General features: G+C 40.8%; 1 protein-coding gene across 1 annotated transcript; it reads left to right on the top strand.

Moving 5' to 3' along the window:
- The first annotated feature begins 17,702 nt into the window (after positions 1-17,702).
- Positions 17,703-87,736, top strand: EPHX2 (epoxide hydrolase 2). The gene is made up of 19 exons (XM_043987919.1): positions 17,703-18,053; positions 31,657-31,741; positions 31,901-32,060; positions 33,184-33,374; positions 36,293-36,415; positions 43,287-43,361; positions 45,656-45,751; positions 48,910-48,988; positions 50,072-50,106; positions 57,059-57,085; positions 58,879-58,964; positions 68,815-68,926; positions 73,737-73,814; positions 77,286-77,316; positions 79,161-79,260; positions 80,644-80,713; positions 84,119-84,199; positions 86,111-86,169; positions 86,768-87,736. Exons 1-19 carry the CDS (start codon positions 17,953-17,955, stop codon positions 86,841-86,843), a joined length of 1,665 nt encoding a protein of 554 aa, XP_043843854.1. The 5' UTR covers positions 17,703-17,952; the 3' UTR covers positions 86,844-87,736.
- Positions 87,737-106,635: the final 18,899 nt, after the last annotated feature.

The raw sequence follows: 106,635 nt of genomic DNA, 5'->3' as shown, positions 1-106,635 counted from the left end.
GAAATAGGTGGTGGGGATCCCCAACTAGCCCATTGATAGACTGGATGAAATAAGAAAGCAAAAAGGTTATCCCATCCCAGGATCACCTCTTGCCTCTATATTTTCCTTTCTAAACATCCCCAGAAAAGGAAGTTTAGAACCATGATAAATGATCTTATGCCCTGTGACTTTGAGAGTGAGCAGTTTTATCCTTGTTTGTTTGATGTATTATAGACTACCAGTGCTCATCAGTCTTGTCTACATTTTGTATATACATATACGTATATGTATACATGTATATATAATTATTCTATTCATACTCCTATTTATCAATTCTTTCTCTGGATACCGATAGCATCTTTCTTTATAGGTCCTTTATAGTCCATTTGCATATTTAGAAAAGACAAAATAATTTATTTGCTCAAAGTCATTCTTAAAACAATATTTCTGTTACTGTTCACAATGTTCTCTTAGATCATTTATAAGATGAAGTCCTTACAGTCTCATGTTCTTTCTGTCTAAATAGACATTCTCCCTTCCATCAGATGAGGATAGAATATGTCCTCAAAGTGGGGAGAGGGGGAATGTAGAAAGCTCTAATTCTTGAGAAGCAGACCTTACCTTGAGAAAGGCAAAATGATCAGACTATTTCCCATTGAAGTCTAGGCTATAAGTGGTTGGCTTCCTGATATTTTCCAATGGGTAATGAATATACTTTATATAATATATAATATAATTGTCTATATAATATAATGCCAACTTCTAAGGTGGGCAAGCATGGCCATGCCAAGTTTTACCTTATTGGAACTGATATTTTCATGGGCAAAAACAGATGAAGATATTTGCTCTTCTACTCACAAGATGGATGTTTGAAATATCAAGAGAAATGATTATCGACTGATTTGTATTCAGAATGGTTATCTGTCCCTACTGACAGAAACTGGCAAAGTTTGTGAACTAGGCAAGGAACTCAAAGGAAAATAAAATGCAGGTGAAGATGTGCAGGTCTCTGTCAGGTGTGAAATGACAACATGCTGGTGGCATAGGCTGAATCACAGGTCTGCACTGGGGGTCCTACTGTCACCAAAGCTCTGGTCTTCACAAGCCACCTCATTCTTTTTTTCTTTCTTTCTTCCCAGAATGGTACTAGATTCTAGATTCATTTCAAAGACAACTGGCAATTTTTAAAAAATCACTAAGATTTGTAATTCTCTTGTATATTTTGTAGATCTGTTTCCATCAACATTCCTGATAGCTGTTAGTTTATGGGTCCAAGAAACTTAATAAGTTTCTTTTCAGCAGACATAATCTGCTTGAGCAAATAGTTTGATGGAAAATAAACCAAGGTTTTAAGTGAAATAATATAGTATTGAAATACCAGATGTTTGTGAAATTAATGCACTTATTAACTTAAAATAAGAGTCTTCCTGAATAAAGTAATCACAGTTTAGAACCGTGTGTGCCAAGCACAATTCTTAAAACACAAAATATTAGGGGGCAGCTAGGTCGCACAGTGGTTAAAGCACCGGCCCTGGATTCAGGAGGATCTGAGTTCAAATTTGACCTCAGACACTTGACACTTACTAGCTGTGTGACCTTGGGCAAGTCACTTAACCCTAATTGCCCCCCCCCAAAAAAAAGAAAAATAAAAAGAAACAAAAAATTAGAGTGATTCAGAATTGCTGGTTGCCTTTGAGACATTCTGAAGGTCACGTGCAACTAAGTGTATTACCTCTGTTATACTATTCTTTGCCGATTTTTTAACATGCTTTTTAGCATACTCTATTGTATCAGAGCCCTGTTTTTGGTCAAGGAAAGGCATTCAGAATGTTGGGTGAATGTTTTTTTTTGTTTGTTTTTTTGTTTTCTTTTTAGTGAGGCAATTGGGGTTAAGTGACTTGCCCAGGGTCACACAGCTAGTGTTAAGTGTCTGAGGCCAGATTTGAACCCAGGTCCTCCTGACTCCAGGGCCGGTGCTCTATCCACTGCGCCACCTAGCTGCCCCAATGTTGGGTGAATGTTAACAAAGCTGAGTTATAAAATGGGAGGCAGGACAGGGGGAACAATTAAAGCTGGGGGTTTTCATAGAAGGCCTTTGTCTTCAGAGTAAAAAACAGAAAAAAAAACCATCACAGTTGACTTTTCCTTTTAGATCTCTTTTCCTAGAAATATTAAAAGGAACAACCAGCTCCCTGAGATAATATTTGTAAAACTCCTGCAATCAAGTAAATATTTGCCTTCTAAACAAATTCTGTCTACCTTAAAACAGTATTTGACATGAAAACTTTTACCAAACAAGATGCCAGAACTTGTTTTAAATTTAAATATGAAAAAAGGATTGTCTCCTGCTACTGACAATTTATATATTTCTCCAACAAAATTAAATTAATGGATCAAATATAGATTTATGTTTGTTAATTTTTTTAAAGCAAGTATAGCATATTTGTTCTGGCTTGCTATCATCTGTCTTTCATATAGTAACCTTTTTTTGACTGACCATCAGGTGATTTAATTCAGAAGTAACAGGTCAAAAACCTAATCAGGAAAGAGCTGTAGGACTAGCAAAATAGTTTAGCTTAAGGTAAGCTTGACTTCAATATGCCACATTCCCTTAGCGCAGTTTGATTTTCTAGTCTTAGACTTGTTGCCAGAATTTGGGAGCATTTTTTAGATAGAGCTGGGGGAGAGAGGTCAGGGGAATTAAATTCTTCTTCTTCTTCTTCTTCTTCTTCTTCTTCTTCTTCTTCTTCTCTTCTTCTTCTTCTTCTTCCTCCTTCTTCTTCTTCCTCCTCCTCCTCCTCCTCCTCCCAAGTTTTACTGCAATACTGTGAGTGACCACAGGGAGACAAACATGGAGATAGGTGTCTCCTGGGGGAAGTAAATGCTTCAACCAGTTCTAAATTAGAGTTCACCTTAAAGACTTATCCTGTGACATCCCTTCTCTCCTGTTCCCTTGTTCAGTCTTCATCCTTTCCCCTCCTTCCCTTTAGCATCTATATAGGTTCTATTGCTGTTTCATCTGACCTGAGAAACTGTGGAAAATAAGATCAATTAACACTAAGAAATTCTATTTCAGATGCAGTTATTTTCCAAATTGTTTAAGACAAGTAATTTTTATTTATATTTGATTTATTTTGTATACTTAAAAATATTCTTATCATGAATTCTGCCCATCTAGCACAGTGGATAGAGTGCCCAGCCTGGAGTCAGGAAGACTCTTCTTCCTGAGGTCAAATCTGGCCTCAGACACTTACTAGCTGTGACACTGGGCAAGTCACTTAGCCCTGTTTGCCTTGGTGTCCTCATCTCTAAAATGAGTAGGAGAAGGAAATGGCACACACACTCCATTGTCTTTGCTAAGAAAACCCCAAATAGGATCTTGAAGAATCAAATGTAACTGAAACAATTGAACAACAACATTTCAAGACACAGCAAGCAGAAAACAGAAGTGAAGAAATCAAACGTGGACAATCGCCAGGAATGTCGAACCTTGTAGTCAAAACCCAAAGTGAACTTCAGTTTTGTTACCCTAGGCACAGTTAAGTGTTGCTGCTTCATTTGGCCTGGGGTTCTATTTTCAGTACCCACTCCCTGCTTCTGTCTATGACACTATTCATTTTGGGGCTAGTTTGCATGTTTGGTCACCGTAGAGAAAACTGGTAAGTGATCAAATGTGCTTAGTCATTGTTATTGGTAACTCACATGTCAGAGTCCAAGTAGAAAATTAACTTGTTTAGCACAAATTCTAAGGTGGCAGTCCTGTTTTTTTTCTGACTTGTTAAACTTCACATAAGTATATTTCTTTCTTTTTTTCCTTTTCTTTTTCTTTTTTTTTAGTGAGGCAATTGGGGTTAAGTGACTTGCCCAAGGTCACACAGCTAGTAAGTGTTAAGTGTCTGAGGCCAGATTTGAACTCAGGTACTCCTGACTCCAGGGCCAGTGCTCTATCCACTGCCCCACCTAGCTGCCCACATAAGTATATTTCTAATTGCAATGTAAGAGTAAAAAAGTCATACCCCTATATTCCTAATTTAGTAACTTGAATGGCAAAAGCTATATTAAGTATTAATATAATACTTTCTTGAAGTATTCTCTAGAAAGTATAAATTCTTTTTACTGTTTTATATATAATCTATGTAGCTATTTTGAGGATATTAGGATTGCCTATTTCCTTGTATATGGGGCAGCTAGGTGGTGTGGTGGATAGAGAGCCAGGCCTGGAGTAGGGAAGACCTGAGTTCAAATCCAGCCTCAGACACACTCTCTGTCTGAGCCTGAGCAAGTCATTTAACCTGGTTTGTCTCTGTTTCCTCATTTGTTAAATGAGCTGGAGAAGGAAATGGCAAACTACTCTAGTATCTCTTCGAAGAAGACTCCACATGTCTTCATGACTAAAACAACTGAATAAAAATAATGACTGTGTTTAAAGGACTCATAATAGGTACAGTTGATTAGAAGCTTTAGAACTTCTGTTCTTGTGTCAGTGAAAACAATGATAAGAGGCCAAGCAAAAATGATGGCCCTTAATGATATATTTAGAAATTGATCTTAGAGCTTGTAGAGAACAAGACTAGAAAAGGTGGAGCAAGGTATTGAGTCTCCTCCAGAAGGTGAGGGGAAAAATAAATTTACATGATAACTTTATTCTATATTTAAAAGGAATAGCAAGTTGTACATAATAGATTTGCAGTTTCCTGTGCAATCATCTTTTTTATTATACTGTGTTATAGAAATGCTTGTTTTATTCCATAAATTAAAAATAAATGGTTTTTTAATCCTTATAGATGTGTAATTTTCATGAAGTCTTTCTGTATTTTAATAGAAAAATCCAAATAAATGAGTCTATAGAATTAGAAGTTTAAAAGTGAATACTCTAGTGAACTTGGATAAATTATTTAACTTATAAAAAGGACAACAACTGATGAATTTCATACAATTACCTATATATACACAGGCTTTGAGTATGTTTTAGTAACTGTCTATACCTTCTCAAATTGGATTGGGGCTTTCACATATTAAATTGTTCTAGCAGCTCTAAAGAAATTTATAAATCATATCCTGTTTGAAGTCCCTTTCTGATAATATCAAGTATCAGATGGACTCATTTTATAGGTCAGATTATCAAGGAGCCTTTTGAAGATCTTACCCTAACCCCTTAACTTCATTGTTTATATCACATACAGAGCTTGGGCAAGGTAGAAAGAACAATGGCATGTGAAAATTGACTCTCAAAACTTTTAAATGAGTTGTAAGTACTCTGTTCTGATGTTCTTTCTTTAGCCCTTTTTGTTTTGTTTTGTTTTTTTGTGAGGCAACTGGAGTTAAGTGACTTGCCCAGGGTCACACAGCTAGTAAGTGTCAGATTTGAACTCAGGTCCTCCTGAATCCAGGGTTGGTGCTTTATCCACTGCGGCACCTAGCTGCCCCAGCCCTTATGTTTTAAGATTAATACCTAGACATAAGAGGTGATACCATAGGTAAATTAGGAGAGAAAGGAATAGTCTACCTTTCAGATCTCTGGAAAGGAAAACAGTTTATGACCAAATAAGAGATAGAGAATATTATAAAATACAAAATGGATGATTTTGATTACATTAAATTAAAAAATTTTGTATAAACAGAAGCAATGCATCCAAAATTAGAAGGGAGGCAGAAAGCTGGGAAACAATTTTTATGGCCAGTACTTCTGATAAAGGCCTCATTTCTAAAATATATAGGGAACTAAATCAAATTTATAAGAATCCAAGTCATTCCCCAATTGAGAAATGGTCAAAGGATATGAACAGGCAGTTTTCTGATGAAGAAACCAAAGCTATCTATTCCCATATGAAAAAATGCTCTAAATCTCTAATGATTAGAGAGACGCAAATTAAAACAACTCTGAGGTACCACCTGACACCTATCAGATTGGCTAAAATTACAAAAAAGGAAAATAATAAATGTTGGAGAAGCTGTGGAAAATTGGAACACTAATGCATTGTTGGTGGAGCTGTGAATTGATCCAACCATTCTGGAGAGGAATTTGGTTCATTCAGCATCTATACTCCACAGTTGTTAGGGCGATAAAGCTGTGCATACCCTTTGACCCAGCAATACCACTTTTGGGCCTTTTTCCCAAAGAGATCATGGAAAGGGGAAAGGGACCCACATGTACAAAAATATTTATAGCTGCTCTTTATGTGGTGGCAAGGAATTGGAAGTTGAGGGCATGCCCATCAATTGGGGAATGGCTGGACAAGTTGTGGTATATGAATGTAATGGAATACTATTGTGCTGTAAGAAACGATGATCAGGAGGAGTTCAGAGAAACCTGGAGGGTCTTGTGTGGGCTGATGATGAGTGAGATGATCAGAACCAGAAGAACATTGTACACAGTATCATCAACATTGCGTGTTGATCTACTGTGATGGACTGTATTCTTCTCACCAATGCAATGGTACAGAAGAGTTCCAGGGAACTCATGATGGAAGAGGATCTCCAAATCCAGGAAAAAAACCCCAACAACTGTGGAGTATAGATGCTGAATGAACCATACTTTTTCTTTTGTTTTTGGTGCTGTTGTTTTTCTATTTTGAGGTTTTTCATCATTGCTCTGATTTTTCTCTTATAATATGACTAATGCAGAAATATTTTTAATGTTATTATGTGTGTGTGTGTGTGTGTGTGTATATATATATAACCTATATCTCATTGCCTGCTATCTAGGGGAGGGGGGAGGGAGGGGAGGGAGGGAGAAAAATCTGAAATTAGAAAGCTTGTATAAACAAAAGTTGAGAACTATCTTTACATGTAACGGGAAAAAAATAAAATACTTTATTAAAAAAAATTAATACCATAAGACTTTCACCACATGAAATAATTATTGTTAGGCCAATGTGATTAGATGGGATCCAAACTTATTAATTATTCTGTCTTTTCACTATCAGGTTTGAGCATCATTACCTAGGGAATCACTGCAAAGGGGCAATGGATAACTTGGAACTTAGCAAGTGGATCTATTGGGAAGAAACACCTCTACCCAATAAACAAGATGCAAAGATCCATCTCAATGTGCATGGGCCAAGCCAGACAATTTGTGGATCATGGTTTAGGACAGACACCTTTAACTTGGGATTACAAGGAAAAATGTTTCTCAGAAGTCAACAACTTCCCAAAATAGATAGCTAAACTCAAAACAATGGAACAAGATTTTCTTGTTCAGTTGTTTTTCAGTTGTGTCAGAGTCTTTGTGACCCCATTTGTGATTTTCTTGGCAAAAATACTGCAGTGATTTGCCATTTCCTTCTCCAGCTCATTTTATAGATGAGGAAAGTGAGAATAGAGTTAAGTGACTTGCCTAGGATCCTGCAGCTAGTATGTGTCTGAGGCTAAATTTGAACTCAGGAAGTCTTCCTGACTTCAGGCCTGGCACTCTATCACCACCTAGTGGCTTGTGATACTTGCTGCCTAAATGGACATTGGGACAAGTGGCTTGGTTCCTTTTTTGTCTTCCAGATCATATAATGTTGATTCTCTGTTATTACTTATAATGCTCTGACCCTTTCGATCAGGGTCAGATTTAAAACAAAACCAGAAGTTAAAATCCAGCTCCTCTTTGTCTTAGTTCTTTGTCAAATTAGCAGTGATAATGCCTCATGGAAAAAATGCTGACCTTGAAATACACATGCCCATTTCTAAGTGTGGATATTTTGGTCAAACACTATTATTCAAAACAATAGCTCCAGGACTTGTGTGGGTAAAGACTAATTTTTTACTTATTATGGAGCTCCATTTTTGCCAAGAGGTTTGTTTAAGCTTGCTTTTGTAAGGGGGCACAATTCTAGCTAGTCTGTCTAAAATATCTAATGAGTTGTCTCCAATAAATTATAAGCTTTAGCAAGAGTATTATTATTATTAGCAAGAGTATTATTATTATTTAGCAAGAGTATTATTAAAGAGCATTAGGATCAGAGAGAAAGGTAAAAATCTAACTATTTCTAAGAGACTCCATCATCCGACCCACCATGGTGAGGTCAGGAACCAAAAGAGGAAAAACCCCTCCGCCAGCATCTGCTTCCTACTTCATGTTCTCCTCCCAGAAATGGGAGGCTCCTCAAGTTGATTGGCTGGTAGTTTTGATAGACAGTACCCACGAGCAAACGTCACTTCCTGACACCAAGTACCTGACCACATGGCTTGCCTTCAGATGCCTTCTCTTCATGGCAGAGATTTCCTACAGTAAGTCTCCAGTAGGTGGCATCATTCCAATTGTTACAGTCCCCCCATTGTTTCTTCGAGGAACACGTTAGTGTTTCCTTGATGAAACAGTCAAAAATAACAGAATATAATACCATATGCTAACAAACAATATGTTAATAACAATATAGGAAAAGGAGAAAGGGGAGGTGGTCCCTCATGAACCGGCCCTTTGACACTGGCCTACAGAGGGAGGGGCCTCTGCAAAGAATACATGTTACAAATGGTGTATATGATAATAGAAGGGAATAAAAATCAACAAAACAAAACTGTTCATTTAAAGTCTTTGAAAGTCTTTTCTCAGATGATTCTTGGGATGTCCTCTGGGTGTAGTCATGGAATGGAAGTCTTTTCAGGGGTTGATGTGTGGATGCTGGTAATCAGACAGGAAAATTTCCTACAAAATTGAGCTGTACACAACTTTCAAATAGCTTTGTCAATAATCAAATCAAACAATGAGAGTTCTCAAAAACATGTCTAAGGGAATTCAGAATCTTAGTTTTTACACATGAAACATATAATAAAACAAAAATTGAAACATTGTCTAAAACTTAATATTACTACACTTTTTTTATTCCTTCTCTGATTTACTGTAGTATAATTGACTGATATTTACTACTTATTCTGTAAGTGAATGTTTTGGATTTTGTATGATGTGTAATGCATTTTTGGTTTTTTGGTTCATCACTTCCATGAACCTCATTGAAATAATTTTTCTATTTTGATGCCCTCCACATCCAGAAAAAAGAACTGTGGAACCTGAATGCAGATTGAACCATACTGTTTCTACTTTTTGGTAGGTTTTTTTTTTCTTTGTTTGTTTTGAGGCTTTTCCCTTGTGCTTTGATTCTTCTTTCACAACATGACTAATGCAGAAATATGTTTAATGTGATTATACATATATATCCTATATCAGATTGCTTTCTATCTTGGGGAGGGAAGGAGAAAAATTTGGAACTAAAAATCTTATGAAAATAAATTTTGAAAAATATCTTTACATGTAACTGGAAAATAATAAAATATTTTTATGATAAAATTTTTAAAAAATAAATTAGATTGGGGCAGCTAGATGGTGCAGTGGTTAAAGTACTGGTTCTGGATTCAGGAGTACCTGAGTTCAAATCCAGCCTCAGAGACTTGACACTTACTAGCTGTGTGACCCTGGGCAAGTCACTTAACCCCCATTGCCTCACCAAAAAAACAAACAAATAAACAAACAAAAAAATAAATAAATAAATTAGATCTGGGGGCAACTAGGTGGCACAGTGGATAAAGCACTAGCCCTGGATTCAGGAGGACCTGAGTTCAAATGTAACCTCAGACACTTGACACTTACTAGCTGTGTGACCTTGGGCAAGTCACTTAACTCTCATTGTTCCCCCCCACCCCCCAAAAAAGATCTATTTCTGAAAAAAACTTTTAAAAAAAGAAATAAAGTTTCTATTTTGCTGTACAATCAGTTTCCTTACTGTATTATGCAATATGGAGGGTTAAACAAACAAACAAACAAACAAACCTATCACTGCCTCCCAAGTAAACATACTGATTATTAAGGAAATTGCCAGAAGACAAGAGGAAGAAGAGGACCTTAAAAACTTAATGAATATAGCCATAGAATAGTCCAGATTTAATGATACTAATAGGAACCACAATCATTTCATGCTATCTTGATGGACTAACAATGTTGAAATTCCCCAACCACTTGGTGGCCCAATATCAGAAAGTCCCCAATCCTTATGAAAAGTAATGGTAAAAAGAAAGAAAGAAAGAAAGGAAGGAAGGAAGGAAGGAAAGAAGGAAGGAAGGAAGGAAGGAAGGAAGGAAGAAAGAAAGAAAGAAAGAAAGAAAGAAAGAAAGAAAGAAAGAAAGAAAGAAAGAAAGAAAGAAAGAAAGAAAGAAAGAAAGAAAAAGAAAAGAAGGGGGTGGCTAGGTGGCGCATTGGATAAAGCACCAGCCCTGGATTCAGGAGTACCTGAATTCAAATCTGGCCTCAGACACTTGACACTTACTAGCTGTGTGACCCTGGGCAAGTCACTTAACCCCCATTGCCCAGCAAAAAAAAAAAAGTAATGGCAAAGCAGATGGTCTCATCCATTATTGTAACAATTGTTTGCTGTCCTTGGATAAAGGACCTTGTGATTTTATCTACCAGGACTGCTTGCACAATTGCAAAATATTTGGTCTCTTCCTCCTTGTCTCCTGCCCTTGAACAAGGAATGTTTTCTTATTCTGATAATAAATCCTGTCACATGTAATCATTTTCTCCCTTGACTGATGTCCCTTTCTCTACCCCTCCCTCTCCCAGGAAATGTTTTACTTTTCTATCCTAAGTTACTATGGGATGCTACTGATTGTCTGTGTACTCTAATTGGACCTGAAAGGTTATAAAAGCCAAATCTGTACCCCAGAAATCTGAATTTGTTCTTAGCATGCTAATAAATTGCTTTACTTTGTTTGGCCTCCCATGTTTGACTCCACAATAATGCACCCTCTGATGATGGGTATGACTCTCCCCAGAAGTTTGACCTCCTATGCTTGGCCCTCCAATAAGCCAATATCATGATGAGTGTGCCTCTCCAAATAGGTTGAGAGATGCCCTCAATGCTCTACAAAGATCTGGAGGAGAGAGGTAGGACTTCCCAGTTGAGGAATAACCCAGTAGGTCAATTTGGCCGGATTGAAGAGTACATGAATAGAAATGGTGCCAGAGTTTGGAAAGGTAAGATCAAGTCCAGTTTGGGGGCATGTGATGACAAATGGAGTTTGAATTTGATCCTAGAGGCAAAAGGGAGCTGGAACTGTGCTTAGGAATATGGCTTTGGCAGGTGTGTGGAGACTCTGCTGCAGATGGTCTGAGCTCACCCTCTGCAGATTTCACTGGGCTACACTGAGCAGGAATTTCACAAAAGCCAACACATAAAAATAAATGAATGAAGGTGCTTAATCCAGATTCCTCCTTTGTCTTTAACAGATTCTGCCTTGCATTTTATTTGAATATGTACAGTATGTGTTACCTCCAAGTAGTTCATAAGCTCCCCCAGAAAAGGGCCTGCAAACACTTCATCTTTGTAATGCGACCCCTTCTCTCTCCCCCAGCCTATCCACCCACCCAAGAGGTAACAGAAAGACCCCCTGGAAGCCGGAAACACATGGATCTAAGTTCCATCACTTATATAAATGGACTGTGTGATTCTGGGGAAGTGGCTCCAGTTCTAAGGGGTGGGGCAGTTAGGTGGCACAGAGCTAGGCCTGGAATCAGGAAGATACATCTTCCTGAGTTCAAAATCTGGTCCCAGATATTTACTAGCTCTGTGACCATGGGCAAGTCACTTAACCCTGCTTGCCTCAGTTTCCTTGTCTGTAAAGAGCTGGAGAAGGAAATGACAAACTACTCCAGTGTCTTTGCCAAGAAAACCCCAAATAGAGTTGCAAAGAGTCGGATATAAATGAAAAAATGATTGAATAATCCTCTAAATTGTAGAGCAGGAGCCAATCTATATTAGTGGAGGGAGTTTCCTCCCCAAAGGAACTTCCTATTGATATGGGGGGAAAGCACGTGGGTCCTTAGGATTCCTCTGTAAAGAATTACACTCTCATGCAAGTCCTATTTAGGAATAAAAGAACAAGTTTATTGGGGCACAAGAGAAACTGGCCAGGAGGAAAATTTAAAACCCTTTCCTCCCCGACTAGCCTGGGAAGCACCATTTTATTATTTTTTTTTTTTGGTAAGGCAATTGGGGTTAAGTGACTTGACTAGGGTCACACAGCTAGTGCCAAGTGTCTGAGGCTGGATTTAAACTCAGGTCCTCCTGAATCCAGGGCCAGTGCTCTATCCACTGCACCACCTAGCTGCCCCCTAGCACCCTTTTATAGCGTGGGTAAAATGTCCCTTATTGGGTGATGGGTTGGAAGTTGTCTGGCAGTGGGTTGGGGTAGTTTGATGATGGGTCGTGGGCAATCTGGTGATGGGCGGTAACTCTGCCCTGGTGGGTAACAAGCAGTCTGCTGGTGGATGGTTTCTTTGTCTCCTCCTGGTGCAGCTCCGCCTAACAGGATTACCTCATCAAGGGGGTGAGGAGGACTGGAATGCAGGGTGGTGGTCCTGGGGCTAGCTCAGTTTGATCTGGTGCTGCTTATCTCTTTTGAGTGTGTCTGTCCTTTGGTTGAGCTGAAGGAGAAGGTTCCTTGATCTCAAGGGAAAACACCTGGGGTTTCAAGGAAAAAAAGTTCCTTGACCTCCCCAGACAACTTTTGGGGTAACCAGGGCCCATAATTCTCCCATAACATTCCCCACTTCTCTATATCTAAGGAAAAGGGGTGACAGTCATTTTTCTGTAACTGCTTCAGGCTGATCATGGATGTAGAGCCATCCCTGAATCATTGGGGGCATTAGTAGAAGTCTTTATGGGCCTAGTCCAGGGAGTGAAGAGGCATGTAGGCAGGAGTAGTGGCCACCATGAGGTTGAAAGCCTTGAGTCTGCTTGAGACAAATTTTACCAAGAGGTTAAAAAGAAAAGGGCCAGGGGCAGCTAGGTGGCGCAGTGGATAAAGTACTGGCCCTGGATTCAGGAGGACCTGAGTTCAAATCCAGCCTCAGATACTTGACACTTACTAGCTATGTGACCCTGGGCAAGTCACTTAACCCCAGACACTTGACACTTACTAGCTGTGTGACCCTGGGCAAGTCACTTAACCCCCACTGCCTCGCAAAAAAATATTTTTTTTAATTAAAAATAAAAATAACCATTAAAAAAAAAAGGGCCAAAAAAAAAAAAACAAGGACTAATATCGCTATCGGAATAAAGGGGGTTAACCAAGAGAAGAGCCAAGAACCCCAGGAACCTGAGTGAGGAGTGAAAAGCTGTTCACGAGTAACCTTCATCCAATGAGAGAAATCATGGAAATTCTGAACCATACACACCCCACCTTCAGCTGCAAGGAGATAGTCTAAGGCTATTCTGTTGTTGAATACTACATTGGCTAGAGTATCAAGGGATTCTTATAAATCTTCTAGCCCAGCTGCTGTTTCATTAGAGAGCCTCTCAATAGCCAGAGTAAGATTAGTTAGTATAGCATAAAAGGGATAGTGAAAGCTGCTGCCTTCTTAACTCACCAAATAAAATTATCCCAAGAGCCCCATTTAGTTCTTGAGAGATGATTAGCTGGAAGGGTTGAGGAATTGTGGAAAACCTTTACCGGGGGGTCCAAAAATCCCATTGTACATTGCCCATAGTGTTTATAGGGGCTGAGACATTAAGTTGTCATGACTTTCTATTCTTCAGGAGTTAGGCCTGTAACAAAGATAGGCAAATTCTGGTGTCCACAGACAAAGACATACCCCTGAGGGGCACACAGAGATCTCTTGGTGTTGCTGAGCAATGTCTCAATCTCCTTGCCCCATTTTGAGGTTGGATTGCAGGAGGGTATAATGCCAGGCCACGTCTGACTGTTCTTAAGGGTCTTTAATATATCCCAAGAAGCTGGAGGCCAAGAGGATTGCTGAAGGGTGGAATATTCTTTAAAACTGTCACCTGGAGTCAGGACAGTGTAACTGGGTTGTTAGTATGTGCACCTGGATAAGAAAAATGGGCCCTCTGTATTACTGGAAGGGATGGGTGATCCTGTACAATTTATGCACAAGGCATATGTGAGGTTAAATGGAAAGAAGATGTCTTTCCAGTTACCCTCGAAACAGGTAAGCTGGTAGGGTCCATTGATCACTTTCCCTCCCTTAATTAACATTGTCCCTCTGTACTGTTTCCTGGGATAGGCAATATTGATGATGAAAGGTTGCCCAGCAATGAAACATGAAATGCCCTTAAAGGTCTCCCACAGTGGTGTTTGTAAACTATGGGAAGGAATCCATCACTTTCCTGAGGGTGTCTCTTACACACTCAGCAATCTGATGGTCCAGCCCTGGCAACTGCATCACCTAGTTGGACAATTGAATTATCTTGCCAGGTGCCAGGGCTAATGAGTGAGGAAGGGTAGGAGGGCAAAAGAGCAAGGAGCCCAAGTAAGGTGGATAACATAATGGAGGGATAGGGAGGGAGAGGTACACTATTTAGTAAAAGATATCAGACCAGTCATAGACCATCACCAGGATCAGCTCTTTCTCTTAAACAGAAACTTCAGGTCTTCTACTGGCTCACATGAATAATCAGCTATGTCTTCTGTATCAGGTATTATAGCAACAAAAGGTTTGGTCTGGGAGAGATGAGTCCAGGAATGCTGCCCCTCCAGTTTTACTGCTGTAGGGGTAAACAGGATTACCCAATAAGGCCCCTCCCAGAGGTTGGGGGTGTGTGGTGTGTGTTAACTGGTCTGAGGCCCTGCCTGTGTCCCAGACTTTAAGGAAAACTAAGTATCTGGGTTGGGCCAGGTGATGGATGCCCATGTCATCCTGAGTCGAAGGCTTAGGTAGTATTTGGTCTGTGTATTCTTGGATAGCCTGATGCACAGACCCCAGCTGTCTGGAGAAACTGGTGATGGCATGGGTGTCTGGATCAAGGAGGGGATGCATTTTAAGAAATGGTCGACCATACATGAGTTCAAAAGGGCTTAAACCTAGTTTAGCCCTAGGAGCCCTCTGTATTTGAGTCAGAGCAATGGGAAATGCCTGGATCCAGTCTAGTTTTGCTTCTGTACAGATCTTAGTGTCATGGGGTGCAGAACACCCCAGAAGTTTTCTGGGGCACATCAAGGAACCTTCTCCTTGAGAAACTAAACTAGAGGACAGATAACACCTAGAGAGATAAACTGCACCAAATCGACTGAGCTAGTTTGGGATTCCTACCCTTCATTCTGGTCTCCCTTACCCTGGGGAGATAAATTTGGGTGTGGCTGTGGCCTTTGTGTTCTGAAGAGGGATCTGTAGCCACCCCTCACCCAATTCCCCTAGTCACTACCAGTGGGGGATGGTCCTCTCTCACTAAAGGAACTTTTCACGGGCAGATGGTCCACTCCCATCAGTCCTCTATAAAAGTACCTTCCAGTCTCCTGTTTGAGAAGATTTGGTACCTCTGAGCCATGTGCTTTGTGCCTGTCTCCCCCCACCCTTCCCTTTCCTTGCTCCTAAATAAACTACCACCTTATTCTAACTAAGTTTTGTGTGCAAGAGGGTGTAATTCTTTAAAGAGGAATTCCTAAGAACCCCATCCCTTACCCCAACCCCGTACCCCATTTTCCCACCATATCATTAGTAAGAGTTCTTTTTAGGGTCTGGTTCATGCATTCTACTTTTCCCAAGGACTGGGGGTGCCAGGCAACGTGGAAGTGATGAGTAATGCCCAATGCCTTTGTTATGAGTTGGGTAACCGGAGAGGTAAAGGCTGTGCCATTATCACTCTGGAGAGATTTGGGGAGACCAAATCGAGGTATAATTTCGTTTAGGAGGGCTTTGGCGACGGATCTGCTAGGGAAAACCTCCACCTAGCCAGTGAAAGTATCAACAAAAACCAGAAGGACCCTGTACCTCCGGCATGTGGGCAGATGAGTGAAATCAATCTGCCATTCCTCTCCAGGGAGCTCCCCCCTGTGCTGAACTGGTTTCAGAAGAAAGCGAGGTTTTAAGGCTCCACCTGTATTAGTCTGGCCACATAGGGAACAGGGGTGACAAATTTCCCCCACAGTTTTGGTAATGCCCTTTCTGGTGAATAGGGTTTTAATTAGGGCAATTAATGACTCCCTTCCTAAATGGGTGGTCTGATGCAGGCCTGAAGCTAACTTCCAGACCATATTGCCTGGAAGGAGAAGCTGCCCGGTGGGGGACCTATACCAGCCAGTGGTTTCTAGGGGGAAACCTTGGCCTATAGCAGAGCTTATTTCCTCTTGTGTATAAGAGGGGAAAACTCCTGGGGGAATGGAGAGGGATCAAGGCAAGGGCGTGGCACTCTCTGGCTTCAGCTTTTGCAGCAAGGTCTACTCTCCTGTTTCCCTGAGAAATTGAAGAGTCTCCTCTTTGGTGTCACCGACAGTGCATCACAGCCACCTCCCTCACGAGGGAGAGTTACTGCCTCAAGAAGGTGCATGATTTCTGACCCATGTTTGACCCACTGGTGACCAGATCGGACTGAGCTAGCTTCAGGACTACCACCCTTCATTCTAGTCTCCCTCACCCCTGGGGAGATAAGATTAAGTGTGTTTGCTGCCTTAGTGGCCTGAGGAGCAGAGAGATGGCTTGAGGGACACCCCTCACCCAACTCCTCCAGTCACCACCAGTGGGAGATGGTCCTCCCTCACTAAGGGAACTATCTAGTCAGATGGTCACACCCATCAGTCCTCTATAAAAGTACCTGCTGGTCTCCTGCTTGAGGAGATTGGCATCTCAGAGCAACGCTCTGTGCCATGCCTTCTCCCCATGAGAAGAAGTCCAAGAATTTCTCTCTTGGTTTCCCTTCCTCAGCCCCTAAATAAACTATTATCCTATTCTATTGGATTTATGTGCAAGAGGGTGTAATTCTTTAAAGAGGAATTCCTAAGGACCCCAAATCCCTAACCCTATCCCAAACCCCCTCCCCTATTTTTCCCCATGTCACTATCACAATGAAATCATAGATTTATTCGGTGCCCAGTGTACCACAGTACTCTGCACGTATGGGTGGTGGGGTCTATTCTGTGTTTGGATTAGTATGGGGGCATTTTCAGGTAGAAACTTGCTAACAGGGCATCAGCCCTGGATTCAGGAGGACCTGAGTTCAAATGCAACCTCAGACACTTGACACTTACGAGCTGTGTGACCCTAGACAAGTCACTTAACCCTCAATGCTCTGCAAAAAAAGAAAAGAAAGAAAGAAAGAAAGAAAGAAAGAAAGAAAGAAAGAAAGAAAGAAAGAAAGAAAGAAAGAAAGAAAGAAAGAAAGAAAAGAAAAAAAAGAGAAATTCACCACCAGAAATGCAGATGAGCCGGGCTGAGTGCACCAAGTCTTTTTCCATTACAAATCCAGCCCTCTCTAACTAATTTTTTTTGTTGTTGTTGAGGCAATTGGGGTTAAGTGACTTGCCCAGGGTCACACAGCTAGTGTCAAGTGTCTGAGGCTGGATTTGAACTCAGGTCCTCCTGACTCAAAGGCCGTGCTCTATCCACTGCACCACCTAGATGCCCCTCTAACTATTCTTATTAGCTGTTTACTAGCCTTCGAAGTACATAAATGTATATAGATATAGATAGATAGGTAGATGATATAGAGATGCAGAAGTAAAAATAGAGATAGAGATTATAGATATAGATTAAATATAGATATAGATATGTTTTATAGGGGAACGTGCCCTTGGGGACCGAACACTAGGACTGGGAGTCCTTGGTTCCAAGGCTCAGTGCTGGGGTGGGGCAATATTTGGGGCGGAGCATTTTCATCCTCTAAGTCGAGTCCTGACAGGAAACTAAGGCGAAAGTCAAAGAATTTTTTTTTTTTTTTTTGGTAAACCAGCTTGTGCCCGGAAAGAAAAGCCTGCAAGTGCAGTTCATCCCGTCTTTAGGAGTTGCGATTCAGTGGGCAATTACAGCTCGGAAGTTTCAGAGAGGGAGAAAAAACTTTCTCTTCAAATAGGGGAAAGAGCCTGGGCTTGGACTGGCCCAGATGGCTGGGCTCCAGGGGGCGGAACTGGGGCAAAGATCGAAGTAAGAGGGGACAGCACCAGGAAGGGGCTGCGAGCAGAGTAGCAAGCAGGCAAAGAGGCGGAGGAGGAGGCAGGAGCAGTGCCCTACGCTGGGGCCCCGAGCCAGGAGCAGCCGTAGCGATGGGGCTCCGCGCAGCTCTGTTCGACCTCGGGGGAGTGCTGGTGCATCCCTCCGCGAACGACATCTTCACCCAGACCGAGGAAGCCTTGGCTCTGCCCAGGTAGGGAGGGGGCGGCTCGCTCGCTCACTTGCTGGCACTGGGCAGCCGCCTGGCCTATGGAGCACCGCGCCTGCGCTCCCGACCACTCAGTCTGCGCTTCTTGTCCTCCGCCCACCATAAACTTCCTCTTTCCCCTTTGCCCAGATAATCTAGCAAGGGGGTGGCAATCTTTTTTCTACCTTAAAGGCCCCGCCCCCGAAGCACACAATTATACTCAAGTTTTGCTTTTTAAAAAGAGAGATTTTTAGCATACAAACTCCTCTTTGTTTTAAAGACAGGAAACCTAAAACTACTCAATAAATAAAAACAAACGTTTTAGTGTTCTTCACACATTGCAACGGCCATCTCCAAACGTGCCTTTGCCCACGTTGACCATCTGTGTTTAGAATACGTTGGCTCCTCACTTCTCAATATCCCTCCTTTCCTTCCAAGTTCAGCTCAAACTGACCCTACAACTGGAGTTCTTTCCTGCCTCCCCCAGCCTTAGGGCCCCACCCCCATTAAGTTGTATTTTTGTTGCAGGATTTGTATTCCCTGCTAGAATGAACGGTACTTGAGAGCCAGGGACTGTTTAACTTTTTGTTTCTGAATCTCCAGTGCTTAACACAGTGTCTGGCACAGGGTAAGGCCTTAATAAATGTTTGTTGATGGGTTTATATATTATAAAGTAACTAAGTTCAGGCCACCCTGTTTGGTGAAGGGTTGGAATGAATACTTGTAAATTTCTGCTTCCAGAATCACCAGTTAAGAACTAGAAGGGACCTCCGTGTGGTCCATCCAACACAAACAAGAAAAGTGTCACGGGGGAGAGGTGGTGGTCCTTCGGTATTCATCAGTAAAGAAGGACGTCTTTTATTTGGCACTAGAGAAAGTGACCAAGTGAGAAGCCAAAGACTTCACCCCTTGAGGAAGAGGGCTTGGAAACATCCTCCTCTCCAACGGAAGGAATGCACAAGCTTTTATAGAGGACAGATGGGGTGTCCACCTGAAAATGCAAAGTTCCTTCTTGTCATATTCCTGAGATTCCGAGGAATTTTTTTGAAATGATGGTCCAGACCTTTGCGGTTATCTCTGTCTCCTAGCTCAGGTCAGGTGTAGCCACATCTAATTGACTTTCCTGATATAGAACTTTATCCCCCTTTACTTCTTAGGTGTGTCTGTCCTGATATCTAGTTGGCCAAGCTAAACTTTAATAGTCCCTTTATTCCTTGATACGTCTGTCCTGTTACCTGGTCATCTTCCGTTTTGCTTCTGATAGGAGAAACTTCTGATTTATCCTAAGCCCCATGCCAGAAAGTATCCCTATCCAGCCTCAGACACTTGACACTTACTAGCTGTGTGACCCTGGGCAAGTCACTTAACCCTCATTGCCCAGCAAAAAAAAAAAAAGTATCCTTACTATTATAGTATACCATATATACATACATATAACTATAACATATAGTGGGAAACACACCACCTATCTCAGCAGGCCATTCCATTTTTTTATATATCTAATTATTAGGAAGATTGTCCTGACATCAAAGCTGCCTTTGCGTCATTGGAACTTCTACCTATCGATAAATAAATCTAACTCCTTTCACATGACGTTCCTTCAAATCCTTGAAGACTGCTATCATGTTTTCCCCTAAGCCTTCACTTCTCCAGGCTAAAACATCCCTAGTTCCTTCAGCTGATCCTTGGATGACAAGAAATAGCACAGTCATACAGTGGATAGAGCACAGGACCTGAAATCAGAAAGAGCTCAAGTCTGGTCTGTGTGATTCTGGACAAACCCCTTAACCTCTGTCTGCCTCAATTTCTCCACCTGTAAAATGGGAATAATAATAGCACCTACCTCCCAGGGTTGGTATGAGGATAAATGAATATTAGTAAAGTGCTTTACAAGCTTGAAAGTACAATATAAATATTTATATTATCCCTTCTAACAAATAAGATAATATTTGTAAAATACATAGCACAGTGCCTGGCAATAGTGGGTGCTTAAATAAATGTTTGCACCCCTACCACTCCCCCCCCAAAAAAGAACGAAAAAGAAGACCCAGTTCAGCAAAACAAAAGAAGCTTCCAAGAATTATTTACCATCATGTATAGTATTCCACATATAAACTTTCACTTCTGCAAAGAAATCAGGTTGGGGGAGGGGAGGAGTGCCTTCTTATGTCTCTTTCTGGGGACCAAGCTTGGTCATTGGGTAGTATTCGGTTTTGATGTTTATCTTTCCGTTTATATTGTTGTATTCCTGTTGTACATTATTTTTCTGGGTCCACTTGACTTTGTCTGAGTTCATCTAAGTGTCCCCATGCTTTTCCAAATCCTTAACATTCATCATTTCTTACAGTACCATAACATTTTATTACTTTCCTTCTCTGTAATGTGTTTATCCTTCCCCGATATATGCAACTCCTTTGTTTTACAAGTGAGTAAATTGTGGCTAAGAGGGAAGTGAAATGATGTGCACAAAGCTCCACAGTTAGTAAGTGGCATGGCTGAGTCTCCAGCTCTTGATATATTAAGTCAATAAGCCTTTATTAAGTTCCATTATGTGCCAGGCACTATGCTAAGGGCTGGGTATGCAAAGAGGCAAACAATAGTCCCTGACCTAGAGGAGCTTACAATCTAATGGGAGACAATAATATATAAAAGGAAGTTAAAAAGGGTGGGGGGGGGGGAGTAGAGCATACCCAACACTGGAGCTTGATGAAGTCCAGATGAATGGCCTAGGCACTCTCTCCATAAATGAAAGCCCTTGGAGAAGCTCTTTGCCCTCCATCCTCTCCTATCAGAGGGAGGAAGGGGTGTCCAAGGGCAGGGAGTCCAGATGAAATGTGAGTTCCAGGGTTGATGCAATCTTTCAGGAAGATGGAATACCTGAGGGGTATCTAGATTATGGCAGCTGGGTCAGAAAGAGATGGTGGCATGAATGCCATCCTTGAATGGAGTTCTATCATGTGTATTCAGTCATTTTTGAGTCATGTTGACTCTTTGTGACCCCATTTGGGTTGTGTGTTGTTTTTTTGGCAAAGACACTGGAGTGGTTTGCCATTTCTTTCTCCAGCTCATTTTACAAATAAAGAAACTGAGGCAAACAGGGTTAGGTTACTTGTCTAGGGTCACACAGCTAGTAAGTGTTTGAGGCCAGATTTGAACTTAGGAAGATGAGCCTTCTTGACTCCAGGCGCAGTGTTCTATTCACTGTGTCACCTACCTTTGGGATAAAAAAAAAAAGTCTATTCTCTCTTGCATATGATAGTCCTTCAAATATCCAAGGATAGCAATTGTGCACGTTGCCACACTCCCACACCCCCAGTCAACCTTCTGTTCTCCAGGTTATCATCCCTACTTCCTTCAGTCAGTCTCCCCATGGGGACAGTTTGCAGTCCCTTCTCCATCCCAGTCACCCTTCTTTGTATGCACCACAAGACCAGTGATCTTTGCATTATTCTGCATTTCCTTGTAATCACTAATTCATAATCAAGAATTCATCATTAGGTTGCCATGTAATTTATCTTGTGTTTACATCATTGCCCTAATTCATAAATTACACTTATAATCAAGGGCTTTGCTGGCTCAGTTTAAGGTTATAGATGTCTGCCATCACTAGATAGAGCACAGCAAAGTTCAGTAACCCCCAGGGAGAATTGTTCATGACCTTGACCTCATTAGCTTTGTGCTAACCAAGAGTGGAGTTATACATATAGGTGTTCTTGAGGGTATCCCTGGGGTTCTGGCTGCTGAAATGGCAGTTACCATAGTAACAGAAGCTGACAGCATCTGAAGAGAGTAGGAGCCTTGTTAGGGGCTTTGCAGAAGAATCAAATGAACCAGTCGATCCTGCAAGCCATAGGCCCTTTAATTTGGCATGTTTAAGGAAGGGCCTGGAAGAGAAATCAATGGGCTTAATTGGAGACACCCCAAAAAGAGAAGTGAAGATGGCAAGAAGCAGCTCAAAGAGCCCTAACACTTCCAAACTAGGGTAGCCCATTGGTCTCCCTCTCAATAGGATGGAGGCTAGCATCTCCCAAGCAATGGGAAGGACTTTTCCCTTGGCCTTGATTGCTAACAGTTGAGAGATGATTGGTTTTCCTGCACCAGACATCACAGGAAGGTGGCTTCCAGACATCTAGAAAACTGGAAATTTTGAACCTAGAATGTTACAAGTATAAAAGTTTCCAAAGAAGGGGAGGGTCCAGAGAGCAGACAGGTAAGGAAAAAATGGTTAGCAGGCAGGAGAAGGGGGAATGACTGGGGAAAATATGTCATCTGTCCTTTGTTCTCAGAGGACCATAACGTCAGGAGGTAGTGTCATGATTTTCTGTGAATTGGATTTAAGTGAGGGAGGACTGTGCAAAGTCACCAGCCTCAATCTCTCCTCCAGAGCCATCAGAGTCCAGTGGCAAGATATACATCAGGACAAGTGGAAATGGCCCTGGATATTTGAGGCAATCAGGGTTAGGTGACTTGCCCAGGGTCACACAACTAATAAGTGTCGATTGTCTGAGGCTGTATTTGAACACACATCCCCCTGATTCCAGGGCCAGTGCTCTATCTACTGTGCAACCCAGTTGCCCTTGGGGAAAAGAACCTCTTAGAGAAAGAGTAGGCTAGGAAAATGTGAGATTTTTGCCAACCACAGCACACCTTGATCGTTTGGAATGGGCATTAATTAAACACCTACTAGGTGCCAGGAGTTATCCTAAGGCATTATGAATACAAAAATAGGAATGAAATAGTCCCTGCCCTCAAGGAAGGGAGATAGCATGTATATATGTAACTGCTATAGATTCTGTAAGGGGCTAAAATTCTAGCTATGCTATCTAAAATCTAATGAGTGGTCTCCAATAAATTATAAACTTTAGCAAGAATTAGACTTTTAAGCATTTATTATGGAGAATAAAAATTTGGTGAAGAGAAAGAGAAAGGCCTAGATTCATCTATCTGTTAAAGAGAGAGAGAGCATTCCTAGCTCTGCTCTCCACCAGAGTCCACAGGAAAGAGAGCGAACCAGCGCCAGCCTCCCCCTTCTTCCTCCCACAAGCTAACGTCACTTCCTGATGCCCAAGAAAAGCTGCATGGTCCTGCCCTCAGAGGCCCTCTCCTCATGTTGGAGCTTTCCTACAGTAAGTCTCCAGCAGGTGGCATCATTCCCAGGAATCAAACTCAGGCCTGGGTTCCTCTTCTCTGGCTTCTAGGGGATTAAAAGCTTCTAGAGGGGGCAGGTAGGTGGCGCAGTGGATGGAGCACCAGCCCTGGAGTCAGGAGTACCTGAGTTCAAATCCGGCCTCAGACACTTAACACTTACTAGCTGTGTGACCCTGGGCAAGTCACTTAACCCCAAATGCCTCACTAAAAAAAAAAAAAATCATAGGTTTGGATTGATAGTTTGACAGATGGATAGAGACTTACATACACATATGCATACATGTATGTCTGCCTACATGCATAGATACATATATAGATAGATAGATAATGTATTGACTGTACTTTACTCAAAAGGTGGCTCATTGTATTGATCAGGATGGTTGACTATAAAAAGTTCAATTTACTACTTCTTTGAACTCAGGCCAGTTGCTTAACCTCTCTAGTCTTTAGTTCCTCGTTCTATGTGTCTGATTACATGACCTCTAAAATCCCTTCCCACTCTAAAAGTCTATGATTCAATGACATGATATGAGGCCTTTGCTCACAGATCTTTTGCTTACAAAATGTATCAATTTCCTTCAGAATTTGGGAGGAAAAAAGTGCCGTCAATGTCACTTTTAATGCCTAAGTTGATATGTGAAAAATGGAACTGGTAAGGATTAAAGCAAAAACAAAATAGAAAAAATAAAATAGGCAATAACCAGCTTCTAGAGAAGCCTCCAGGCATGCAAAATTAGAGCAACAATTAGTGTTAGAATTTGGAAAAGCTGCAGAAATCAGAGGTTTCTCTGAAAAAGCTCGGCTGGGAGAGGGGGAGCAGCCTTGTGTGAGCACCTTGCTGGCTCTTCCAACAAAAATAAAAATAAAAATAGAAAATCCACAAAAACAAAGCATTAACATGGTCTTATCTCCCATTTGTCTGGTTAAACAGACTAAAATAAAAAATAGGGTAATTAGGGAGTTTAAAAGGTCCATTTGAAAATTTAAAGGTACTTAGCAGTTTAAAGGGACAGGGTGGGGAAATTTCTTACCCAACTGGAAGATCAGAAGACTGAGGTTCAGCTTTCCTCTTCGTGGTCAGCCATCTGTAAGGGGCTAAAATTCTAGCTATGCTATCTAAAATCTAATGAGTGGTCACCAATAAATTATAAGCTTTAGCAAGAGTTAGACTTTTAAGCATTTATTAAGTAGAATAAGAATTTGGTGAAGAGTAAGAGAAAGGCCTAGATTCATCTATCTATTAAAGGGAGAGAGCATTCCTAGCTCTGCTCTCTGCCAGAGTCCACAGGAAAGAGAGTGAGCCAGCATGCTAGCCTCCCCCTTCTTCCTCCCACAAGCCAACGTCACTTCCTGACGCCCAAGAAAAGCTGCATGGTCCTTCCCTCAGAGGCCCTCTCCTCATGTTGGAGCTTTCCTACAGTAAGTCTCCAGAAGGTGGCGTCATTCCAGTCATTCCAATACAAAATATGTATGTATATATAAATACAAGGTACTTTGAGGTGGAAGGCCTCCTATAACAAGCAGCACTTGACCTGAACTTAAAGGAAATGAGATTTTAAGGCATGAAAGTGAGGAGTAAATGTATTCTGGGCATCTGGGAGGACTTGGGCAAGTGGGTGGAGAGAGAAGATAGTCATTGGTGAGCAACAGCAAGAAAGCTAGTTGGCCTGCATCAAGGGGAGTCATGTATAGTGATGGTAGAGAGGTATGTTGGAGCCAAATTATAAAGGCTTTACAGGCCGAACAGAAGAATTTATATTTGAACCTAAAGGTAACAGAGAAGTCCCCTGAGTATATCCAGCTGGGGCAGGGCCCGAAGAAGGGGTGGGGGTTGACATAGTAAAATCTCCACTTTAGGAACATCACTTTGGCAGCTATGTAGAATATGGATTGGGGAGAGGAGACACTTGAGTCAAGGGTATCAATTAGGAAGCTACATTAGGCGGGAGGTGATGAGGACCTGAAATAGGGCTATGTGAGTAGAGAGAAGGGGACAAACGATGTTGTGGAGGTGGACTTGACAAGACTTGGCAACTGATTGAACATGGGTGATGAGGGAGAGTAGAGAGTCTGGAAAGACTCTGGGTGGCTGGAAGGATGGTGGTAACCTTGATAGAAATCAAGGAATTAAGAAGAGAAGTGAGTTTAAAGAAAATGCTAAGGAGTTCATATGCTAAATGATTGGTCCCCTGAGGCACTAATCAAATGTGTCCACAACAAGCTTGTGTACAATGTACACCTTCAAACAGCTCCACACTAGAAGATTAGACTAAAGAATTTTGGACTAGTAAAGCACTGTATTTCTAAATATACATAATTGAGAAATCAACCTATGCAGTCATGCATAATTATATCGTTATATGGACTGTGGTAGAACCTTCTGAGATTGTGTTAGAAACAGGTAAACTGAGGCACAACTCCCAGTCTGGTGCAAAGAAAGAAGGCCATTTTATTGCGATCTTGCCACAGTGAAGTTCCCCTTTTTATTCTAGATCTAATGCAAGGTCCCTCCCCCGTATGGGTTCATATTCTTCACAACACTCCTGTTGTTGTTTTTTGTTTTGTTTTTGTTTTACACTTCTAAACATGTAGACCCCCCCCCCCAGATGTGGTGCCACTGCTGAGATTTTATGATTCTTTGTTATCTAACTTCAGAAAACCTCTGTTGACTCAGCAGGGAAAGGAAGGAAAATTTGGGGGAGTGGGAATAAGCCTTCTAGGGCTTGGATTATGTTCTTATCCGAGAAGAACATTCTCTACTGGTTAACTGTTAACTCAGCAGGAAAAAGGAAGGAATTTTGGAGATGGAGGTGGGGGGGTGGGGGAACTCCCAAGACTTGAATAATGTATCCTGCCTTCTGAGGAGGACACATTATCCCTCTCACTTGTATCGATACAGTCAGCCACAGCTGGACATGTTGTACCGGACCCCAATATAATGATGTCAATTTGGTGCTCTTTGATGACAAAGGACAACTGCATCATTAACATTTAGAAATATTTAACAAAATATCCATGGTAAGATAAATGGTTTCTAATTCTTTTAGATTTGTATTCATGGGTAAAAAATAGCCTTTTTGTTTGTTTGTTCTGAAGGCCATTGACTGTGCTACCATTGTTAGAAAAGTCAGTTTGGATTTGGCAAAGCAGATCAAATAGTTGAAAATAGTCTGTGGCCACCGGGCATATCTTTCCTTTCTTATTTGATTGTGTAATTTTGTGAACAAAAAGGTACTGTTGGCATAGCACCTGGGGCATATTAAATGTTTACTAAATGCTGATTTATTGGCTGACCCTTGTGACCTGAGGTTCTGAAATCCACAAGTGGCTGCCAGACAGGATTTATCTAGATAGTACTGAGCCAATTTTGAGACAGATTTCATGCCCAACAGATTTCCCAAGGAGTAGCTGGGGGGGGGGGGGTCTCCATGTTAGGAAGACACTCCATACTGGCTAAGAAGAAAAGAAAAGAAAAGCCATGCTTCAAAGACCTATTTTACAAGAAGTTCATCAGTTTGCAAGACATTACCATTTTAGTTCTTGAAAGAGTGGATCAGAAGATGATGGAAGAAAGGCAGTGAGCTCCCAAACTCATGACACGATTGCTCCAAAAAACATCCAAATAATTCCATAGGACAAATCTTGGAGCAGCAAAACCCACAGAAGAATGTGCTGAAATCATCTTCCAACCAAGGACAGCGTGGAAGGTTGGAAGGAGGGAGCTGCTGTTCTGAGACAGGAGTGGAGCCCAACTCCACAGTCACCCTGACACAGATCCAGTCCCAGGAATGCCTTGCCAGAGAAAGAGACCCCCTGCGCCTGAGCCTTTGAATCAGCTGCAGCACCAGTGTTGTTTGGAACTAAACTCACAGTCTGGTGAGAGGCCTAAGCTCTTGGCAGGGGGGAGATTACAGGGGTCTATGCTGATACTGAGGTAGAACTTGGGTTTTTCACCCCTGCTGGGAACCAGGAGGTAGGCATGAGTAGCAGTGGCCCAGGTTGGGGAGGGGCACAGGCTCATCGGAACTGACAACCACAACACACAAAGCTGGTTGATTAGCAAGTTGGTCTGGGGTCATCTATGGATCACAGAACAGGCCAGGCAAATGAAGAACCTGCTCCTCCTTAAATCATACCACCTGGGACTTCTGAAGCTTGGCATAGTGCAGCCTGGAAACAGTGTCCCACTTTAAGGAGCTGAAAGTCAAGTAAAAGAAAGGCAAGATGAGCAGACACGAAAAGGTGAGAACCATAGAAAGTTTCTTTAGTGACAAGGATGATTGAGGTGTACCCTCAGAGGAAGATGTCAGCATCAGGGCCCCTATATCTAAAGCTTCCAAGAAAAATATGAATTTGTCTCAGGCCATAGAGGTGCTCAAAAAGGACTTTGAAGATAAATTTAGAGAGGTAGAGGGAAAAAATGGAAAGAGAAATGAGAGTGATGCAGGAAAGACATGAGAAGAAAGTCAAGAGCTTGAAAAGCCAAATTGGGCAAATGGAAAAGAAGGTACAAAAGCTCTCTGACGAAAAGAATTGCCTAAGAATTAGGATTGAACAAATGGAAGCCAGTGACTTTATGAGAAACCAAGACACAATAAAGCAAATCCAAATGAATAAAAAAATAGAGGGACATTTGAAATATCTTCTTGGAAATACTGCTGACCTGGAAAATAGGTCCAGGAGAGATAATTTGAAAATTATTGGTCTACCTGAAATCCATAATCAAGGAAAGAGCTTAGACATCATCTTCCAAGAAATTGTCAGGGAAAATTGCCCTAATATTCTAGAAGGTAAGCAGAAGGTAAAATAGAAATTGAAAGAATCCACCGATCACCTCCAGAAAGAGATCCCAAAAGGAAAACTCCTAGGAATATTATAGCCAAATTCCAGAGCTCTCAGGTCAAGGAGAAAATATCGCAAGCTGACAAAGAGAAAGAATTCAAGTACTGTGGAGTCCCAGTCAGGATAGCACAAGATCTAGCAGCTACTACATTAAAATACTGGAGGGCATGGAATATGATATTCAAGAAGACAAAGGAATTGGGATTACACACAAGAATGATGTATCCAGCAAAACTGATCATAATCTTTCAGAGGAAAAAATGGGACTTCAGTGAAAAAGAAGACTTTCAGTTATTCGTGATGAAAAGACATGAACTGAATGGCAAATTTGACATTCAAATACAAGACCCTAGAGAACTGTAAAAAATTGGAGTTGGGGGACATACCTGGGGTCGTGCAGTGGGTGACTACCTTGTGTCTGAGGCTGGGTTTTGGCTGGGATATCCCTGGGTCCATGGTGGCTGCTTTGTCCACTGTGTCACCTAGCTGTCCCATGATGACATCTTTAGAGTTAAATTGAGGAGTGAGGGGAATGCACAGGGGGAGGAGGAAGGGCAGAGGTAGCATGGGGTGAAATCCCATGTGAAAGAAACAGGAAAGGGTTTATGGAGTGTGGGGGGGGGAAGATGGGGGAGGAGCAGGACAGTAAATGAACTTTACACTTATTAGAATAGGCTCAAAGATCTTAATCTCATCAGACTTGCCTCAAGGAGGGATTAACACACACAATTGGGTGGAGTAATCTATTTAATCTGGGCAGGAAACACTCATCAGAATAGGCTCAAAGACCTCAATCTCATCAGACTTGCCTCAAAGAGGGATTAACACACACAATTGGGTGGAGTAATCTATTTAATCTGGGCAGGAAACACTCATCAGAATTGGCTCAAAGACCTCAATCTCATCAGAATTGGCTCAAGGAGGGAATAATATACACACTTAATTGGGTGGAGTAGGCAACAACCACATTGTTGCCTAGAAGGGTAGCATAGCCCAAGGTGGGAAGGAAGAATCAACTTTTCTCATGGACTTCTGTTCATGTGTAGCAGGTTTAGGAAGATTGTGTAGCTAATTGTCAGCTCCAAGATTCCTGGTCTTTCTCACACATTTCTCCTGGTCATTAGATTAGTTAACATCAACCAAAAAGCTATCAAGGAGAAAAGCTGTGGCTGCCTATGTGAAGAGACTTGCTGGCATCTTGAAGTCAAAGCTAAATTGGAAGAGCGGATTTAGAACAACTGACACCCACACAGTTCTAATCTACATGTTTGGCACAGTAAAATGGCTGATTACTGATTTAGAAGGTATCCAAAGGAAAAACCTATACAATATTAATGAAACACAAGGCCCATTACTCCAAGGAAGCTATGAAAAGGGGATCAAAGGGAAAAGCATTTAGTAAATGCCAGGCACTGTGCTAAATGATGGGGGTGGGGTTGGTGGCAGGGTGGAGGTGGTTCTTAGGTATTCAGTAAAGAATTATACTCTTGAACACATTCCAATCAGAATTAAGTAGTTTTTATTTGGCAGAAGGGAAAGTGACCCAGAAGAAGGTCAGAGACCTAGATAGCCCCTGGGGAGAAAGAAAAGTTCAAAAGCACTTCCTCATGAGACAGAGGGAAGGCAAGGCTTTTTTAGAGGATGGGGGTGGGGAAGGGGGACTTGACTCCAGGTACTAAAACCGTTGGTATTACATTTCCTGAGCTTTGGGGTTGAAGGTTACAGGCTATGGGGTGGGGGTAATCCTGTCCTCTGGGATTATCTGTCTCCTGGCTGTAGCGAGGTTGTAGCATACCTGTTTAACATTTGTCTTCCAGCTATCCTGCTATCTGGCAGATCAATCATTTTTTGCAGGAAGAGCTTCCCAGGCCTTGCTGCATCTTTGATTTTGTTTCTCAGAGAAACAACCCCTTCTGATTTATTTTAGGCCCATGTCACTAAGCACCTTATAAATATTATCTCATTTGATTTTCACAACAATCCTGGAAGGTAGATGCTATTATTATTCCCATTTTATGGTCAAGGAAACTGAGGCACGTAGAAATTAGGTGACTTGCCCAGGATCACTCCCATAAGTAGTGCCTGAGGTTAAATTTAAACTCAAGACCTCCTGACTCTAGACCACCATACTACCTACCTTGTCACAAATGAGGCAGATGCTCTTTTCTTTTCTTTTTTTTTTTAGTGAGGTACTTGGGGTTAAGTGACTTGCCCAGGGTCACACAGCTAGTAAGTATTAAGTGTCTGAGGCCGGACTTGAACTCAGGTACTCTTGACTCCAGGGCCAGTGCTCTATCCACTGCGCCACCTAGCTGCCTCCAGATGCTCTTTTCTAACCTGCTTCCCCTGTTTCTCCACCCTCCAAACCAGACTTCCAGAAGCTATGCCTGAGAAGAGCTAAATCACTCAGCTCTAAACTCCCTGGGATCATATTACTTCCCTCCCCTGCACTAATTTCTACCTTTTGTGCTCAGAATGGTAATCAAATTAATAATAACCAGGAGACCCAGGAGAGAGTGGTGTCTTGAAAACCTAGAGAAGAGAGTATCAAGAAGAAAAGAGTCACCAACAGTGTCAAGGGCTGTAGAAAAGTCAAGAAAGATAAAGATTGAGAAAAAAGTAATTGGATTTGGCTATTAAAAGGTCATTGTTTACTGTGGAGAGAGCAAGTTAGGTTGAATTGTAGTGGTAGTCTAGTAGGCCTGAGTTCAGTAAGGGATACTTGGACCCAAAGGAGGACATTCTGACCATGGAGAAATATGGTTGATCAACTTGTTGGGATTAGTTACAGATTACTCTTTCCTTGGAAAAGCAAAGTAGTCAATTAACCAAATGGACAGATAGCAAAGCAGCCACCCAGAAAGATGGACAACTTGAATTTACATCATGAGCTTAGTTGGGAGCCTCTTGTGTTTGCTATGTGATTAGGACCAGGTAATGAGAACAATCCCAAATTAAGAATGTAACATATTTACTACTTTACATATCCCACTCCCCAGATAGCTAGCATCATCATTTTCCAAATAGCTGTAACTATTTGGGATGGAAAGGGTTGGAAGAGCTTCTTTGGTGAATAAAGTAAGTAGATGTGAATGAGTTGCTTAGTAGCAGTGAGGGCCCAGTTGAGATTATGTGGGGGAGTTTTGTGACCCAGTTTGTGACCCCAGGCAAGACACTTAACCTCTGTTTACCAAGGACATAAAATGATTTCTCCAGTTTTAATCTTTTTTCCTGTGACTCTTTTTAAAGCACCTTTATCAAATGGAGGCCTCTAGTTCTTTCAAAGTGTAGTTAGAGTCAATATGGTATAATCATTTAGCTTTCAGTGTCTAACAGTGCTTGGCATACAGTAGGTATTTGATAAATGCTTGTTAAATTTAATTTAATGGAGGAAACTAAGGCAGAGAGGGAGGGAATGACTTGCTCTATGGCCATACAATGAGTTTTTTTTGAAAGGGCAGGCAGTAGGAATCAAATCTCCTGAACTTCTTTCACAGTACCATTTCTATTACGTCACGCTCACTATCCAGTAGGATGAACTAGAACTCACAATCTAGCTGTGACTTTAACATTCTGAATATTTATTCACCTTTTTTTTTTGTTTGCTTGAAACTTCTAGGGGCTTTTTAAACAAAGCTATCACCCAAGGAGGCCTTGATAGCCCCTACCTGCACCTCATGAGAGGAGAGATTACATTTTCACAGGTAAGACTTCCCTGGGGTACCCTGTAGTGGGAATCCTGGGTCAAAGAGTACGAATATTTTGGTTGTATTCCAGAAAGGTTAGACAGCTTCTTCACAAGTGGGTATATTAGTGGGCCCATTTTTCCTTTCCAGAATTGGCTTATTTATTTATTTTTGTAGTGGGTTCCTCTCATGGAAGAAGAATGTAGGAAACTTTCTGCAGCCTCCAATTTCTGCCTCCCAGAGCAATTCTCTATACCAAAAATCTTTGAAGATGTGATTTCGAAAGGGAAGATCAATTACCCTATCCTTCAGGCTGCCATCACTTTGAGAAATAAGGGTAAGAGCCGAATGCTTTATACTTTCTGTCCTAGGGTTGCCATAAATCCTTAGAGGCATTTAGTCCAGAATGGAATGAAATGCTTCTTGACAGAATAAATGAAAGACTTGAGGAAGCTCTAGAATCAGGCTGTGGACCACACTAAGCCTTAACAAAGAGTAAATGCAGAAAATAACCTTGATATGCCAAAAACGGATGATTTCTTCCATGTAGCAAGTCCCTCCACTGATGCATATCAATAACCTGCATATTAGTTCATTATCCTAGAATCTTCCAAAGCTCAGAGAGATTAAATGACTTGGTCACTCAGCTAAAAAGTGTGTCAGAAGTAAAATGGCTTGGTCACACAGCTAATATATGTCACTGTCAGAAGTGGGATTTGAACCCAGGTCTTCCTGACTTAAGATTCAAGTACTCAATCTACCACCCCAACTTCAAACTTTATTTTTCCAATTTCTTCATTAGAGGTGGAGTGGTTGACTTGTGAATTGTGAGGCCTGAATTTATTCATTGATATTGTGTGGGATAAGGTAGAATGCTCTTGTAAATAGGCATATGGATGCCTGAAACCATTCCACTACCTTTTAGGAGGCAGGCCATGAATATACCATCCCACTTTCTTATTTACTCACTCAGAACAATACAGAAATCTTTGCATTCCTTGTTTTCCTCTTACTTAAAGAACTGACTGGCTTTATTGGGTAACTACATCCAGGAAGTAAAATACTTGTGTCTCAGTTTCCCCAGCTACAAAATGAGAGAAGTAATCCTTGAATCCCAGAATAAGGGTTAAAAGGAAGTTTGATATCTGATAGTTATGGTAGAGTGCTATATATTTTACTTAAACATATATTGAGGAAATTTAACTCATTTTCATACCTGTAACTTAGGAGGAGACCAGGGAAAAGGATTCTACATTATCATGAGTCATGTTCAAAACTAGCTTGTAGTTCTGACAGCTGAGGATCTGAAAAGTCACAGAAAAGAAATTGTGGTAGAGAGGAGGCTAGGCTTTCTATCCCAATGCACCTGAATTTGACATCCCTAAAGGTAGTTTTGATCTTTTCAAAGAAAGGCATGCTGGCAATAATCGTTTCCTATGTATATATTTTTTCTCTTTTAGGTTATAAAACCTGTATCCTTACCAACAACTGGTTAGATGATAGCCCCCAGAGATCCACTGTTGCCCAGTTGGTATGTGCACTAAGAAAACACTTTGACCTAGTGATAGAATCATGCCAAGTTGGAATGGCCAAGCCAGACCCAGAGATTTATAAGTTTGCCTTGGAGGCATTGAAGGTGGCACCACATGAGGTAAATTGAAGTTTTCCTATTGCAAAAATATCTTCATTTGAGGCGGGAAGTGAGTAACAATCAGCAGTGTATAAAGGTTAGGGAAGCTAAAGGAATGTTGGGAGAGGAAGGTTGGGAATGGGAATAGAGAGGGAAGGGAAGAGATAGAAATAGAGTAAGGAAAAGAGAGAAGACCTTCTCCAGAGGACTTTACTCCTACCCTGAGTGGCATAGGATGAAAGAGGCAGAGCAGCTGGATATTAGAAGGTCTTGAGGGTTGACTGCAGGTTGAAATCAAGGTTGAAAACTGAAGAAAAGCAAAGTAACTTTGAAAAATGGAGTTGACATATTGCTTACCTTCTCAATGGGTGTGGGAGAGGCTTGAGGGGAGGAGAGTATTTGAAACTCAAAAATTTTTTAAAGTGCTAAAAATAATATTTTTTAAATTTTTAAGAAAAGTTTGTATTATCCTCTAAAAAAGAAAATAAAAATGGAGTTGAACTAACATCAGATTGGCAAAGGTAGCAAAAATGGAAAATGATCATTAACAAGGAGAGGCTGTGGAACAAGAAGCTGTCAAGATTTTTTATTTCTTGTTAAGCATTTCCCCTTTAATCTTAGCTACACTGGATTTATTTGTGCAAGAATTCCTTTTTATGTGATTAAAAATTTCCACTTCACCTCTCATAATCCTCTCTTTCCTTTGTTTAGTCAAGAATTCTTGCTCTATGCACAGATCTCAAAGTTAATTTCTTCTTTGCTCCTTCAAATTGTTATAATGTGACCCTTTATCTCTAAAGAAAGTACCCGTTTGGAGATTATCTTGGCATGTGGCATAGGGTGTTTGTTCTGATGCTGGGGTTTTCGGTAGCCCCTCCTTTATCATGCTGTAGGCTTCTGGCTTCTCTTTTTGTGCATTTCTCAGGGTGGATAAAGTTATTTACTGTAGTTTCTTATTAGATTTCTTGATCATTATTCACTCTGGTGCTATTTTTGCCAAAGTAGGTGTGCAGGAGTTAGGTTGCCAGCTTCTGTTCAGTCATTTTAGGCAAAAGTCAATTCTGATTGATTTTTGAGTAACATAGCTGAGTGAGAAGAAGTCAGGGAGAGAGGTAATGGGTTGCATTTAATAGAGTGCCAGTGTTGGAGTCAGGAAGCCCTGAGCTCAAGTCCTAAATCTGACATATTTTAGCTGTGTTATCAGCTAAATGTTCCAGGTAAACTTCTAAGACTCATTCAAAGAGGAGTTGTCAAATATGCTTAGGTGGAGGGGTTGACTCCAGGCCTGGCACTCTAGCCACTGCACTACCTAGATGTCCAGAGTAGAATGATAAGATTTATTTATTTATTTATTTTAGTGAGGCAATTGGGGTTAAGTGACTTGCCCAGGGTCACACAGCTAGTAAGTGTTAAGTGTCTGAGGTCGGATTTGAACTCAGGTACTCCTGACTCCAGGGCTGGTGCTTTATCCACTGTGCCACCTAGTTGCCCCTAGATTTATTAAGTTATAGACAAAATGAGGGCTGCATTCATTCATAAAGGGCATCCATATAAGGGGGAGCTCTCAGTGATGATGATGTGCCAGCTCCTTGTCTTTACTTCTCAGTTCTATTTTGTACTGGGGGCGGGGGGGGGGGGAATACCAGAAGGAAGGTGTCAGGGAGGGTGGTGCATTGAAAAGATTGATGGATTTGCAGTCAGAGAACCTGTTTTTACATCCATTTGGGGGGAGCAGGTTATAGCTTTCAGGTAGTCCAACAATTCTTAAATTATTTCTATTCAATCTCTTTTTATTTTATTTTATTTTTTTTGGTGAGGCAATTGGGGTTAAGTGACTTGCCCAGGGTCACACAGCTAGTAAGTGTCTGAGGCCGGATTTGAACTCAGGTACTCCTGAATCCAGGGCTGGTGCTTATCCACTGTGCCATCTAGCTGCCCCTATTAAATCTCTTTTTGAAGCCAAGTGTTCTTGCTATGAGATACCTTATATTTTCTTCTGTTTTTTAGGGGTTTTTTGACTTTTAATATTTCTTGTTTTCTCATGGAGTCATTATCTTATATTTGGTCAATTCTAATTTTCAGAGAGTTTTTTTCTTGGATAAAGTTTTGTACCTCTTATTCCAAAATGTTAATTTTCTTTCCAAATCTTTTTTCCATAGCTCTCATTTCCTTTTCCATTTTTCTATTAGTACTCATCTCATTTTAAAAATCATTTAAACACTTAAAAAACTCCTCTTCATTTCTTCCAAACATTGAACTTGTGTCAAAGCTATGCCTTTTTTTTTTTTTTTGCATTTCTGCTTATAAATGTTTTGGAATATTTTTCTTCTGGATTTGTGTCTTGAGCATTCATGTCACCATACTAACCATTAATGATGGAATTCTTTTTTTATTTGCTCTTTCTTCCATCCTACTTTCTTAGTTTGAACTTTATGTTATGCACTCCTGCAGGGTGGGGAGGGAAGTGGTCTGAGCTGAGTTTTTCTCCTCTGTTATTCTAGAACCTCAGGAACAACTCAGGTTAGGAACCTTCAGTCTTTCAGTGTTCCCCAAAATAGTGTGATCTAGGGCAAAATCTGATCACTGTTTTCCTAGTCTGAACTCTGAAAGTTCCTGACCTGGGTTTGAGTCTATGAAATACTTTCATTGTCTTATCCCTGCTGGGAAGTTCCAATAGACTGCTGCTGAACTCAGCCACTATCAGTCAGTTGTAAAGCTCTGCAGGTTCAGAACCATAGAATAGCAGGCTCCTCCTTGGTCTAGACTTCCTGCCCTGGCAATTCCACTGAAGATTGGTCTGGATGCTGGAACTGTAGGAGGCAGACTTAAGTTGATTATCCATTGTCATTTTTCTTATGTCCCTTTGAATTATATTTGACAAATACCTTTGTCCTAAAATCTTTTATGCCATATTTTAAGCTTTTCTCTTCTTATCTCAGGCTGTTTTCTTAGATGACATTGGGGCCAACCTCAGGAAAGCTCGTGAAGTAGGAATGGTCACCATCCTTGCCCAAGATACTGACATGGCCCTGAAGGAATTGGAAAAATCAACTGGCGTGCAGGTAATTATGAGCTTAAAGCTATCATGTTGCTTAGTTTTGTTAATCAGTCCAGTCCCTTTTTTCATGTATGTCTGTGTGTGTGCCTACATGTGTACATGCATACATATGCAGTGTGCTACAATGGAGAGAGTGGTCAAAGGACCATGGTTTAAAATATCAGCTCTCTTGCATGGCATTCCAAGACCTTCATAATCTAGCCCCCTCCTACCTTTAAAATCTCCTCACAATTTACTTGCTGACATGTGCTCTTTAATACAGTGATGCTGACCTCCCTGTTCCACGACTAAGACACTCCATCTCTCAGCTCTGGGTGTTTTCTCTGGCTTTTCTCCATGCCTGCAATGATTTCACTCCTCACCTTCAGCTACTGGCCTCCTTGGCTTCCTTTAAGTCCCAACTAAAGTCTTACCTTCTACAGGAAGCTTCTTCCAACTCCTCTTAATTCTAGTGCTTTCCCCCTTTAATTATTTCCTATTTGTCCTGCATGTAACTTGCTTTGCATATATTTGTTTGTATATTGTCTCTTCTACTAGACTGTGAGCCTCTTAACTGTCTTTTACCTCCTTTTGTATCCCTAGCACTTAGCACATTGCCTGACACATAGTAAATGTTTAATAAATGTTTACTGTATTGAAGTGACGTGACTTCGTCTCCATGAGTTTTCATCTTTTTTTTAAAAAAAAGAGATAGACTAGATAATCTCAAAGAGTTCAGTTATCGTTGCTATATAGATGCTTTCTAGAGCTGCATATCCATTACTTGTCTGTTTTCTGTGTTCAAGTACCATATTACCAACAACCTGAGAGACATTTCAAACTGGGTGTCTCAAACTCAACCTGTAAAAGAAGAGAACTTGTTTTCTTGTCTGCCCCCCCCCCCAACTTCACCCAAACCTACCTTACTTTCCTAGCATTGTTGAGGGCACTATTGTCCTGCCATTCACAAAAATTTGCAAGTTTGAAGTTATCCTTGACTCTTCATTTTCATATACTTTTCATATCCAATAATTGCTATATCTTATAACTTATTCCTCCATGACTCATTTGCATATATCCCCTTCTCTTTATTCACACATCCAATTGTGGCAAGTAAAACTATATGTGGTCGCCTTATTTCTGTCCCAAGTTTAGGGAAAATTAGCTGGGGTTTCTAATATATTTGTCACATAAATTAGAAGCTTTAGCACCAGTTTGGGGCATTAAGCATTTATTAAAGCATACCAAATATTAGTAAAGAGAGAACACTTGTCTCAGAAAGTTAAGATGGCCACCTAGCCACCACGAATGCATCCGTCCGAGAACCTGTCTGCCTCTGGAAGCTTCCTCTCTAGAGGAAAGGCGGTCCTTACACACTGCTTCAAGCTAATTGGCTATAATCACCCAAATACATTGGTTCACTGGACTTGAGGGCAGTCCATGAGCAGAACGTGCTGAGGTCAGAGTTGAGAGAACACACCCCCTGAGGGCCAGGCTCTCAGGTAGGTATGGTTTCAATCAAGTCAACTTTAAGTGAGTTAATCAGCAAAGTAAATCCAATCAATCCCAATATTATCCTCTTGAGCTGGGCCTCTGAACATCCCCAATCCCATTATTTTCTCATACAATACCTTGATTTAGGTCCTCACCATCTCTTGCCTGGACTATTGGATTAGCCTTCAAAGTGGACTCCTTGCCTGCTCCAAGTCTCTCCCCAATGTAATTCTTCCCAATGCTACCAAAGTGATTCTCCTAACATATAAGTCGCAGCATGTAACCTTTTACTCAGTGAATGCCAGCGGTTCTCAATTACCTCAAGGATAAAATACAAACTTCTCTGTTTGGTTTTTATAGCTATTCTCAGTCTAGCTCTTTCTGTCTTTCCAGTCTTCTTACACCTTACTCCTTTCCACATACTCTGCAGTCAGGCCGTAGTGACATTGTTACTGTCCCTTGTACACAATACTCCGCATTCCCTCTCCATGGCTTTGCATTGACTCTCCTCTGCCCAGAATGCTATCCTTCCTAACTGTCCCTTCTTAGAATCTTTGACTACTTTTAGGACTCTGCTCAAGTGCTACCTCCTACAGGCCTTTCCCACCCCTCCCCATCCCACCCCCTGACATTGCTGGTACCATTATCTCTAAATCTATCTTCATCTATTCTCAATATATCTTATGTATATCCATTTATGTGTATGTCTCACCTGTTAGAATGTAGATCTTTGAGATGAGACTATTTTTTTTCAATCTTAAAAGTATGTTATTATTTTCTAGTTATATGTATAGATAGGTTTTTTGTTTTTTTGGTGAGGCAATGAGGGTTAAGTGACTTGCCCAGGGTCACACAGCTAGTAAGTGTCAAGTGTCTGAGGCTGGATTTAAACTCAGGCCCTTCTGAATCCAGGACCGGTGCTTTATCCACTGTGCCACCTAGCCACCCATAAAGATAGTTTTTAACATTTGTTTTTATAAGATTTTGAGTTCCAAATTTTTCTCCCTCTTTTCCTTTCCTCCCCCCTCCTCAAGACAGCAAGCAATCTGATATACGTTATATATGTACAATCACATTAAACACATTTCTGTACCAGTCATGTTGTGAAAGAAGAATCAGAACAAAAGGGAAAAACCTCAAAAAAGAAAAAAAAGTAGAAACAGTATGGTTCAATCTGCATTCATATTCCACAGTTCTTTTCTCTGGTGATGGAGAACATTTTCCATCATAAATCTTTTGGAATTGTCTTGGATCATTGTATTGTTGAGAAGAGCTAAGTCTATCACAGGGGATCATCACACAATGTTGCTGTTACTATGTACAATGTTCTCCTGGTCCTGCTCAATTCACTCAGCATCAGTCCACTTAAGTCTTTCTAGGTTTTTCTGAAATATGCCTGCTTACTATTTCTTAGAGCACAATAGTATTCCATTATATTCATATACCACAACTTATTCATCCATTCACCAATTGATGGACATCCTCTTGATTTCCAATTCTTTGCCACCACAAAGAGAGCTGCCATAAATGTTTTTGTACATGTGGGTCCTTTTCTCTTGTTTATGATCTCTTTGGGATATAGACCTAGTATTGGTATACACAGCCAAGGGTATACACAGCCAAGCAGGGACTATTTTTGCTTTTTCTTTGTATCCCCAGTGTTTAGCACCAGTACCTGGCATATAGTAATAACAAATGTTCATTGATTGACTAATTGATTGATTAAAATTACTCTTATGAAATTAATGCTACCTCACACATTGTTTCACTTGACAAGGTCTTCAAAGATGTGGCTTAACTACATGATGTGGAGAAAGTCCATGAATGTGAGAGGCCCCACTAGCTTCTCAGATAAAAGACTTAATATATTTTAAAATATTTCTGGGTAGAATTCACCACTTTTAGTTTGTTACTGAGAATTTTTATTACATCATTATCTGAAAAGGATACATTTAATATTGCTAACTTTCTGCGCCTGATTGTGAGGTTTTTATGCCTTAATCCATGGTCATTTTTTGTGTAGGTGCCACATAACACTAGATAAAGGTGTATTCCTTTCTGTTCCCCTTTAATCTTCTCCAGAGGTCCAATATCTAACTTTTCTAAAATTCTATTCACCTCTTTAACTTCTTTCTTGTTTATTTTGTGGTTAGATTTATCTAGTTCCAAGAGGGGAAAGTTGAGGTCCCCAACTAGTAGAGTTTTACTGTCTATTTCCTCTTGAAACTCATTTATTGTTTCCTTTAGAAATTTGGATGCTATACAACTTGGCGCATATATGTTTAGTATTGATATTATTTCATTGTCTATGGTACCTTTTTAGCAAGATGTAGTTTCCTTCCTTATCTCTTTTAATTAGATATATTTTTTGCTTTTTTCTTTCTCTGAGATCATGATTGCTACCTGTGCTTTTTTTTTTTACTTCAGCTAAAGCATAATAGATTCTGCTGCAGCCTTTTATCTTTACTCTGAGTGTATCTTTTTGCTTCAAATGTGTATCTTGTAAACAACATATTAGGATTCTGTTTTTAACCCACTCTGTTATCCACTTGTTTTATGGATGAGTTTATCCCATTCCCATTCCCATTCCCGTTTATGCTTACTAACTATATATTTCCCTCACTCTATCCTATTTAAACCGCCCCCCCTCCTTTCACCCTGTTTCCTCCTCACCAGTGTTTTGCTTCTCATTAATGGCTCCCTCAATCTGTTCTCCCTTCTATTAGTCCCCCTCCATTCTTGTCCCCCTTCACTCTTATTTCCCTATAGGGTAAGATAGATTTCTATAACCAACTTATTATGTATGTTATTTACTCTTTGAGTCAAATCTGATGACAAGTTCAAACTATGCTCACTCCCCTCCTGTCTTTCTCTCCACTGTAACAGGTCTTTCATGCCTCTTCATGTGAGATAATTTACCCAATTCTACCTCTCCCTTCCATCTTCTCCCAGTGCAATTCTCTTTCTTACCCCTTAATTTTTTTATATCATCCCATCAAAGTCAACTTATACTTGCACCTTTTATCTATGTATATTCCTCCTAACTGCCCTAATAATGATACCATTCTTTTCTTTTTGGGGGGCAGGTCAGAGTGTTAAGTGACTTGTCCAGGGTCTATTAAGTGTCTGAGGCTGGATTTGAACTCAGGTCCTCCTGAATCCAGGGTCAGTGCTTTATCCATTGTGCCACCTAGCTGCCTCCATAATAATATCATTCTTAAGCATTACAAATATCACCTTCCCATGTAGGGATGTAAATAGTCTAACCTTATTGAATCCCTTATGTTTTCTCTTTCTTCTTTACCTTTTTATGTTTCTCTTGAGTCTTGTATTTGAAAATTGATTTTTCTGTTTACCTCTAGTCTTTTTTATCACAAATGCTTGACAGTCCTTTATTTCATTAAATATCCATCCTTTCCCCTGAAGGATTATGCACAATTTTGCTAGGCAGGTGATTCTTGGTGGTAATCTAAGTTCTTTTGCCTTCCAGAATATATTACAAGCCCTCTAATCCTTTAATATAGACACTGGTAAATCCTGTGTAATCCTGACTGTGGCTACCCAATATTTAAATTATTTCTTTCTGGCTGCTTGCAGTATTTCCTTCTTGATCTGAGAGTTCTAGAATTTGGCTCTAATATTCCTGGGAATTTTCATTTTGAGATCTCTTTCAGGAGGTAATTGGTGGGTTCTTTGAATTGCTATTTTACCCTCTGATTCTAGGACATCAGGGAAGTTTTCTTTGATAATTTCTTGAAAGATGCTGTCCAAGCTCCTTTTTGGATCATGGCTCTCAGATAGTTCAATAATTCTTAAATCATCTCTCCTGGATCTATTTTACAGGTCAGGTGTTTTTTCCAATGAGATATTTCATATTTTCTTCTATTTTTTCATCTTTTTTATTTTGTTTGATTTGATTCTTGATGTCTAATAGAGTTATTAGCTTTCACTTTCCCAGTTCTAATTTTTTTAAATTTAATTTAATTTTAAAAATTTTAAATTTATTTTTTTCCCAGTTCTAATTTTTAAGAAATTGTTTTCTTCAGTTAGCTTTTGAACCTTTTTCATTTGGCCAATTCTACTTTTTAAGAAGTTCTTATCTTCAGTAAATTTTTGTACATCTTTTTCTATTTTTTGTGCTTCTTTTACCAAGCTGTTGACTTTTTTTTTTTCATGATTCTCTTCCATAACTCTCTTATCCTAATTTTTCTTCTACCTCTTATTTGATTTTAAAAATCCTTTTTGAACTCTTAAGGCTTCACATGTAGGTGTTTTGACATTGTTGTCCTCTTCTGAGTTTGTGTTTTGATCTTCCCAATTACTATAGTAACTCTCTATGGTCAGGGTTGGGTTTTTTGCTACCTTTCCAGCCCTTTTCATGACTTTTAAAGTTGAGCTCTATTCTGGGGGCACTGTCCCAAGTTTCTTGTATTGGGGGTCAGGAAACTAGCCAATGATCTGTTGCACTGGGCTGCAGGGCCTGGTCACTTGCCTGTTTTGCTGGGGCCACTAGGCCTGTTGGGCTAGGACAACCAGGCCTGCTGGGTTAGGCCACTGATCTGATGCACACTGAACACTGGAGGCCTCACAGCTGGCCTTCTGCATTTCTGGCCTGCTGCACTGGAGCCAGGGAGCCTTGGTTGCTGACTTGTGCTGAGGCCAGGAGCCTCCCACTGGCTTGTTTGGACACAACTTGAACTGGGCTGTACTCCCCCTTTACTTGAGTGAGATAGACCTTTCTCACAGTCCTTCTAAGTTATCTTGGGCTAGAAAATTTTATGGGTTCTTCCACTCCAGAATTAATTTTGAGGCATGATTTAAAGTTGTTTGGAAGGGATTTTGGAGAGCCCAGTCAAATTCCTGCTTTTTCTCCACCATCTTGAATCTGCCCTCCTGAAAAAGGTTTTATATTCAAACCTCATTCACTCTAATTTGGTCAATAGGAATTGTACCTTCAACTCACTGTCTCAAAATTTTGAGATGCAATATAATGCTTCTTCCTTTTCCCACTCCTTTCACTGCCTTCTCTTTGTTCTTTCTCTAATACACAATTTTTTAATTAACACTATTAATTTTGGTATATTTCAATTTGATAATAGTTATTTACCAAGTATTTTCCATATCTCCTTGACAAATGTCTTACATACTTCCCCAGAGGAAGGGGGCTGGGATTTTGTACCCCAGGTTGGAAACCCCTTTACTTGAAGCCTTCTCCAGGCCAAACGTTATAGGTCCCTTTGACTGATCCTTATATGACATGATCTCAAGACCCTTTGCCATCCTAGTTGCCCCTTCCATGACTTAGAAATTTCCTTGTCAACCTCAATACCCTATAAAACATTGTGGAAACTTATGGAAGAAAATTAGGGGCTTCTCTTTCATCACACACTTTGTACTTTTAGCTTCTCCACCACGGTGTGATGCAGCCTTTTGCAATCCAGTCAAACCATGTTGCCCATGGATATGTTGAAGTTAAGGTAAGAACCAATTATTTGTGAATACGGGGCTGAGTAAGCTCCTGCCACTAGGTGTGCAGGAGTGAGAAATATAAGTATTTGTTCATTCTATTGTAGCATGTCAAGGAAGAAAATTTTCCATATAAGCACTGGTCACCATATGAAAAGAGGACATGACTCATGTGGTCAGATCTTCAGATAATCTCATAGATAGCTGGTGCTATCAATGTCCTGGACACCCCAAAGCCCATAATCTATGGTAGAGATACTGAGCAAGGCAAAAATATAGCCATAGCACCCTTTTGTAGAAATTAATTTTTGCTTTAGAGTTTCATTCATTTGTCATTGTCTGTATTCAAGCATGGCAATAATTTGGAATGTGGCATATTAACAACAACAGTGATAACAATGACAATAGCATTTATACACCGCCTTAAGTTTTGCAAAGGATTTTACATGTGTTATTTGATCTTCACAACAATCCTGTGAGGTAGGTGCCATTATTATCCTCACTTTAAAAATGAGGAAACTGAGGCAGAGAGAGATTAAGTGACTTGCCCAGGGTTACACAGCCAGTAAGTATATGAGGTTAGATTTGAGGATAAAAAGAAAGTCAAAAATAATCACTGACCCCAAGGATCTCTCAGTCTATTTTTTTTTTTTTTGCGAGGCAATGGCGGTTAAGTGACTTGCCCAGGGTCACACAGCTAGTAAGTGTCAAGTGTCTGAGGCCGGATTTGAACTCAGGCACTCCTGAATCCAGGGCCAGTGCTTTATCCACTGCGCCATCTAGCCGCCCCAGTCTATTTTTATTTTTTAACTTGACAACCTGGTTGTTCAAAAGAGTATTCATTCTGTACATTTCTAGTAACTTGTCCTTAGGTAACAAAATCTTATTATAATATCTTTGGATGGGAGAAAGGAGCTTTTAAATTTAGAGGTTGAAATATCCTATTATGTATTCAGGGCAGCTGTAACCTCATCAAAGTGAGCATTTGAATCAGTGATATATATGGACACCCACACAGGCCTGTCATCTTGGGTGATTCTTGTCTATGTCCTTCCAACAGTTCCACACTAAGGGTCTACCCAGTATGGTGGGGACCTTCCCCAATTTCTTTTTCTCTTGACAGTGTAAATATTCCATTGTCCATCAGTTAGTTATTCCTTCTTATTGCCACATGACCAATCCTTCTTTTTCATACATGGATTTCTCAATACTTTATACTGCTTTGCTGTAATTTCCTGTTTATAATGTATTGCAGCCTGCTTATGCCCTATAATGTCTCTCCATTGCCCCCTGAGTCAGTCAACAAGCATTTATTAAATACCTACTGTGGGGACAGCTAGGTGGCACAGTGAATAAAGCACAGGCCTTGGATTCAGGAGGACCTGAGTTCAAATCTGGCCTCAGACACTTGACACTTACTAGCTGTGTGACTCTGGGCAAGTCACTTAACCCTCATTGCCCTGCAAAAAAAGAAAAAAACCCACCTACTTTGTATCATGCATTATGCTAAGTGCTGGGGATACAGTGCCTGATCTCAAGGAACTCACAGTCTAATGTCTAAACCACAAACATACAGACAACTATGTGCAAATGAGGATAATCATCATAGGAAAGGTCACAGGGTGATCTTTTGCCTTAATTTCCTCAACTATAAAATGGGAATAATAATAGCACCTCCCTCCTAGAGTTGTTGTGAGGATCAAATGAAATAAGTAATCATTGTAAAGTCCTTAACAAAGGACCTGGCACATAGTAGGTGCTATATAAATTATTATTATTATTATTATTATTATTATTATTTACCTCCCACAGTTGTCAAAATAAAATGAAATTATTTTGGTAAAGCACTTTGTAAATCTTAAAGCACTATATAAAACACTAGCTATCAACACTTAAGATGGAAAGAGCCATAAATTAGGAGTCAGAAGAATGGCATTCAGGTTCTGCTTGTCACTTACTACTTGTGGGACCCTGGACAAGTCATTAATTTCTCTGGCCCTCAGTATCCTATAAAATGAAAGGTTGAATTAAATGACCTCCCAAGTCTCTCTCCAATTCCCCTCATTTTCCTCTCTTTCTCTCTCTCTTCCTCTATCCCACTCTTTCTTCTTCCCACACCAAATACTCAATATATGCCTAGAAATGGGAAGGGAGAGGGAAATTGAGTTTCCTGCTAGAACACATGGGCAGCCAGCAACCAACTGACACTCAGCAGGAATCAAGCATTTGGGGACTGTGCCTTTAGTGAGCATCCATCGTCCACCCTAAGAGCTTGTCAGTTACAGCCTTCCTGTCTTTCACATAGCCTGGTGTTCAGCTGCATTTTGTGGAGATGGGGTCTGGCCCTGTTGTGTGTCTCTTCCATGGCTTTCCTGAAAGCTGGTTCTCTTGGAGGTATCAGGTAAGTTTCAGCCCAGGTTTACTATTTGGGGGAGGGGGTGAGCTGAGAGGAAAAGGCGGTGGTCTGACCCAGGATGCAGAGAAATAGAGTGATGAATATGAGTCAGATCTAAGGCGCATTGACCTCTACACACCTGATAATGGTGTTGTCATCAAGGAAGCTTCTCCTTGAGAAACTACCAAATCGGACTGAGCTAGCTTCAGAATCCTACCTTTCATTCTGGTCTCCCTTACCCTGGGGAGATAAATTTGGGTGTGGCTGCGGTCTTTGTGTTCTGCAGAGGGATCCATAGCCACCCCTCACCCAATTCCTCTAGTCACTACCAGTGGGGGATGGTGCTCCACTCCTCACCCAATTCCCCCAGCTACCACCAGTGGGGGATGGTCCTCTCTCACTAAAGGAACTTTTCACGGGCAGATGGTCCACCCCTATCAGTCCTCTATAAAAGTACCTTCCAGTCTCCTGTTTGAGGAGATTTGGTACCTCTGAGCCATGTGCTTTATGCCAGTCTCCCCATGAAAAGTCCAAGGATTTCTTTCATGGTTTCCTTCCCCCCACCCTTCCCTTCCCTTGCTCCTAAATAAACTATCACCTTATTCTAACTACTTTTGTGTGCAAGAGGGTGTAATTCTTTAAAGAGGAATTCCTAAGAACCCCAAACCCCTGATCTAACCCATACCCCATTTCACCCCATATCAGTGTTCAGAGATACTGATAGCTGTAAGCCTGCCCTTACTGATAATGGTGTCCTCCTTCAAAACCTGGGTCCCGTCATAGTTCTACTTTCCACCTGCCCAGTCCATATCTGGCTCAGGAAGAACACACTGAGACCCTATCTTCTGTCTCTTTTTTCCCCTTGGGTGTCTTCCTAGTTCCTTTGCTATTAAACTAACGGAACACAGATTGGTCAGGGTGTATAAGGAGCAATGATCCCAGGCCATATCAGGGGTGGAAGAAGGAAAATAAGGAGCTTTCAGGGCACAGGATGTGGGAAATCGAGGGACTGCAGCAAAGCTGAAAGTTTTGTTGAGTTTAGGGATGCTGTCTCTGGTGTATGGTAAGGGCCCTTCTGTCCTCACACTTGGGAGGTAGGTAGGAATTTGGCGGTCTGGACTCATACCACCAGCAGCCCAGCACAGGGTTCTACAGCTCCCCCTCATAACTTACCTCTGGACTCCCTAATATGACCTAAAAATAAAGCAGGGATGGGGGTGGGGGATGTGTAGGACATTACATCAGTAAGCTCTACTGAATAATTCAGCCTCAGGAGAGAGGAGTGCACAGGTAGAGGATTCTGTGGTATGATATTGCTCTCTTCTCTGTTTGACTGTTCCTACTTGGTCTACCCCCCATTTTCTGTTCTTCAAACCAAGTCCCAGTTTTTGAATGTTTTTGAATGTTCCTGGGTACTCAGTTCCTGGCTCTCTACTTTTCCTTCTCTCCATAAATCTACTTAATACAGAGAAGCATGGGAAGACTTACACTCACAGATACAAAGTAAAGTAAACAGAGCCAGGAAAATGAGATACACAAGGATGACAACAAGGTCGATCAAAAGGACAAACACCCCAAAATAATAGAAACTGCTTTCTAGAAGTAGTCCATCCTAACCATTTCAATGAGTTGCCTCTCACATTTATGTTTTCAGCCCTGACATGAGATCCAGTGCTGTATCTCCAACTGCCTATCTGGACATTTCCACTTAGATGCCTGGCCTTCATGACATAGTGAAAAGAACATAGGATTTGGAGTCAGGTTATTTAGGTTCAAATTTTGGCTCTGGTACTTACCAGCTGTATGGACTTGTAGAAGTCATTTAAACTCTCTGAGCCTCAGTTTATTCTTCTACAAAATAGAGATACAATCACTAGCATTATCATATCACTGGTTGTAAATCTTGAAATTACATACATGTGTACATATACACATTGTTGTTGGTCTACACTCATTTCAGTCATATCCAACTCTTTATGACCCCATATAGAGTTTTCTTGGCAAAAATAAGGAGTGGTTTGCAGTTTCTTTCTCCAGCTCATTTTATAGATGAGGAAACTAAGGCAAATAGGGTTAAGTGACTTGCCCAGGGTCACACAACTAGGAAGTGTCTGAGGCCAGACTTGAACTCAGAAAGATGAATCTTCCTGACTCTAAACCCAGCACTCTATCCACTGCACCACCTAGTTGCCCTACATAAACACATATGTATACATATATGTTATTAGTATTAGTTCATTATTATTATCATTCCTCTCTTCATTGGAACTGTTGGTTCTCATCAGTTAGCTGTCCCCCTCCTTGGTCATAGTCCCTTTCAGTAGTCAATCAGTCAATATGCATTTATTAAGTGTCCACTATGTACCAGGTGCTATGCTTAATGCTGGGGATACAAAGAAAGTCAAAAGTTGGCTATTTCCTGAAGCATTGAGACATACATAAGGTAGAAGAGGAAAAAGTTCACCCATGCATGAATATATGGCTCCATTTTTAAGTAGGTCATGGGATCCACCCATCCCTTTTCATTATCATAGAATGGGGCACAAATGGAAACAGTTCAATAAAAAATTTCTCATGTCACAAATAAATGAATGAATGAATGAATGAATAAATAAATAAATAAATAAATAAATAAATTAGATAGATAAATGACAGGTAGGTTGTGATTTGTGATGGTGGATGGAATGTCTGAAATGATGAAATCCTAGATCCTTGAGGTTTGAGCTAATGCAATTGAAGTGCTCAGTCTTCATATCTGAGCTATAAGAAAATACTTAATTTTATATTCTGCTACCAAGCAAGCTCCTTTTGCCTTTCTTTGTTTCTGAATTGTTTATCTTAGTATCTGGCACATAGTAAATATTTAATAAATGATTAGTAATCGACTGACTGAATAGCTCAGTAACTCTCTAAGAAAATAAGTGACAGAAACCTGAATGAGTGGAAGGAGTTTACATACTGGGAGTTCCCTTTACTATTGAAATCACAGGCCTGAAAACTGTCTCCCCCCAACCCTTTTCAAAAACAAACAATAAACAACTACACTAGAATCTAGGTCATACAAGTTGTCTGAATTTCTTTTTAATTACTTCAAGCTAATAGAGAGAGGCCAGAGCAAACCAAGCCAGGCTAATTAATACTAAATGCTTCATTTCATTCTTTAGATCCCTGCTCTAGCAGAAGCAGGCTACCGGGTTATTGTTCCAGATATGAAAGGCTATGGTGATTCTTCTTCCCCACCTGGTGAGTTCATTTTTATAGGGTTTATCAAATGAGACATTTATAAAGTGCTTAGCATAATGTTTGGTGTATAGTAAGCACTTAATAAAAGTTTATTCTCTTCCTTTCTCCCTTCTAAATAAATAATTCTGTTACTCATCTTAAGTACTTTCCATCCTTCCTGACCTGTCCCGGCCTAAGCCCTATACAGGACTGGAAGATAGGTGACTAGGTTCAACCACTTACTAGGAGTATGACCTGAAGGCAAATCATTTCACCCTGTCTGAGCCTTATTGTCCTCACTTCTCAAATGTAAGGGTCAGACTAGTTGACCTCTAGGGCAGCTAGGTGGCTCAGTGGATAGAGTATGGGGCTTGGAATCAGGAAGACTCATCTTTATGAGATCAAATCTAGCCTCAGACATTTACTAGCTATGTGACCTTCAGCAAGTCACTTAACCCTGTTTGCCTCAGTTTTCTCATCTGTAAAAATGAGCTAGAGAAGGAAATGGCAAAGCACTCCAGTATCTTTGCCAAGAAAACTCCAATTGGGGTCACAAAGGGTTGGACACAAATGAAACGACTCAACAACAAGAAAAGTTGGTCTCTAGGGTCTTTTCGATTCTTTCAAATCTTAATCCTATTCCTGATGCTTGCTATCAGTGTAACCTTGAATCAACAAATGTTCTTGTGTTTCAAAGGCCCCTCTGCCCATGGATCCCTCAGCATGTAGTTTAGCTAGATTGAACCTACTTATTAATCCCCTCCTTTTTCAAGGGCATGCTTCCCATTGAGTTATAGGCCTCCCTGCCTTTGGTTTGAAGCCACCTGGTCACAGATAATCCTATTCCCTACTTAGGTTCTCCATATGTAAAGTAGGGATACTAACAGCCTCTACCTTACAGGGTAAGTATCAGTATCAAATGAGATATTATGTGTGAAGCACTTTGCAAACCCTTAAAGCAATAGATAGATAGATATAGATATAGAAGTTGTTGTTGCCTATGGAATAAGTCAAGAGAGGAGCTTGAAACATGAGCATCTGAGAAACTCAGGACAGGTTGTAAGAAGTTACATGATAGAAATTATTTTTTTCTCTTTCTTTTAGAAATAGAAGAATATTCCCAGGAAGTCATATGTAAGGTAAGGAAGGACTGTTTGGCAACATTTTTTCAATCCTATTTCACTAATGCAGGCCCTGCCCTTAGGAAGCTAATTGAATTCCCTCCTAGAAAGACAGAATGAGCCACATACTTTTCTAAGTCTCTATTCACTTAGTCTTCACTCTGATTACCTAAGCTGCCTTCTCAGTTTAATGTTGAAATGTGGGAATTATTTCTGTAATGATGCCCAAGAGTCATGAAGAATTAGTGCACTTGGTCTTTTTCTTCAGCACCTGGCCAGCGGGTCAACTAATAGCAATGCCTGTCAAACCTGTGACATTCCAATCTAGATGGTTGTTTGGATGGTGGAAATACAGAAGGATCCAGTGGAGCCTCCAAGATTCAAAATCAATAAAAAAGTTCCTTTATTCCTTCTAATTGGGTAGGGATAATACGTAATTGCTGCTCTTGATACATAAAGAGATGGTGAGAGAACACCTAGTGGCTCTGGATTACTACAAGTCACCAGTCTCAGATGAATTACTACATCATTAGGGAATTAAGAGCTGCTACACGATTGTTTAAGCCATTGTCAGTGATAGATGAAAGATCCTGTAGAATAGAAAAGGAACCAAAGGATCAGAGAAGGGAAAATGTTCTACTTTTCTAAAAGGAGAAGGAAGTGAAGACTGTAGGCCTGTGAGCTTGACTTTGATTCCTGCAAAATTCTAGCCTACATAATCAATGAGATGGTTAGTGGGCATCTTGAAAAAGAAGGCACAATTACTAATAGCCAGTAAGGCTTCACCAAGAACACGTGATACCAAACTAACCTTACTTCATTTTGTTGTCAGGGTTATTAACCTGACAGGTTAGGGGAGCTCTGCAAGGCATTCGATAAAGTAGCTCGTATTATTTTTGTAGAAAGGATGAAGAGATATGGATTATAGTCAATATTATGGCTAGTTGGATTCAGAGGAGGTTTCTCTATTAAAATGTAAGCTCTGGGGCAGCTAGGTCTTGCAATGGATACAGCACCAGCCCTGGATTCAGGAGAACCTGAGTTCAAATCAGGCCTTAGACACTTGACACTAGCTGTATGACCTTGGGCAGGTCATTTAACCCTCATTGCCCCACCCCCCAAAAATGTAAGCTCTTTAGCAGCAGGACTAGTCTTGTTTTAGAATATTGATTTTGGAATTTCCCTTTCCATCCTTCTAAGTCCTCCACTTCTCTTCCCTTTTGTTGCATATTGTCCAGAACTAGGGAAATGATTATCCTTCTGTACTCTACTTTGATTGGAGGGGTGTAGTCTGTGTACTTTTGCTGCTGAGCCCCTTTCAGGGCTGCTTTCCACCAGTGGCATCCACCCGATTTACCCTCTGGCTCCAAGAAACTGTAGTATTCACAGCAGTCACACCCCAGTAAAGCCTTTTGGCTAATGGACTAAACCATGTTGAGAATAACCGAGGGGTCTCAAACCCTTTGGTGAGTTAAAAAGGTATCTGGGGGCAGCTAGGTGGCACAGTGGATAGAACACCGGCCCTGGAGTCAGGAGTACCTGAGTTCAAATCCGGCCTCAGACACTTAACACTTACTAGCTGTGTGACCCTGGGCAAGTCACTTAACCCCAATTGCCTCACTTAAAAAAAAAAAAAAAAAGGTATCTGCACCAAACATGTGAAGACTTACCCCAGCGGAATGGGTGCATGAGAAAAATGTGTTCCAGTCCATGAAGGTGGCTGAAGCAGGCACTGTGGAATGCTTAGACACTGATGATGCCAAGGTCATCCCCTGCATCCTGGGCCATTACCAGTCATCTTGACTTTTGTCTTGCCACTGAACTTTGATGAATCTGGAAGGGAAAATGAGGCCAATGACTTTGAGCGACTCTTCCTCACTTAAATTCAGTTTTCCCCATATAATTTTACCTATCTCAGAGTCCTGTGGCAACAGGACAGTGATGAAAGCAGCAGGTACAGATACACTGGGAGCTGTAATGACAACCTTACGTACAGGTGGCCCAGGGAATAGGGTCATCTTCTCACTGGACAGAAGCAGCAGTGGGCTTGGCAGCCTCCTAGGTTTCTGATCAGCCTTTTAGAAGGGCCACACTTCCTGGTTTGAGGAAGGAGCTAGAAAACATGCCCTAAAAATTGTCTATTTCACCCTGGCCTGTTTATAATGACAGATGGGGATCCCACCTGTGACATTTAAAATTTAATATGTGGTTGCCTTATTCCTGTCCCAAGTGTAGGGAAAATTAGCTAGGGTTTACTTATAAATTGAAAGCTTTAGCACCAGTTTTGGGCATTAAGCATTTATTAGTGAAAAAGAAAACACCTGGGTCAGAAAGCCAAGAAAAAGCCTATCTAGCCAGTAGTTTTCAAGTTCTCCACCACCAGCCTGTTTGAGTGACAAACTGACAGAGGAAGCTCCCTCCCTGTCCCAAGGAGAGGTGGTCCTTCCACCCTGCTTCAAGCTAATTGGCTAGCATTATCCAAATCCATTGGTTCACTGGACTTGAGGGTGGTCCCGTGTTGAGGTCAGAGTCCACGGCTTCTGAGAACAATACTCTCTTGAGGGCCAGGCAGATGTGGTTTCAATTGAATTAACTTTAAGTAAGTTAATCATGAAGTCAGTCAATCTCAGTCAATCCAATCCATCTGGGACCTTTGGGCATTGGCAAAGCCCATTATTTTCTCACAAAATAGAAAAAAAATTACAAAAACTTTTGCAAAGATGATTCCACTTACCATTGGTACATGTAATATGTGCACACTTATGAACAACATGAAATCCAGTAGAAAAATAGCTTTTGTTTCTGGGGAACTCTGCAGGTACTGCATCCAAATAACAGCCCTGATTGCAACAAGGCTGGCAAATGAAGGCTGGCTTACCAAACTTGGAACTGGATGCATGTTTTCCTGGAGTGGCTCCAGTGAATGGGAGCACCATGAAACCGGCTTAGGTTTTGCAATCAAAACTAATCATTAGATTACAACAAGCTTGTACACCTACCAAAAGGAGTGAATGAGGGGCTCATGACAATGCAATTGCCACTTGCAGGAAAGTGCTATGCCCCCATCCTCAGTGTATATGATCCGACCATGATGAGTCCTGATGAAGTAAAAAATATTTTGAAGACCCAGAGACCCTTATCATCAATGTGCCAAAAGAGAACAAGCTTATAATTCCAGGTGACTTTAATGCCAGAGTAGGAACAGACTACCAGACATGGCAGAGAGTTCTTGGGAGGAATGGCATCACAAATAGCAATGGTCACTTACTACTGAAGATTTGTACATCTCATGACCTCATCACCTACAACATCTTCTATTTACCTAAGTGCAATAAAACTTCATGGATATACCATGGCAACAAACATTGCTATTTAATACATGATGTCATTGTACAGAGAAGAGACAGACAGGATGTGAGAATTACCAAGGCAATGTGTGTGGCTGAGTGCTGGACTGATAATAGATTCTCCAAGCTAAATATTTGCATTCAACAAAAGTGGCACCCCCAAGACAAAGTGACTACCAAAAGACTTAATATCAACGAATTAGAGTGCTTCTTTGAGTGGGAACAGTTCATTGCTAGCTTAGAAGGAAAGTTGAATCAACACATGGTTAGCAACAGTAGAGCAGAAAGAAAAAGAGTGGGAGCTTTCAGAGACTTGGTATGCAGCACTAAATTTACTCATCTGGGTCAGAACACTCACAAATATCAAGATTGGTTTAACAAAAGTGATGGAGAAATTCAGAGGCTGATAAATGAAAAACAAGAAGTCCATAGGGCTTACCAGCAGGATAGTTTATCTGTCTCCACGAAGGCAGCATTTAACTTTATCAAAAGTAAAGTTCAAGAGAAATTTAGAGAGATCTCAGGATTCTTGACCCAGTAAGAAAACAGATGAAATTCAGTTTTACACTGATAGTAACCATCCAAAACACTTTTATGGTGCCCTGAAGGGTATATAGGGGCCAACGACCTATGATGCATTTCAAATACTCAGTGCTGATTGGAACCACATTGATTAGTGATAAGGACATGATCCTAGAGAGGTGGACTGAAGTCTTCTGAAGTGTCCTTAACAGACCATCATCAATCAATGCTGAAACCATTGACCTTTTACCTCTTCCAACTGAAGAAGAGGGTTTGAATGCCATTAGGCTCCTCTTCTGTGGCAAAGCACCTGGTGCTGATTCTATTCCAGGTGAAATTTACAAGATAGGAAGTCCCCTGCTCGTACCAAAGCTGACTGGAATTTTCCAGGTTATATGGCAAGAGGAAGTTATCCTTCATGAGTTCAAGGATGCTTCTGTTGTCCATTTCTATGAAGGAAAGGGAACTAGGTTGTACTGTGACAGTCATAGGAAGGTCTCTCTCTTAGTCATTGCTGGCCAGAATCCTTTTTAATAGGCTGATCCTTCACCTGGAAGATGGCCGCCCACCTGAGAGGCCAGTATAGGTTCTGGATAATGGATGAATCACTTGAGCTTTCCTAGTCACCAGTGGAGTGAAGTAAGACCATGTACAAGCCATTACTAAAGTGGAGGGAAAGTTAGTGCATGATTTTTCTTTTCTCTGCAGGTGATCATGCACTCAATGCAGCCTCTGAGACTGATATTCAGCAAAGTATGGATTGATCCTCTGCTGTTCATTCTCATTTTGGCCTAACAATTAATACCAAGAAAACATAGCTGCTCCATCAGCCGGCATCATCCATCATGGAAGCATCAGTGGCAGCAAATGGAGAAATGTTGAATGCTGTGGATAAGATCATTTACCTGGACAGTATACTTTCTGGGAATGTCCACATAGATGATGAGGTGGATGCGCATATTGCCAGAGTGAGCTCAGTGTTTGGGAGTATCCAAAGGAAAATGTATCAGAGAAGAAATTTTACAAAACTGTTGCGTTGACCTCATTGTTGTTTCCCTGTGACCCCTGGACACTATGCCAGTGAGATTCCAGGAAATGAAATTGTTTCCATTTGAATTGTCTTGAGGAAATTCTGAAGATCCCCTGGCAAGATGAGGTAGTTGACAATGAGGTCCTTTCTCAAGCTAAACTGCCAAGCATTCAAACTCTATTGCAGAGAGAGCTACTTCGATGGGCTGGCCATGTTTGAATGCCAAACATATGTTTGCCTAAAAGATTATTTTATGGAGAACTTACACAAGACAAGCACTCATATGGAAGTCAGAAGAAGTGATAAAAGGACACTTTCAAGGTCTCTGTGGTGAACTTTGGAATCAGTTGTGTGACATTGAGAGATACTTGCAAGGGACCTCCCAGCATGGTGTCCCCACATCAAAAAAAGGTGCTGTGCTCAATGAGCAAAGCAGAATTGCAGTAGCTCAAAAAATGTGAGATGCACAAATTTGGAAACATCTCCACCCCAAATGTCCACATGGACTATTTGTGCCCTACCTGTGGTAGAACCTTCCGAGCTCATATTAGTCTGATCAGCCACAATCAGACACACTGCCCTTTACTCCAACATTGTGATATCATTTTGGTTTTCTTTGTTAATGGAGAACAACCAACCAATCAACCAACCAAACCTTGAGAACATCTGGAATATTGAGTTTCATACAGAGTAGCAATTTTTGGACTGACATTGGTAAGCCAGAGAACATCTAGAAGAAGGCAGCTAATATACTGGAGGGTCTTGAAATTATGACCATATGAGGATGATTTGAAGGAACCAGGGTTTTTAGCCTACCGAAGAGTAGACCCTGGTAGAGCAATATGGCTGTCTTCAAGTATTTGAAGGACTATCAATAGAGATAAGGGGTTCAATTTTTCTGTTTGATGTCAGAGGACAGAACCAGGAATTGTGGATGGAGGTTCTAATGAAGCAAATTTAGACTTAAATCCAGGAAATATTTTTGAACAATTAGAGTTTTTCAGAAATGGAGAGAACTTTCTTGGGAGTTTGTGGATTTTCCCTTATGAGAGAGAGGTGTTCCAGCAGAGATTGGATGACCAATTATTGGATATGTCACAATGGGAATTCTTTTTTTCAGATATGAGTTGGACAAGATGACTGCCACAGTTGTTTCTAACTCTAAAATTCTGTCTTTCTGTGACAATCCAATAAGCATTTGTTGAACACCAACAATGTGTGAGGCACTGTGCTAGGAACTGAAGAGACAGAGACAAAATAAAAAAATAGTCCCTGTCCTCACTGTTTACACTGTAAATATTTTATATATACAGAGTTGTTTGTATGCCATTTCCCCCATTTGGTTGTGAGCTTCTTGAGAGTTGGGGCTGATTTTGCTTTCCTTTATATCCCTAATGGTTAGCACAGTGGCTGCATATAGTAAGCACCTAATAAAAGTGTATTCATTGTGAGTATTAGGGGAGATACAGGAATATAAGTAAACTTTGGACTTTTGCTAGTACTGAGAACAATCCCTAAATGGGGGGCTTAATTGGGTAAAACGATATATTCAAAAAAGTAGTGAAATATTTGAAATGCAGCAAATGACATGATTTCTGCCTTGGAAGAGTTTATAATCTAACAAAAGAATAAGACTAATACATCTAACAAAAACACATCCATGGGAAGTACCAAAATATATGCTAAAGAAATTGCAGCCAGACAGAAAATGTCTGTAAATTACTTTGTAAAGCTTAAAGTGCTATTTGGCATTTTCCCTCCAAAACTCTTAGTATTATTAGCTCATTCTTCTCATCTATCCCAATGTTTAGATACAAGCGACTATCTTGCTATTATCCCTTTACAGTCAATCCTCTATAGATTCTTGCAATGTAGATAAAAGAACTGCTTTTTTTTTCAGTTGAACAATAGTATTTGCATTACTATTATTGTTATCCCTGTGCAAGGAGGAGAAGACAAGGGCTAGAGTGATTCCAAAATCAGGATCCCCAAACTAGATATCTGAGTGAATATGCCTGTTGAGGTACTGAGGGGACATTTCTAACTTTTATTATTTTTTTTTCTTCCTTAGGAGTTAATTACTTTCCTGGATAAGTTGGTAAGAAATTCCCAACCTTGGGCCAGTCACTCTAAGGTGGAAATAATCAATGAAGCACTCTAAGAAGGAGTGTATGGTTTGAGGTGGACTTTGAAAGGTAGCCAGGATTCTAAGGTGCAGAGAAAGGAAGGAGGAAGGTATACTATGGGGAGGTGGTGGAAGTAGATGATGGGAAAGGAATATGTGATGAAATGCTAGATTTAGAGCTGGAAGGAATTTTAGAGAACATTGAGTCCAACTATCTCACTTTACAGATAAGGAAACTGAGACCCAGTGAGGTTGAACAACTTCCGAAGATCATACAGGCAGTAGAATGGATGTTCTAGCCAGGGTCCTCTGATTCTAATTCCCATGCACTTTCCAGGTCAGGGATGGGAAATATAGAGTTAACCACATATTAGTTATAGTTGAAGTACTCAGAGTAGATGAAATCTCCAAGGAAAAGATTATTGAAAGAGAAGTAAAAAGTAGAAATTTAAGGAGACTTTTAGGGTACATTTTGGGTATGAGGAGAACAACCAGTGGTTTCCGTGATAGGAAAATCAGAACAATGTAGTGTAGAAGCTAAAAAGAAAGTTTCTTTAATTTTTTTTCTTTCAATTAACAAGCACTTATTATCTCTCTTATACCCTACTGGGAAAAAAAAACAAACAATGAAAAAAGGAGAAACTGTTGTGACATATATGCAGAGTCCAGGAAAACAAATCCCCACATTAGACATTCCAAAAATAGGTTTCTCCTTGTGCATCTTGAGCCTATTGCCCCTCTGTCAGGAGGTGGGTCATTGATTGGTTCTCTAGAATCATGGTTGGTCATTGCCTTGATCATAATTCTTAAGTCTTTCAAAGTTGTTTATCTTTACAATGTTGTTATGGTAGAAATAATTTTCTTGGTTCTTTTTTCTTCACTCTCTATCAGTTCATACAAATCTTCCCCGGTTTCCTTGAAACCAGTAGGAGTTCACAAAGGGTACATAGGGAATGGGGAGTATTCAGTGATATCAGAGGTCAAGGAGAATGAGCTCAGATAAAAAGCCAATGGATTTGGTAATTATTAGGTGGGTTATTGGTAACCTTCCAGGACTATCAATTAGTCTACAGGCATATATTAAGTGTCTGTTATGTTCCAGACATGGTGCTAAGCAGACCAAGAAAAAAATAATCCCTGCTCTTGAGGAGTTAATACTCTAACAGGTTAAACCAAGAATGTTAAGTTGTCATAGACAAGGCAGTGAATATTAACCACTTGTTCAAAAAGTTTGGAGGGTAGGAAATGGGATGGGAGCCTAAAGGTTTTAGTATTATCAAGTGGAAACTTTTGGGGATGGGGAGAATCTTTCAAATTTGAAAGCAAGGCAGAAGAAGCTAGTGGAGACAGAGATCAAAGATACCAGGGGGTGGGTAATTGAGAGAGCAGAATTCTTGAAGAAGTGAAAGCAAATAGGAATAAGAGACAACAAGGGCCTTCATTTTAGAAAAGGGTTGGGATAATTCCCTTTGAAACAGGATGGAAGAGAGAATGAATGGATACAGTGTCAGATGGGTTTTGAAGTGGAGAGGAGACAAGATGAAGGATATCATCTAAGTTAGGGATATGGGAAAGCTGTTATGAAAATTATTTTAGGAAATCCAGGAGAGAGAAATAAAAAGATCACTGAGCAGCCAAGTAAGATGAAACTCTATTTTGTAACCTCCTTTAGCAAGAATTCTCGTTCTTTAGGGCCTGGGAGCTACCTTTTTGCTGATCCCCCACTCCCTTCCAGACCTCATCTCATATATGTTTCTATTCTCCAGGGCATTCCACAGGCAGTGTTTATTGGCCATGACTGGGGTGGTATGCTGGTGTGGAACCTGGCCCTCTTCTATCCAGAGAGAATGAGGTAACTACAGAACACAGACAGTGGGGTGGGGTGGAGCCAGCAAGGGGTGGAAAGAGCACCCCTTTCTGGACCTCAATGTCCCAAACTATAAGATGAGAAGATTAAACTATATGACTTCTAAGGATTCTTATAACTCTAATTTTTTTTATTGGTAATATAGTTTCACTTGGGATCAAATTCCTGAACCACCCAGTGTTTGAACTATCTGGTAGGGTAGCATATGAGCTTATTAACACATTAGCAAGTATTACCTAATTGGTCTGAATATAGGCAACATCTCTCCCCTCCCCTAATTCCCAAATCTGGTTTATATAAAATCTAAAAGTAGCCTATAATTGGCTACATATACATGCATACATGCATAAATGCATACATGCATAAATGCATACATAATGGAGTGGATCTAATCAGTCACACGCTCATGGAGGGTATATGATTTGAATTGGGCCTTAAAGGGTTGCTAGGATGCTGAGACAGAAAGAGGAAGCTATAATGGGGGTTGGTGATAGAGAAGGAAGAGGGGATAGAATTTTACGTGTGTGTGTGTGTGTGTGTGTGTGTACACATATATACAAACATTTTCTTTTGGATTTGTCAAACATTTATAGAACACCAATTGTATGCCAGGCACTGTGATAAGTTCTGGGAACTCAAAGACACAAAAATATCCCTGCCCTTGAGAAAGTTATATTTTACTGAGAGGAAAAAGGATTTGTGTGAACATAGAGAACTCTATATAGAAAGAGATATGATTTTTGCTGTGTAACTTGTATTCAAGGGATAGTATGACCCAGGCAAGTCACAGAACCCCTCTGGGCTCTGGAAAATGCTTAGAACAACTTACCTATTATCAGTGGTGTCAAACTCAGAAACAGAGGCCACTAAATCATACCAAAAGATCCCCAGTTTCATACTGACTTAGAAAACCACATATTAACATTATCTATATTTTATTGTATTTTTATTTCTTTTGTTAAATATTTTCCAATTATATTTTAATCTGTTTTGGGCCACACTCAGGAGTGTTGAGGCATGGAACACATTTTGGATGTCTTTATCCTATATGGTTTAGTGAGGAGTTTTCTCACCAGGAGTTCTTTATACATGCAAGTCATATGACTGAGCAACTGTCCTCTGCCCTACTTTCCAAACCTCTACCCTTCCCCTATCCTCCAAAACATATATTCAGGGTATTCTCTATTTTGGGCCAATATTGTAGTTTAGGAAGCCAATATCTTAGAAGGTCTCTGAAATTCTAGGATGCCAATTTATTTGGGATTCTTTTGGCCATAGAATCCTGGGGTAGCCTATGCCAAATGCTGGAACCTTTAGGTTGGGAAACATAGAATCTTAGTATTTTCAAGCTGGAGTACACCTTAAAAAAGAAGGTAGAGTGAAGATGGCAGAGTACAGGTAGCAACTCAGCTGAACTCTCCCAATATTCTCCTCCAAATAACTTTAAAATAACTCCTCAAATGGAATTATGGAGAAACATAGCCCAGAAAAAATGGTCTGGGTGAAAATTTTTTTCCAACCTAAATAACTTAGGAGGTCAACAGGAAAAGTCTATGACACTGGGAGAAGAGGGGGATGGGGAGCCTGCCTAGAGCATGGTAGCAGCACAAGCAGCAGTCTTAGAGGTGGCTATGACATCAGCAACAGCAACTTCCAAAGCTTTCAGCCCAGAGATGGTAGGAGAGTTAGATAACTGGTCAGAAAGAGATTACAGAGAACCTTTTGCTAACATTGGGCGCAGCTTGCACTAGTTGGCTATTCCATTGCTTATACCTAGTTCTGGATCAAAGTTCCAGGGCAGAGGGGAGTGCTTTTGGTCAGTCACAAGGGAGGAGTCCTGGTCACAGAGGAGTGCTAGTACTTGAAGCTGTAGGGGAGGATGGGACCTGGTCATGGGTACCGGGGACCTGGTCATAGTTCCAAGGCCAAGAGGAGGTCCAGCACTTGCACCTAAGGAGCAGAGGCCCATCTTGGGTAAAACCAGAACATAGACCAGGAGAGCGGTTACCATACCTCTCCCCAAATCATACTACCTTGGAAGCACCAAAAACTTTCAGACCCCCAGAATTAGCTCTGAAAACAGCAAAACAAAAAAGCCTGAAGTTTGGCACATTATCTTCCCACACCCAGATGAGCAGAGCCCAACATCAACATAAACTTCGGGGCAGCTAGATGGCGCAGTGGATAGAGCACCGGCCTTGGATTCAGGAGTACCTGAGTTCAAATCCGACCTCAGACACTTAACACTTACTAGCTGTGTGACCTTAGGCAAGTCACTTAACCCCAATTGCCTCACTAAAAAAAAAAAAAAAAACAACCATAAACTTCAAAGTCAGAAAATTGACTGAAATAATGAGTGAACAACAAAAAAGAATTTGACTATAAAAAGCTACTACATAAACTCAGAAGAAGAAAATCTTGTGAAAACAGCTACAGACAAAACTTCAGTAATGCTAATTGGACCCAAGCTCAACAAGAATTCCTGGAAGAGCTAAAGAAAGTGATGAGTTGCAAAGGAAAAATGGGAAAAGAAATTAGAGTGATACAAGAAAATTATGAAAAGAGAATTAACAACTTGGTAAAAGAGGGAAAGGCAATGAGATGGCATAATGGATAGAGCTCCAAATCTGAAGTCAGGAAGATTCATCTTCCTGAGTTTAAATCTGGCTTCAAACACTTACTAGCTGTGTGACCCTGGGCAAGTCACTAAACCTTGTTTGCTTCAGCTTCCTTATCTCTAAAGCGAGCTGGAGAAGGAAATGGCAAACCACACTAGTATCTTTGCTAAGAAAATCCCAAATGGGGTCATGAAGAGTCAGACATGACTGAAAAAATGACTGAACAATAGCAACAAATAATGTATTAAAATTACTGAAAAATATAACACCTTAAAAAAAAAACAGAATTGGGGGCAGCCAGGTGGTGCAGTGGATAAAGCACCGGCCCTGGATTCAAATCCGGCCTCAGACACTTGATACTTACTAGCTGTATGACCCTGGGCAAGTCACTTACCCCCCATTGCCCCACAAAACAACAACAACAACAACAACAACAGAATTGTCCTAATGGTAAAAGAGACACAAAAATTCACTGAAGAACTCCTTAAAAAACAGAATAGACTGGGGCAGAGTCAAGATGGTGGAGGAAAGGCAGTAACTTCTGGAGGTCCCCACACCATCTGTCCACGTACCTCCAAATAATGCCATAAAACAATTCCTGGAGCAGCAGAACTCACAAAAGAACAGAGTGAGATAATTTTCCAGTCAAAGATGGCTTAAAAGGGTGGCAGGGAAGGTCTGTTGTACCAGGGTGAGAGGGGAGCACAGCCGTGCCACGCAGATCCAGCCCTAGGCAGACCATGACTCAAGATCCTCAAAATCATCAGTGTCAGCATCTACTTCTGGAACTCAGCTCATAGACAGGTGAGGGGGTCCAGCGGTTTGCTGGGGGGAGATAGCAGGAGTCTCTTCTGGAGCTAAGGTGGAGCACCTGTATTCTGAAACAGTAAGCAGACTTGAGTGGCAGTGGCCCTGTGGGGGAGGGGCCAGATGAGCTGAGAAAGCTCCTCTCCTTAAATTGTACCACTTGGGACCCCCTGAAGCTTGTGATAGTGTGTCCTGGAAGCAGTGCCCCACTTTAAGAAGGAATTAAAAGCCAAGAAATAGAATAGGATAATGAGCAGGCAGAAAAAGCTTCAGATCATCAAAAGTTTCTTTGGTGACAAGGTAGATCAAAATACATCCTCAGAGGAAGATAACAAAGTCAAAGCTCCTACATCCAAAGCTTCCAAGAAAAATATGAATTGGTCTCAGGCCATAGAAGCATTCAAAAAGAATCTTGAAGATAAAGAAAGAGAGGTAGAGGGAAAAGTAAGAGAGGTAGAAGAAAAAAATGGAAAGAGAAATGAGAGTGATGCAGGAGGATCATGAAAAAAAGTCAGCAGTTGAAAAGCCAAATTCATCAAATGTAAAAGGAGGTAGAAAAACTCTCTGATGAAAATAATTGCCTAAGAATTAGGATTGAACAAATGGAAGCTAGTGACTTTATGAGAAACCATGACACAATAAAGTAAATCCAAATGAATAAAAAAAAAATAGAGGGCAATGTGAAATATCTTCTTGGAAAAACTGCTGACCTGGAAAATAGGTCCAGGAGAGAAAATTTGAAAATTATTGGTGTAACTAAAAACCATGATCAAGGAAAGAGCTTAGACATCATCTTTCAAGAAATTGTCAGGGGAAATTGCCCTGATATTCTAGAAGTAGGAGGTAAAATAGAAATTGAAAGAATATACCCATCACCTCCAGAAAGAGATCCCAAAAGGAAAACTCCTAGGAATATTATAGCCAAATTCCAGAGCTCTCAGGAGCTCTCAGGTCAAGGAGAAAATATTACACGCTGCCAAAAAGATAGATATCCTTACAATACATGAAAAAAATCCCTAATCTTACAATAAGTAGACACCATTTCTTTGAGAAATAGTGAAAGTTGATAATTGACTCATCCCATTCCATTGATTAAATGCAACCAAAGATGGTTTACTTCTAGTTGGAGACCACAAAAGAACTAAGATTCAATTGTGGAATCAAAGGGCTCTCCACAGAGTACAGTCAACAATATGATGACAATGAAGCGTCAAATATATGAATGGCAATGTGAAATTTGTTTCTGGAAAGAGATGGCCTTACAATGGCAGTTCATGACCAGGTCATCACCATTAGAAACCTCAGGAGAGTTATCAGTAAGAATTCATGACTCAGTAATTAATGAAGATTATGCCAGGAAACAGTGGTGATAGGGTAACACTGATGTAAAATTTTAGGACCTACTAAGTATATTAGGGTAACAAGGTGGCACAATGGATAGAGCAGTGGCTCTAAGAGATCTGAGTTCAAACCTGGGCTCAGACATGTACTAGCTGTGTGACCCTGGGCAAGTCACTTAACCCCTATTTGCCTCAGTTCCTCATTTGTAAAAAAGACACACTGGAGAAGGAAATGGCAAACCCCTCCAGTATCCTTGCCAAGAAAACCCCACAGACATAGTCTATGAGATCACAAAGAGCCAGATACAACTAAATGATCAAACAACAACAAAAAAGTATCTAGAACAACATTACCTGGTGCCTAGAAAGGTACATTAGAAGCATCTTCTCTTTCACGACTGAGATCACACTACAAACATAAGCCTCAAAATATATTAGAGAACTCAGCCAATAAACTGTACTAGAACCATATGATCATTACAGGCCAATCTGTTGCCACCAAGTCCAAATTTAAAAATCAAGAACAATGTTTTGGGGGGTTTTAAAAACTTTATTTAATAATTTATTTCCCCCATTACATGTAAAAACAATTTTAAACATTCATTTTTAAAACTTTGAGTTCCAAGTTTTCTCCCTTTCTCCCCCCTCCCAATTGAGAAGGCAAGTAATATAATATAGGTTACACATATGTTGTCATGCAAAACATATTTCCATAATTAGTTATGTTGTGAAAGAAAACATAGACAAAAAAACTCAAGAAAAATAAAGGAAGTAAAAAAGAGTATGTGTCATTCTGTACTCAGACAACACCAGTTCTTTCTTTGGGGATAGATAGCATTTTTCATCATAAGTCCTTCAGAGTTCTCTTGGATCATTGTATTGCTGAGAATAGCTAAGTCATTTGCAGTTGATCATCTTAAACACTGTGGTTACTTTGTATACAGTACATTTCACTTTCCATCAATTCATGTGAGTCTTACCAGGTTTTTCTGAGAGCATTCTGCTCGTCATTTCTTATAGCACAATAGTATTTCATCATAATCATATGCCACAACTTGTTTAGCCATTCCCCAATTGATGGGCATCCCCTCAATTTCCAATTCTTTGCCACCAGAAAAGAGCTGCTAGCACAGTGGATAAAACACCGGCCCTGGATTCAGGAGTACCTGAGTTCAAATCTGGCCTCAGACACTTGACACTTACTAGCTGAAAAGGACATGTAGGTCCTTTTCCTTTTTGTTTTTTATCTCTTTTTGGATGCAGAACTAGTAGTGGTATTGCCAGGTCAAAGGGTATGCATGGTCTATAGCCCTTTGGGCATAGTTTGAAATTGCTTTACTGAATGGTTCAATTAGTTTACAACTCAAACAGTGCATTAATGTCTCAATTTCCCCATATCCCCTCCAATATTCGTCATTTTCCTCTTTTGTCCTATTAGCCAATCTAATAGGGTTGAGATAGTTCCTCAGAATTGTCTTTATTTGCATCTCTCCAATCAATAGAGCATTTTTTCAATATGACTATAGATAGCTTTGATTACTTCATCTGAAAACTGTTCATATCTTTTGATCATTTATTAATTGGGGAATGGCTCTTATTTTTATTAATTTGGATCTGTTCTCTACATGTCTTTATCAGAGAAACTCACTTCAAATTTTTTCAGTTACTATTGCTAATTATTTCCCTCCATCCCGTTTCTCCCCCCAATCCACTCTCATTTATTCTATTCTCTCTCTCCTTTCATCCTGTCACTCCTCAGAAGTGTTTTGCTTCTGACTACCTCCTCACCCAATCTGCCCTCCCTTCTATCAATGCCCCCTTTCTCTTATCCCTTTCCCCTTCTACTTTCCTGCAAAGTAAGATACATTTCTATATCAAATTGAGGGTGTATGTTATTCTCTTTGAGCCAGTTGTGATGAGAGTAAAATTCACTCACTTCCCCTAACCTCCCCCATCTTCCCCTCAAATGTAAATGCTTTTTATTGCCTCTTTTATGTGAGATAATTTAACCCATTTCACCTTTCCCTTTTCCCCAGTGCATTCTCCTCTCATCCCTTAATATTCAATTCACACCTGTGCCCTCTATCTATATATACTACTTCCAACTGCCCTAATAATGAGAAAGGTCTTATGAGTTACATGTATCATCTTCACATGTAGAAATGTAAACAGTTAACCTTATTAAATCCCTTTTGATTTCCTTTTGCTGATTACCTTTTTATGCTCCTCTAGACTATTTTATCTGAAAATCAAATTTTCTAATCACTTCTGATGTTTTCATCAAGAATGTCCTCTCTTTCATTGAATTCACATTTTCCCCCCTGAAGAATCATGCTCAGTGGAATTTCAGTGGTTGAAATTCCAGCTCCTTTGCCTTTCAGAATGTCATACCCCAATCTTTCTAATACTGTAATGTAGAAGCTGCTAAATCTTGTATTATCCTGACTGTGGCTCCATGATATATGAATTTCTATCTGGATGCTTGCAATATTTTCTCCTTGACCTGGGAGCTCTGAAATTTGGCTATAATATTTCTGGGAATTTTCATTTTGAGATCTCTTTCAGGAGGTAAGCAGTAGATTCTTTCAGTTACTATTTTACCCTCTGGTTCTAGAATATTAGTGCACTTTTCCTTGATAATTTCTTCAAAGAAGATGCCTAGGCTCTTTTTTTGAACATGGCTTTCATGTAGTCCAATAATTTTAAAATTATCTCTCCTTGATCAGTCTTCCAGGTCAGTTGTTTTTCCAGTGAGATATTTCACATTGTTTTCTATTTTTTCATTCTTCTGGTTTTGTTTGATTGTTTCTTGATTTCTTATAGTCATTAGCTTCCATTTGTTCAATTCTAATTCTTAAGGAATTATTTTCTTCAGTGAAATTTTGTACTTCCTTTTCCATTTGGCCAATTCTACTTTTTTTTTTTTTTGTGAGGCAATTGGGGTTAAGTGACTTGCCCAGGGTCACACAGCTAGTAAGTGTTAAGTGTCTGAAGCTGGATTTGAACTCAGATCCTCCTGAATCCAGGGCTGGTGCTGTATCCACTGTACCACCTAGCTGCCCCCCAATTCTACTTTTTAAGGAGTTTTTTCCCCCAGTGATTTTTGTGCCTCTTTTTCCCTTTGACCAATCCTGCTTTTTAAAGCCTCTTTTACCATTTGGCCCAGTCTATTTTTTAAGGTGTTATTTTCTTTAGTATCTTTTTGTGTCTCCTTTCCCAAGCTGTTGTGTCATTTGAAATATTGAGGGGAAACCTGTCTCTGTTATAAGTTATTGGGGAACTTCGCTGGGGTTTCTAATATATTGCTACTTAAAAATTAGAGACTATTGCACCAGTTTTGGTGGCAAGCATTCGTTAAAATCATATTAAATGTTAGTAAATAGTTGACCGCATTTAACACAAGTCAAAAATCCCCAGCATCATAGAGATAGAGTACATGTCTACAGAGTTCAGAGGTCCTACATTACCTAGAGCTGGGGGAGGGGGGCATATGGCTGCCTCCTCCTGTGTCCCAGGCCAAGAGTGTAAGCTCCTTGTGGACTAGATGAGAGGTGGCCCTTACACACTGTTCAAAGTTAATTGACTGGCATCATTCAATTCTATTGGTTGATGGGACCTGAGGGTGGTCCACACCAAAACGAGCAGTGCCCTGTTACTCAGTGTTGTGTGAAAGACAGACCCTCTGAGGGTAAGACCATCCCTTTCCAGAAATAAATTTCACATGGCCATTCATATATTTGATGCTTCATTGTCATCATATTGTTGGCTAAGTTCATATGGATGTCATCTGTGAAGAGCCCTTTGATTCCACAATTGAATCTTAGTTCTTTTGTGGCCTCTAACTAGAGGTAAGCCATTTTTGGTTGCATTTAATCAATCTAATGGGATGTGTCAATTATCAGCTTTGACTATTTCTCAATGAAATGGTGTCTACTTATTGTAAGATTAGGGATTTTTTTCATGTATTGTAAGGATATCTATCAGTCCTTTTTGGAGTGTGTGTAATTTAAGATTCTAAATGTGGATTCTAATCTGTTCCCCCAGTTTTGGGGGAAGCTGACTAAAATCACTGATAAAACGAGTTTAGGTTTTTAAGGGTTTATTGGAAAATAGAACGAAAAAGATCGAGAACAGAATTCCAACAGCCTGGCATTCCTATCTTTCCTCAAATTTCCTGTGAAGTCCTCTGCCGCCACCAGCACCATCAAGTCAGCAACCCAAAAGAGCGAGAGCTCTCTGTGCAGGCCCTCTTTCCTCCTTCTTGTCTCCTCCCAGAAAATAGGAGGCTCCTCAAGTTGATTGGCTGGTAGCCTTGATAGACAGCACCCATGAGCAAACGTCATTTCCTGACGCCAAGGAAAAGCCACATGGCCTTGCCCTCTGAGGCATTTTTCTCATGGCGGAGCTTTCCCGGAGACAGCAAGTCTCCAGTAGGTGGCATCATTCCAATCATTCCAAGTGAAAATTGTAATCTTTTACAGCTACCTTGTATCATGCAAGTTTTTGTTAGGGTCCTTCCAAATCTGTTATGGTCTATTTTACAATTCTAAGAATATATGATTAAAACCAGCATTGGATAGGGGTCAGTTGTTTTTTAATGTATTGTGACACTGGACTTGGAGTCAGAAAGACATGCACTCAAATACTTCCTCTAATGTTTAATAGCTGAATGACGCTGGGCAATTCACTTAAGCTCTGTATGCCTCAGTTTCCTCATTTGTAAAATGAGAGGGTTGCTCTTAGTGGCCTATGAGGTCCTTTCTATCTCTAAATCTATAATCTTACAGTTTCTATTTGATTTCAGGGTGTTAAGAAATCTTCAGCCAGTTTTCTCTTTGGTATCTTTATACCTCCTGTGTCTTGCTTTGAGGAAACCAAGATACTGGATATTGCTGTCACTCATTTGATTCAATATGACTTCTGGATTCAAGTCTAAAGTCTTCAGTCCTAGCCTAATCTTTCCTTTTATTTTAGGCCAATTAAATCCAAAGGGCATTTATTACTATTTTTAGCAATTTTGTTAACATTGTCTCCTTAGATTTCACCAGGACCCTCCCTTTTGTTTTCTAGGGCAGTGGCCAGTTTGAATACACCCTTCATTCAGGGAGATCCAGCTGTGCCTGATATAGAGAAGATAAAATCCAACCCAATCTTTCATTACCAACTCTACTTCCAAGAACCAGTAAGTTGAAGGACATGGGAGCAAGGATGCTCACTTGTTTCTTTTCCTTTTTCTTCCCCTATTCCTCTACCCCAATCCCTGTCGAGGTGTTTCATGTTTTCATTTGCTAGTGTTTTCTAGCTTCATGAGTCAAAGAGAGTTTTCTATTCCTCCCAGGTGTATTTTCTATTACAGTCATGTACCAGGTGGTCTTTTTTTGTTGTAGTTTTGGTTTGGGGTTTTTTTGCAGGGCAATGAGGGTTAAGTGACTTGCCCAGGGTCACACAACTAGTAAGTGTCAAGTGTCTGAGACTGGATCAGGTGGTTGTTGTTTTTTTTGGCCATTTCCCAAGTGATGGGCATCTACTTGGTTCTTGATTCTCTGCTACCACAAAAAGGTCTAGTTCAAATACTTCAGTGTATAGAGGACATCTCTACCTTTGAATTCCTTGGGGGATGTGCCTAGGCAGGAGAACTTTAGCCAAAGTTTATGGGCATTTTAGTCACTTTTTTTAAAGCATAATGCCAAATTTCTTTGAATGTGAATTTCTTTGGTAGAAAATTCACATGATAAAAGCGATATCCCAGGTTTACTAGGGATGTAGGTTGAAAATGGGAAATACTGGAGACATACACACCAAGCCAAGAGGCTGTTGCAAAAATCTAAGCATGAGGTAGTGACTAACTGGCTTGGGATCCTATTGATTGCTATTACCTCTGATTTTTGCTTAAAGTTAGAAACAGGGCAAAAAGACTTCAATAGTCTCTGCCAAGTGCCCTGTCATGTGGAAGGCTCAAAGTCCCTGAGTTGCCCTGAAGAAGTCACAGAGGAGGCTCAGATCCCCTGTCCAATTCAGAACTGCAGCAAAGAGCTGAAAGCCTTTTTTTCCACCTCTGGGAAAGTTGATTAACTGGCTGCCAGTTCTCCAGGCATTCCCACTCCCCACTCCCCACTCACCACCCAGATCTGGGATCCCTTCTCCCTCCCCCCAGTGCTAGTTCCTGCTCAAACCAGATAGAAACCTTTTAAAACTCACCTTGTTTTGCCATTTTTGCCATCTGAGTCTACGCAGGACCCCAGCAGAACTGACTTGTGTCCATTCTCCCTGACTGACCCTTTATCGGTAGTATCCCCCCTCAACTAGACTTACTTGCTTTATTTTCTTTCTAAGTGTGCTCATATTATGCTATACAGTTCTGTGGAGCAGTACATAGATAGAGTACTTTGCTAAGAATCAAGAAGTTATTGTTCAGTCATTTCAGTCGTGTCTAACTCTTTGTGACCCCATTTGGGGTTTTCTTAGCAAAGTTACTGGAGTGGTTTGTCATTTCCTTCTCCAGCTCATTTTACACATGAGGAAACAGAGACAAACAGGTTGAAGTAACTTGCCCAGGGTTTATAAATCTGGCCTCAGACAGTGACTAGCTGTGTGACCCAGGACAAGTCACTTAACCTCTTTTGCTTCAGTTTCCTCATCTATAAAATGGTGTTCATAACAGCACCTACTTTCTAGAGTTGTTGTGAGGATCAAATGAGATAATATTGTAAGCAAGCACCATATAATTTTGCCTATTATTATTCTGTTTTGTGGTACTCTGCATCTAAGCACACCAGTTTTCTTAGAAGTATCAGCCATTGACCAGGACTGTAACTAATGGTCTTAGCAGCTATCTCTACCTCCCAAGTCATGTCTTAGGGAACATAGAAATCAAGGGGGTGGACTGGAACCTACAATGGGATCTTCCCTTTCTCTCCAAAACCAGGGCTGTGACTAGGTTGTTGTTATTCAGTTGTTTCAGTTGTGTCTCAACTCTAATTTGCCTTGGTTTCCTTATCTGTTAAAGAAGGAAATGGTAAACTACTCTAGTATCTCTGCCAAGAAAACCCCAAATGGAGTCACTGAAGAGTCAGATAAGACTGAAAATAATTGAATGCCAAATGTTAAAACAGTAATCAGAATAGTATTTTTATAGACTCCAATGTGACCTCAGACTTTTGACACTTACTAGCTGTGTGACCCTGGGCAAGTCACTTAATCCTCATTGCTCCTCCCCCCCCCCACTCTCCAAAAAAAAGTCTCATTAAGTCTTCTTGTGAGCCTGATTTTTAGTTTTGCAAGGCTCCTTCTTCTAGGGCTTCTTCCTAACCAGTCTCCCCCAATACCTTTGGTGGGTAAACTATGAACCCTAAAACTCTTCCACTTCTCAAATTTCTGAAAAGAATCTCTCCTTTGCCCTTCATTCTCTACCTTTTATCTTATCCAAGTAAAAATGAAAGTAAGTCAAGTCAAATCAACAAGCATTTTTTAGACTTCCATTGTACCAGACCCCAGGCTAAGCACTGAAAACACAAAGGCAAAAAGATGGTCCCTACTCTCAAAGAGGTCTCAGTTTAATGGGGACATGCTATGAAAACAACTCTGTATGAACAAGCTATGTACAGTATAAATTGGAGATAATCAACAGGCGCAAAGCACTAACATTAAGGGGATCAGGAACAGCTTCCTGTAGAAAGTGGGATTTTAGCCAGAACTTGAAAGAAACCAGGGAAACCAAGGTGCAGAAGTGAGGAAGAGGAGTGTTCAAGGTATGGGAAGCAGCCAGTCAAAATGCCCAGAATCTGTAGGTGGAGTGTCTTCTGTGAGGAAGGAAGCCAGTGTCACTGGATTGCAGAAAATGTGTGGGGTATAAAAGGGCTAAAAAGGTAAGAAGGGGCCAAATTATGAAGGACTTTGAATGCCAAACACTATTTTGATTTTTGACCTTGGAGGTGATAGGGAATAGGGAATTTATTGAATAGTGGGGTGTGGGTGACATGGTCAGATCTGTGCTTTAAGAAGATTTATTGAGCAGATGATTGGAGAATGGACTAGAATGGAGAGAGACTAGAAGCCACCAGGAGGCTATGGTTGCACTTATCGGTAATCCCAGCTACTTGAAGGATAAGGTTTTGTTGTTCATTTGTTTGAGTCTGGTCCAACCTTTCATGACCCCATTTGGCATTTTCTTTGCAAAGATACTGGTGTGGTTTGCCATTTCTTTCTCCAACTCATTTTACAGCTGAGGAAACTGAGGCAAATAGGGTTAAGTGACTTGCCCAGGGTCACACAGCTAGTAAGTATTTGAGGCTGAATTTGAACTCAGGAAAACGAGTCTTCCTGACTCCAAGCCCTGTGCTCTACCCATTGTGCCACTTAGCTGTGGTACCTAGACATGGTGATATATTGGGGTTGGGGGTGAGGGGAAAGCATAGGATCTGGAGGACCTGAGTTCAAATTCCAGCTTTGCAACTATGACCTTGAGTAAGTTACTACACCTCTCCTGGCTTCATTTTCCTCATCTGTAAAATACGGTGGTGGGACTTGATGTACTCTGAGTACCCTTCTGGTTTGAAATCTGTGATCCTGCCTTCCGGGGTTTTGGGAAGGTTCAAATGAGGTCATAGGGACGCAGATCTAGACTTGGAAGGAAGCTCAAAAACCACCTTATTTTAATGTTGAAGAAACAGAAGCTGGACAGGTTAGAGTGATTTGGCTAAGATCCCAGGTAATACACAATAGATATGGGGCTGGAACATAGGCACCCTCAATTCCAGAACCAATGTTCTTTCTACTGCACCATTGATAGAGGAGGCAAAAAGGGGTTAACAGATAACCTATCAGTAGTAGCTATCAATAGTATCTAAAAGGGTTAACAGAGAAACTAAGATTTGTATTCTTACAGTAACCAAGAGGGTTTGTCCCTATCAACCCTCACCACTAAAAGAGACAGATCACAGTGACCCTAACTGGAAATCAACAATTGAAATGTTTAAATTAGATGACAGAGAGTGGCTAGGTGGCACAGTGGATAGAACACTGGCCCTGGAGTCAGAAAGACCTGAGTTCAAATCCGGCCTCAGACACTTGACACTTACTAGCTGTGTGATCCCAGGCAAGTCACTTAACCCCAATTGCCTCACCAAAAAACCACAAACAAATAAATTAGATGACAGGACACCTAGAAACTAGGCCTAAGTAAAGAGAGATCAAAAACACGGAGACACTCTAATCTTGCAAGTTGAGGTATGTTTTTATGAATATGCACAGAAAAGGCCAAATGTGTCCTTAGGTTCACCTTATGACATGTAACTCCAAAAACATACCTCCAAGGAAAAAGGCACCCACTTTGGGGGTTGGCTTAGGACCCCAGGAAGTCCAAATTGGGATATGAACCACCCCCATGTACCTCCCTAAGGTAGAGTTGGTTTTTTGTTTTTTTGGTGAGGAAATTGGGGTTAAGTGACTTGCCCAGGGTCACACAGCTAGTAAGTGTCAAGTGTCTGAGGCCGGATTTGAACTCAGGTCCTCCTGAATCCAAGGCCAGTGCTCTATCCACTGCACTACCTAGCTGGGTGGAGATTATTATAATGAGACTGATAATCAATTTATTCCATATTATAAATATAACTGTCTTCTCTTTCCCTATTCGAGAGATACCTTTCCATTTTTCTGGTACTCTCCCTGTGGTCAACATTCTTTCAATAAAACTTGGGAAACTGAGTCACTGATTCTTGTAATTCCTTTGGGACACCTCACGATCAATTTGATCACCTTAATTTTATCCCACATCACCATGATGACTCCCTTTGTAAAATCTTAAAGTGGCTCCTGTGACTGCTCTGATTCTTATTGTTTTCCAGGTTAGAAAATGGACACCCAAAAGGGAAATGACTTGCCCAAGGCAACCTTGCAAGTTATTTGGCTGATCTAGGACTCCATCAGGAGAGCTGGGGCTCAGAGGAGACCTTTGCATTGGAGTATTCTTCACTTTGCCTCCATTATCTTTTCAGGGTGTGGCAGAGGCTGCATTGGAGAAGGACCTGACCCAGACGTTCAAAATAATGTTCAGAGCAAGTGATGAGAAACAGGTATATATGTATATACTGCTTTGGGGACTGTTGAAAGCAGCAGAGGGTTGTGGGAAGGAAACAGGTGGCTGATTTGGCTCTGTGGGAGGAAGCAAGATTAGCCATCCCACCTACCTTAAGATCTAAGGGCAAACCAGAAGACCCTGCAGAATGGTGGTATGGAACACAGGGGTCTTAGGTTTGAATATGAAATCTTCCACTTCCTGGCTTCATAACCTTGAGCAAGTCACTTACCCTCTGGACCTCAGTTTTCTCATCATTAAAATGAGAGGGGTGGATTAGAAGGCCTCTGAGGCCCCTTCTGGCTCCAAGTCTGGAAGCCTATTCTTTCTTCTTCTTCAAACTAGCTTATTCAAATCTTTGAAACTCTCCTCCTAATCTTACTTTCTCTAATTGTGTCCTAACTGTTTATAATCAGTCTCTTTCTCTTGAGTCCTTTCAGTTACTATTTTGTGTTTACTTTAGAAATAAATGATCTCAGTGGATAAAGCACTGGCCCTGGATTCAGAAGGACTTGGGTTCAGATCCAGCCTCAGACACTTGACACTTACTAGCTGTATGACCCTGGGCAAGTCACTTAATCCTCATTGCCCCACCAAAAACAATACAAAACAAAAAACAACAACAACAAAAGAAATAAATGATCTTAAAACTAAAAGTGAACTTGAGTCCATACCTCAAGAATCTACTCTATTATTATCCTCATTTTCTAGGTAAAGCAATTGAGGTCTGCAAATCTCACCTGTGGGTGAGATTGCTGGGTTAAAGGGCATAATTATTTGGGTTATTTTCTTATCAGAATTATAAATTGCTTTCCAGAGCAATTGGACCAATTCACAGTTTCACCAACAATGTATTAGTGTGCCTCTTTCCATAGCCCTTCTAACATTGACTATACCCATCTTTTGTCATCTTTGCCAGTTTGCTAGGTGTAAGATGAAACTTCAAAGTTATTTTGATTTTCATTTCCCTTATTATTATTGATTTAGAACGATCTTTCATAGAGTTGCCAATATTTATAATTCTTTTTAAATGGAATTTCTCTATTTCTTGCTGCCTCATTTTGTGGGTCTTATATAGAAATGCTAATGTTTTATGTGGATTTATTTTATATCCTGCAACTTTGCCAAGTTGTTGTTTCAAGTAGCTTTTTTAGTTGATTTCTTTAGGATTCTTTAAGTATACTATCATATCATCTTCAGAGTGATAGTTTTGTTTCCTCCTTGCCTATTCTAATTCCTTCCATTTCCTTTTCTTCTCTTATTGCTAAGGCTAACATTTCTAGTATAATATTGAACAATATAGTGGTGATAATGGACATTCTTGTTTTACCCCAGATCTTATTGGGAATTCTTCTAACTTAACTCCATTACATATAATGTTTGCTAATGGTTTTAGATAGATACTGTTCATCATCTTAAGGAAAGTTTCATTTCTTCCCATGCTCTCTAGTGTTTTTAATAGGAATGGGTGCTGTATTTTGTCAAAAGCTTTTTCAGCATCTATTAAGATAATCATATGATGTAGTTAGTTTTGTTATTGATGTGGTCGATTATGTTGATAGTTTTCCTAATATTGAACCAGCTCTGCATTCCTGGTATAAATCCCACCTGGTCATAGTATATTATTCTGGTGATACATTGCTATAATATCTTTGCTAATATTCTATTTAGAATTTTTGCATCAATATTCATTAGGGAGATTGGTCTATAGTTTTCTTTCTCTGTTTTTGTTCTTCCTGGTTTAAGTATCAGCACCATATTTGTCTCATGAAAGGAATTTGGTAGGAACTCTTCTTCATCTATTTTTCCAAATAATTTATATACTATTAGAATTAATTGTTCTTTAAATGTTTGGTAGAATTTGATTGTAAACCCATGTGGCCCTGGAGATTTTTTTCTTTTTTTCTTTTTCTTTTCTTTCCTTTTTTGGTGAGGCAATTGGTGTTAAATGACTTGCCAAGAGTCACACAGCTAGTAAATTTCAAGTGTCTGAGGTTGGATTTGAACTCAGGTACTCCTGAATCTAGGGCCGGTGCTTTATCCACTGTGCCATCTAATTGCCCCCTAGAGATTTTTCCTTAAGGAGTTCATTGATGGCTTGTTCAATTTCTTTTTTCTAAAATGGGCTTATTTAAGGATTTTATTTCCTATTCTGTTCATCTGGGCAATTTATATTTTTGTAAATATTCATCCATTTCATTTAGATTGCAAAAATTATTGGCATATAGTTGGGCAAAAATAGCTTCTAATTATTGCTTTAATTTCCTCTTCATTGATGGTGAATTCACCCCTCTTATTTATTTATTTTTTTTAGTGAGGCAATTGGGGTTAAGTGACTTGCCCAGGGTCACACAGCTAGTAAGTGTTAAGTGTCTGAGGCTGGATTTGAACTCAGGTACTCCCGACTCCAAGGCCAGTACTCTATCCACTGCGCCACCTAGCTGCCCCACCCCTCTTATTTTTGATATTGCTAATTTGTTTTTGTTTTTTTGTTTTGATTTTTGGGGGTTTTTTGGTGAGGCAATTGGGATTAAGTGACTTGCCCAAGGTCACACAGTTAGTTAAGTGTCTGAAGCCGGGTTTGAACTCAGGTCCTTCTGTTTTTGTTTTGTTTTTTTGGTGAGGCAATTGGGGTTAAATGACTTGCCCAGGGTCACATAGCTAGTAAGTGTCAAGTGTCTGAGGCTGGATTTGAACTCAGGTCCTCCTGACTCCAGGGCCAGTGCTCTATCCACTGTGCCACCTACCTGCCCCCTGCCACCTAGGTGTCCTCGAACTCAGGTCCTTCTGAATCCAGGGCCGGTGCTCTATCCACTGCACCACCTAACTGCCCCTAATTTGGTTTTTATAATTCTTCTTGGAACTGTTTGTTCATATCTTTTAATGACACCCAATGGGGAATGACTTTTAGTGCTTATATATATTCTTATTAGGTATTACTTCCTTATATAGCTTGTATTTTAGACTCTTATCATAGATTTTTTATTCAAAGATTTTCCCCCCACTTGGTCACATCCTTCTCCTAATTGCATTGATATTGTAAGTGTAAAAGTTTTTAAAATTTCATATAATTGAAATTATCTGTTTTATTGATTGTGATAACTTGTATCCTTTATTTGAACTATGAAAAAGTACCTGATCTGATTTTCTTCTTTTTAAAAAAATGGTGGGGCAGCTAGGTGGCACAGTGGATAGAGGACTGGCCCTGGATTCAGGAGGACCTGAGTTCAAATCCAGCCTCAGACACTTGACACTTACTAGCTGTGTGACCCTTGGCAAGTCACTTAACTCCAATTGCCTCACCAAAAAAAAAAAAAAAAAAAAAAGGTGTGACCTTTAAAATTCAGATGAGTATCCATCTTGAGTTTATTATCATTTATGGCATAATAATATTGGTCTAACCCTAATTTCTGCCAAACTATCACCTTTTGTATGTATGGAAGTTTTTGTTTTTTTCTCTTCCTTGCAGTATTTCAAAATTGAAAATGATCTTGAAAAAGGTAAGAAACATCATTGACAGAGGATGACTAGAAGGGTTGGGGAAGGAACTGACATGCTCTGTGAGAAGTTTCTCCTTAAATATTTTTTCACCCCTATATCTCTTTCTGCACACTTTTTAGAACTATTTGTTCATATCCTTTAATGACACCCATTGGGGAATGACTTTTAGTGCTTATATATTCTTATTAGGTATGACATACTTTTAAGTTTAACACCCATTATTAACATTTTCTCTATCACTTTCTTAAGTCTAGACAATTTTTTTAAAAACCTATAAATCAAGTCCTGATTTGTAGCATTTTCTGATTTCCAAGGTGTTAAGGGTTTACACTGAAAATTTAACAATCAGCTCACAGGTTCAAGCTGATTCTAATACATCCCTGGCCCCACTCCTTTTAGCTCTCCTGCAGTTCCCCCTATCTTACCATGGGATAGGTAGCTAAGTGGTGCTGCAGTGGATAGAGTGCTGGCCCTGGAGTCAGGGAGACTCATCTTCCTGGGTTCAAATCTGGCCTGACACTTACTAGCTGTGTAACCCTGGACAAGTCACTCAAGCCTGTTTGCTTCAGTTTTCTTAACTATAAAATCAGCTGGAGAAGGAAGTGGCAAACCACTCCAGTATCTTTGCCAAGAAAACCCCAAATGAGGTCATGAAGAAACAGATACAACTAAAACAACTGAACAACAACAAAAACCATGGCATAAGAAGCTTCTTGTTCCCTTTTATATGCCCAATAGCCTAAGCCAAACAAAACATGCCCAAACTATGAGCTGTAATCATTCATCCTTTCCCCCTCAATAGAATGTCATCTCCTTGAGGGTAGGGACTGTTTAATTTTTTTGTCTTTGGATCCCCCAGTACCTGATACATGGCTTAATAAACACTAATTGACCGATTGATTGATAGAGGAAACCAAAAAATCACAGATTAAAAAAGTGCAGGAACGCTGACCAGGAAATGCATAATTATGGACAAAACCAGTGATGACTGTGCAGGATCATGGAGAAATATATGTCTTAGTGATATTGGGTCTCTGGGATTGACATCACTGGAGCAGGGCAAGATCCTTCTGAGAGAGCTACTTGGTGTTGGAATTTTCAGTAAGTTTCTGAAAGGAAGGTGGGTCATAGCTAGACAGAGAAGAATGGGGACTGAACTGTAGGTTGGCTCAGGACATCGGACCAAGAATTTGTTGTGGGAAATGGTAAATAGGAAAAAAGCAGGAGGAGGATCTCTTCTATAGTCAGAAGGGACCCCAGCAACTACATAATCTGACACCCTTATTGTACGGATATGGAAACTACAGCCTAGGAAGATTAAACGACTTTTCTAAGGTCACAGGGGTTGTAAGCACCAAAGGCAGAATGTGAACCCAGGTCCTTTGATGCCATTTAAGGTGAAATAAGAAATGAGGGCATTTAGATAGTGGAAGCAATGGTTGGAAGGCCCAGGGAGGGACAGCATGGTGCAGTGGGAAGAGTACGGTGGGAAAAGTGGGTGGACTTCAGGTCTGACCACTTAGGGTCAAAATTGTGCCTCTGCCACTTACCTCCAGTGTAACCTTGGACAGGGCACTTCAGGCCCTCTCTGGGCCTCAATTCTTCTGTTATATAATTAGGGGGGATAGGACTAGATGGTGCTGAAGTTCCCTTCCAGGTCGAGACCCAGAATCCTAACTATGACGTAAGAAGCAATTAGGAACCCCAGCACACTTCTGAAACAGGAAAGTGATGTGATCAAAATGATGAGGTGCTGAGAATCACCCATGTAATGAGTGACATCAGTTATGGAAGCCTGTGAAGTCAGAGTGCTGGGATTCAGGGGAGTGTCTTCCTTCTACAGGAAGAACTCTGAAACTAGTCGAGGATGTGCATTGGAGTTGGATGGTATCGGAGGAGGAAATCAAATTCTACGTGCAGCAGTTCAAGAAATCTGGCTTTAGGTAGAGTACAAATGGTTTCCCATCATGGGAGGGGATGGGCAGGGAAGAAAGGATGGCCTTCATGGAGAGAAAGTGAGTTAAGCCTTCGAAGCCCAGTGGTTCTTCCTCTCCTGAGGGGCACCCCTCAAAAAATGAATATTTCCAGCAGCATATGAATGCCCCTGTATCAGAATGGTACAAGCTCCCTTCAAGCCCTACTACCGAGAAACATGTTTTGAGGGGAATGGGGTACAAAGGGGATCAAATGATTACTCTTTACAGATAAAGAGGCAAGGGCCCAGAAGAGTTCTGACTTTCGCAAACTCACATAGCTAGCAAGTGTCTGAAGTGAGATTTGAACCTAGGTCTGACTCTACCCATTGCATTATATTGTTGCTCCCTAGTGAGGGTACGCCTATTTTCAAATCAGGAGACTGAATATTTTCATGATGTCTGGACACTCCTCAGATATCACCCCCATTTCCTGCCCACCTCTGCCCCCCCACCCCACCCCCGACAAATGAATCCTTAGGATTCATAAAAAGAAAGGTTTTCTGGGAGAATCTGAGTGTAAAAGATAGTTCTTTCAGGTTTCTATTACCCATTCATTATTGGGTAATTCATCTTGTAACTCCTCTCCTCCCTCTGCCCAAACCCCACAAGAGGCAGTTTATTTTAATGAGTAGGAAGCCAATTTTACAGTCTAGAAGACCTGGGTTTGAGTCGTTTCTCTGACCTACTCTGGCCATGTGACTCTGTAAAAGTCTCTTAGAGTCTCAATACCCCCCAATCCCCTAAATTGTAGAGAAGGTAGGAATTTATATTGGCAAATGGAGTTTCCTTCTCGGAAATTCCTTTCACAAATGAAGTCACCAATCTTGTCCTTATGCCTTCCCATTTTGACAGTCTCTTCAGAAATGTTATTCTAGAATAAAGGGAAGATGCTGAGGGGGAGGTGGTCTTCAGAGTAATTTCACTGACCCTGAAGAAACACACACCACCTGAAGTAATGAGCAGCAGGAAGCCAAGCCTGAGTTCCTATAGACTAAATGCAGGCGCTCATGTGTTTGGGTTGTGTGTATATTATTAGAGGATACAGAACATGGTAGGACCTCTGGGTACACAGAATCTGAAATAAGTGACATCAATAGCTTTACCCTTCATCCTGGAGAGCAGGCCCAGTTTTGGTTTTGACTTTTTATCCTTAGCAACCATCACAGTGCTTAGCACACAAGTCACTTAATAATGCTTGTTGATCATTGATTGATTGATCAGGAGAAAATAACACATGCTCTCAGAAAAGGGACCATCTCTCATTTCAAACTGGCTTTCTTTCGGGTTCAGGGTTCAGTAGGAATCAGCCACTGAAAGAGTTTGCTAATTTTCCTTCTTTTGCTTCCTTAGGGGTCCCTTAAACTGGTATCGGAACTTAGATGCAAATTGGCGGTGGCGCTGCACTGCAGTCAGAAGGAAGGTGAGCATTATCTTTAGGAAATGAGGTGATGTGGTTCACAGGAAGGAATATTGCACTTGAAGTTAGGACGGGCCTTAATTCAAATCCCATCTCTGATACTTTACTAGCCATGTGACCTGGGCAAGTCATTTCATTTTTCTGAGTCTCAATTATCCTCATCTATAAAGTGGGCATGATAATATCTGTAGTACCTGCTTCACTAAGGCCTTGAGAGACTCAAATGAGATAATGTATAGAAAGTTGTTTACAAACCTTTAAGCTCTATATTACCTCACTGTGACATGGAGGTGACTCTGGGCCCTTGAAGGCTCTACCTGTGCATCATAAACTTTGATGGGTCCTCTCATGATGGAAAGGCTTTGCTTTCTGTGGTCCAGCCTAATTAAGTACAGAGAGACTCAAAAGCCTGGACTGGCTCCTCAGCAATGAGCTTCTGGTTGAGTTTGAAGCTATTACGGTTGAAAGCCTGGGTATTAAAGCTATCAAAGCTTAAAACGGCACTAAGACTTTTGGGACACTTTCACAAGTCCAGACTCCTTAAGGATGAATCTTCTGTAGTCTCCAGTGATTAAGATCTGCTCCCAAATCACCATCACAAACTCTTCCCATTTCCAGAAATAAATACTTATGACTTAAGCCATTAAAAAAAATAATTGTTGACATATTGTTGACTGAGTTCATGTGGATGTTGCCTGTGGAGAGGCCTTTTGATTCCATTCATGAATCTCAGCTGTTTTATAGACACCACCTGAAAGCAAATCACTTTCAGTTGACTTTCGGATAAGTCCAGTGGCCTGTCCCTGTTATTAGCCTTGAATACTGCTTGACGTAATGATGTCTGCTTATTCCAAAAATATTTCTGTAGATTTTTGCCCTGCTTTTCCTGTGTTCTAAAAATGTCTATCAATCCTCTTCCTCCTTTTTGGCAGGGCAATGGTCATCTTTCTATAGCTGCCTGAAGGTAGCTAGCCCTGTTTCATTGATATTGTATAGGTTTTGTTAGAATACTTTCCAAAATTGTAATAGTCCAATTCACAGTTCCAAAAATGTACTTTTATATTGTTATTACAAGATTTTAATTGTTTCTGATTTAGTTTGGATTTCAGGATGACAATAAGTCTCTTGACATATTCAGACACAAAATACCAAGGAGCCACATCTCCTTCATGTTGTTATATTCAGTATATCTTGTCTGGGAGAGAACAAGATAGTGGGAGATAGTCCTTTCCTCCATTGGTTCATTGTGATCTCTGGCTTCAAGCTTGAAGCCTTCAGTCTCTTCCCGTCCTTGGTTTACATTAAAACTTTTACAATTCTGGAATCCAAAAGACATTTTTATATTATTTGGGGAAAGTTCCATGAGACAAAGGAGCATAGTCATTATCCTTATTTCTGTAATACAGCAAAATACACAAGTCCAAGAATGAACTATCAGAGTGAGTGATGGGGCAAAACAACAAGAGGAAATTCCCCTGTGTTTTATGTGTCATAACCAGGTACCTCTAGGGTTCTTGCTTCCTAGGGTCACAGAGTTAAAAGAGGTCATCTGGTCTAACCTCCTCATTTAAAAGATAAGAAAACTGAGATCCAGAGAGGTCGTCATATGGGTAATAAGCATCAGAGGAAGTGTTTGAAGCCTGGTCTTCTGACTTTAGAATCTGGGCTCTTTCACCTGTACCTCAAGATCTCCCTCCAAATCCTCATCCCTTGGAGGTTACACCTGAGAATCTTGCTAAAAGGTGGTCAAGTCTATGATCTGGAAATGGGATTGGGGCCAGGAGAGTGTTTTTCCTTTTGTAAAACCAAAACTGGTCCCTGGCTGTGTTGGGCATGTCTCGGGGGATACAGGAAAGTGGAACTAGTGTTAAATTGATGTGCAGTATGGTCAGGGCTTAAGCAACAGTGGACCAGGTGTCAGACCAGGCAAATTGGTGGCAAGGCTTTATGCATGGGGCATAGTCCTACCCCGTGAGGGCTTTACTGAGACAAATCACTGCAAAAACCAAGGGATTAATCACAGAAAGACACAGAGCACACAAGATTAGTTAGTTACAGGGGCAGGGGCAGCAGGGGCATGATTACAAAAAAGGTAGGGGAAGCAGTTTCAACAATTCAAAACCAAATTTAATAATCGTTTCTATGCAGATGAGTCCCAGATCTATATACCCAGCCCTAGTTTCTCTCCTGAACTCTACTAATGTATCACCAACTGCCTATTGAACATTTTGATCTAGATGTCTCATAGGCATCTCAAACTCATCCCATTCAAAACAGAATACATTCTCTTTCCCTCCCCCAAAGACTCTCTTTTCTAAAATTCTCATTTTTGATGAGGATACTACCACCACCATCTTTCTAGTGACCCAGGTTAGCAATCTTGGAATCCTTACTTTCTCACACCCTGAATTTCCAATCAGTTGCCAAATCTGGTTACTACTTCTCCTTCTACCTCTCAAATCCATCTCCTTTCCACTCTAATTGTCATCCTTTACCTCTTGAATGATCTATTACAATAATCTTCTTTTTTTTTTTTTGCAGGGCAATGAGCGTTAAGTGACTTTGCCCAGGGTCACATAGCTAGTTAAGTGTCAAGTGTCTGAGGCTGGATCTGAACTCAGGTACTCCCGAATCCAGGGCCAGTGCTTTATCCACTATGCCACCTAACTGCCCCCTACAATAATCTTCTAATTGGTCTCTTTGACTCCAGTCCCTCATCACTCCTATTCATCCTTTAGATAGTCACTAACAGGGGCAGCTAGGTGGTGTAGTGGGTAGAGCACCGGCCCTGGAGTCTGGCCTCAGACACTTAACACTTACTAGGTGTGTGACCCTGGGCAAGTCACTTAACCCCAATTGTCTCACTAAAAAAAAAAAATAGATAGTCACCAACATTATTTTCCTTAAGTCCAAATGTGACAAGGTTACTTCTCTGTTCAGTAAACTCATATGGTTCCCTGTTATCTTGAGGATCAAATATAAAATCCTTTGTCCTATAGAGATCTTCACATCCTAGTCCCAGCCTATCTTTCCAGGCTAATGACATGTTATTCCCTTTATACATACTAACTGCAGTCTAGCCACATTGACCTTCTTTATATATGGCATTCCATCTCTCACATGTGATGCTCCATTTCCTTTGGCCAAGCTACCCTTGTACCTAGAATGCTCTAATATGTCCAATCACTCACAACCAAAAAACTGAGGTTGGAGACTCCAACCATAACTCTGTAACTGCTGGGCCCACCATGCTGCCCTGACATAACCCTTGAGGCCCATCTCTTTACTTCCCTTCCAACTTGGACTGAGGGAGATTTTAAACTATTGTGGAAAGAAAAGATGTCTATTCTCAAGTCTACTTCTTTCTCCTCTAATTTTTTTTTTGTTTTTGCTGTACTCTTTCCCCAGATCCTGATTCCAGCCCTGATAGTCACAGCTGAGAAAGATAAAGTTCTTCTTCCAGAGTTTAGTAAGCACATGGAAAAGTGGGTACGTTGCCTGGGGCCCAAAATCAAGGCAGGGTGAGGGAGGGATGAGAAATGCTTTGTAATAGAAAAATAACTATCCAAAAGAAAAGATGGAGTGATGGAAGCTAAGGGGGAAGGCTGGTTTGTTATCACAGAGCACCAGTAACATGGTGTCTAACTTAACATAGCAAAGCAGAAGATGAAGTGATTTTAAAGTCCATTTGAATCATCTGCGAAGATGGGCATCTTGAGAGTGTGTTCCCTCCACAAAAGTCCTCTTCAAATACTTCATGGCAGGCCATGGTCTTGGTTCAGGTCTACTTGGTTCAGATTGGAATGAAAAGAAACACCCATAGACTATATAACAGTAAATAAGAGAAGTTTTGTGTAATTAGGGGAAGGATATTCAGCAAGGATATACATTGATTTAGTTGACCACAGCTTCCTGTCTTCTGTATTGGCTATGTTGGTCTACCGATCAGAGACCTGAAGGAGCAGAGAAACTCCTGCTTCCTTGTGTGCAGATGGTTTTAGTTAAACCACCAGGAAGCTATGTCAGTTGCCCCAATTTAGTCCCCCTAAGCCAACTAACTATGGAAGATATTTCCAGTGCCTCGTAAGGTAAGTGTCTGACTCCAGATTTGAACTCAGGTCTTCCTGACTCCAGGCCTGGAGCTCTATCCACTGAGTCAGCTAGCATGACTTTATACTTTAAGTTGTAAAAAAACAAACAAACAAACAAACAAACAATGACTGACATTAAGAAATCTTCGTTTTCTTTGGCATTTTCTTTCTTTTTCCAGAAGATGTTTGACACTTTGCTAGGACTTCTCAGAGAAGGAGCTTATAGGGGTACTTAGCTAGGTTCCTCCTCAGATCAACTTTATGTGGCTCAAAAATTTCCATCCTCATATCTTTTGTGATCAGCAGTCACACCTGCTGTAGCAAGTTGGGACCAAACTGAGCCAAGTTACACATATAGAGATACACATACAGATTTGTGGTAAGATACTGTTGTTATTGGTCAGTCATTTCTGATTCTTCATGACCCTATTTGGGGTTTTCTTGGCAAAGATACTAGAGTGGTTTTACCATTTCCTTCTCCAGCTCATTTGACAGATGAGGAAACTGAGGCAAACACGGTTAAATGACTTGCCCATGGTCACACAGCTAGTAAGTATGAGGCCAGGTTTGAACTCAGGTCTTCCTGACTCCAGGTCCAGCACTCTATCTACTGTATCATCTAGCTGCCTCCCACGAAAAGAGATGCATCCTTCCTAAAAACAAGGTGGGAGGATGCTATTGAGAAGGAGATGTATAGGAAGAAGGCCTTCCTGAACCTGAACACCTAGAATAAGAGTTAGGGCCTGTTATGTTAGATGCACAGTCTATTTAATGGCAAATGATACTTACTTGAACCTAACACAGAAAGGTATGCTTTGTGAGAAGAAATATCAAATACTCATCTCACAGTGTAGCCTAAACCAAATTAAAATGTAACTGGGAAATGTTTAACAAAATAAATTAAAATCTAATACAACATAGATAATGTTTATTTTTGGTTTTCTAAGTGAATATACTGCTCTAGGATCTGTTTCTATTTGAGTCTGACACCTTCAATCTACAGAGACTAGAAAGGAATGTGTCTCCTACCCTGCCCCTGCTTCCATTGCTAATCCCATAGAAGAGGAGACAGATTTATACCCGGATTCTACATTAAAAGATAAAAGGGACAGCTAGGTGGCGCAGTGGATAGAGTACTGGCCCTGGAGTCAGGAGGAACTGAGTTCAAATCCGGCCTCAGTCATTTGACACTTCCTAGCTGTGTGACCCTGGGCAAGTCACTTAACCCCAATTGCCTCACCAAAAAAAAAAAAAAAAAAAGACAAAAGATAAAAGGGTTTCCTCTCATCTTGGTGGTTCTTTCTTTCAGATCCCCAACCTGACATGGAGAAATATTGAGAACTGTGGACACTGGACTCAGATGGAAAAGTAAGGAGATACTGTACAGGAAGGAATCCCTTAGGTGGGATTCCTTGGGAAGCATCTCTGGTGTAAACTGGAAAGAGCACTGGATTTAGACCTAAACCCCCACCCTGGGGTTCAGACCCTAGCTCTGCCACTGACTAGCTGTGTTACCCTGGATAAATCACCTTACCTTCTTAAGGCTTCAACATCTCCCACTGTAAAGGAAGTGTTTAGACTAAGTTATCTCTAAGATTCCTTCCAATTCTAATAATCTGTGAAAATTGGGATAATATTGTTGACATCACTTGGTTTTTTAAAGGATTGAATTAAATAATGAATATCATGTACATAGTGCATGATATAGGATGTCCCAAAAGCCATTGGAGAGGGGGAAACTGCACTAAGACTTTTGGGGTACCCTATATGAAGGGCAGTTTGATCATTCTGATGAGGGTACAGTGTATGGAATTGTAAGTTCCCTATTCTTCACTAAATTTCATTCAGTTATGAATTATCTTGGAACTTTGGTCTTAGTGATGCCCAAGAACTGACTTTACCATTTACCCCAAACTGCGGCAAATGACACCAGCAGAATTCTTGACAGCTTTTGTTTCCCTTTCAGGCCAAGAGAAGTGAATGAGATCCTCACTGAGTGGCTGAAAGATGTGTCCAAGTCTCCATTGGTCTCTATGCTATAATGTGGGCTCTGTGTGTGTGTGTGTGTGTGTGTGTGTGTGTATGATCTATTGATACATATGGGAAGATTGTTCCTATCGAATCATGGCTTTCTTTTCCATCCCCCCCTTTAATTAATAGCATTCTAGGAGGCTGGTGGGATGCACCAGAAAGGCAGTGGTGCTTCCTTCTTCTCTTGCTACAGCACACACCACAAATAAGGGCTTCAGTTCTAAAAGAAAAAAAAAGGAGGGGAGCAAATTCATGCTTTATGGGTACAGTTGATGTTCACACTTAGCAAAGATAAGAAGCTACTTGAATCTCTCCCACTGACACTTTCTTCTTTATGATCACAATTAGAATAGGTTAGAGTTATTAAATAATAGTGATTTTGTTTCATTTAAGTTGCATTGGGAAAGAATAATTATTATCAACTGGCCTGGAAGTCAGAAGTTTCTGGGTTCCATTTCCAGCTCAGCCACTTATTAGCTGAATGACCTTAGATAAGTTACTCAATCTCTCTGGACCTCATCCATCCAGTGAAAGATGGATGAGATAATCTCTCTGGTCTCTTCAATCTCTAGCATAAATATATCAAAACAGGAAATTGAAAATGGGCTGTACAGGGGGCAGCTAGGTGGCACAGTGGATAAAGCACTGGCCCTGGATTCAGGAGGACCTGAGTTCAAATCCAGCCTCAGACACTTGACACTTACTAGCTGTATGACCCTGTGCAAGTCACTTAACCCTCATTGCCCCACAAAAGAAAAAAAGAAAAGAAAATGGGCTGTACAGTGTTGAGGTGTAAGAGGGAGAGGTAAAACCGGGGCTTCTACTTTGATTGAATGTTTAATCGTGTTACAAATTAATTTGTTAAACATAATTGTAACTACAATAAAAAAATGTTTGTAAAAGACACAGGGTCTTTGGGTTTACTTTGTTCAGGAGGTGGATGGTGAGATTCATGCTTGGAATGAAGTCTGGGATGTTGAGCACAAGGGGAGAGGAAGTGCCTTCTGTGAATCTGGGTTAGAGAAGGGCCCTTAGGAAATTCTGTCTGCGGTTATGGGACACCAGAAAAATAAGTGGAATGCAAAGGAAAAAACTTTAAACTCCTGGCATTCATGTCAAGCAAGAGGAAGGATCCTAAACTCTGATCTGAGTTTAGCCTGGCCTGGCTCAGAAGCCTATTCAGTGGCTCTCTTCAGGACTTCCTTCCAAGGTATTCACCTTACTCTGGGCTATCCTTCAGGTAGGGGTTCAAGAACCAAGAGAAGACCATGTTGAGCATCAGCTTGGTGCTAGGTGGCACAGTGGATAGAGCATCAAGCCTGAAGTCAGGAAGACTCATCTTCCTCAGTTCAAGTCCAGCCTCAGATACTTAGCTGTGCAATCCTGAGCAAGTCACTTAAACCCTGTTTGCCTCAGTTTCCTCATCTATCAAATGAGCTGGAGAAGGAAATGACAAACACTCCATAATCTTTGCCAAGAAAACCCCAAATGGGGTCATGAAAAGTCAAACAGGGCTGGGAACAACTGGACAAGCGCCAAGAGAACTGATTTTAGGGGCCAAAGGACCTAGGTTTGAAACCCAGCTCAGCTGCTTATTGTCTGTAACAGGAGACACATTACTTAACCTTCTTAGCTTTCTTACTTGTAAAAAGAGAGGGGTTGGGGCAGCTTGGTGGCGCAATGGATAGAGCACCGGCCCTGGATTCAGGAGGACCTGAGTTCAAATCCGGCCTCAGACACTTAAGTGACCCTGGGCAAGTCACTTAATCCCAACTGCCTCACCAAAAAAACAAACAAACAAAAAAGAGAGGGGTTAAACTAGATCATAGGATCACAGGTTATGAGCCAGAAGGGATATCACAGACTATCTAGTCCAGCTCTGCCATTTTATAACTGTGGAGTCTAAAGATCCAAGAGGTCAAGGGATTTGCCCAGGGTCACACTAGCAGAGCCAGGATCTGAATCCACAGCCTCTGACTCCAAATCCAGTGTTCTTTGAACCTTCCCTAATCCCTCCTCTTCTTCCTTAGATGATCTGTAAGGTCCTTAGAAGCAGTTAGGTAGCAGAGTGGAGAGAGCTCAAGGCCTGGAGTCAGGAAGACATGAGTTCGGGTTTGGCTTTGGATACTTCCCAGCTGTGTGACCCAAGGCAAATCACTTAACCTCTGTCTGCCTCAGTTTCCTTAACTGTCAAATGGGGATGATAATAAAAAAATAGCACCAACTTCTGACAGTTATTGTGAGGATCAAATGAGAATATTTGAAAAGCACTTAGCACAGAGCCTGGCACAGAGTAGGTACATAATCAATGCTTGTTGTCTTCTTTCCTTTCCAACATTAAATCGTATGCATTTGTTAGCCTCCCCACACCACTCTCATTTTTATGAATATTCAAGGAATAACCTTGAAAGAGAGAAGTGGAGGAGATAACACAAAAGGGCAATGTGCATCATGATTGGTTGTGTAAAATGGGGAGGGAGGCCAAGTATATGGCCCCATCATGCTGATGATAACACCTCAATACCTTAAAATAACTTATTTCATTGGGGGGGGTGGAGATTTAGATCATAATTCCCTCTCTTCATGCCTTACTGGTTGGCTTATAGTGTTAAGAAGATCATCACCTGGGGGCAGCTAGATAGCGCAGTGGTAAAGCACCAGCCCTGGATTCAGGAGTACCTGAGTTCAAATCCAGTCTCAGACACTTGACACTTACTAGCTGTGTGACCCTGGGCAAGTCACTTAACCCTCATTGCCCTGCAAAAAAAAAAAAAAAAAAAAGAAGATCATCACCTGGTGGTCAATTGTCTGTTGATAAGCCTCTCTGAGTTCAGTGGGGCTGGTCCTCAGGGGACACACCCAGTCTTTATACCATGGGTTCCCTACTTTTTTTTTTTTTTAAGTGAGGCAATTGGGGTTAAGCGACTTGCCCAGGGTCACACAGCTAGTAAGTGTTAAGTGTCTGAGGCCGGATTTGAACTCAGGTACTCCTGACTCCAGGGCTGGTGCTTATCCACTGCGCCACCTAGCTGCCCCCACCACCTAGCTGCCCCGGTTCCCTACTTTCATAGCTCTTTAGCCATTACCCTACAGGTTTCCTAGGTTCCCACCAACCTCATATCATTCCCAATCTATGGATCCTCACCCTCCACTATCTAGGAGAGTGACTTCTTCACTCCTGGTTCTGAACAGCTGAGCACCATGAGGGAACATCACAAAATATAACTGATTCCATTCAGTGCAAATTTCTGGTGCATCACATTAACTGATTCATTGGTGCTGACCATCAAGCTTTCCCTTCTGCTGGTATCTCCTCATTTCTTGCCCCTTAATGACTATTCCAAAACCTCCTTCTCAGAAACATAGATTCAAGAATTAACAAGTGGGGGTGGCTAGGTGGCGCAATGGATAAAGCACCGGCCCTGGATTCAGGAGTTCCTGAGTTCAAATCCAGCCTCAGACACTTGACACTTACTAGCTGTGTGAGCTTGGGCAAGTCACTTAAGCCCCATTGCCTCACACACACACACAAAAAGAATTAACAAGTACCTAAGAGGCTCTCTGTTCCAAGTCATACATTCAAAAGAACTCTTACTGTACCATACCAAAGGAACCTCCACTACCCCACATTCAATGAATGGTCATTCAGCTGCTTGAAGACCTCTGATGAAGGACAATTCAACTCCTCTCAAGATAGCCCAGTCCACTTTTGCACAACCCCAATTATTGGGAAGTTTTTCCTGACATCCTGCCTAACTTGTCCCTTTGCAACTTTTACCTATTGCTGCTAATTGGCACTAAATGAAACAAATCTGACCCTTCTTCCACGATACCCTTTGTAATACTGCAACACAGTTAATACATCCCTTCTCAGACTTCTACAGGCTAAATATTTCCAGTTCCTTCAAATGATCTTTAGATGACATGTTCTCAAGACCCTTTACCTTCCTGCTTGTTCTCCAAGTTATCAATGTCCTCCTTAAACTGTTATGCCTGCAATTGAACATGATACTCCAAATAAGACAGAATCACCTCCGTCTTCCTAGAAGCTATACTTCTTCTTCTTCTTCTTCTTCTTCTTCTTCTTCTTCTTCTTCTTCTTCTTCTTCTTCTTCTTCTTCTTCTTCTTCTTCTTCTTCTTCTTCTTCTTCTTCTTCTCCTTCTTCTTCTTCTTCTTCTTCTTCTCCTTCTTCTTCTTCTTCGGTAAGGTAATTAGGGTTAAATGACTTGCCCAGGGTCACACAGCTAGTAAGTGTCAAGTGTCTGAGGCACTTGATGGGGTACCTCTAATTCTATTCCTTATCTCTGTGGTTTTAGAACTGGAAAAGGGAAAGAAGGTGGAGGTGATCAGGAGCCATTTATGCCTGAGGCTGGTGAGAAGATAGATGGGGAATATGGGGGTGCGCAGTAAAGGCCCCCCCCATAGGCCAGATGAGGCACTTACCAAACAAGAATGGGAAGAGGGTGCAGTGAGAAAGGAGATAGAATTGCTAGAAGGAATGGGGTCAAGGGAAGAGGTAAGAAGATTTGCCTTGAAAAGGAGGGGGAAAGATGAAAGATTTTGTTGTCTCTCAGTGGGAGCTACCTCGCTGGGCCATCAAGAATCACAAGGTCCTAAGATGGAATTTCTAAGTCCAACCCAAAATAAAATAGTGCATCACTTTTTTTTTTTTTTAGCAGCTCATTTTTTTTTTTTTTTTTTTTTTTAGGCAATGGGGGTTAAGTGACTTGCCCACAGTCACACAGCTAGTAAGTGTCAAGTGTCTGAGGCCGGATTTGAACTCAGGTACTTCTGAATCCAGGGCCGGTGCTTTAACCACTGCGCCATCTAGCTGCCCCCGTGCATCACTTTTAAAAGGTTACCATTGAGGGGACTGACACCATCTAATATGGGTTCTCTTCAACTATTCCTCAGAACTCCATATCATCACTTGCTCTTTACTTTTCACAGTAATTAATAATAATATTAATAATGATGATGATAGCTAGCTAGCATGATATAGTGTCTACTATATGCCAGGCACTGTGCTAAGCACTTTACAAACATCTCACTGTATTCTCATAACAACCCTGAAAGGTAGGTGCTATTATAATCCCCATTTGACAGTTCAGGAAACTGGGGCAGACAGAGATTAAGTGATTTGCTTACGGTCACATAGCCATTAAATGTCAGAAGCTGTATTTGAATTTATTTCTTCCAGACTCCAGGGCTAGCACTTTGTCTACTACTTTAGCTAGCTTCTTACTTACAGAAGAAGTAGTTCTACTCTTCACTAAGCCTAATCTCTCTTTCTGAACCCATGATCCCGCTGAACCTTTACTTCTTCCAGGACCTTACTCCAACAACCTTTCCTAAAGTATCTTTTATCCCCGCTCTACCAGCTCCTTCCCATCAGCCTATAAACATGTTCAAGTCTGCCCAATTCTAAAAATGCTTCCCTTTTACCTTTCTAGCTCATTCAGCTACCTACCATCATATGTATCTCCTCCCTTTCATAGCTCAAATTTTTTCGAAAGTCATCAATATCCACTGCTTCTCAGTAATTATCAAAGCAATCTAGTATTGGCTAAGAAACAGAGTGGCGGATCAATAGAATAGATTAGGTACAAATTACATTATAGTAAATGACCATAGTAACCTAGTGTTGTGATAAACTTAAAGATTTAAGCTTTTGGAACAAAAAAAAAATCATTGTTTGACAAAAACTGCTGGGGAAACTGGAAAATAGTGTGGTAAAAACTAGGTATAGACCAACATCTCATACCATATACCAAGATAAGGTCAAAATGGGTACATGATTTACACATAAAAAGTGATACCATAAGCAAATTAGGAGAGCATGGAATCATTTATCTATCAGATTTATGGATAGGGGAAGAATTTAGGACCAAAATGTGGAGAGCATTACAAAAGGTAAAATAGATAATTTTGATTATATAAAACTAAAAAGTTTCACAAAGAAAACCAATGCAACCAAAATTATAAGGAAAACAGAAAACTGGGGGGGGGGAAGAATTTTTGCAACAAATATCTTTGATAAAGGCCTCCTTTCTCAAATATATAGAGAACTGAGTAAAATTTATAAAAATACAAGTCATTCCCCAATAGATAAATGGTTAAAGGATAAGAACAGGCAACTTTCAGACAAAGAAACCAAAACTATAGTCTTATGAAAAAGTCAATCACTATTGATTAGAGAAATGCAAAATAAAACAACTCTGGGATATAACCTCATACCTATCAGATTGGCTAATGTGACATAAAAAGGAAAATTATAGATGTTGGAGGGGATGAGGGAAAACTGGAACAGTGATACACTGTTGTCGTAGCTGTGATCTGATCCACTCATTCTGGATAGGAATTTGGAACTATGCCTGAAGAGCTATGAAACTGTATACCCTTTGATCCAGCAATACCACTGCTAGGTCTATTTCCTAAAGACATAAAAAATAAATAAATACATACATAAATAAATAAATAAAAGAAAGAAAGAAAGAAAAAAGGACATAATTGTACAAAAATCTGTATAACAGCTCTTTTTGTGGTGGCTAGGAATAGGAAATTGAAGGGATGCCCATCAATTGGGGAATGGCTAAACAAACTGTGGTATATTGTAATGGGATATTATTGTGCTATAAGAAATGACAAGCAGGGTGATTTCAGAAAAACCTGGAAAACTTGTATGAACTGATACAAAGTGAAGCGAATAGAACCAGGAAAATGTTGTACACAGTAACAGCAATATAGTACAATGAACTATGAATGACTTAGTAATACAATGATCCAAGTTAAACCCAAAGGACTAACAATGAAGCATACTATCTGCCTCCAGAGAAAGAACTGCCCCTGTTTGAATACAGACTGAAGCATGCTATTTTTCACTTTCTTTCATACTTTTTCTTTTACTGGAGTCTTCTTGTACAAAATGATTAAAAAGGACATTTTCACATGATTGCACATATATAACCTATATCTGATTGCTTACCGTCTTGGAGAAGTGGGGCAGGGAAGGAGGCAGGGATAGAATTTGGAACTCAAAATTTAAAAAACATTACATGTTTTAACATGTAATGGGGAAAATATATATAAAAAGAAATAAAAAGAAAATACATGAAAGGATATGGTCAAGAATCCCACAAAAAAGATATGGATGGGTTACAATCTTCATTATTACAATGACTGTCTACATATTAAAATCATCAGTGCTAAAATAAATGTAAAGATCTATATTGTTTCTGTATCAAAGTTCAAAAAATAAAATGCATAGGTATAGTGTGGGGAAGACATAAGTAGATAACAGTTAAGTGATTTGCTCCAGGTCTTTAGCAATTAACAAAGCCAGACTTGGACTGGAATCTTTTGACTCCAAATGCATGGCTGTCTCCACTGAATGAAGTACTATTTTTAATGCAGTTATATCTTGGACAATATGGGATAACAGATAAGTTGCTGGACTCAGAATCAGGAGGTCTGAGATTAAAATCCTGCCTTGGTCACTAGCTGTGTGACTCTGGGCAAATTACATAAGTGACTCATTGATTCTCTGTTTCCCTATCTCTAAAGTGAGGATAATAATAGCACCTACCTCAGTGGAGTTGTTATGAGGCCAAAATGAAATAATTTATTATAGAGCTTTTCAAATTCTAAGAATTATATCAATGCAAGATATTATTATTAACATTATTAATTAAAAGATATTTTTCTTATAAAATAAAGCTATTTGTTACATGTGTATCTCTATTTATCCATCTATCTACTTATCTGTCTATCTATCTATCTTATCTATATCTCCACTGCTTCTAAGTCATTGAGACTATAGAAATATTTTAACTGACTCAGCTTGATTTGGGGGGACTAATTTGATTGGGGTACTAATTCTGGGACTGTTGACTATTTGGCTATCTGACTGCATTTAATTTAATATGGGCCGTTTATAAAGTTCCACCATACTGCTCTACTCCCAAAATGATAAACTAAAGATTAAGAAGCCTCTTAACTAAATAATCAAAGCAGAGTTTATTTATGAGATACTATTTAAAATGAAGAATACAAGGAAATAAAACGTACAACCTGACTGCCTTACAGCACTTCTCTTACCACTGGGTCTCTTTGGAACTTTTTGAATACAATAGGGGCCTTAGCCACCACCTGCCTCAGGGCACGCTACACTTTCCCTGCTCAGCCACTTTCTTCTAACTCCCCCCTGTACGCTTTCACTTTGTAAATGCCCCTGCTTCTAACTTTTCTCTCCTCCTTACTGCCACCGCTGAACCCCTGTGTTTCTCTCTCACCAACCTTCTGTCTGTCTGCTCCGTCAGTCTGCCCTTCGGCCTCTCTTTTCCCTGCTCCTAGTCCTTCTCATCTTCTCCTGCGTCCTTGTATCCCCGTCTCTAGTCTGCCGCGCTACAACCTTAATAATCTCGCCAGCCGCCTCTTGACCTCTTCTCTGCCCTCCATCAGCAGCCCCCCGTTCCTTCTCAGCCCTGTCTCTCCTTTTCCGAACCGAACTCTTTTGCTGTCTCACTCCCAGGTCTATATATACCTTTTCTTCTCTCCATTCAAATCTCAGGGCTTCTTGCGCCCCCACAGACCAAGCTAATCTGCCAGCCAGGGCTGTGTCTGGTGGGGGGGAGGGGTGTGCTCCAGCCTCACCTGCTACACCAGAGCCCAGCCTGGACAAGCTCAGGATCTCTCAGATAGCTCCGCTCAGGGCGGAGGGAGCTGGGGGCTTCCCACCCCCCCCCCCCAGCTGTCTGACCTGGCGTCCTATACAGCCCACGGGGCTTTTGGGCTCAGCTGAAGCAGAGGGGGAGGGGAAGAGACCCTGAGGGCCTAAGGCTTTCTAATCTCAGCCTGAAGGTAGGGTCCCCAAATCAAAATAAATTTCCACAAGACCCAGGAAAAACAGGACACTTGGGCAAAGTCATGTCAGCCTCTCTGCTTCAGTTTCCTCACCTGCAAAGTGATAGAGTTGGACTAGATGGTTTCTGCAATTATTGTGGGATTTTATAAGTCTGAAAAATGTGTCTAATCACCAGTATCTGAATTAGTTTTGCTGGACCATACATCCTTATAATGGCTTCTTTCTTGCTTTTTCAATAAGAGGTAGAGGTGGAAGGGAGAGAATCTGGATCTGAAAAGAAAACTGAATTTCTAAAAATTGTCTACAGGACAATCCTAGGGCGGATGGGCCCCTAAGGAGCCATAATGGAGGCAGGCTGAGATTATAGAAGAACTGGAGAAATCCTAGAAGCATAGAATCTCAGAGTGGGATATGGCCTAATTTAGGAAGTCACCCAAGCCAGTCCTCATCCGAAGCACAGACTCCCCAGTGCTAACCTGCAATTCAGTGGCTCAACAAATTATGGGATATCAATGTAATGTAATTTTCTCACCCCACGAGAAATGAGAAATATGATGGATTTGGAGAAATATGGGCAGATTTGTAGGAGCTGGTTCATTGAACAAAACCAAGAGAATAATTTATTTATGCCCCCAATAATAAAATGAAGGGAAACAGCTTTGAAAGACCTCAGGATTCTGACCATGGCGGTGACCCATCATTGCTTTACAGGACTGATGACAAAACATACTACAAATGGTGGGCAGGGCGTATGGACTGGAGGTGCCGGATGAGGCCCACCTTGTGAAGCTCGACCATTGCAGGGATTGGTATTGCTACACCGTCCATATTTATTGCAAGGGAGGTCTTCTACTGGTCCAGGAGGAAGTAGCTTAGTAGGTAGTGATAGAAATGAAAAAAAGCATCAATAAAATATCTGTTTAATGCACAGAGGGGAAAAGCACAAAAGGAGTCACAGGGAGAGCAATATTATTAATACCTTATTTGCACATACACATGTATGCATATATAAATATTTATATATATATTATGTATATTTGTATACAATTCTTGGCATACAATGCTTAATAATTTTTTCTTTCATTTATATACATATATATGTCTTTTAAAAACTTTTATAGAAGTTCAGTTAGTTATACAATTCTCTTCCCTCTTTTTCACTGATCAAAATGTTTGTGTTTGGCAGTGATGATGAAGTTCACAATAAAAAAGAAAAACATTTCAGTATAATTCATCTCTCTTTTCCTGAAGGCTGCCACAGATGGTGCATGTCAGAGGAGCAATTGAGACCTTTAGTTCTCAGATGTCTTCAAGAGTATTCAAGTGCTGTTTATTTTGTTCAGTCATGTTTCAGTCATGTCTGATTCTCCAGGACCCCATTTGAGGTTACTAGCTACTAAGTGTCTAAGGCCAGATTGGAACTCAGTAAGATGAGTCGGCCTGACTCCAGACCTGTGCACTATGGTGCCATCTAGCTGCCCCATCTAAGTGTGTCTTACCTGAACTGTAGGGAAAACTCTATGAGGGGAGACACCATACTCCAAGCAAGGAGTTGGTAACCTTTTAAAAGTGATGCACCACTTTATTCTGGGTTGGATTTAGAAACTCCATCTTAGTGCCTTGTGATTCTTGATGGCCCAGTGAGGTAGCTCCCACTGAGAGACAACAAAATCTTTCATCTTTCCCCCTCCTTTTCAAGGCAAAGCTTCCTACCTCTGCCCTTGACCCCATTCCTTCTAGCAATTCTATCTCCTTTCTCACTGCACCCTCTTCCCATTCTTGTTTGGTAAGTGCCTCATCTGGCCTACGGGGGGGGGCTTTACTGCGCACCCCCATATTCCCCATCTATCTTCTCACCAGCCTCAGGCATAACTGGCTCCTGATCACCTCCACCTTCTTTCCCTTTTCCAGTTCTAAAACCACAGAAATAAGGAATAGGATTAGAGGTACCCTAGGGAGCTTAGGGCAAAGGGTGGGGGTGTCGCATAGACTCCCTTTACCGATGGATGTCTGCACTTTTTCTGCTTTAAAGTCTTCCAGAATTGTCTAGAGCAAAGCTTCTTAAACTGTGGGTCTTGACCCCATTTGGGGTCTCATAATCGAATGTGGGGGTCTTAAAACATTTGGCAACTGTAAAAGGTTATGTATACCTATTTTATATACCTATATACCCGGGGTCATGTAAAAATTTCTTAGGCGAAAAGGGGTCACGAGTGGAAAACATTTGAGAAGCCCTAGTCTAGAGACATCATAAATGATTTACTCAAGGTCACATAGCCAATGAAGACGTTAGTGGGTCTTGAACCCAGGGCTTCCTGACTCTGTTCATAACTAGATATTATCTATTAATGAAACTTTGCCAGTGCTACTGGAAAGGGCAGGTCTATAGATCTACTCCCTCATGGCTCCACTTAGCATTCCAGTACAATTCCAAATGAAAATAGCTCTTCATGGCCACCACAAAGCTTCCTGAGGGCAGGGATATCTTGCTTTGCAAATGTTTTTGTATTTCCAGTGTCTGACACAGTGCTTGTCACATTCTAGGTACTTGAATGCTTCATTCATTCTAGGCTCTTAAATCGCCATTTCCTCCCTCCACTGCCTGCTGTCACTTCCTTCCACCCATCCTGATGTCCTACTTTCAACCATCTCTAACCTTCAACAAACACATTGCTTGCTCCTTCTGCTTTACTTGCCATCCTATTTTCCTCCTTCTTTTCATGATTTTCCAAGGAGTGTTCTCCACCTGCTAGCTCCATTCCTTCATTCCTCACTCCCTCCAGCATTCCCTCTGAGATATGGTTGATAAATATTCATTAATTGGATTAGATTAATTTTTTTCTACCATTCTGCCGGAACCACTAGGGGGAAAGTCACTAATGACTTCCTTGCCAAAGCCTTTGGCCTTTTCTCCTTAACCTCTTTTTATTTCACACTGGTCCCACATCTTCTTACAATTCTTTCCTCCCTTTCTTTCAGTGGTATAGTACTATCCAGTGATCTCAAAGGTTTTGTCTGCTCTTGATTCATCCTTCTGTCTCTGGGAAGCTAGTGAATATTCCACAAAACAATACAATTTCACTGCTTCTGCTATCAAGTTTGTGTGACTGACTCTCCAATCTCTTCTTGTTTTTTGTTTTGTTTTCTGGTTGTTGTTTTTTTTTGGGGGGGGGGGGGGCAATGAGGGTTAAGCGACTTGCCCAGGGTCATACAGCTAGTTAAGTGTCAAGTGTCTGAGGCTGGATTTGAACTCAGGTCCTCCTGAATCCAGGGCCCATGCTTTATCCACTGCACCACCTAGCTGCCCCCTCCAATCTGTTGTTAACTGTAGAAACTTGTTTGGTCTGTTAGTCAATAAATATTTATTAAGCCTATAAGAAATTCTGGGAATAAAAAGAAAGGCAAAAACAAAAGTTCTTGCCCTCAAGGAGCACAGTCTAATGGTAGTTACAAAATGGAAAAAAAAATTATGTACAAATAGAATATAGAGAGGGTAAATTGGAAAGCATTAAGGGGAATAAGGAAAGGCTTCTCCTAGAAGATGGAATTTTAGCTTGGAATTGAAAGAAGCCAGAAGTCAGAGATGAGGAAGAAGAGCATTCCAGGCATGGAAAACAGCCAGGGAAAATTCCTGGAACTCAGAGATGAAGTCTTGTGAAAGGGTCAGCTGCTAGACTGATATTTCCAAAGCATAAATCTGATCATGTCACTCATCTGCTCAAGAAGTTTCATTGACTCCTTATCTCCTCTAGAATAAAACACACTGTGCTTTGTTTGGTGTTGAAAGCTACACCACTCAGGAGCACAAAATTACTTTGAATGTACTTTACAGAGAGATTTTACATGCACTTGCCTTTGCACATGTTGTTCCCTCCTCCCATTAGAATGTAAGCTCCTGGAGGACAGACTTCATTTTTGTCTTTGCATCCCCAGACCCTAGTATAGCTCCTTCCACAAAGCAGGCACTTAAAAAAAAAATGCTTGTTACATTGAATTGAATTAAACACACACACACACACACACACACACCACATGTACATGCTTCCTTGTACTTTGCTCATTCATAATATTGCCACCTTTGAACTGGAGCTGATCAATAACAGTGTCCTTGACCAGCAGCAGAATCAAGGGACAGGAGAGGATAATAAAGTTCCCACCTGATGTAGGTTCAGAACTTACTGGTCACCCCCCACACTGACCCTGATTATACCTGACAGACCACACGATACTACCTTATCAGAATAGATGCCAGAAAAAAAAGTCAAGCAGTCGCCAAAGCAAGAGCCCCCAATAAAAACAAAGAAACCCCTCATAATTCTTCTGTGACCTCTTCTTCCTTATGAGGCACGAAGGCCACCTCTGAGCCAGTTCTTCCCAGCACAATCCCTCCCCAAATTTTTCTAGGCTACAGGCTTCTACCATAATCTGGGAACAACCTCCCCAAATTAGCGGGATAAACTTTACCTCTTTGAATCTCTCTCCAAGCAGAAATATGTGTATGCATTGTCTCTGACAGTCTTTGAAAATGCAGAACATAGAGGTATTTCATCTATGTCTTAAAATCAAATGAAAATTACCCCCAAAATGAAATGGACATGCTCTGCGTATGAATAATGAAAAGGGGAATCAATGACAGATACATTTAAACAAATCTTTAAAGGAAAGTTCTGGGTTTAGAATCAGAAGTTCTGGTATGTATTCCCTGAGTGAACATGAGGTTTAGTCTTTCTGAGACCCAGTTTCTTCATCTATAAAATGTAGGGGTTGAGGGGGCAGCTAGGTGGTGCAGTGGATAAAGCCCTGGATTCAGGAGGACCTGAGTTCAAATCCGGCCTCAGACACTTGACATTAACTAGCTGTGTGACCCTGGGCAAGTCACTTAACCCTCATTGCCCAGCAAAAAGAAAGAAAGAAAGAAAGAAAGAAAGAAAGAAAGAAAGAAAGAAAGAAAGAAAGAAAGGAAGGAAGGAAGGAAGGAAGGAAGGAAGGAAGGAAGGAAGGAAGGAAGGAAGGAAGGAAGGAAGGAAGGAAGGAAGAAAGAAAGAAAGAAAGAAAGAAAGAAAGAAAGAAAGAAAGAAAGAAAGAAAGAAAGAAAGAAAGAAAGAAAAGAAAACAAAAACAAAAAACAAAAACAAAAAAAATGTAGGGGTTGAGCAAGATGACTTCTAAGGTTCCTACCAAAGCTGGAGCTTATGATCCTGATCCTTTTTGGGTTTTTGTCATAAATATGAATGAAAATGTTGCCAATTTGATGTTGCAGAGTCTATGACTATAACCTATTCAGGCAGAGTAGCAAGGGCATGTTAGTAATGCCTAAACGTCTAGTCTTTCTCCTGAGCTCCAATCCCACAATAACAACTGCTTGTTGGACATTTGAAAGTGGTTATCCCATAGCCATCTCAAACAAAGCAGAGCTCACTATCTTTCCTACTAAACCCACCTCTGAAGTTCCATATTGCTGTCTAGGGAGGAAGCACCATCACCCTTTGAGTCACAACATTGGCATCATCCTCCATTCCTCACTTTCATTCACTTCATACATCTGGTCATTTGGCACATGTTGTTTCTATCTTCACAACATCACTTGTACAGGCACTCCTCACCCCCACCCCCACACTCCCTAGTTCAGAACTCTTCATCTCTTTACCTGTTCTGATGCAATAGCCTTCTAATTGATCTTCCCTGCCTGCCCTAGGTCTCTCCTTACTCCAATCCATTCTCTACACAGTTGCCTAAGTGATTTTTGTTTGTTATTCAGTCTAGTCTGACTCTTTGTGACACCATTTGGAGTTTTCTTGGCAGAGATTCTGAAATGATTTGCAATTTCCTCCTCTAGCTCATTTTTATTGCTGTTGTTGTTTTTCAGTCATGTCTGACTCTTTGTGAAGTAACTTGGGGTTTTCTTGGCAAAGATACTGGAGTGGTTTGCCATTTCCTTCTCCAGTTCATTGGACATGAGGAAACTGAAACAAACAGGGTTAAGTGACTTGCCCAGGGTCACACAGCTATTAAGTGTGTGAGGTCAGATTTGAACTCATAGAGATGAGAATTCCTCACGATACACCAAAACTCTATCCACTGTCCCACCTAGCTGCCCCTACACCAAGTGATATTACTTTGTTGTTGTTTTTTTAAAGTACATTGTAAAATATACTTTACACTGTAAAGTATAGGTCTGTCCATGTCACCCTCCAACTCCATGAACAGCAGTGGCTCCTTATTGCCTCCAGGATCAAATGTAGAGTCCTTTGATATTTAAAGTTCTCCAGAACCTGGTTCTTTCTTTTGTTTTGTTTTGTTTTGTTTTTGGTGGGGCAATAAGGGTTAAGTGATTTGCCCAAGGTCACACAGCTAGTAAGTGTCAAGTGTCTGAGGCTGGATTTGAACTCAGGTCCTCCTGAATCCAGGGCCAGTGCTTTATCCACTGTGCTACCTAGCTGTCCCCTAGAATTTGGTTCTTTCTTAACTTTTTGGTCTTATACTTTATACCAGTCCATTCACTCTACAATCCAACCATATCCATCGCACACAGCCATAAAGCACTATGTAAAGATTAGCGATTACCATTATGATCATGCCAAACAGCTTTGCACATAGTAAGCATTTAATAAATACCTCTCAACTGGTTGTCTGAGAACTCTACACTGTGGAGAAATCTTAGAAGCTTACCTCAGAGAATGTATTCAACTTACCCATGATCCCCTAGCTGGTATAAACCAAAGGCAGGACTTGAATACAGATCTTGATTCCCAGGCCAGCACTCTATCTTCAGTCTCATGATGGCTCTTGGGAGGGTAATGCCCACTTTACAGGTTCATGATTCCTACAGATATCCAAATTTTAATTACTGGCTCCATCCCACCCATAGTTACTGAGCACATTGTCATTACTCATACCCAATAAGTTCTCATAGTTATTGTAATTATTTTAAGTGGTATGATTTTTCTATATCCAAACAGCATTTTTAGGGTTGTTTTGATTAGAGCTGCACAATCTCCAACCAGCATGAATGCTGTTTTATCAGTTACACTGATAATTACTCTTTAAAAGGCAAAGGTCTTGGGCTGGGCTTCCCTTATCTCTCCAAGCATAAGCAGGAGATAGTCTTAAATTTCCTTTCTCCTGAACAGGAAGAGCTAGAGCCCTGGAGGTTTCTGTATTCCAGGTAGTGGCTGGCAGCCCAATATAATCACTAGGGAGTAGGAGGTCTGGGGGGTAGAGTAAGACTCTACCCAAGAGCAATGCCTCTGGATGGGGAGGGGACACATGGAGCCTAGATCCATGGCATCTTGGAGTCTTGGGGCAGGAGGAGACAGATTGAATGATAGTGGGGGAGGCAAACCTCAGCCATCAACTAGATTGTAGAAGCTATACTCTGGCAGGATGGGCTTTAGGGCCTAGACCTGTGCTTCAGAACCCCAGACCCCAGGGGTTTTAGAAATCAGACATCCTATAGCTCAGACTCTGAAATATGTTTGTGGGAAAAGTACCACTCTCAGAGACACCGAAAAGGGCTTGGATTCTAATGCTGGACTTGGCATTCAAATTCTGCCTCACACACTTGCTGTATGACCCTGAACAAATCACTTGGCTCCAGTTTCCTCATCTGTAATATGGAGAGGATCATAGAAACCACCTCACGGGATTGTTGTGAGAATCAAATGAGATAACACTGAAAGATTTTGTAAACCTGTTGTTCAGTCGTTTCAGTTGTATCCAACTCTCTGTGACCCCATTTGGGGTTTTCTTGGCAGAGATACTGGAGTGGTTTGCCATTTTCTTCTCCAGCTCATTTGACAGATGAAGAACTGAGGCAAATAGGGGTTAAGTGACTTGCCCAAGGTCACACAGCTAATAAGTGACTGAGGCCAGATTTGAACTCAAGTCCAGAGCTGTATCCACTGTACCACCCAGATGCCCTTGTAAACCTTAAAAGGATATTTAAATGCTATTTATTACTATTAATCTCACCCCTACTTGGTTCTGTCACCTGGGAAAATTAATTTCCCTCTCTGGGCCTCATTTTCCCCATCTATCAACTGAGAGGGTGGAACTAGATCTGGGGTTCTTAACCTGAGCCCCTTGAATAGTCTGGTTGAAGCCTGTGTTCCCCCTCTCCAAAGAATGTTTTTTTAATGCATAAAACAAACTATACAGGATTACTGATTACATTGGCAAACAATGTAATTGAAATAACAGTTGGTATTACCAAGGTCAGGACACTGGAATTGGGTACCAGCTGGTCTGGGCAAAAAAACAAAAACAAAAACCAAAAACCAACCCATCTACAAGTGTGTACTTATTACCAGTGTGATCTTAGACAAGTCACCTTCTTGGGCCTCAGTCTCTTCATGTGTAAAAGAAGATCTATGAGCCAATGATCTTTCCAGTGGTGGAACTGGGCCAGATGATTCCCAAAGTCCCTTCTGGCCTTAAATCTATGCCAATGCCGGAGGAAAGAACAGAGGGGTCAGGGAAGGACTGAAGACAGGCCAGTTTTTCTTACCATAGGGTAGTATTGTTAAACAACAGGTCTCCACCCTGTCCCCATTCCTTTTCCTATCAATTTTTCTTCCTTATACTGCCCCATTCCATAATCTGTGCTCAGAACAAATGGTAGCCAATCAATAAGCATTATTAAGTGCTTACTATGTGTTAAGTGATGGGGATATAAAGAACAAAAACAGTCCCTGCCCTCAAGTTCAATTCAATTCAATTCAATAAACATTTATTTTTATTTTTTTTTGGGGGGGGGGCAGGGCAATGAGGGATAAGTGACTTGCCCAGGGTCACACAGTTAGTGAGTGTCAAATGTCTGAGGTTGGATTTGAACTTAGGTCCTCCTGAATCCAGGGCAGGTGCTTTAGCCACCTAGCTGCCCCTGTCAAAAAATATTTATTAAGAGCCTACTAATCTACTGCATGCTAGGCACTGTGCTAAGAACTGAGATTACAAAAAGAGCCAAAAGATAGTCCCTGCCCTGAAGGATTTTACAATCTAATGGGGAAGTGGGTAACAACATGCAAACAAAAATATACAAAGCAAGCTATATGGAGGATAAATAGGAAATAATTAACAGAGGGAAGACATTGGAATTAAGAGAGGTTAAGGAAGGCTTCCTTTCAGTGGAAGGTAGGAGCTTACATTCTAATGCAAGGAAGAGAGAAAGACTTTCCTGCCTTCACCAGGCAGGTTTGCCTTTCAAGAGCAAGGCACAGGGATGCTAAGGAGATAAATGGATGGAAACTGAGCAGCTTCTTCACCTACTTTCCCCAGGTCACAAGTCCCCACTGCTCCATAGCCACCATCCCCAAGACTCTTTTTCCAAAGGCCATAATTTACAAGAGGTGCCTCTGGTGCCTTTGCCTCACTCCCTGAGGGTTAGGAAGCAGAGAGTGCAGTCAGGGCCTGATAAGGTCCCTCATCCTTCCCTGTGGTCTCCAGGGGCAGACATGACTACAACAGACCAGAGCAAAGAAAGGCAAGGTTGGACACCATCTACTGTCCTCCCAGCTCTGGGGTACACAGCACTAGACCTCCACCACCTTCTCAAGGCGCTTCTGATGTGGGACTCATGATTCCCCTCACCTTCCCCTCCTTTGCCTGGAATTCTGCCACCACTTCCTTACCATGGGAGAGCGCCACCTGCTTCTATTTAGGTTCATTTTGTGGGGGAAGAGAGGCCAGGTCAAAGGAGCAGGAGGTGAAAGGCACCAAAGGTAAAGTCTATTTACTTCTTGCCACGTTGGAAGAAGGGGAGAAAGATAATTTTGTCCCTGGAGGATCAATACCTGTGCCAGTTATTCAGCAGGAAGACTGGCCTCCAGATCAATTGGGCAGTGGCCCGTTTCAATAGCCCTACCCCACCCCACCCCACCCCCCTCACTTCTCTGCTGCTCCTTTTGTCCACTCCTCTCCCAAAGCTCTGCTCTCCACTCCATCCTACCTCAGGCCTGCTTTCCTTTAGGAGGCTAAGCACATATGTCTCTACTTTCTCTCCTGGGTAGGCAACTAGTTAGCTCAGTGGGTAGAACACTGAGGAAAGGAAGAAGACCTGAGTTCAAATTTGCTCTCTGCCACTTACTAGCTGTGTGACCCTGGGCAAGTCACTTAATCTCTGCTTTGCTTGCCTTAATCCCCTGGAGAAGGAAATAGCAAACTACTCGCTCTATATTTGGGGGGAATGGGGCAATGAGGATTAAGTGACTTGCCCAGGGTCACACAGCTAGTAAGTGTCAAGTGTCTGAGGCCAGATTTGAACTCAGGTCCTCCTGAATCCAGGGCCAGTGATTTATCCACTGAGCCACCTAGATGCCCCTTAAAATTTTTGTTCGCGTCTCTCCCTAAATCGTCCATTCAGGATGCAGCCCACATGACAGAGGCCTTGCTCTGAACATTTTTTTTAAAAGAATTTTGGAGGGAAAAGTGGGCTTGGTCTTGTTTTTGTTTTGTTTTTGTGGGGCAATGAGTGTTAAGTGACTTGCCCACAGTCACACAGCAAGTGTCAAGTGTCTGAGGCCACATTTGAACTCAGGTCCTCTTGAATCCAGGGCCGGTGTTTTATATACTGTGCCACCTAGCTACCCTCTAGTATCTTTGCCAAGAAAAGCCCCTAGACAGTGTGGTCCATGGTGTCGCAAAGAGTTGGACACAACTGAACAACTACAATCCCTCAATTGTTGGGGGGTTTGTTTTGATTTTTTCATACTTGGGGTTGAGGGTTAGGGAGAAAGAGGTGGAAAAGTACTTTCTAACAATGATGTGTAATATCTCCCACTCCCCCATCCCTTTCTGTTGTCATTGTTGTTGGTGGTGGACTCAGGGACAGGAAGCTATATTAAGGGAGAGGCCCCTTTTGTGTTAGCCAAATATTATACCTCATCTAAACTCAACCCTGCTTATACTATTGACTAGGCATCTACTCAAGTCAGATCAAGTG

Source organism: Dromiciops gliroides, chromosome 2, assembly GCF_019393635.1.
Source record: "Dromiciops gliroides isolate mDroGli1 chromosome 2, mDroGli1.pri, whole genome shotgun sequence".
Taxonomy (NCBI): domain Eukaryota; kingdom Metazoa; phylum Chordata; class Mammalia; order Microbiotheria; family Microbiotheriidae; genus Dromiciops; species Dromiciops gliroides.
Note: the sequence above shows the minus strand (reverse complement) of the source record. Positions and strands in the feature narration are given on the sequence as shown.

Coding starts and splice junctions, on each gene's coding strand:
- EPHX2 (XM_043987919.1), top strand. CDS start 17,953: ATGGGGCTCCGCGCAGCTCTGTTCGACCTCGGGGGAGTGCTGGTGCAT. Junction 32,061..33,183: donor CATCACTTTGAGAAATAAGG/GTAAGAGCCGAA, acceptor TTTCTCTTTTAG/GTTATAAAACCTGTATCCTT. Junction 73,815..77,285: donor GAGCAAGTGATGAGAAACAG/GTATATATGTAT, acceptor TCTTCCTTGCAG/TATTTCAAAATTGAAAATGA.